Genomic DNA, 121,288 nt, shown 5'->3' on the forward strand with positions numbered 1-121,288 from the left:
TACCAGTGTCAGAGTGGGTTTTCTGTGGGTAGCACTCCAGCTTCCTCCAAAGACATGCAGGTTAATTGGTGACTCTAAATTGTCCGTAGGTGTGAATGTGTGTGTGAATGGTTGTCTGTCTCTATGTGTCAGCCCTGTGATAGTCTGGCGACCTGTCCAGAGTGTACCCTCCCTCTCACCCAATGTCAGCTGAGATAGGCTCCAGCCCCCCACCCCCCCTATTGAAAAATGTTACAGGGGGGGGGGGGGGGGGGCCCAAATCTTGCTTAGGGCCCCCAAAAGTCTAGGGCCAGCCCTGTTTATTCATAATATACACCCGTTTTTTTTTTTTACTTCCATTTGCTGCTTGACACTTAATTTTTTAACCATTGTGGGATAAATACATTTTGTCATAACACTGTACTAACATTATGTCTCATAAATGTTTGTTGTCCCAGGGAATAAACACTAAGCAAAACCATTATCTTTGTAACAGTAGCTTATTGTGATTTAAATGAGTAAATTAATAAATAAATTAATCCTTTTTTCTTTTTTCTTTTTTTTTTTTACAAGTGTTGATCGGTGGGCTGTTTGTCCTTTTGTGTGTCAACATATCTCGGAAAATGTCAAAATTATACAAAGAAAACATACAAAATTACGATCTCCAGTTCTATTTTCCGAAGGTTTTATCTATCGTGGGATTTTTTTTTTTTTTTTTTTTAGAATTTTCCTCAGATCCGATTGTCTCTGTGATTTGCCCCTGAGAGTCTCCTGGGGCACTTGGGACTGTCCCGTCAACACCGGCACCGCCCAGCAGGCTGCATCATCATCCGGCCGGCCTGCGACGCTTCCCCACTGAGCCCTCCCACCTCGCACACCGGCAGAACCGGAGCGCTCCGATAAAAACTGAGGACAAAGAGGGAACCAGCTCAGTCCAAGCGACACATCCAGAGGAAACTGTCACCACTGCTGCAGAGACACCGAGAAACTACCGATTCAGAAAACTTTTAATTTGGTAAGAGGCTGTTTTTCATATGCTTTTCTCATATGCTTTCGCGGTACAGATCTATACAGAGCTGCTGACTGTGTTTCATTATCGTGCTGTTATAACCTCATTATTATTTGAGGCTGTGGAGTTCATAGGATAGGCTTATAGATGATACTGTCTGAAACCTTTTGCATGGTTATTTTAATGTTTCAAGAGGAAATAGATGCTGCAGTTAATGAAAAGTTATAAAGATATTTGACGACAATATGTATGTTCAAATATTAGATGAATCTTTTATGATTAGGGAATATTATGTAGTTATGTTGACACACAGTTTCTATCTTATTTAAGCAATAACCTTTGAAAGTTTCATATGAAATGAAATCCGAAATATATCAGGGATTATATATCTATTTAAACATTAGTACAACTCAGTGTAATTAATAATTAAACATGACACAGACAGTTTAGTGATTGTTGTCATGATGGTGATGTTAATTTGGTCCATACCAGTCTTTTTGCGGTGGTGAAACTGTGACTTTGCATTAGCTTGTGCTCACTCATTCATTTGGCATCCCAACACTTTCTCACTCTGACTTCAGCAGCTCTTTATTTACCTTTCTTCATCCACATGCACCTGTTTGATCTGGTGAGAATACTGATGAATTACCTCACAGCGTCACACACTGACTCTTCATCATCACCATACGTCACTGAGAAACTTTTTGCAACACTAAATGTTGAAAGAACGTGATGATTTTGTGCCCCGCAGCTGGACTCAGTGTGTGTTCGAGGAACATCCCTGCTATGATACTGTGATTTATCTCAGTGTGTGTGTGTATCTGTGTACCACTCTGAGTCAAAACCTGCACAAGATCACTGCAGGCTCTTATCAGGCAAATGAGTTAGATTTGGAGCTGGTGCTTTGGGAATTCTGCTCCCCCGCCACCCGTCAGTGTTGATACTCTCCATCACTGTTGCATGTTGAGAGAATGCAGAGTTTGTATCCATTATCTGGATTCCCGGCAGTGTGGTCAGCTGTGTTTGTGCCTCACGCTGATGTTTGTGACTCATGGGATCGGCCTGTTGGTTCTTAAAGCTCTAAGTTAAGAGTGGGTCAGACAGAAGATTGTTCAGGATCAGACTGTGGTTACAATGGTCCAGAGAATGACGCTGAAACCGACACTAAGCTGCAACTAGAGTTTCACTTGATTCTGGACAAAAGCCCTCTTTCATATGTCTGCTCTTCCTATCTGAGTAATTTTGTTGAACTGTATCTTTATCTAATGGTCTTGATGGTGGTTATAAATCACATCAGTGCCTCCATCTGTGTCCCTGTGCAGTCCTGGGAGCTGGGATGACTCAGGACTACTCACTGTCTTTCTGCTGACCTCTGGGGTTTAATTTCTCCCTCTTTTTCCCCTTCTCTCCTTTCTCTTCCCTCTCTTCATCCTTTCATCTCCTTCCACGTAGCTGTCTCATGCTCCACAATCCTCAGTTTATACTCATTTCTAATGTCAACACCTGCTCTTTCTACCTGAGTCTTGTGGCTTTATGAGTCTGTACTTTGTTTCTGACAAGGCTCAAGGCTCCATACTGAGCACAGAGGGATGCTATGAGGCAACAATACAGCCCTCTGTTCTTGGGAAGTTTCAGAGACGGATCACAGCTTGTTTATTGAAGCTTGACTGAAACCCCCCGAGAAAAGAATGTATAATTCCTACTAAGTAGCTTAAAGACATGACACTGCATGCCAAAATACATCATCATGCTACACACACTGACACATGCAAAGGAGCAACGCCTACACTGAAGCTATTGTAAAGGTTAAATGCAGGTTTGGGGATCCCAGCAGGTCAAACCAGTTCAAAAAGGTATTGTGAGGTTCAGATTTGCTGCCGCTGCCAACTTGCTGTGACAAGAGAATGGGGATAGTTTTTACAATCCAATCCCACAAATGTTGCTCTCTAAGAAATATTATGAAAAAATAACTTCAGTGCCAAAGAAAATAAGACTGTAAAAGTGCTACAATGCTCACCGAACAGGTGTTTCCTCTGCCACTTCCTCCTGTGGGTGCCAGTGTGGGCAGTTCACCTACTCTAACTGATTTATTAAGTGCCAAATCTGACATTTGCATAGAAGACAGACAGGAAAAATAAAATCAGAGATGCCTTAAAGTGCACAGTGAACCATAACTTACACTTGACAGGCAGATGCGAGAACATTTCCTGCATGCCGTCTTACCTTTCTCACCATTTTGGACTTTTTTGGCCTTGTTACTGGAAGACAAGAATGTCTCACCTCCAACCTTTACCACCTCAGCGCACCATCATCATTACACTCCCTCGCTAATGGCCCGGTGAACTCACCGCTTACATGTCAGAGGTTGTGGTCAAGACCAGTTGCTTTAGATATACCGAAACTGCATGCTAGTAGGAAATGAATATCGCCGGCTGTTTACTTGCAGCTTTGGACATAAAGTCTGCGTGTGTCTGTCTTATCATCTTGTTGCATGCGTCTGCTCCACTGAAGTGGTGCATCTTTTAACGGCTGCTGCTGACTCACAGTCTGGCTGCTGCTACTCCAAAGATGTTTTCATTTATTCCATTCATATATGACCTACTAGGGGGAAGCACACTCTCCTCAGGCTGCATACTTGGTTGTACATGTTTCAACTATTAACTGATTGGGCGTAACAGACAAATGTCTTAACCCTGTCAGTGCCAGTGGGACGGTTACTTTTTAAGAGAGGCTTTCTTATGAGGTGATTGCTGCCTATCGCTACCAGTCAACTTACTGGTTGTAACCCCGTCTATGCACATTCAAGTCTAGCTGTGTCCTATTTTCCTTAAAAGCAGAATAGACTGTAATGTTTTTCCACTTGCAGTCAGGGAGCTTTGTGACATAGTTTGACTCAAGGTGATTAAAGCTATTTTTTGTTTGTTGTTTACAGTTTGTGTCTGTTTCATTTACCGGTGATGAGGTTGTTGAGAGCCCGTAATTGCTTCCAGTTGCACCCAAAAAAACTCACAGATGCCACTGAGTAATTGGATTACTGCTCTCTAATGAGCCTTCACATTTGACACCTGCAGAATTTTGTAACAGAAATTCTCCAGGAGAACTTAACATAAAATATTGCCTCATGTTTGAATAGCTCTGGTTATCCTAAAAATTATGTCAACAACTATCACAAAAAACACAGAGATTCAAAGAGTCAATCACCTTTAGGAAGTTAGTTACAGTAAAAAAGCAGCTACAGTTTTACTTTGTATCCTGTAAATGAAACAATACATGTTTATTGTGTGTTTGTGACTCTTCATATACATTAAATGTTGTAAGACAAACCACAAAAACAGCTAAAACACAGGCCAGTGGCATTGTGGGATTGTTAAGGAGGCGTGTTGAACAGGGCCTCTGCATGTCAGACACCACAGACTTAATAAAGGGTGGAGTACACATATGTTCATATCTGATGTGAGCATGCTGGCGTGTGTCTCTTTTTCTAGCGTGCATGTGTTGATATGTACGCACGTTTCCGAAATCCATGGGGCCTCACTGGCAATATTACAGCAGGAAACACATGTTTACAGCTGACAGGGCTGGAGAGAGGGGCGACTGAACGGAGCTGAACAGCTGCACAAAGGAAACAAAAAGGAAACTAGTGTGTTGTTGTTGCCCAGGCAGTGAGGCTCAGTTAGGGGGGGTAACAGTGTAGGACAACAGGGGTTTTATTTTGTTCGAGGCAAGGATAGCTTTCAAGGGACCTGTGCTCTTAATGGTGAGTGTGTGAATGCTTGTGTCTGTGTTTTAAAAGTCAAATCCTGAGAGGGAGTCTTTGTTCCAATGAACAATGAGCAATAAATCTTTGTGTGTAGGGCTGTTAGATTAGCTCCACGTTCCTGAGCACTTTGTGCATGTGTGAGAGAGTATGTATGTGTGTGTGGTTGCCAGCGTAGGTGTTTAACCCCAGTGATATATAAAAACACAGCCACAGCGCTGTTAAGTCAACCTCAGAAAGTGAGTCAGTGGAGAACCAGTCGATGAAGAGGAGAGTATAAAAACGAGCAGGCATGTATGCACATGGTTACGGCTGTGTGTCTGGGACTTTGCATGCCAATGTCTGCAGAAGACATTTCTTACAATTATTTTTAAAGTAACTTGGAAGTTTGAATTGAGGTCATCTCTACTTTTTAGCCCTCACTGTGTGCAACCTTTTTCTTCTTCTTTTTCCAACTTTCCTTTCTACTCCTTCCACTCACTCCCTCCTTCTTTTGTGACTCATGTTTACTCACACTTGACTTTGGAGCAACGGACACTCTTCTCCCTACTCTTTCCCGCATAATATAATATCTTTAAAACAGAGAACAAGCCTGTTATCTTTTTGAAGAAGTATAAAAGGGAAATACGAGTTTAGTTACTTTTTCTCACTCTGGGCTCTCCCTTCTGTTTCCTCCTTTTTCTTTTAAGTCCTGAGTCACCTCATCCTCCCACAGCTGCAGCTTTGCTCTGTTAGACAAGGAATGCTGTTAGTATGCTGCAGAAACTCTGCTCTGCGTGCTGCCTCTTATCGCTCCAGGGTTGTCCACACTGTGTTGTTTCATGTGATGGTCAGCGTCTCATCTTTAGCATAAAGCGAAGATAATCTGCTTCCTGTTTTTCTCCCAGCGAGGAAGTCACAGATGAATTATGATAAAAGGGAAATTAACATAAGCAGGACAACAATCATATGCAGCACGAATTGTTGAGTTTATTGTCCTATCAGACGGTCCCGCACAGGCTGTTTAAACTTCCTGTCTGAGTCAACAAGTCAACACATCTTCAATAAACTAGGATTGACCTCCAGTTTCCCACAGACACTGCACCTTTCCCACCCTTTCCTCTCCAGTGATCTCCCTCAGTAGCAGGCGTAGGGACGGAGGAAGGAAGCTGGACAGAGAAACAGTATAGTCGGGAGACGGTGACCAGTGTCAATCGTTTTCCTCCAATTGTTGGCTCAGTATGAGTGACAGATTCATGACAAAAGATTTACATGGTTGAACATAAACAATTATATCCACACACAGCTTCCCCAGGTGTCATGTGTCCATCTAAGCTGTATTAGCTTGTAAAACCTTCTGTCAGCTGTGTCTAATATGTATTTATATTTTACTTCCAGCAAACTGAGGACCACTTGAGAAGCCATGACCAGAACACCTGAACTATTAATGCTCCTGTCTGCTCTCTGCTGCTGCCTAGCGGACAATGTAAGTACTACACCCTTGTCATTAGAGGAAAATACAAGTGGTTTGCATGTTTCAGCCCATTAACTACAAATCCTGTGTATTTAACGAGGAATTATCTTGGTTCATTTGAATTCTTGTGGTTTATAATCCATCTGTTGTTGTCTAATACTTTTGCATTTGTGCTTTTGTGGCATGGCTTGGTTTCAAGACGCCTTATTGGCGGTGCCCTCAAGTGCTAGTGCCCTCAAACTTTCGAGACTTTAAGGGACAGATGATCACCCCAAAATCCAAAATACATATTTTACCTCTTACCTGTAGTGCTCTTTATTGGCCGTAGAGAGGTCTGCCTTCCCGCCGGTGTGATGGAACTAGATGGCACCAAAATAATCATTAAAAAAAACTCAACAGCAATGTCTCTTTCCAGAAATCACTGAAGAATTACTCAAGATAATCCACGGACCTTGTTGTTGGCAGTATCATGTAGTGTACCATATGTCAAGCAAATTCATTTTCACAGATACCCTGAAAAAATTATATGAAAACGCTGGCTTCCTGGGTTGGAAACCAGTGCCATGCATCCAGTTCCCATGAACTACTGCCCTATGTTTAACGTCGTCCCTTTTTTCCTGTTGCAGGTGGGGCTGCTCCGCGCTAAGAGAGGGACTCGTTTTTACAGAGGTGAGCCTGACAGGCAGCCAGCCAGACGGACGCTTTTGGTTATTCATGTCGAGAAGTCTTCACCTTCCTTTGACACCTCCTGTGAGCCCCATCACACTTCTTTCCTATTAACACCATCTCCACCACCATCACCATCACCATCATCTCATTCTTTTAATCCACTGTTGTCACTCATGTTCCTCTCTGTTCTTATACCTTTATGTTTGTAATTGCTTTTACATGTAACTATAGTTTCCTGTGTGTCTTCCTGTTGATTGGCTGTATACTTATTGTTTGTGTTTGTGTGTGTTTTCTCAGTACATTGTGTGGATAGTGAGTCGTCAGCAGTGCGTAGTTATGGGGACACTTGGCTGCGATGGAGGGGACAGCGTGTGGAGTATTGTCGTTGTGCATTGAGAGGACGAGAGCGTTGTCATATTGTACCCGTCATCAGTGAGTGTGACATGGAAGCAAACACACACAAACTCATGTGGATGGCTTGACTGTCTTGTCTCCTTCTAATCAGATTTTTTTTTTGTTTGCAATGAACAGAGTATAATCTTTTGTTTGTGCATTTGTCTGTTAGTGTTCTTGCCTGCCCTTACTGACCTCTGTCTTTCATTATAGCTTCACTTTACCTCTAACTCGCTGTTACGACCTCAGATGATTATTTTTTGTTGGTTTGCCTCGCTCTCGTCTCCAAATTTCTGTTATTTCAGTGGATCCAGATGAAGAGCTATTGGGTTTCTGTGTTTTTGAGTGGGTGTAGTTTAGTCTGAGATTGTTTGAAATACCCTTGCCAGACGAGCCCTTGTGCGCACTTTCACCCCCATTGACGAACCCTGTGAAGCATGCTTACCCCTCCTTCAGACAAATTGCAGCCACATTTTCAGCCTGCCAAACTGCAGCGTCTGTGAGCTCATACCACTGGGAAGCGAGTGGGGTGCTGTTATTCTGAACGCCAGCCTTTAGGAAATGTTGTAATAATAAATGAAAAACCAAATGGGTGATGGCATACAACCAGTTCTGCTCCAGAAAGAAACCCTTGGCATGAGACGATATTTTAAAAGTGAAGCTATGATGATGGTTAACAGTCAGGATGAACCATGCACACAGACCTTTGCAGATTTCTCAGTACTTCTACGTCAGATGTGACACACAATGCCAAACCCACAAATTTAATTCTCTGTACACGCAAGTGGTCATGGCCAATCAATCAGATTGTGATTATTCAAATTGTCTGGGTTCTGAAGAACTGGATGACGTATGTGTGACTTACCGGCTCTCTGTCTGTCCCTTCTAGACTGCTACATGTCTCAGTGCTACAACGGAGGAACCTGTAAGGAGGCTGTGTACACTTCAGACTACATTTGCCAGTGTCCCCCAGGCTTCAGTGGGGCTCAGTGCGAGATCAGTAAGTACTCAAAAAATTCGTCAGTCTAAAGCACAGTTATTTTCATTATCCATTTACCTGCTTTTTTCTTTTTATTTTTTTGATGAAGCCTTTTTTTCTGTTAGAAAATAGTGAAATATCGCAGTGTCCAACTTATTTCATCCAGTCCAATACCCCAAATATGTAAAACAGAGAAAGGCAGCATATCATCACAATGGAAAAGTACTTTAATGTATAATTTTGAAAATGATGTATCCATCTTTTATATAGAAAAAAATTGTCAAGCTGTATGGTAAGATTACTTGTGCTACCCTTAAATCTACAGTTGGTAACTTTTATGAAAATGACTTTGTGTCATATTTGCTGAAAGTGGCGACCAAAGTACCAAGCACAGCCCATTGGCGGGAGCAACTTTCTCATTTTACAGCTAAACAGTACACTAAAATTTGTTTCTAAAAACATTTGAGGTGAGAAATAGGCAATGCAGTCACAAAATTTTGATTCATATTTGATCAACGATGCCTAGTTTGACGGTTTGACTGCAGTGCATGAGCAGCGATTGACTGAATATCAGCTGAGATGGAGGCTTCATGGCTCTGATTGGTTGTTCTCGTTTGCATGTGGTGAGGCTATCAGAGACACTACAGGGCAATAGAAGGCAGAGGAGTATGTTTCTTTTTTTCATAGATTATCTGTCTCATTTAATGCTTTGTAAACATAGTGACAGTTTCAGGAAATACGAAAATGCTTGTTTTTAATAACAGTTATCAACTACAGCTTTAATAACCTTCAGCACCTGTATGAAGTGACAGCAATCTCAAAGGCACAGACTGTTGTTTTGGTCCCTCAGAATCTTTTCCATGCTGAGTTCCAGATGTATCCATCAGAGTGGAGGTTTAGTCTCCCCAAAAGTAGCACAAATGATACAGTTTGTCCTTTGTTCCATCTGCTAGTGGGATTTTTAAACAAACTATAACCCTGACTGTCATGTCATTGCGTCGTTTCTTTTTCCAGTGTTGATGGTGAGAGTGTAGGAGATATAGATCTTGTGCTGTGTTGTGTATTTGTGTTGGACTACACACTGTGCAAAGCAAACTGCCCCTTTGGGACATTTAATTTTTAAAAAGCTTTAATCTTCTGTGCTGCAACAGGCACACCCCAGCTATTTCACTATGTCCAGTGTTTAAATTGCATTTTTTTTTCACTTCAAAGCAACCATAAACCCAGTCATATCCATAACAGGATGAATGGTGACACAACACTGATTAAAACATTCTACGTACTTGTTAATGACTGTAGATAAGGTCACAGTCTGACCGTGTGACTCATCCAGGAGGTGTCATGGTCCTGTGGTTTGGAGTAAGAATCATAAACCATGGAAAGACATTCTGGGATATGAATGTTTTTGTTTCTGCGGGTGAATGTTGGAGGCTTTAGGGACACCCCACCCTCTTAGTGGGATAATTATGCAAACCCCAGTGGTCACAGCCAAGTAATTTCAGCCACAGAATAATGACTTACTATGGCCAGACTCAATAAATCTGATTGCATAGTTTACGTTTGGTCATTGTTGTAAACTATAAACCACTAACTGGAAAAAATACTATATAAATGCCATTAGGACTCACTTTGTGAGTTTAATGTCTTACATAGGAAATAACAATGTTTCATAACTTGTCCAAATATTTTAAGCATATAAATATAAATGAGTGACACTTTAACTTTGTCTCTTTATCCAACAGACACCAAGGAGAGGTGTGTTGTGGGGCAGGGTGAAGGGTACCGCGGCACGTGGAGCATCACCCATTCAGGAGCAGAGTGCATCAACTGGAACTCTACGTCTCTGAGAGGACGGAAGTTCACAGCGAGAAAAGTGGACGCCACCAGTCTTGGACTGGGCAATCACAACTTCTGCAGGTGTGTGACCAGTGTAGTCTGCATCTGGAGAAATAAACTACAGATTTTCATTCTGCCCATACAATTAAATAAAGGTGGGGGTCTGATCATCCACAACAGAAGGGTCCAGTTTAATTTACCCTGCAAGAATGATGCATTTGCCACTGTTTCCATTTGATTAAATTCTGATTGTGCTTCTATAGCTTACTTTGACAGGCAAAAACTAATATACCAACTTTGTAATGACACAGTTTACCAAAAACACGACTCAAAGATGGGTCAAAAAAGGCAGGCAGAGGAAAGCAACAGGTAGAAAACTGAAACAGGTTACCATGTCGAGTATAAACAAGCAGGTAAATGGCCAGAGTCACCGACAGGAAGCAGACAAAAAGGCTAAAACACAATGATGTCATAGTAGCTCAAGGGAAGGACAAGGAGGAAAGGATAACACATGGTTCTTAAAGATAGCAGTGTGAAACAATAGCAATATAAAGGATGTAAATCAGAAAGACAGCTGTGTATTGCATGTTAAACAAATTTACAGGCAAGTGTAATGAACAAACAAAATAACCCAGTCAACAAACAGTATGCTCAGGAAGCAGTGGCGCCTCCAGAAATTGTATCAGGGCGGCCATGGTTCACCTTGGACCCTCCAGAAAGAAAAAACTGACTGAACTGACCAGCTTATAGTTGAGGAGCAGCAGCACAGCTGGAAGTCAGTGATCCACTTCCTACTTCCCCTCAAAAGGGGTAAGACAGCCCAAACAGGAAGTCAAAAGAGCAGTTACAATATGGCAGAAGGTGAAAATAGGCTTGTATACAGTATATATACCAGGAGATAACGTGTGTATAGGATCTGGAATTGCAAGTGAATTAGTGATTTGGTAGGAAAAAGATGCAAAAATTAAGAATTGGATGATGCGAAGTTCTGTCTTCTTTTACAAAACCTTACTGGGATGATACAATTTAAAACAGTTTGTTTTGTGGACATGTTTTTTCATCATTTATGTGGACAATAAACATGTTATTCATCATCTTGTGCTTTATCCCCCCCCCAGGAACCCTGACGGTGACACCACTCCTTGGTGTTACATCTATAAAGGGACTCAGATCGTTTGGGAGTTTTGCTCAATGCCCAAATGTCCGGAAGGTACAGCTTAACAAAAATATAAAAAGCTAAATTGCTAATAATTACACATGAATTTGCATGATTAACACTTGTTTTCTCTGTGTGTTTTGGAGCAGATAAGTACCAAGAATGTGTGCAAGGCGACGGTCAGTCATACAGAGGCACAACATCTGTCACCAAGAGCGGCTCTCGCTGCCTCCCATGGGACTCTCCTGCCATCAAGCATAAGCTCAACAATGCTTGGAAATCTGAAGCACTGGAACAGGGGCTGGGCAGCCACAGCTTCTGCAGGTAGACATGCCAGCACCATTATTCATTGTCAGAGGTTCCTCGTGTGTGCAGAATAAACAGAATAACTCAGGCTTTTTATTTTGTTTTATCTAACAGGAATCCAGATGGTGATGAAGGTCCATGGTGTCACATCTACAAGAACTTGCAACTGACCTGGGAGCTGTGTGACATACCTAAATGCTGTAAGTTCCTGTATTTCCGATGTGTCATTTTGCAGCAACAATGAAACATGGCAGTGAGACCGATGCTAGATGTTCATTTAGTTTAGTAACTAAAACCTTCAGTGCAGCAAAATGGTTTCACACTTACTCACCCATACTTGTATTTTTTAGTGAGACGTCCATCCATCATCACCACTCTTGGCCCTCGTGCCCCCACAACCAACAACAACGGAGGTAAAGCATTTTCACATCAAATAAAAGTCAGTTAGAGTCCATTTCCTGTGTGGTCTTTAGTGTGTAGTAATTTTACAGTAATTTAACCATCGTCCTGCAACATTTTCTCTCTGTAGCAACGTGTGGCCAGCGGTTAGACAACACCCTGAATCACCCAGTGTTCCGCATGTTTGGGGGCAGAGTGAGCGACATCACGGAGCAGCCATGGCAGGCGGCCATTAATGTTTACCAGGCCCGCCTCAGAAAACATTTTCACCGATGTGGAGGAGTCCTTATCGACTCTTGTTGGGTCCTGTCTGCTGCGCACTGCTTCGAGGACAAGTAGGAATGACACACATGCACACACACAGACAAAATACATAATTTAATATGTTTGCCATGCAACAAACAAACATATTCTCTTTCATTTTTTTTCAGTGCCAAGGCAGAAAAATTGGAAGTGGTTTTGGGAAGAACATTTCGAAAACAGAATTCCAGCAGTGAGCAGATTTTCAAGGTTGAGAAGTACTGGATCCACGAGAAATTTGACAACGAATCTTTTGACAATGACATCGGTGAGGGAATATTTCAAGAGACACCAATCCTACAATTTATCATTGTTTTCTTTTTTTTGTATAAAATATTTGATTTCTCACTGAAAACCTATCATCAAAATGTCAGATTTTTATAAACCGAGGCAAACAGCATTTTGAAACTGAGTTTTGGCATGCCTTAAAGTCACACGTGTCACAAACTGTGTCACACATGTGTCACTCACCATGTTTCCCCCCAGCAGTGACGATATGGAACCTTACAGTGGGCAGCAAAGCCTTGTTAAACCTTTAAATCATCCCTCAGTCTCTGTCCCACATTTTCCCAGTGCATTACCTTGACTTTTCCTCTGGTCACTTTCCACTTGCAGCTCTCTTGAAGCTAGAGACGGACATTGGCATGTGTGCTGTAAACTCTCCAGAGGTTGGTCCTGCGTGTCTGCCTGAACGTGGGCTGGAGCTGCCGGACTGGACCGAGTGTGAGATATCCGGCTATGGAAAAGACTCAGAGTGTAAGCAAACATCCAGCCTAATTCCTGGCACTCTCTAATTTTGCACTGGCTACTGTTGTTCCGAATGTAACACTATCCTAAATGACCAGCAGAGGGCAGTGTGAGCTTTTCAACAAACCTTTAATTCACTGGTTGCCAACCTGGGGGTCTTGAGCCCCACTGGGATTTTAACTAATAAAAATCTCTCTTTTTTTGATTGATTGATTTTAGATTATTATCAAGATATAAAGGTAAAAAAATCTCACAGGATAAGGGCCCAGTGATGACCTGAACACAAGCTATATTCACAGAGCCTTCTGCAGTTATTTTACTCAATATTTGTGTTAATTGTACAGTTTGCCAGTTGTTTTGTACTGTTATTGTTATGCACTGAATCTAATAGGAAATATCCATAAAATATGTGTCTTAGTCAGGTGTCGTCAGTTTACTCAATGACAGAAAAAACACCAGGACTCTCTGCTTCAATTGATTTGTTTTTGGATCAGTGATTCTGAGGTACTAATTTAAACACTCTCTCCACAGTTTCTGCAGAGTACTCTGAGCGTGTTAAGAGAGGCTACGTCCGCCTGTGGCCCAGAGAGCGCTGCGTTCCAGATGTGCTGTCTGGACGCACAGTTACCTCCAACATGCTGTGTGCAGGTGACACCCGAGGCCTGGACGATGCCTGCAAGGTGAGAATTTTTACACTTAAGCTCTTCATTAATTCAGTGCTCATTTACTAGATCTAATATTTATTTGATCTTTACCCACAGGGTGACTCTGGTGGCCCGCTCGTCTGTCGAAACAATAACAGGATGACTCTGATGGGTGTGATCAGCTGGGGCGATGGGTGCGGGCAGAAGGATAAGCCTGGGGTCTACACCCGTGTCACCCATTACATCGACTGGATCAGCGACAAAATTAAGGCCAATCCGGTCTAAAGAAAGACTGACTGCAAAGATGTTGTATGACCATACACAGTGGGTGAAACAGCAGATTTGTTTATCATTTAGAAGATGGACAGAGAGTTCCACAGGACTCTGATTCTGTTGTTTATGTGTTGATCTAAATCCAAGCTGATGGAGGTTTGAAACCAGAAGCACCCCTCCGACAGAGGCGCACAAAACGGACATCGTTTTGAGTTTTCATGCTCAATGTGGCTCCGTGCTCTCAAGTTTTCTGTTCGTAACTGTGCTGAATGTGACAGTATATACGGACAGAAACACAGGAAAACCCCTTTTTCCTCCCTCTGGGCCATCTTGATCACAATAATATTTTTTATCTTTTCATGCAAGCAAAGTTTTTGGAATATTGCGTCCACCTAGCTGGAGGTTAGGCAGTGAACCTAACAGGAAAAATAGGAAATAACAGTGTTCCTCTGCTCTGTCTGGCTGGCTTTATGCTGGTTTATACAAAGACGTCACAGTGGTAGACTTTTGGTCAATAGCACTTTTAGTCCATTTGAACACTCCACTCAACACAAGCATTTACTTTGCACAGTACAGTTAGTCACACAGGAATGTAGGCAAAGATCGTGTCAAAGACTTGTCATGTAGATATGAGGTTATGTTGGCTAAATTAGTCTTAATGCAAGGTTCTCTGTGTCTGCTTACTACGAGGCTTTAGGCAGTTCCAGACCAAAACACAAGACGTACCTGCCGGTTCAGATTCTGCTTGTTTTTGCAGTTTGAACTCCTCTAGCTCCCTGCTGCCTTATAGATGGGATTAGATTTGGACAAGTGGAAGCTCTGAGATACTCACTACACACAATAAACAGGTGCCTCGTGTAAATGCAATTCCCAGAGGACTTCTCCACCAGACACCTGGGTTGAGCCCAGCATGTATATAACATGTATATTGTCTGAATATTGATTTTATATTGAAAATGACTTCTTTCCTGTTCTTCTTTAAACTGCTTATTGACTGCAAAGCTTTTCTCCTTAACAAATTCGCTTTGTTCTGTGACTTGTGTTTAGATATTGTTTTTTTTTTTTTTTTACTAAGTTAATATTTATGTGTATTTTATATTGTATGAAACAACTTTTGTACTGTGTGTGCTGTAGTTTGATAATTTATTGTCTCTGTCATTATAACCACATCTGGCAACATACTCCTTTGTCAATAAATAATATTTGGAATAAATCATTTTATGCCTTATGACCTTGTTGTGGAATTTTATAAACTTCAGTAAATTACTGATAGATTAGTTACATCATGACAGCTTAAGGGTCACTGAGGTGAAGATGAAAAGGTCTCATACAGAATAATGGTGGTTCCTGAGCCGTTCTTTTTTGGTGTGGGATGAGGTGCTCTGTAGAACTGCTGTGACACAAAGACCTCTTCAAGCCCCTGCATGGTTCTTTAGAGGTTCTCTGCTGGTTCTTCCCTCGGTAAATTAAGCTTAACTAAGCTGAGGAACCAGTAGAGAACCTTTAAAGCCTCTGTATGGTTCTTTAGGGGCTCCCTAATGATTCTTAAGCTTAGTTTACTGGGGAAGGAATAAACACACTACATTAAAATAGCCCAAAACAATGGTTCCGAAGTGGTGGGCCCTGGTTCAAAAGTGGGTCACAGGCCCATTCTGAATGAACTACAAGTGACTCGCAAACGTTTCAAGTTTGTAAAATAACACTTCACTTTGAAGTTAAGTGAATTTCTGGCACAGAGTTTTTATTTTGAAGTGCTATGTCTTGCTGTAGAGTGAACAATTAACAGACAGCTACTTGACAGAGACAGCAAACTAGCTCAATGACATGGCCAAATGCAAGTATGATGCTGAATATATTCAAACTGTGTGGATGACTAATGACTAAGGAGAGATCTGGACCCTGTGGCTGGACCAGTTGGGGACCATGGGCCTACAAAACAGTTAATTTCCAGAGGACAACACATTGAAACAGTGGCTTGCAACCTTTTTGCCCTCATGTGCATGCAAAATATTTCAGTTCCCCCCACAGAGGACACGATAACCTGTCCAGCACTTTGTAAGAAATGGTTAACAATCATAAAAGTGTCATTTTGAAGCATATTAACTGATCTATGGTATTATCTGGCAGCCCTCAAGGCCCAATATGGCACCTCTAATGGTTCTACAGAGCACTTCTCGACAAAGGCACTGAATAGCACCTTTAATAAATGGGTGCTATGTAGCTTCAGAGCACGTTGTCCCATGATTATGAGCCAAAGAGAAGCTTTTGTGGTAGTGTTTAGCAACTTTTTGTGTTTAGAGCACAGCCTTTTCATTAAATGAAGTTATGTTAAGCACATTTCTGGGTCATGACTGATGACTCTCTGTCAGCAAATTGGAATTTAAGTGATAACGTGTCTTAGTATCTGTTGAATTTTTTTTTTTTTTTTAATCATTATAACATTTTTGTAATTTCTCATATTCCTGTACTTTTCTAAACCATTACTGCATCATCCATAAATCAGAAAAGATATTTTTATACTGGTGTACACTGGAGTTTTTGCCTTTAATATTTATGTTTAATGTTTGAGATGAACCAAACAACTTAATTCAAAAGAATCAGACAGTCAAGTAACATGGGCCACCCCAGATTTCAGCCGATCACTGGCAGATGCATAAGATCTCAGGCAGACCCATTTACAGATAAGATTCAGTGTGTCTGAGGTTGTCTGTCTGTTCAGTTATGTTTACCTTTGCCTGTACCCATTGTTCATCCAAAAATTAAAAAAACCCCCAAACAGTTAGATATTTCACTTACTGGAAAGTATTTTGTTCAAGGTTTAGGTCAAGGTTCAATTAATCTATAAAACATGGAAGTTACAGTGTTCCCATTCTAACAAACTCATGCTAATTATCAAAATATAGAAAATAAATGGCCATAAAATCATGGATTAAAAAAAACAATTCAAACAAAAGCATAACTGGGAATAAAATTAAGATAAATTTACATTTTATGCCCTCCTTAGACAATTTCTGGTTGTACTGTACTGCACTTATATCCCATGTGGAATAAAATAGAGCCCACAGTGACACCTGGTGGACATGTGGGGAAGCTACAGGTACTTAAGTGCATAACAGTGACAAAAAGTAAGTTATGAGCTTGTTATTTTTATAAGTAAGATCTTAAAAGTACAACTAATTAAGTTAGAACCAACCCCTGTGCATACTTGCTTTAGTACCGGAGCCCAAGACACTGATAAACACCAGAGACTTTGGCTTTTTGGCCACAGTAACATAGTGCAGAGTGACTTTAAGAACAGGATATTAGTCAGTGTTATTAGCTTCAATGAATGGATGGAACAACTGTGTAAAATGGCATCAAATGAGAGGCTGACATGTTAAATATCAGGGAAAGAGAATGTCTTTAAAAAAGTTCAGGGACTATTATTGGCCTTGAATGAAAGGCTGATTTAATTAAGGGGATCCCCTTCCTTAATATCATTTCACAAAGGGTACAGTGATGGATGTCATATGAAACACTTGGCTTTTTTAATCCTTGTTTTTGGCCTTTTTTCGTTTGTTGTGTTCTGGTAACTTGAAGGTCCAGTGTGTAAGATTTAAGGGAATTTATTGGCACCTAGTCATAAGGATTGCAAATTGCAACCAGCTTTAACTTCACCCAATTAGAATTCCCTCAGTGTTCTTTGCTCGGGAGGTTTTTAACAGGGGCTGAATTATCTGCAGAGGTCTCTTCCTCTCCAAAACAAACAGACCAGGTGATATACAGATATTTTCACCTTTAATTCAGCATTAAAATTGTCCAGAGATAAATAACAAGCTGCCTTGCTGTCAAAAAGAGAACATCAGGTGCCAGTTTATTAGGTACACCCAGCCAAACCTAATGCAGTCAAAAACAACAGTCCTGCAATAAATCTTTCTTTCATGATGGTTTTGATGTCCAGTTGAAACTTTTAACGATGTGTTGACTCAACTCTGTGATCATATTTGAGGCTGCAGGTCTTGATGTTGTTATTTTGCATGTTATATGTAGTTAGGCGTGCCAAATAAAAGACAGTTGCATTTTGAACACACTCTGGACACACTGTAGTGTTATTAATGTTCACTTCTTGCAGTTTTTGTGTGTTTCCTTCTCAGTGACAGCTTAGTTTACTGAGCCTAATTAATGGCATGCATGTGTATCAAAGGTTAATCATTAATTTCCCCTTCTGATTGCAGATGGAGCACAAAGGGGATGTTATTTACCAGTAGCAGCAAATGATATAAAATTCAGTTTGTTATACGACCATAGGCAGTTTACAGTAGGGAAATTTGGAGTCATGTTTGAGCTGTGCAGCCTGTAGCTCTTTTAAAGGCAGACAGTCCAGCAGCAGGTGAGGCTGTCTGTGTGACACAGGTAGGAAATGCAAATGAGATCAGTTAGAGCTGATCTTCACATTCTCTCTGTATCGCTCACTTTCAGTCTTCACAACCATTTGCATCCAAGGACCGAAATAAAGACATTTCCTCATGACTTGAGCTGCGAGACTTGACCCCAAATCATGACAATGGTAAAGTACTGTTTTGTTTTTGTCATATTTTGGTTCACATTCTGACAGCTTTGGGTGGAGTGAGAAGGAAGTGAGCAGTTGTTGTCAATGGCAGAGTTGTAGTAACGTTAGCCCTCTAAACCTTCCATGTTTATTTCTTTTTCTCTCGGGCAGTTCTGAATAGGGGAAACATATGATGGCAGATACTTTGTTAAAAGTTGTGATCGTGTGAGAGTATGAAAGTAAACACTAAAAATAACTCAGATGACTTGTGTTTGCACAAAACCTAAAAGTGATACACCCACAGATATAAGCAACGTGCTCTACTCTAGAATAAAGGTCAAAGATATTTGCTAAACTATCTTTCATGTTTGTTAACAGTCTTCCATGAAATCAGTTTCTTAGTTGACTTTAAGTTAAATTAATTAGATTTAAATCAAACATGTTTCAGTGGAATTTACTACAATTTCCATGACAAAATTGAATCACAATTGATACAGGAGCTATTTTTGAAGTTTTTCTGAAGTATTATGTTCTTTTTTTTTAATTTTAAATATACCTAAAGTGTATCATATTCAAGTAAATTCAAAATCTAACAACAAAAACATACATATATTATTTGTTTCAGGTCAACCAAATACTTTCACTTCTAAATACTTGCATTTAGCATCTCAAGCTTCATAGTTAGCTTGAACTACATTGTTATTTGTGTAGTGTACGTGTTGCTGTCACTTTCCCATAGTGCATTTCAGACTCTTTCTCAGTAAACATGACCATGCAGGAGTTAAAAAAGGTGTTGTTGTTCACTCAGAGATGGTGTTAGAAATGTTGTCAGGCAGGGAAAGATGTACTTACTGATATGAAAAATTCTGAGTGGAGTTTGTTTATTTTAACTTTTAATGCTGCTGGTAATTTTTAATAGTTTTACAGGAACACTGTGTAAGCTTAAGGGGGATTTAGTGGCATCTAGTGGCAAAAAGCGCACATTGCACCCAGCTGAAACTTCTCCCGGATGGAATTCCTTCAGTGTTCATTATTAAGGAGGTTTTTACCAGGAGTAAAATTATCGACAGAGGTCTGTTCCTTCCCAAAACAAATGAACCCCGTGATTTAAACCGGCATAAACACTGAAGCAGCAATTTCACGGGGAAAAAAAGTGTTTTTCTGACACACGCGTTGTAAATGGGCTGCTAACTGCGGTGGCCAATGCAAAAGGGGAAAATGCGAATACATGAATGGCCCTATCTAGAGCCAGTGTTTGGGAGGTACGCTCTAGGCTACTGTAGAAACATGGCGGTGACACATGGTGGACTCCCTAGACAAGGACCTGATCTCTATGCAGATATAAATGACTCATTCTATGAGAAACAAAAACACTACAGTTTCTATTTTCAGGTGATCATACACTCACGAAAACATGCTTTTATTTTCCATTTTGACTAACATATCCTAAACCACACACTGGACGTTTGATTATTTAGTCTCATTCAGATGTTCCCAAATTTGTCAGGGGCCCTGAAAGAGATTCCACTGAGTCACAAAAAAAAACCCTTGAGAATACGTCTGAACATGTTTGCTCAGATAGTTTTCACTCTCTACCTTTTTTTGTAACATAACACAGAAATCATTTTGTATAAGTGATGTCTGTCTACAGAGTTGTATTCTCTGAGGGGTTCTGAAGACACAAATCTTAAAAAAACAGCCTACGGTTTCTTGTGAGCCTTTTGGCTGGTCTGATACGAGTTCAAATTCTCCTTGTCTAGTGTCAACAGTTCATGTAGATAAAATGTTTCGTGGCTGGAGGCGTTCCCTGCACTTTCACATGTTGAAAACAAATTCAAACAGTATCGGTAAGATCCATTCTAAGATGTGTGAATACATTAAAACTAGTGTGGACATTGCAAACACAGTCCTCTCCCTATGAATATTTATCTGTCAATGGAAATACATGTTTAAGGTACACAGTGTTTGGCCAATTTAACCAAAAACAGAAAAATACTGTAGACTATTAGTTATGAATACTTTCCTTACATCTGCTGTGGAGTTTAATAACTGATATTCAGCATGCATATTATTATATAATAGCTTCCTCTCGTCTCAAGTATAACAGTTCATAACTATAGTACTGCAGCTGGTTATTTTGTTAATATCTAATACAAGTGTTTGTGATCTCCCAGACACTACTTCTATTGTCTGAATAGTGAACATTTGAATGATGCTCTGTGAGTCTTGTCCTTGTTTGCATCAGATTTCACTTCATGGTAACGTGACTTCTTCCTTTTTCCTCCTGTTGGCCTCCTCACTCAGCTCGCTGCTAACACTTTTCTGTGAGACTTTACAGGTGGTTCATCAGAGAGAAGTCACAGCAGGTTGACACAAAGCAGAACATTAACATGCAGCTATTTTTGGAATGACTGTGAGAGTTCAAGGTTGTAAATACTGCAACAGCACAGTAACGTAGTTCTCTTCATTCTTTTTTTATTACCTCGCACCTGCTCCTCATTTATCAACACTAAACAACAGTTTTCTGACATTTGGTGTGGGAGATAGAAACTCTGCAGTCTGTCCGCCTACAGTAATTACCTTGACATCAACACTTCCTCTATGGCTGCCTGGCACTGTGGGAAAACAGATACTGCTTCCTGATTTTGTTTGATGTGTGTGTTTATCTCCGCCTCCTCTGCCAACCGCTACTGTACATTCCTGCTAATGAACTTTTCTGTTTCAGCTGATAATGTCCGTGAATCAATGCTTCAAAGCAGCATTGATTGTGAATTAACTTATACTTATACTTTGTTTTTTTTCATCACCTTGCTACTAAAAACTTACTAAAAAAAGCCCCTTTGTGCAATGCATGACCTTCCAGAAAAGCAGCCACTGACTCAGGCCTGATGATGAGGCTGATAAATAACTAAAAGTAAATGATTACTAGCCTGGTATGCAGTTTAGTTTGTTTTGTATTTGTTAAATCTCTGGATACTCACTTGAGGCTTCTGTGTTTTTCAGACCTTCTTTGGAAAACTGAAGAACCTGTAAGTGTTGTGCTCATTAGCTAAGTCTCATTAGTGTCGCTGTTAATGTATTATACATGAAATAAAACAGTACTGCAGCATCTTACCTCTCATTATTTCCGTCAGACACAGTGGACCTCCAGCTCCACCCAGGAGGACAGGTAAGATTTAGACCTACGGGAAAATGTTTTCATTTCTCTTTGTTTCACACTCTATTACAGACTTAATTACCTACAAATGTCTTTTTCCACAGATAACAATGCAGAATTTGCGTGGCCAAAGGATGAATTTGTAAGTAGAAAAACAACAAGCTCCTGAATTAAAGGTGCTACATGTAGCATTATTAAAGGGGACCTATGCTTTTCCGTATTATGTATTCTTATAACGTTACAGTGAAGGATGTTCACATTACATGTGGTCAAACATTCAAATAATTAGGTAAACAAATGAAGAGGTGATCCTTGTGAGTATAAAACCTCAGGTGTCCTACCTACTATTCGGAAAACTCCACACACACACACACACACACACACACACACACACACAGTCTACAGTATGACATTATGGTGCGCTGAATTTCTATCTCCTGCAAGTGATTACGCTCTGTAGCCTGCACTGCTAAATGAAGCTACATGCTAACATCAGGGAAACATGTAATCCTGGTTGTTGAGGTTGTTAATTTCTCCCAGGGTTTGCATCAAAATCCTGCTGGAACATGTCCAGTTACGATCAGAGGCCTTTTCGAAGTGTTAAAAAGGGCTGCTATTCTCTGTGACAGTCATTCCCAGGCTGTCAGTGACAGTGCAGAGATGCCAAGACACTGAAGACCTGGAAACTCTGACCAATCAGAGCAGATGGGTTGTTTTTTTCAAGAGGGTAGCTTAAAGAGACAGGCGCTAAAACGGAGCGTTTCAGACAGAGGGTGGATACAGGTGTTCCAGCACAGACAGTATAAGGAAAATAAAGTGTTTTTTGACTATTGAAGCATGTAAACGTGTTCTAGTAGAAACACAAAATCCAAGAATGAACCTGAAAATAAGCACAACAGGTCCTCTCCAAACATCTTTTACTCGTTCTTATGACTTCATCACCACATTTCCCATCAGCTCTGTTGCATCTTTTTTTGGTCTGTTCTATCTCATTACTGGCCATCCTCCTCTCTATGACAATACATGTTGTGTGACTACTTTTTTTAATCCAAATATAACACAATATAATTTTTCCATTGGCCTGTTACTCATCAACCAAAGCGATGTTACTGATATATGACTCCGGCAGATTTCCTGCATAGTTTCATGCTGTTGCACACAATGTATGGTAAAGTGCAGACATGAGGCTTCCGGTCTTGTTAGCTATGGTTTCATTAAATTGAAACTGAATGTTTCAGTATTTATGTGGTGATGGTTATTCTTGAAAATGCACATTTGAAATAGTTATACTTTATATCTTCTAATGGCAGGATGATGAGGAAGGTGACATGTATGAAGTGCCTCCCTGTGAGCGTCCGGCTGTGAAAGTCCCACAGAGACAAGTGGAGGAAAACGTTTATCTGGGTAACAGCTCTGTGCTGAGTTTTTACTGCAGATAGGGTAGAGTATAAAACATTTTACAGCCCTATCCAACATAGAGAACTCTGACAATTTGATGCTACTTTTTGCAGAGAGGACGTCCAATCCTTCTCCTCCACAGAGGCAGGCTGCTCCTCCACCACCCAGACCAGTCAATCTCTTGGTAACAACAGTTTAGTGTCCTGGAAGTCTGTCTACGTGTCTCTGAATCAGTCGAAGATGTTTACACTATGTTTAAAGATGCTGCATTTGTTTTAATTAAACGATTTTTTATCCAGAAACCTCAACCACGTTCTGAGGATTTCTTCCATGATCCCAAAACTAAGAAACGTGAGTCAGTCATCTGTGTTTGTTGCAGCTACACAAACAATGCATTTGCTAATTTTGTTCATTCATTGTTTAACCCACCTCTCTTAATCTCTTTAACCTGCTTTTGTTTAGCACCTGAGATAGACAGAAGTGAGAAGCCTGGGAGAAAGCTGATGCCTCCTCCACCGGTCCCCTCTGCTCCAGCTCCAGTCCCTGCATCCAACACTGAGGAAGGTGCAGTAATCATTTCCATCAACACTAATAAGCTTTTCATAGAAGTGGTTCATCAGCCTGTAAATAACTGTTGACTGAGGGGAAGTTAAATGTATTAAGGAGGTGACACGGCACACACATATACTTAAATAAATATTTGTTTTTATTAGTCATGTGCTACTGACAGAAATACAGTCATTTGATAAGCCCATCCCATGGAAGACTTTGCATTGTTGCTGCACACCTGTTGTCTCACTGAGCTCTCCCAAGGAAGAATCTTCATGGCGCACAATCAAGAATTTTGTTTAATGTTTACAGCACCAACAACAGTTTGTTTGGAATAAATAAACACAAGCAGAACTGAGCAGTTCAGCAGAGACTGAAGCTGTGACTGAAACAAGGATGAGAGTGCCACCTGGTGTAGTGCCACTGAGCTGCACCCTCAGCGTCTCAGACTCATTTGCAGTGTGATTCGCAAGAACACCAAGCATGCATCACACTGCAGCAAAATGTTTCCAATATTAAGACATTTAAAAGGGAAGGAACTTGTCATATTGTGTCACCTCACTAGAAGATTATTTCCGCCCTCTGTGGTGTTGCCTAATTGTCCACATCTTGATGGTCATGAGCAAACTGGGATCATCTGCTTGAATTTTTCTCAGTGTCCCACTGTTGCAACTGCTTGTAGAAATCCCTCTATTACACATTTATGAATACCTGAATCATTTCCTATTGCTGCAGTGAAGAAGACAACAGGATAAAAATTATTATTAGATCTGAAGAAACTCTCAGTTACCTGCTCCACCTAAGTCTTCTTCTACCTCTTTGCCTTCTGCCCCATCAATACATCACATCTCCACAATAACATAGAAGATTAGCACTTCTGCTGAGTTATCACAAAATGTTTAGTCTTCTCCAGTTCTGTCTAATTACGTGTTCTTAAAGTCTACTTTTTTCCTTTTACACTGCATTAAATGCCTCCACCTGTGATTATTCTCTGGTCACCTCTATTTGACTGTATGTCACTGTATGTGAATTGCCGAGTGTTGGAAATATCAGCCGTAGAGATGAATGACTTCTCTCAAATATTTTGGAACTAGATGGCACTCAGCTTGTGGTGCTGAAAGTGCCAAATAAATGAATAAATATATAAATAAAAATACATTTGAAAAACTCAAAGGTAATTTCCCTGGTCACTCAAGATAATCCACAGACCCTGTCGTGAGCATAGATTGTGTAACATAATGGACGTGGCTACCGTGACATAACCTATTGCTTTGTGGACTTTGAATGTTTTGATGTTTTGAAGCCTTCAGTTCGACATGTCAGCCATCTCCTTTGGATTTTTGGATGAGAGGCTGGCGCTGTGGAAGAACGAGGGGTCAGTCTGACTCATAGGCCGTAGTGACACCTTGCATACAGACTGTCACTCAAGCAGCCTCGACCTTGAATATGTGGAATTCTAAGCCTTCATAAAGTGTAAACTGATGAGTTATATAAAAATCCCAAAAAGCCCCCAGGGTGCCATTAGAGGAACTGCAGTTTTTGGCACTTCCGCATTAGATTTATTTTTACCTTGGAGGTTGTCCCTTGGTTGTGAGCAGTTTCATGTAGGACTTATTTTCTTTCTACCAAACTACACCCACCAAACGTATCACTGCGCAGAAGGAAATGTGCATCTACTGCTGGCTCACCTAGCACCACTGAGCTAGCCAACTTTACAGGTTAGACAAGGTGGACGCCATTAATGTTTACATCTCATGCTGTCCAGGGCACAAGCCCCTCATCCAAGGGCAGACGCACATTTCCTTTTGTGCAGTGATGCAGTTAGGGGTGTAGTTTAGTAGAAAGAAAATAGTTCCTACATGAAACTATTCACAACAAAGTCTGTGGATTATCTTTAGTAACTGGGTCATAATTTCTGGGAAGATCTGAGTTTGGGGCGAACTGTCCTTTTAACTCTTTCTCATACTGTGGTCACTTACAAAAGCCTTTGGGGGTCATGCGCCATCACCAGAGGCTTGCATTACACCACAACAACACAGCTCATTGCCAGTATTTTCTCTCTGCTTTTCAGATGTGTATCTGGATCCAAATGAAGAACAGGTATGATATGATAGATAAATCACATTACCCAAAACTTCACACATAAAGAGGAGGCAGCAAAGGGCCTTGTATGAGAGTGGGTATAATGGGTTATAATGGCCATGCTGTTCACATTAATATGATTGGATGCTACCAGCCACATAGCTACTGTATGAATGAGCCAGTCATTATGAAGCATGAATGAAACTAATGCAACTGTGATGCTACGCTTCATTAGTGGGCATCCACAGGAAAGCTCGACCAGCTGTTGGCACATTTCTCCATGTTTATAAATATGTATATTCCTGTGTATTATGTTTTTGTCATTTTGTGTTTCAGGAAGATAATGACGACCTGTATTTAGAGCCTACAGCTGGTGGGTTGCATCACACCTCACAAGAACTAGCTCTGGAGTTTATGTTTTTATGAACAGATTTTGATCTGAGTGATGGTCAGACAGCACATTTCTTTTCCACATGATGAAAAGTCCAATAAAAATGATAATTTCCTTTCCTCCCACTCCTCAGCTTGCCCTCCTCCCTCTCGTGGGCCAGTAAGGATGTCTCTATCTCCCAAGACAGCCCTTGTACCCTCTCCCATTTCCATGTAAGTGCATGTCAGCCCGGATCAAAGCAGCTTTCAAACTACTGCCTAACCATAGCATGCTGATATGCGCCAGTAATATAATCTATCTGCATAGCTTCATAGTCCATGTCACACCAGACAATGATGCTGCTGTGTTTTTGCAGCAAAATGCAAATGTGTCAGATATATTAGTGGCACTACACAGTAAATTCCTGGTACTAAACATGTAATGAAAATTAACATTCTCTCTAATCTGCAGGAAGAAGCCTCCGGTTCCCAGAGCTCAGTCTGTGAGTCTGTGTATTCAGCTCAGTGCTTAGTTTTATCACTTCCTTATGCTAAGCTCCGTCCTCATTTAAAGTAAGACTGTCAAGATAGAGGTTGAATTAGAAATGGAAGTTTTCATTCTTACTCTATTTCCATTTCCTTCGTAGGAAATTAAACTCACCAGTGTGACACAGCAGTAACTCTTATTTCCCTTTTTCAGAATTCATTCTTGCCCTCCTTAAATGAGCTAAAAATGGGTAAAGACCACGTTCTCTGCTCGTTAAAACTTATCAAATATCAGTACAAACCACATCCAAAAGTAATTATTTTGATCATGATCATATCTTGTCTCTATAGCTCCTTCAGCTGAAGTAAGACGTACCACATTTCCTACCAAACCCCCTCCACCAACCCCCAGTTTTAAGCCCCCTCTGCCAGCAAACCTGAAGGAAGCCAAACCCAGGTAATAGGGTGAGAGGTTTGTTGGATTAACCATCAGTTAAAAGCGCCAAAGGAATATGTCACCCATAAATCGCCATTTATACATTACATTATTCATGTCGATTTCTTAAGGATGCCCTGGTGAACGAAGAATCCAAAAACGGCAAACATTTATTAATGGAAGTAAACTGGCACCACGTTGAACAACAGCAAACTATATCAAAACATCTGTTTACAAACTCTTACACAACTCGTGCAGCATAATCCAAGTCTTTTTGCCAGACAAAAAGGCAAGCTGTTTTTGGATTCTTCGTTCATCAGAGGCATGCCAGAAAAACAGAGATGTTAAGAGATTTAAGGTAACACAGCAGGAATAACTGACAAATAAAAGGGTCATTTTATGGGTGACATATCCATTTATAAAGAAAAATTTCAGTTAATTTCCAGCTTTTTTTTGCAGTTAACCTCATCTGCAAATGCACACTTATATCAGAATTAAATTCACTGTATAACATTAGCCTTCTTGTCTTTACTCCAGCCCTCTGAATCCTCCTATGGCAGACACTAAGCTTGTGGGTAAGCTCACTTTTTGTTCCCCAAAAAGTTATTTTTTTTTATTAATCCTGAGGGATGACTGTGATCACTCGAGGTCTGCTTAAATTCTTCTTGTAAAGTAATCCAAACATTGCATGAATCATATGTCTTTTTAACCATCTGGCTGATGCCAAGTACGGATTTCCCAAACCTGGAAAAACACATGACATGTTTTCTGTCTGTTGTAAGCCTCCTCTGGTGGTGTGAGGGCAACCAAACAATGTGGAAACAAGGTATGGTATCAACCTGCACACAGAAAATCTAACACACGTTAGTGGTTTACTGTTGTCAATACATGTATGTCATATTAGTTTAGTTTAGTTGACAGAAACTAAGTATATATACATTATATAGGCATATTGTCTACCCAAAAATACCAAACACATTCCATGTACACTTTGGTGTTCATACTGCAGTTTTAGATTTGTTAATCATCTTCTGTTTAAATAGTTTTTTAAATCTCTGATGTGTATTACACACTTTCATTTCTGTTTCTAACCCATTACAGGACAAAGAATGGTTTGCTGGAGACTGCAACAGAAAGGCAGCTGAGGATCTCTTACTGAGGGTCAACAAGGTCAGCCAAACAGTTTTATGTTTCATTTAACGGTATAATAATCACTTAATGATGGGAGAGTCAACCGAGCAAATACAAGGGCTTACGGCGAGGGTGTTGCACAGACAATAGGAAAATCTGCTGAGTGCATGTTTTTGCTGACTCTCGAATAAAAGCCAGATCTGAGTCAGACACCTTCAGGGCTTCCATAACTGTGATTTTCTTTCCATTACCACCACTTACTCTGCATACTGTGTAGCGACCTCAATTTTTTAACCATTTTATTTTTACTTACTTGTTCTCTTTTAGCCCACAATCTCCTATCAAACCCTAAATGTGTTATTTTTTCCTGATTCTTTGTGTCAGTCTCAGATTTTCCTCTTTTTCCTCATTGTAGGACGGTGCCTTTCTCATCCGACACAGCTCAGCCCAAAGCACCCGACAGCCGTACACCCTCGCTGTGCTCTACCAGCAGAAGGTGTACAACATTCCTATCCGCTTCCTGGGGGACACACAAGGTTACGCCCTTGGAAAAGAGGGCAAGAAGAATGAAGAGGTGAGGGCAAATTAGATAGAGAGACATGAGGGAGACATGAGGGAGACGACAGGATTCTGGAAGACTTTTCATTTAATCACCTCTCTCCCTTTATCTTTTTCTCCCTCTCAGATTTTTGGCACCCTCAACGAGATGATTTCTCACCACAAGAATAACCAGCTGCTTTTGATAGACAGCAAGAGCCACGCCAAGCACACAGCGTATTTAACCCACCCTGCACGGCCTTAAACCACAGGACTAGGAGCTTCTCTCACACTGTATTCATGTGGGTTATTTGAGGATAACTGCACAGTTTGAAAGTTTACTGTGTGTCACCAAAGTGTAACTACAACTCAGAAATGAAATCAGTCACACAGCTAAAAGCACTGTTTCTTTATTTTGTTTATAGATTGATATAGACAATCCAAAATTTTAATGCACTGAAATATTAGCAGAGATTACGTAAATGTCACAAACAGTTGCTCCAACGGTTTAACTCAGCTGACAACAGCATAAACTTAAAGTTTGACGAAGTGATTTTCCTGCTCTGTCATCACTTCAGCAACGACTGCACAAGGTTAACTGCTCTCTACTGAAAAGGAAAATGTGTCACTGTATTACTGTAACAGTCATTTAGCCTGGATGTTTCTGCCTTTGGATGAAGAAGTGATGATGTTGCTATCAGTTGACTGTATCGCTGACTCTTAATCATAGAAACTGTGTATTTCTGCTGTTAGAAGATATGAAACCACACCACAATAGCCTTCCAGTGTGCATCAATCTTTGTGCCTTCTGCTCGTTTTCATTATCACTGTGAAGTCATGTGTGATGAACTGTTGAGATAAATGTTTCCATGAATTAGTCATTTTAGTCACAAGTACAGGTTTGGGGTGTATTTTTCTTTCGAAGTTTAGTTTAGTTTGATTACTTTGTTTTTAAATATACATTGTGTGTTACAGGCATCCTTGTCAGTGCGATATTGTAGATATTGTGCAATATAAAGTCAAAATGTTCCTGCTTTACATTATTTAATTGTATTTGTTTTACAACAGTTCCCTATATTTCCTGTTGTTGATCAGTTACCATCAGTTAACCGGAACCAAAACATTTATTTGACTTCCTGTGGTGTGTGTGTGGTTTAGATCAGGGACACTCAACTTGCCTGGGAACCACTTTTGCAAAATTACAGGAGGCCAGGGGTGATTTAATAAACAAACATGAAAAATTAGTATATAAATGAACAGCCTGGACCTCTGTCTGTGAGATCCTCCCCTGCCACCATTTTTACATTTTACATTATTATTACATTTAAAGTACAAAAAAAAAAAAGTGTAAATCAATTTATTTTCATTTTGAATTAGAAAATGGTTGGCAGGCCATCTGGCACCCTGTCGTGGGCCAAATTTGGCCCTGAGGCCAGATTTAGTACATTGTGAATGGTCGATGCTTGTTGAAGTCCTTTGAGTATATTCAAACCTCCTCTGTTGTCAAGCCTCAACTTGTGGTGGATCTTCATCAGTGAGCTGAGAGTTTGAGGCTATAATTGAGACACAGAGCTGTGTGTGTGTGTGTGTGTGTGTGTGTGTGTGTGTGTGTGTGTGTGTGTGTGTATGTGTGTGTGAACTGCCTCTCAGTGACCCCTGACCAGATGCTGCTGGTTACACTTGCTTCCTGTCAAAGTGAAACCACCTTCTAGTGCCCCATCTACCAATCCTGAGCCTGATAGTTTTTCCTTATCTGTCTTGAAGGTCCAAGGACAGAGGGATGTTGTATGCTGTAAAGCCCTCTGAGGCAAATAGTGATTTGTGATATTGGGCTTTATAAATAAAATTTAATTGAAAATTAAATCTGACAGCTCATTAAGTGGGCCAGCAAGTCTTCCACCTTGAAAAATAATCAGTAGAAGTCAAAGTGTGGCTATAACCTGCCTGAAACTAATCAAAACACTAACAGAGCGAGCATCATCATATAATGTATTTCATTTTTAAGGGCTGACTTGTGTTTTTAATAACACAGTTTAAAGTCGTCTAATCGTGCGGTAGATTTCAGCGAGGCTCAAAGTGCAGAATCTCGTTCAGCTGTAACTCTATTTGCATGGGCCGCTGGTGTAAATGAGTACTAAATAACTTCCTGGAGCCGGTGTAATTTGGCAGGTGGGTGTGCATCTTGTAGCACTGTTACAGGATTACTGCTGGGATCAAAACTAATATAATCTGAAGATCCTGAACCCCAGCAACATTGCATGATCTGCATCATACAGCACAGCAGCTCACCATCTATATCTTGCAGAGTCACTTTAAAGTAGCAATGAAGTCTTTTTAATTCACTCACTAGGACTCATCTCTATTTTAGGTTGTAGTTTTTATTTCATAGTTTTTGGGGGCATGTTGCCTTTATTAGGCAGTGCAAACAGAGACAGGAAATGAAGGGAGGGAGATGTGGGAGATGGCATGCAGCAGAAATCCCTGGCTGAACATTTCAATTACATGGTGAGCATCTTAAAGCCACAAGAACGCCCCGAGTTAGAGATTTTCATTCAGAAATATGATTAATAAATTAGAATGTCATGGTGATGTATTGCCACTGGTTTATCATTGGGTAAATAAGGGGACTTAATGTACAGTATCTTCTGCTTTATTAGTCTTATAAACAAACTTAATCTGACTGTAAATACAATGAGTTTTTTTAATAATATGTTACAACTTTCTGTGTATCGAGAGGATAAACTTGTGACTTTCCGGGGTGATCATAAATGTCTCTACAGCACCTAATTCTGCCCTTTAGTACAAAACTTAACCACAGTTATCATTTGAGGAAGTTCAAACTGTATTGCGTGAGTCAGATCCTTTGGAACAGTAGCTTTTTGATTTCAGATAATTTCTGCGCTGTCCACATCCTGTATGTAACACTGACTCATCATCAGTAGTCTAAAGGCCTTTGTTGGTTTTTAAAGGAAGTCATTTTCGGACCACCGCAAACTGACAGCTGACAGTCTTAAAGGTTATGACTCTTAAACACTGCATTTGGCACTGTTTTCCATATGTAAAAGTGTGACCATAGAGTCTCATCATGTCAGGGGTGGAGCCAGACATTGTAAACATTCAGGGCTCAACCCAAACTCAGAACAGTGGTTCCCAGCTGGTCCAGCCATGGCGTTAGTCATTAGGTCAAGGTCCACACAGTTTAATACATTCAGCGCCGTACCTGCATTTGGTCATGTCGTCGAGCTAGTTTGCTGTCTCTCAGTGCCTCTCAAAGTCAAGGATGCGTACTTGGTAGGATGGGTCCTTCCAAGTCAGGCCCTACAGAGGCCAGGCAAGACTCCTTCCTAGCATTCAGTGAGCACACATTGGAACACATGAGCAAGGTGCTTCCAGGCGTGGGTATTTTATGCCTGCTGAGGATACACACATGAATCCTTGAGAACTCTCAGAATGAAAGACTCTGTCCTTAGTAGATTTCGAAGAACCCTTGACATTGGAACTGTCCTTCGGCAGGACTCGATGACGTAGTGTCCTTGAAATTAAAGTTCAATTCAATTCAAATGCCTTCAATTATTCTTCCTTAATTTTGAGAAGAACCATCTATCAAGTCGCTGTCCGTTAGTTACTCACTTGACAGCAGGAAATGGCACTTCAAAATAAAAGCTCTGTGCTGGAAATTCACTGTACTTCAAAATAAGGTTTTTTTTTTTTTTTTTTTTTTTTTTTTACAAACTTAACACATTCACAAATCACAAATGGACCCACGACCCACTTTTGGACTCAACCCACCAGTTGGGAACCATTTACTTAGAGGGTCTGGGGGCACTTTTCCCCCCATTTACAGCAGCTATATGCACTATTTTTCCAACCATTTGAGATAACAGAACGCCAAAAAATATGTACATTGTTTGGGAAAAACATGATAGTTGCCAAGGAAAAAAATCTTCTTGTAAAGCCTACATCCTGTTTTATATCTAATTGTTCTCTTTGTTCTAAAAGCAAAACACAACAAATGTTAAAGATGACTAATTTTGATTGTTGCACCCTAAAAAGTGGCAAAAATTGTCTGATGTTACTATTTTTATGTTACATAACATAGGTAGGGCAGAAATTTGGCAGAAACTAATCTTGACACCTACATTTGTTACACTATGAATCAGAATCAGAAATGAATAAGAGAGAAATAAGAGTATGTAAATATCACGTAATTATTTAATAAAATTGAAATACAAATGCGTATTATGCTACAATGTTAACACTAGTACTTAAGATAGCAGGAATAAAATATACATCTTCACCGTGCTGGGTCTATAAGTGTGTAAAAATATATAAATATGTGCATTGTGCTACATTTCCCTGTCTAATCTAGTGCTATAATGGTTACTACAATATGTACATCAACAGAATAAAGACAAGAATAAGAATAAACAAAAAAGTATGTACAATTATGTGCATTGTCTGTTTAATAAGTATACACATTCAAGAGGTGTTAAGAGTAGAGTTCACATAATCAGTGTTTAAGACACAGACTGAGACCACGAGGAGCACTACAGAACGCCATAGGTGATCTTTTCTACCTGTGGCCATCAAACTGTATAACTCCTCCCACTCCCATAGGGAGGAGAGCTGAAACAAAGGACACTGACAAAAAATCACCAAGATTAGGTGCACTATTACTTAATATGAGGCACAATACTATTGTATCTTCAACATCAACATCATGTGCAATATTCTTCAATATCATGATCAGCTGTCAGTGTAGTGTAATTTAATTTTCTCAGTCATGCGCAGTACTACTTCTCATTGTTATATCTATTCAATATAACATTGATTATCAGACACACTTTGTTTATTTTCATCATTTTAGTTTTTTTCCACAATTTCAGATCATTTTTAGTAAGTTTACTTATCTCACTCCTATTGTTACTCTATTAGGCACTGGTTTTTGCTTCTGCTCCTTGAAAACACTTCTGTCTTGTATATTTGTATATTTTTGCCAAATATTTAATATTCAGTTGTTCTAAAATTGGGCCAAGTGAGTGATCCTGACCTGGAGAACCAACTGGTTGTCTGGTTGTTATGGTTGTGAATCGTTAAAATTGTGGTTACTGTACTTATTGTTAGTGTAATTTGAAGGATTCGCTGGCACAAGAATTTCCCTTTGGCCTGATTAAAGTTCTATTGATTTAAATTGAACTGAATGCTGTAATAATCTGGTCCCCAACATAAATGTGTTCAATACTATAATAAAATATGAGGCAAACAGAAAAATATTTACTTAATAACATGAAATTTCTTTAGGGATTAGCATAGTCAAATAAACAACATGGGCATATCAGATTATCAGAATGACCCAAAGTTAAAGGTATTTTAAAAACCCAAGAGATTTTGGGGCTTTTGAGGAAACATTTGGGGCTGGAGCCCCTGAAGCCACCCACAAGCTCCGCCTCTACATCATATGCATGTAACATTGTGTAAGGACAGAAAGCTTGGGTTAAGAGAAAATTAAGTGCAATGCATGACTGAAATTATGTTTTACTCTGAGAGAGCAATTTTTATTAACTTGTGCACAACCTGCTGCTCAGCAGGCATGATGGAAATGATGAGAGAAGATGAGAAAAGTCACAAGATGCAGTTTCAGCTCCTTGGGAAACACTTTGAAACGTCAGCAGTCCTCTCCGGTACAGAGCTATGCGTCATCCCCACAACAACACACTTTTTGGAAAGATGAATGTGTGTGTGAATTTGAAGAAACCATGCAAAGGTGGGGCGCTCGTCACGCGCCCTGATTTCGAAGTTGGTGGGAAGGAAGGGGGAAGGGGCTGCGGCGGAGGGGTACAAACTGCACATCCGACCGCTTGTATTGACAGCTCTGAGAAGAAAAAAGGATCTACAGCACAGGAGGCTCATCATAAGTCATCACTTACAGTAACTGAGCTTGGATTTTTAGGACAGCCCCGTATCTTCACAAAGCTCGTGGAGGAACTGGTTTACGCACCAGTAGTAGTTGAAGTGGACTAGTTTTCTTAGCGGAGGTGCGGAGTTTTTGATTCAGGACTGGTGTAGGGGGGCTACTGAATGGGAGCAGTCACTGGATTCGTGTGATACCAACGCAAGCCACCCAGACTACCTACTACTGCCCATCATATTTGACTTTTGGGGGCGTTTAGGGCACAATCAGGGCAAGATCACCTCTATTCCTCCTACTGTCCCCTTCCCCTTTCCTTCTTCTCGGATTCTTCAGAAAGAGAAATCCTCCAGAAATGGCTCAGATACTGCCGATACGATTTCAGGAACATCTGCAGGTAAGCAGACGCAGAAAAAGCCCTAAAATTAACATCAGCTCTTTTCTTTTTGCGCAGCTCCTCGCCCATGTAGGTCCGCGCACAAACGGCACATGTCGCATTTAAATGGAATCTGAAATAGGGCTGCAGGGTGGTGCTCGATATAGCTACAGGCCTAGTTTTCTCCTGCCGGGCAGATGATGACTTGTAAAAATTGACCAGTCAGATCGTATACAGATCCAATGCGGACCGGCGTGAGTATGTGTGTGTGAGTGTGTGTGGATACGCTGCAGTTTTTCTCTCAAGTGGAAAAACGCCGCTGTCATTTTCAATCCCTGTCTTTGCGGTGCCTTGACACTTCATGTTGCAGACACCGAGCTCAGCTGTTGGTGGTAACATTGTAACTGAGACCTGAATGGCACTTCTTGCACTCAGGCTTTGTGGCTACCATGTTGTTGTCATGTCCTGCAGCAACCTATTCCTACTTTGTAACCTTCAACAACAACAACAACACCGGCCAGTGCGTCTCTGCAAATGTTCTCTGACTAAAATCACTGTAATAGATTGATAATGAAATGATAATATGAGGTGTTATAAGACAGTGTCTTTTCAGCTGAAGTAAAGCATTTATTTTGCACTCACTTACTTACAGCAGTTCAATAAGTTCAGAGAACTGCAACACTAAGCTGTAACACAGCCAGTAAAACACACAATTTGAGCAATATCTTGATATTGCAATAACCCCAAACCCCATATGAAATCTAGTTTCATATTACAGCATCAATGTAATATTGATTTGATGTGCCTCACTGCTCTACTTGTTGGTAGTTTCATGCCAGAGGAGCATCTGTGCAGCTTCAAAAATGATCAGCATCAACATGACAGAGTAGCAAAGGCCCTGCTGGTTGGCAGGCTCTGGGTGGAAGCAAAAAAAAAAAACAACAACCAAAAAACAAAATGCCCCTTTTGCAAACTGTGACGAAAAACAGCCAGTTATTTGGTCTGAGGAACTATTTCTACTATGGTCCCCCCTATTTTTATCTCTGGTTCGGTCTTTGATAATCATTGTCCCATAGCAGCCCCAGTGCTTGGTGTCTTGCAGCCAAAAGAGAAAGTTTGTGACGCACCCCTCCACTTCCCCTCCTCTGTAGCCTGTTGTTATGGTAACAGCAGGCAGTGAAATGGCCTTTCACTAGAAAAAAAGCACCCCCACCCCCTCTCTCTCTCTCTGCTCCCTTCCTCTGGCCAGTAGCCCCACTTTCGTCAGCCAAAGATCCTTTATCCTCCAAAAAACTGTGCTGGCCAAGAGAGCTTGCAGGCGACCAGGCTCCTCTCCTCACTGACAGGCCTCATACACTGTTGCTCGCTGATGGAAGGCAGTGCAGTACCTGGCAATGTCTGGGTTATTAGTTCAAATTGCTTTTAGCAGCACATACCTTTCCCTTAATCTGTACATCTCCTAAGAAACATTCGCCTTGAGACAGTGATAAGCAGCAGACTGCTTTACGTTCCACCTCTACCGTGAAATCCCGGCTCTGCCCCAATCATATCCCTCTGTGAATCTAGGTGGCTCCAGCAGAGTGAAAAATGCTTGGAATTTGCAAACCCAGGACTTTGGGCCTCAAGTTGTTTAGCTTTTTTTCTTGGCCTGGTATTTACAGCTCCGTGTCTGCTGTCTGGGCTCGGGGTTCAGGGATGAGGTACCAGCCTGTTGAACTGCATGAGAAAAAGAGCAAAAGCTCAAAATATCTTGATTATTCCACTCGAAACAGTTCTTTAACACTTCTCTGGTATTCATGCAGACGTGGAGGATGAAGCCTGAATCTTAGAGCCATTGTTTTAGCAGTGAGAGATTCAGCAGTATTCATTTTCTCACTCCACAGCTATGTCATTAACGCTAAGCTGTGTGGAAAAGTCTCTCCATAATTACTCTTTGTCTTCCTTGCTTGTTGACTTCACAATGATTTATGATCCAAGGTCCAGGCTGTGTATGAGCGTGTCAAAGTGTGCCATTAATTGACCAAATGGACTGGTGCCCTAGTTGGATGTGTGGCGCCAAATGTAGGCTACATCACTGTGGCCTCCTGACTGTAGCTGTGTGGACTGTGTTGGTGGCAAGACGAAGGAAGACAGGGACAGAGACTGGTGTGTTGAATTATGAAAGTGCTAAAGTGAGAGTCATTTGCAGCTTATGCGGCCCTGCTGCTGGCTGTCAGTGCAGCGGCCTACGTATTGTAGCAGCTTGTGTAAGTGCAAAAATGTCCTGCAGCTCTAAAGCGCCTGAACATTGTCCTGTCGAGTCGAGTTAGGAGAGTCCAACCTGCTGCTCTGCGGCTGTTTACAGCATCCTGGTGTGCTGCCGTTATCTGTACTAATAAAATGATGCCACCACGTCAACGGATGTGATGGGCAGATGAGGTAAGCAGGCAGGCCCCTATTTAAGGCCGGCAAATCGCATCAGGATAGGAAGCAGGATGACAGAACAGTCTAACAGAACACATCTGTGACCGCAGCAGTGGCTGGTAGGGATGAGCGTCTGTGTTCAGTCACTAAAACTGAATCATGAATGCATTGAAAGAGCAGTCATTCACACATACAATAAGCACATTGTGTCTTTCTGTAATGCTAAATGAGTCACATACTGTGAAACCTGCAATAACGGATTTAAAGCTGCAACTAACGGCTAATTTTCATCAACAATTGATGTGCAGATTATTTTCTAGATATACTGATGAACTGGTTTGTCTGTAAAATGGCAAAAAAATACTGAAACATGTCCAGTTTAATTTCCTGCAACCCAGTGTAACATCTTTAAATTAAGATGTTAATTAAGTAAGGCATCAAATATTTATATCCAAGAATCTGAGACTGTTGGGCAATTTTTCTTGAATTCTCAAATTATTTTCTATTCTTGATGGGCAGAGTTATTCTCCACACAGTATTGGTTCTTTTCAGTTGATTCATGGAGATGTATCAAACCTTTTGAACCTCACAAGTTCTTATACTTCTTGCAAAATATGGTGTGAGTTTCCCTGTAACACTACGTTAGAGTACATGCACATTTGACAGCTAGCGCTGATTACAAAACCACAAAACAAAAACAAAGACAACACAGATTCTTTGTAGCCTCCATGTTGTTTCCACATTGAAACTTAAACTTATGAACACACCGAAGTCAGAAGAACGACCAACCGAGGAGCACATGAATGCACAATTGGTCTTGGCTGGTGGGGGTCTAGACTTGAGTCTGATTTTGCCCACTTGCTTTCTGAGTGGTCGAATGGAAATAGTCAGGGATTCATGAGCACTCGTACATTTGACAAGCTGACCTTGTACATATCGGACACTTAAAAAGAATCGTTCAGAAAGATTAGTTAGTTCATTATCACCTATCGCTATTTTATATTGCTCGTCTAATAGATTAATCGACCACTTGTTTCAGATCTAAACAATTTTTTTGGCCACTTGGGGAGAACGTGTAAACACAGCACTGACATGTTATCACCTTTAAGTTTAAAGAAACATGTTAGCTACATTAGCATTCATTTGGACTCAAGTTTCTCTCTCCACTGATGAACACAAGTCCAGTGTTCTCAGTCACTTTTTGCTCTGGTTTGGTCTCCACTAACTCCTTAGGAAAATATCTGGCTGTTTTAACAGGTAAATGTTCTATCACCAGCTAATTGATAACTGTGTCTGTCAGCTGTTTATTCTCCTATACAGGCTACGTTTACAGGGTTATATGAGCTTTTCCTGCTCGTTGTAGCTGAAAACAACTCTGATGAGAGCGGTGAGAGTGAATCAAAAAACAGTAAAGTTTTGGGCCAGAAAACCAAAACAGTGAACTGTAAGATGCAATAAAACTTTGTGGAGCTGAGGGGAACTGCAGAGTGATAATTACTTCATTACTATGAGCAACCCCTTTCACATTCACATATTAATTTGATCCACTGTCAGCAGAGAAAATTGATAATAGCAGCTTTAAGATTTTGATTATCACATATACCTCCTACTGTAAAGGCTACCTCTAACCACCGCCTGTGTAAGGAAGTGTGAAGGAGCAACACTTCCATGTCTTTCTGCTGCATGCCTCAGTTTTAATTGAGCTTGTGTAATCTCCTCATGAACCCAAAACCCTCAGCTGCTGATGCGACGTGTCAGTGCCTCAGCAATGCGTCCACCCAGTCTATGACTCACCAAATACCGTCAACGCTGTATCATCAGTGAAGTTCTGCTGCCTTTTGTTATTGTGATATTTTTGTGTTTGTTAATCTCAGCTGTTGAGGGAAGAGGCCTTACAGGCGTGTTTGTGAACCGAAGATGCATTACTCGAGGTAGTTTATGGGATCACTGGAGACAGTAGGTTGTAGTTGAAGTGCGATTTTTGTCTGGAATGTTCTACTAAGGAGTTCAGGGGGGGTTTCTTCCGGTGAGTCAGTTGCCCCACCCTGAGCTGAAGATTGCCAAAGGCCTGCGTTATTGGAAGTGCATTGCACAGACATAGCTCCCATCCCTCCATCTTCATAACTAATAAAAGCTACATTTATCACTCTGGCTTCTCTCCTTCACACTAGTTCTCGCCCAACACCCACCCTCCCTTCATTTTAGCACGATGCTAAGCTGTATCTTGAGCTCCTCCTTTCACTCCCATCCTTATCTTCTCCCCAACTATCTTTATTGTGGTTTCCCTCCCCTCCCCGTGTCCTTCCAGACATAGTTTTGGCAGTCTTGAGGAAATGCAGCATATGGCTCCAATCCTCCCTCAGGTCTTCTCTGTGGCCCTTTTAAGAAGCCTTTATCTTCCACCCAGAAACCAATTGTATATTGAGTTGTTAATAGGGTTGTTTTCTGTTATTCATATGCATCTCACTATGGCTCATGTATGCAAAAACCTATAAAAACAACCAAAACATGCAGGGCTGCAACTAACTATCATCCTCATTATTGATTAATCTGACAATTGTTTTCTTGATTCGTTCAGAGTATCTGTTTTCACCCAATTAAGAACAATAACACAGCAATTGTTCAGATATATACACCTATCCATACAAGGCTTTTTTTATGGATGCCACTGTGTGCAGTGATTGGCTAGGACTTGTCACATTGACGCGTCAAGATCGGTAGCGGTTAGTATTAGGGCAAAAAGGTCATGGTTAGAGTTAATACTAGCCAAACTTGGATATTCTCTGAGATTAACAGTCCACAGAAGGATCAAGACGTGGTGGATGAATGGGTCAAAAGCACAGGACTTCTTCACAGACAATTGGAGTTTGAGTCCTGTGTGAGTCAGTGTTGGGTTATTTTTGACTTGTTTGACTTATTATTTACAGTTTTTAGGATGCATTAAGCTGCTGAATGCACACTGTGTACATAAACTCTAACAGGATAACTTAATTGACCTGTTTGTGTTAACTTTATATTTCTACATTGTTAGGACACCCAGGAATATATACACCCGGGTGCAAAAAGCATTGTTGGCTATGACACCTGGGTGCTAATAGCATCTGCCTTCATCATTTAGTCTATGAAAAGTCATCACAGTTTCCCAGAGCACAAGGTAAAGCCTTCAAGTAGTTTGTTTTGTTCAAAATCCAAACATAGGCAATTAAAATTTCTGATAAAACTTAGAGAAAAGCAGTGATTTTAGAAGCTTTAAGCAGAAAGTGTTTGGTGTTTCTGCTTGGAATAAACACTCAAGCGATTCATCAATTATTAAAATAATCTCTTAATTGTTTTAGTTTTCTGCCACTCAACTAATCATCTTAGCTTTAAATTGATGTTTGAAGAGTTGTGTTCCACAAGAATTGTGTTAAGCCCGCTCTGACTCATGCATTTTGGACAGCAGACGTTCACAGAAAAAGAAAATGATAAGATCACGCAACGGGTGTAGCGATACATTGATCTTGATTGATGTATAATGCACCTAATTTAGGTGAGTATTGTTGTCAGGGTCTTTATTTTCAGCTCTCCTCCTTACAGAGGGGAAGGGGTTATACAGTTTGATCTCCTGTGGTGTTCTGTGGTGCTCTATGGCCGGTTAAAAAGCTCCGTAGAGCTATGAGAAACTGTAGAGCAGGGTGATAATTCTCTGTGGGTTTCTCACTAAAAACTCCTTTCACGCTACACATAGTGATTAATATAATATACTCCACAGATAAGTGCAGCTTTAAATTATCTACCTAGGGTAGTTGAAAATCTAAAAATGCTGCCTCTTGGATATAAATACTTTAAGATCTTCTTTTGCTGGAAAACAGCTCCTCTCTTGTGACCCCTCCATCCACCCCCGACTGATGATATCCTTCCTGTTTTGTAGATGACATGATTTAAATGGCTCAGCAGTCATGATTTGTTGTCCTGCTCCACCAGCCAACTGAGAGATAGTACAGTCCTTGTGATGAGCGTAAGGATTCCTTTCCGCTTGCCTCAGACTGCATAATGCAGTCAGTTCAGTCATCAGAGGGAGAGAGCGTGTTTTGGTCTGTCCTCCCAGTTCACAGTTAGTTTGACAATGTGCACAATAATTCCTCTGTGCAGCAGCCATTAACCTGGGTGGAGTATTACATGTTTGTTAGTTTTGCTAAGGTTTGACACAGCAGAAACTGACATCAGCTCGGTCTTTCTGTGTTGTTGCGTATCGGGACTTCATCTCATTAGGAAAGTAAATACGCTGAATAATAAATTGGATTTGCTGATGGTGCTTTATTAAAAAGATTCAAATTGATTCTCAGTTTCAGTGGATCACTATTCGAGATTTTCTTTAATGTCGGGTTTAGGCTGAATAATCTAATGGTAATTCAACTTCTGCGCAGCTGGCTGCACACATAGACGATTAAGTGCAATGTCAGGGTTTAATCACAGGCTTTGCTGAGGAAAAGTAACACTACTTTTTCAGTATGTAATTGAGATGTGATGATGGCTACTGGCAGTGCGTAGAGATGGCTGTGCAGATAAAAAAAACATCAGTCATCACACATGGTTCTCAAAATACTTTTGTAAATTCAGGAAATTATTAGCAGCTATAACAGGAGTGTAAAATAAAGCTCTGTTGAGTTAACATCCTGTTGTCCGCTGTGTGCCCACGCTTGTTCCCTGGCTCCACGTACCACCAGACCTCCTGTCTGGAAAACAACCTTTAAGAGTATCCCTGGAAAATTGGAGCAGACCTGCTGCTATTTTAATCAAAACACCGTTTAAGTCCACTGCTTGCTGCTTTTTTTCCCCCTGTAAGGCAAATGTCAGCTGATGTCATATATGTTTTCCCACTGCATTTTTCTGTTGGCGTGATGGAGATGTGACTCCTTCAGAGGCCTTAAAGGCGGTGAAGTTGGAATATTCTACTTCTAGCTGAGTTTTACTTTTAGTCCAAATGTAGAAAACTATTGGCACACTACAATGGAGAAGCCTTCAATGCTTTTAACAATTTAAAGGGACAGTTCACCACAAAATCCTTCCTCTTACCTCTAGTGATATTTATAAAGATTGTTTAGGTGTGAGTTGCTGAGTTGGAGATATCAGTTGGAGAGATGTTTGCCCTCTATTGAATATACACATGTATATGAAACTCAACAGCACATTTCTCTTTTCAGAAATCATGACCCAGTTAGTCAACATAATCCACAGTCCTTATTTTGAGCAGTTTGATGTAGGAAGTAATTTTTTTAAGCTTAAACAAACTACGCCCACCAACTGTGTCAGCGTGCAGAAGGAAGCGTGCATCTACCCATGGACGAGAAGCTTGTGTTCGTGACAGTGCAAGATGTAAACTTTAGCCCGTTTTACATTTCCTGCTCAAGGTGGGAATGTTGCACTGTTATGCTTCTTCGCTGCTCTGTATGTAAGGTATGAGTGTGGAATGTGGGGACGGAGTTGTCTCGCCTCTGAGCTGCGGTAGTAACAGCACCAAAATGATGTCAGCCAGCAGGATGAGGTCCTTGGCTGCACGGGTGTGACGTTTTGATGACATGTTATGTGTACGACCCACTGCAGGAGATTTAAAAAGTAGCTAGTAGCAGCTTGTGGCTAACTCAAAGAACAAGAACAGCAACTGATCATGTCCTCAAATTCGGAAAACAATGGGGTCCAGGAGCTCCTTACCCTCCAAGCAGAGGACGAGATCAGCTGCTATATAGCTGATAGTAAATGATTGTTATTGCAATGTTATGCCATTATTGTTGTTTAGAAAGCACTGCTTACTCGTGTGTTATATATCACACTAGAGGCCAATGCTGCTGTGTTACATGCCACGCCAGTCACGCGTCTTTTGATTCTGCAGTGCTGGGATGCAGTCTGTAATCACACAAGGGAGTGGCATGATGCTATGCTCGTTTGGTTCTGTGTAAAAATGCAAAGGCAACATAGAGAAGGGACTTTGTAGAGCCCCAGTTGGGGGTGTCCTCCTGAGCTGAGCTGTAATGTGAGCTAGCTAAGTGGTTCTATATGAGCTAACACTAGATGCATGCTTCCTTCTGTGCGGTGATGGGGTTAGTGGATGTAGAAAGTAAATGGTACCGACATAAAAACGCTCACAACAAGATCTGTGGATCTGTGGATCTTGAGTCTTGGAAAGAGACATTGCTTTTAAGTTTTTTCAAATATATATTTTTTTGGGCTTGGAGCATCACAAGTCGAGTGTCATCTAGTTCCATTATATTGGAGAGAAGGCAGACATCTCTACAGCCGAAATCGCCAACATTCGACAACTAACACCCAAACAATCTAGACTGATAAATAGCACCACTCGTGAGAGGACAAAGATGTATTTTTTCTTTTGGGGTGAACTGTCCCTTTAACATGTTTTGGTCTGACAACTATTAAGACTAGCAGTTCAATAGTAGGTTGTCTTTTCTAATGATTATTAGGTAACACTCTCCATATTTATAATTTAATGTAGTATAATGTAGTTGTAAAGAAGGATATTTAAATACTATTTATTAATGTTTTCTCATTTAAGAAGTTATGATTGTTAACAAACACATGAATAAACTCCCCAAAATGTGTGTTTATCTGCGTACAAGTACATCATAGTGTGTTATAAACAGTTTATTAAGCTTATATTGCTTTTAAAGCAAAACAGTGATTTGGTTAAATAACCAAATTATAGTAAAGATTCTCATTGTTACTGTTTTTATTTCCAGTTGCAGAACATGGGCGTGAACCCAGCCAACATTGGGTTCAGCTATCTGACCATGGAGTCAGACAAGTTCATCTGCATCAGAGAGAAGGTGGGTGAGCAGAATCAGGTGGTGATCGTGGATATGTCTGACCCCACCAACCCGATCAGGAGACCGATCTCTGCCGACAGTGCCATCATGAACCCCGCCAGCAAGGTCATCGCCCTGAAAGGTACGAGTATGTGTGGGGAGACATTCAGGCGGCCACTCCACTGGCTGTTAGATGAGAAATGCTGTGGAAAAACAGTTTGCTGGTATTATTAGTGGCTTTATACCAAGCGCCGAGGTTATTTTTGTTGTTGAAATTCCCAGGATGAAGTCTGCATGGCGTTCGCACTGTTTATTTGTCTCTAGTTCTAACAGATTTAGCTGTGTACTAGTATTGCTGTGGGAATGCCACGGTCATGCAATGACTAATGCTCCATCAATGCTGTAAATATGTAGAGTGCACTCAGTTCTATTGCCTGAATACACTAAATTGGTTGTGCAAATTGATTTCCTGCCACTGAATCTTGCCCTTAGGGCACAAACACAAACGCTGATCAGGATGATTTGCCTATAATGCTTCTCTCTCTCCCCCTCCTCTCCCCTCCCTCCTTCCCTCTGAGGATTATATGCCCCTGTGTGCCCTTTCCCTCTCGTCTATCTTTGTCTTCTCGTTCTTACCTGATTGACACTTTTGCTTTTTCTCCCTCGCTTTCTGCCCTTTCTCAGATGGTGAGTTGCTTTCTGTCTGTCTACCCGCTCTGCACTCTGTTGTGATGATACAGTAGCCATGTCTCTCTCATAAAAGCTTCCCACATCCCCCTCTCAAGTATGCAGAGCTATTTTGACCACTAATCAATCAAACAAACACACACAAGTGTTTAGAAATGACTCCTACTGATGGTATATTGCCTCAGTATCAGCTGTGCGCTGACCTAACCTGTCGGCAGATATCCTACTTTTATGAGATGCACACATGTGTTAGCATGACGTGCTGTATGCTGGTAGTGTATATGTGGTATGCATCATCAGATTTGACTCACTGAAAAGAGTCAAGGCACCGCGTGTGAGCGTTTGCCGGCAGCCATATCAAATCTTTCCTTGCTGCATATCAGGGATGCCATTAATGTATCGTCATGTGTGTGCTGACGACGGTTTGTACAACAGTCACCTGAATCATGCATTACCTCACCTGTTTGTTTCTATGTAACTTTATGGGTCAAACGAGTAAAACAGAGTGGTGCTTTCTTAGTCTATAAAACACCCATAACCACACAAACAGGAACAAGAATACTCTGTCCTCCTGTGGTATCTAGCTATGCAGATAGTTTTTTATTGACTCAGGTTTTGAGAGATTTGTGTCTGTCTATTTGTTCTCTCATTACACTGAAGGTGGATGGCATATTGTTTGTGGGGCTAACAGCATTGAATAGCAGTGACTTTTAATAAAATTCAACACCTACACCACTTTACAAAAACTACGCCCGTGTCACTCATAATAATTAATAGAACAAATCTCAGTTTTCTTATGTTGAAATAAAAATGGTCCTGTTTAGTTTCAGTGTAGTGCCAAAATAGTTACACTCAAACATGGAGGTCTGCAGATTATTCAGAATAGCAGTGACTTTGCCTCATCATTTTTTTTTAAATACTTTGTTTGTGCTGTAAGCTCCTCAAAGAAAATTCCTTTCAATGGTATTGTACTGACGTGTCAGCAGAAATTTCCGAGATGAATGTCACAAAACCTGCACAGATAAAGACAAACCTCTAAATATGGCTAGATACGACAAGATATAGATAAGTAAATATGTTATTAAATAGTTAGGGTGACCTGGACGTTGCTCTGCTCTTTGTATTTCCTTACTGTGTGCAGTTGTAAGCTGTCATCTAAAATCAAAATGTATCGGTGGCTAATGGTAATGTAGTTTGGGAAAAGGGGCAGGTACAGTAGCAGACACAACAAAATAGCCTCTTATCTAAACCATCCACAAAATAATTTACATATCAGTTGAAATGTTTATTAATAGTTTCGTGTTTCCAGTCGTTGTTATAAGTTGTTTTTGATAAATGAAGACAAAATAGGTTGAATGCAGCTTTCCTTTGTTAGAAAGAAAATAGCCTAGTATGAATTCTTAAAGGTCTAGTGTGTAAGAGTTAGGAGGATATATGGTAGAAATGGAAAATAGTATAATAAGCATGTTTTCTTTAGTGTATAATCACCTTAAAATAAGGATCACTATGGGTTTTTTTTACCCTAGAATGAGCCAGTTTATATCCATATACAGAGCGGGTCCTCTTCCATGGAGCTTGCGATGTTGTTTCTGTTTCTAACATTTGCTCTAGAGAGTGCAAGTAGTGTTGCAGCAATAAACCGTCTGTTTCAAGATACACTGTGATATAAAAGTTGACGATTATCATACCATGCACATCTGTTTATCTACGATATTGAAATTAAATGCAGCTTTTCAGTTTCAGTTATAGTAATTAAATGTTTGTTCAACTAACAATAACCCTTCCATTTTCGTTCCTGTAAGGATCGTTCTGACTGATAATATTATAAATTCTGTAATACGGTGATATTTTCTGAGACTGTTATTGTTCCAGAAAAATCTCATACCGTTGCAACCCTGAGGGCTAATTGCTTTTTACATCAGCCACCATAGTTGTGCTACACATTTAGCACAGATGAAGTTTCACTTGATTGGAATCAGCAACCTCAGCCGTACCTTGTTAGACATTTAAGCACATACAAGAAAATTATTTTAGCATAAAATATCATATAGAATTTAAGTAATTGATACAGAAAGGTTTATTGTGTAGCCAGTTGTAAATAACATAGAATTAATATGTTATCCTTGAAGTGAATGTGTGAAATGATCATGATTTTGATTAGAAGTTACATCACCCAGCTCCACTTTCAGTCTGCTGAGTCTCACCCTCTGGGCTCATCTTCTCACCTCCTCTCCCTGTTTCCTTACCTCCCTTCAGCTGCCAAGACGCTGCAGATCTTCAACATTGAGATGAAGAGTAAGGTGAAGGCTCACACTATGACAGAAGAGGTCATGTTCTGGAAATGGATATCGGTAAACACCGTCGCTTTGGTGACGGATACAGCTGTCTATCACTGGAGCATGGAGGGGGATTCCCAACCCACCAAAGTATTCGATCGGCACGCCAGTCTGGCGGGATGTCAGATCATTAACTATAGAACTGATGAACAACAGAAGTGGCTGCTGCTGATAGGGATTTCTGCACAGGTATGTAAGCACATACGGACATGTTTACTCATGCTTCATGGTGTACAACTGCACATGACAGAACAATATCTTTGACAAGAATTAGCATGATTTATTACTCTCTGATTCCTTATCCACAGCTGCATAGGACAAAAAGTCTAGCACTAAGTCTGCATTTAGAAACAGAGCTTTAAAATTAACTTTCCAGAGAGGATGAATGCATAACATGCCAGCTGTGCATTTTGATGTGGATGACCATCTAAGTTTGTCTGTGAAAACTCACTGTGGGTTGTTTGACAATGGTAACAAAAAATGTGTAAAACTAAACAACTTCAGTGACACACACAGTAGTAGAAGTGATGATGGAGAGCAGGAAGGGACAGAACAGATGTTTTGCATGTAATTAAAACAATATTTATGGCATGACAGAATCGAGAATGATTTTATTGGCCGCAGACTGAAGGAGGAGGAAGAAGAAGAGACTCAGCTGCTCTCCTATTGTTTTGGAGTTTCACTGTGGGTGCAGTTTTCTTGCAGAGAGTTAGATGAGTAGACTGATACCACTCTCGTGTGTATGGTAAATATGAAGCTGGATCCAGAAGGTGGGAGCTTAGCTTAGCATAAAGAACAGAAATGGAAAGAAACAGCTTGCTTAGCTCTGTTCAAGAGTATGAAAATAGACCCACCAGCACCTCTTAAGTTCAGTAATTAACAGTTTGTGTAATTTGTTTTCTCTGCACAAAAACATCAGTGCAAAAATGACAAGTGGGGGTTTTACAGAAGGTTACGTGAGGGACTTTCTTTAATTGTCACCATGAGTTTGTTGGCAACCAACAGAGATTCCAGATAATAGGACAGAGATAACTATCTCTGTCAGAGATAACTATCTCTGTCCTATTATCTTCTTACATAACAAATCACATACATATACACATATTGTATGTTACATATTATTGTGAAGTTAAAGGAGCTGTATGCGACATGCAGAGTATGTATATGATCCAGAGTCAGGGAGGGGTGGCATTGTCTGCACACGCATCTCAACACTGATGTGGCTGAGCTAGTGGCTAGCGGTTAATGGTGCTGAATCAATTCGGCGGGAACTGCCGAATAAGAGCAGTACCAAGCCGCGGCAGTTAGCTAGCCAGTGTGATACACATGCAGGAAGTCACATGCAAGCACAGCCAGACCGTCTACCACAACAAAGAACAGAGACATTTTGGTTACAACACACATAGAGGTAATGTGACTTTAAACTCTGCCCAGGACGCCATTACTCCACTATATCTTTACATAGCAGATGGTGTTTTTCTGCTGTATTAGTGCTCTGAATGGTGCATACAGCTCCATTAAGATCCTTTAAGACATTTCCAGTGGGAGTATTTCTAAACTTAAACCTTTAACATCCATCTTTGATCCCTAACCATTTGATTCATATATTACTGTTAATGACTTAAATACATCAACAGTTTGTTTTGCTCTTGTTTTGTCTCTTTCTCTTCAAGCAAAACCGCGTAGTTGGGGCGATGCAGCTGTATTCTGTTGACAGGAAAGTGTCCCAGCCCATCGAGGGCCATGCTGCTGCCTTCGGGGAGTTCAAAGTGGAGGGAAATGCCAAACCGTCCACCCTCTTCTGCTTTGCTGTGCGCTCACAGGCAGGGGGAAAGGTGAGGGGCCCTTCGACTGTACACAAGGATTTCATTTGTGATGCTATCACAGTGTATTTAGTCTTCAAACAAAGAGCTCTGATTTGCAAAGAAAGGTAGCAAGCTAAGATCATAGGGGAAAGAACCTTTATGCTTGATGCTTGTTCGTCACCAGAATAGCTCCTTTGTGTTCATGTTACTGCTTTACTGTGGTTGTGTGCCTACTGTGGTCATTTCTTTATGTGGGCTTTCTTCCTCCAGTTACACATCATTGAAGTTGGTCAGCCAGCTGCAGGAAACCAGCCTTTTGCTAAGAAAGCAGTGGATGTGTTCTTCCCTCCAGAGGCCCAGACAGACTTTCCTGTAGCTATGCAGGTACAAAAAAGAGTCCCCTGCTAATCATTAGTTTTGGCTTTAAAGTAAAGGTGACGGGATGCTTAAAATCTCTCTCTTTGATCACTCTCCTCAGATTGGTAGTAAGCACGGTGTAATATATTTGATCACAAAGTATGGTTACATTCACCTGTATGACCTGGAGTCTGGAGTGTGCATCTACATGAACCGAATCAGTGCAGAGACCATCTTTGTAACCGCCCCGCATGAAGCCACCTCAGGAATTATTGGGGTCAACAAGAAAGGACAGGTGAGAAACACATGCTAAACGGTCAATGAGTAATCAGTTATTTTATTTATTTATTTTATTTACAGGCTTTATATATCATAAATAATAACTAATAGAATAATTTGATGTTAAAGACGAATGTTTAAGTGATATTCTGCTAGCGTTTTTTTTTTCATTTCATTTTTCATGAGAACTGATGTTTATTTTGTTCTCTCCAGGTGTTGTCAGTGTGTGTCGAGGAGGAAAACATTGTCAACTACGCCACCAATGTCCTGCAGAACCCTGATCTTGCCCTGAGGATGGCCGTGCGGTCAAACCTTGCCGGGGCTGAGGAGATTTTTGCCAGGAAGTTCAACACTCTATTTGCCCAGGGAAGTTATTCAGAGGCTGCAAAGGTTGCTGCATCAGCACCCAAGGTACGCTTGTGTTTACTGCTACATTTTCATGTTTGCGCATCCTAATATGTACCAGAAGTATCGGCAAAAAGTCAGAAACAGCTGTCGGGGAAAAGTGCTTGCACACATTGTTACAGATTGATTAACATTTGTAGAGTACATTTCTGGACATGATTTGAAATGATATTGGTTACACCCATTGTTATTCAGCATTGTAAAAAATATAACAGAAAAAAAAATCCAAAGAATGTAGTAAATATTCTTCTCCATCCTTCCTCCCCTCAGGGCATCCTGCGGACAGCAGAGACCATCCGAAAGTTTCAGAGTGTCCCGGCCCAGCCAGGTCAGGCCTCTCCACTGTTGCAGTACTTTGGTATTCTGCTGGACCAGGGCCAGCTCAACAAGTTTGAGTCTCTGGAGCTGTGCAGGCCCGTCCTGCAGCAGGGCCGCAAGCAACTACTGGAGAAATGGCTGAAGGAGGACAAGGTAGGACTGGAGAATTAGACAACATCACCTACAAATGCTGTCTGTTTACCATGTAGTATCTACACGATCATTAATGGTGTACTATGAACACCATAAACCCAACCGGTAAACTCGACTCCTCATGGCCCGACACCACTTTTACGTCTACTGTAAGCTAAAGTACCATCGTAGGAGCGTTACATTTGTTGTAATGGAAAAGCTGATACTTGCTCAACTCCAGCCTAACTCTGCATCGCTCCTCATCTTCTTCTTTAGTGCTCACCAGCAAAAGTTCAAGCAAAGTCTTGTTTTGGAACAAGCTTTGCCTTAGAGATTTGATCAGGCCTGGAAAATCATGTCTGACCCTACATAACCTTGCACAGTTTATGTCCAAGCCTGACCCGTGGCCGAACCACTTGAGTCTGATTAAAAACACAAATTTATACTTAAAAAAATGTATATTTTTAACATTTATCACAAAATAAGGGCTGACATGTTTCCTCATGGCCTTCCTTTTTCCCTTCTTTCTGTTATTCCAGTAGCCTGTCGTCGAGTTTACATTGTGTGCACAACAGGATTGGTTGAGCAGGCTGCGCTCCTTGATACATCTCTGTCTTTGAGTGTTGCTGGCAGTCCAGTGCATCACGCAGATGATGATTACCGCTCTCTGTTGCATGTTACACACATCTTGCCCATCTCCCACTGCTGTAGAGGCAGAAGGAAACAATCCCTACCGAATCGTCTTGCAGCCCCATTTTCTCTCGTTTTAGTCCCTCTCTCGCGTGGCTCTTTGTCTCACCTGCAGTCCTCCACTATACCGCTCCCTTTTTCCGTCACTCTCCTCTCCCTATATTGCCCCCACTCCTGGCATTTATGCAAGAGAACTGCCAGTTTTATTAATAACAAGACAAACCTGATAAGAGAACCCGACCCAATTTAAGCCTGGGAAAATACTGAGAAATTACAGCCTGGTTTGGCCCGAACAAGGCCAGGTCGGGTCAGGCCTAGCTGGGCAATGCTAGAGAATCAAAGCTCTACTTGGGTCGCAGGGTCTCTGTAGATAAATACACCAACTTCTGCATGAGTCTATCCATTGTTTATGAGGAAAATCCTGCATAGTATACCTTTAACTGTTAGTAACTGTGATTGTCTATGTGTTACAGCTGGAGTGCTCAGAGGAGCTGGGGGACCTGGTGAAGGCCTCTGACCCCACCCTCGCTCTCAGTGTGTACCTCAGAGCTAACGTCCCCAACAAGGTCATCCAGTGCTTCGCTGAGACTGGCCAGTTCCAGAAGATAGTGCTGTATGCTAAAAAGGTAATCAGCGAGTATGGATGACTTCATTGCTCCATTTCCTTATTTACCTATGCATTATCAGAATGTCACTGAGTACAGATCATAATACTAGATGTGTCTTTATGAATTCATCATTACTGAACTGAGAATTGCATTTTTATCTGGTTTATCAATGGTACTTTTGTAGGTCGGCTACACCCCAGACTGGGTGTTTTTGCTGAGAAATGTGATGCGCGTCAATCCAGACCAGGGACTGCAGTTTGCCCAGATGCTGGTTCAGGATGAGGAGCCACTGGCCAACATCAACCAGGTAACGCACACATCAACATGACTGCCTCACTCACTGGAGACGTACAATTATACTCCCTCCCTTTAAAGTACATCTGCACGTTTACCCTCACACACGCACGCAAACATACAAAGTGCCCAGTGTGGGAGCCTCCGTCTCTGTTATTCCAGATGTGGCAGCAATGCCAGGAATTCTGAGTCAGTGACCCCCTCCTCCTTTTCAAGCCACATCATCGCTTTGCTCAGTCCAAATCTCAACCAGAGAAGCTGATGACTTCTCTAAGTTAACATGCTTGCCCTTTTTTTTAACTTGAGGCCTCCACAGATGTTGTTTAATATGAAAAGCTGGCACATCTGGCTACCGTGCCTGTGACTCTTAATAGTGTGTGACTCTAATGTTACTTTGTGTGCCAACTCAAAACAATGGTTCACAGATGGCAGGAATTTAAATATCTAACATTCTACCTTTCTTTGCTCTTTCTTTTCATTTCTCCTTTTCCCTCTGGCCCTTTGGCAGATTGTAGATGTGTTCATGGAAGGCAACCTGATCCAGCAGTGCACCTCTTTCCTGTTAGATGCTCTAAAGAACAACCGCCCCGCCGAAGGGCATTTACAGACTCGTCTGCTTGAGATGAACCTCATACATGCCCCTCAGGTAAACACTGAGTATGACTGCCCTGATTACAAAAGCAGTTTCACCTTTGGTAATATTATGCATAATTTCTGTGTTTTCATGTGTGTTTGAACTTTTCTAGGTAGCAGATGCAATCCTGGGGAATCAGATGTTCACACACTATGACCGTGCCCATGTTGCTCAGCTGTGCGAGAAGGCAGGTCTGCTGCAGCGGGCTCTTGAACACTACACCGACCTGTATGACATCAAACGAGCCGTGGTGCACACACATCTGCTCAACCCCGAGGTATGCCTGTGGATGTTCAGTCACGCCTGTGAAAACTGCTCTCTCGGGAGCAGCCGCATTTTACTCTTCTTTTAGATGATGTGTAAAATTCTGTTCAAATCCCCCTTCCTTTCTCCTTCCTCCCTTCTTACCCTGATGTCTCACTTCCTCCCTGTCGTCCTTTTTTTCCTTTCAGTGGCTGGTGAACTTCTTTGGCTCTTTATCAGTAGAGGACTCGTTGGAGTGTTTAAGGGCCATGTTGTCAGCTAATATCAGGCAGAACCTGCAGCTGTGTGTCCAGGTAGCGTCCAAGTATCATGAGCAGCTGGGGACTCAGGCGTTAGTGGAGCTCTTTGAATCCTTCAAGAGTTATGAGGGTAGGTGTCACACACATGAGTGTGAGTCATGTAGTTGCACAAAGTGTGGCCTGCAGGCCCCTCAGAAACATTTTGCGCGACCTCCAACCATGATATGAAATGCATATATATTATATTTTATTCATATGTTATGTCACATTTTAGTACTTTCACTCTTAATAGCATAAGAGGGGGGGCTTGTTTTGGTGGTACATTTGCATGTGGGGAGGTGAGAACTGTCATTAAAATGGCTCTTTGCAAAAGAAAATGCCATAGACAACAGCAAGCCGAACAAACACATACAGTATTGACAGTGTGATTCAGCTTTTAATGATAAAAATGACAAACATATTTTGAAAATCGGTGCCATACTGTTGAATTCTGATGCTGGAGGAGCTCACTGGACCTGTTAAACCCACAGCTGATATGGCTCTAGCAGAATGTTAATACAATAATATCACAGAAGCTCATATGAAGTGGAACAGATTGGTACATTGGTGAGGTAAGCGTCACTGGTACATGCTGCTGCTAGGGTAAAAAGATGTAGCAAATCAACTGCGACTGGCTGTGTCACAAAATGGATGAACATCAGGAGACGGAGTCTGGGCTTTACCAACGTGCGTTTACAACACAGAGAGGACAAAGCAGGCATGCCTTATTCTTATTGCACATCTCAAATCTTCATCAAAACATGCCATTTTCAGTGTGTAGGTTGTTAGCTTGGAGGTCGGAGGTTGGTGTTGTTGTTTTCCATAGCGAAGAGGATGTTGAAAGCAACAACACGCAGATAGCGGAAGTGGGGGATAATGCTGGTCTAAATATTTGGCCAGTGGTAGGCTCATAGCCCAAGTCTACATCTGGTGAGTCAGACTAGGTTAGGAATGACAACTTGTAGAAAGCTGCTGGCTGCATTGCAACTAGTGGCACCTTACAAGTGTTGCTGGAATTGCATTTTGTTATCAATGCTAGTGTTGTCAGCTAATTCGCAATTTCAATGGACAACTCACAGCTGCACTTTTCCTGTGCAGCCCTCAATCATATGCTGGCTCCCTAAACTGGCACTCAATCAAGACTTTGAGCACCCCTGGATTACTGCAGGAGATCATGTTAAATTTAGGCTTTAAGTCATCATAGATTGAGCTGACCTTTGTGCTGTTTTTCCCCTGCCATCTCTTTTCAAGGCTTGTTTTACTTCCTCGGGTCGATTGTGAATTTCAGCCAGGAGCCTGATGTTCACTTCAAGTACATCCAGGCTGCGTGCAAAACAGGCCAGATCAAAGAAGTGGAGAGAATCTGCAGAGAGAGCAACTGCTATGACCCGGAGAGGGTTAAAAACTTTCTAAAGGTAAAATGATTCTCTGTAAATTATTGATTTTTATCATTCAGCAGCGATTTTGTGAAATACTTTATTAACCATAATTCATACAGTTCAGTGATGGATGAACCTTGTTTTGTCTCTTCGTAGGAGGCCAAGCTAACAGACCAGCTTCCTCTTATCATTGTGTGTGATCGCTTTGACTTCGTCCATGACCTGGTCCTCTACCTCTACCGCAACAATCTACAGAAATACATTGAAATCTACGTACAGAAAGTAAGATCATATATCCGGTTACCATTTACTCCGTTTGAGCTGCATGTTGACATCTTTATTTACAATTTATTGCACTTGTTTTCAGGTGAATCCCAGTCGTTTACCGGTGGTGATAGGTGGACTGTTGGATGTCGACTGCTCCGAGGATGTCATTAAGAACCTGATCATGGTGGTCAGAGGGCAGTTTTCCACTGATGAGCTGGTGGAGGAGGTGGAGAAGAGGAACAGGTGAGACCAGTTGATAAATGGCTTCTGCTGTTTCTTGTCTTCCTGCTTAGGTGCTCCTGTTTGTCTCACTGGATGCAACATCTGATTAATACTTGTTGCTTGGTTACTGTTGTATAGGTATCATTTGTCCATGTACGTACCGAATAGGTGTTTAATCAAACCTTTTTAGATGTAGTGGTTATTAGGGCTGAACTGAGTGTCATTTTTTTTTTACATTCAAAGCTTCTACTGAAGTTTTCGAATGAAGCTTTGAATGTCTGTCATCGTATTTTATGGTGTCATCACCCTTAAAAAATGAACAAACAAGTGACTAATTGGATTAAATTAAGTAGTCTTTTTTGTTTTTTAGTTTATGGTGCTGTTAGATTTTTGCTAGACTGGCTAGGATAGCCTGCTGCAAGTGGATCTGCAACTTCTGCATTAAAATCCAGCTGGTTTTTAGCATGAAGGCTAACCAGCCATTTGGGACAGCAGATAATAGCACTGCTCTTTGCATCATTTCTACTAACACCATCAAGTGTGAGGAAACCATGGCTGCTCACTGCAGGCTGATCCACTGCAGCAGGCCCAGTCTTTAGACCTGTGGTGGTAAGTCTTGGTCCCACTAGCACCTCCTATGTGTAACGCCCTAAGTCTACTCTTTGCTGCGGGCTCTCATTGGGGAGCCCTGGCAGGTAAGTTTTGCCTTGTCTGCAGCTGTGCAGAAATACAAAGTTTAAACAGAATCAAATGTTGATTTAGAAATCAATATCAACGTTATGAACAAAGCTTCAAAGTTTTGAACTATTCACCACAGCCCGATTGGTTATGAAGGATATACTTACACTGCGTTTGTGGTCTGTTTGAAATATGTCATACCTGACATTTTTGACAGAATACACCAGCTAAAAGAAAGACCGCAGGTCTCAGGCACTCACACAAGTAAAAAATAAAATTATTTTTTTCTTAATAACGCCTAGGAGGATCGACACAAAAAATAAGTTAGACCACCTTGCCTGCCACCTTGAATTTAAATATTCATGATAGTGTCTGATGTCCGTAAATCACCAATTCCTCCGACACACAAAGTGGAAGACAAACAGAGGTGACTGAAATATGCAGATAAGTAAATATGAAGAAATATGCAGCCCTTTATGTTTGTCTTTTGCTCTGTGAACGCTCTGCAGTTCCTGCACTACTGAAGCTGAAATAAATATTTTCATCTTAGCACACCATGTGACTCAAATGTTGATTCTCTTGGGGCTCTTGGAGGCCTGTTTTATGCACATGCTTCAATAATGCTCAACCAATGAGCTCTTCCTCATCCAGTGAGGCTACTTTGACTGCAAACTCATTGTGGCAACACTGTATCTGAAGGTGAATGTGAGGGAATGTGAAAATGGTACTTTCACTTCTGAATGTGCAACACTGCCATCTAGTTTTGTGTCTGTGCATTTACAACAGTAACAGTAACTACAGTAAGAGATGTAATTCAGGCTTTCACTAGGAGCAATAGTTAGAGAGCGTTCTTTAACAAATTATGATGCATACGAGTTTAAAGATTCTTCTAAATGCTGCATATTATGTGATTTAGTGAAGCTGTTATGTTTCTCCATTTTCTTCTCAGGTTAAAACTTCTGTTGCCATGGCTGGAGTCCCGTATCCACGAAGGATGCGAGGAGCCGGCGACCCACAATGCCCTGGCCAAAATCTACATTGACAGCAACAACACACCTGAACGCTTCCTGAAGGAGAACCCGTTCTATGACAGCGCTGTGGTCGGAAAATACTGCGAGAAGAGAGACCCCCACCTGGCCTGTGTGGCGTATGAGAGAGGACAGTGTGACCTGGATCTCATCAAAGTGTGTAGATCACATTGTGTAGCATTCAGATGATCAGTTACATAAGATAAATCTTTAATCACTTTGTGTATATTCTTCTCAGGTGTGCAATGAGAACTCGTTATTTAAGAGTGAGGCTCGATATCTGGTGCGGCGGAAAGATCCAGAGCTTTGGGCGAATGTGTTAGAAGAGAACAACCCCTTCAGAAGACAACTCATCGACCAGGTTAGGTGTCATCCATTTCTGCTCCTGAAGTGATGCAGGCTGTGAAGGAGTGGGTATTTTTCAGTGTTTATTTCTGTCTCCTCTCAGGTGGTGCAGACAGCACTGTCAGAGACCCAGGACCCGGAAGAGGTGTCAGTCACAGTCAAGGCCTTCATGACTGCAGACCTGCCCAATGAGCTCATAGAGCTGCTGGAGAAGATCGTACTGGATAACTCTGTCTTCAGTGAGCACAGGTACAGCAGACTCACAGCTTGTCAGACATTGTAATAATTCAGTCACCATACTTGTCATATTTTTAATAAACTCTCTGTTTCCCAGAAATCTCCAGAACCTGCTGATTTTGACAGCCATCAAGGCGGACCGCACTCGTGTGATGGAGTACATCAACAGGCTAGACAACTACGATGCTCCAGACATCGCTAATATAGCCATCAGCAATGAGCTCTTTGAAGAAGCGTTTGCCATTTTCAAAAAGTTTGATGTCAACACCTCAGCCATACAGGTGACATGAAAGAATTACTTCTCCAACACTGATACTGTTACTTTAAGAACAAGTTCAAAGTACTTCAGTGAATTGAGAATTGAGTACTTTTTAATTTGACATTCAGTAGCACAACATGGATTTAAAAAGTTAGAATAATGTGTTTATCAGTTAAGTTTATGGTTTAAATGTTTTCCAGTCTCATTTTTCTTATTGTAAGGACCTTCCCCACTTACAGAAGTTTAGCAGAGGATTTTTTATAATTCAAAAGTTCAGGCCATAAAATGTATTGATCTTCAAAACAGCCAAATTAATGTATGAGCACTTTGAATTTATATTGAAAATGGTGCTGCAGATTGTATGTCTGTCTCTTAAGCCAAGTTCAGACCAAAGATTCTCAATGAGTGAAACCATTTTAAAACGTTGCAGAGAAAAGTTACAGCGGTGTGCACTGGCTGTCTGAGCTCGACTCAAGCTGGCTGATAGTGCTACCTGCAAGTCAGCTGGTCAAATTGCTGGTGGCTGGTTTTAGAATATAACGCACGTCACCTGTTTCAACAGCCAATCGACTTGTAGTGAGGTCAAGTCAAAATGACTGCAGATGACATGTTCACTTGCTGCGGCAGGTGCTCCGTCTCCACTGAGCCCTCTGTTTCTGTCCTCACGGTGTGCCGGTGTCGGATGGTGGGTCACTGTTGCTGCTCGCTGTATGTGCTTATGCCCCCTCACACACACACATTCTCATTGACTGATTAATTGCCGCTGGTTATTTATATTATTACGGCGTATTGATTATGAATACAGTACATCTGACGCTTGTTTTGCTTGTTTTTCAACATTTCATCACTACTACAAATGCAACTGTAGCCAGTATCTCACAATCACTATCCCCATTCATATTTTAAGAAGCTACAAATGGAAATCAGAGCAGAAGTACAGAGAGTTGTTGCATAGAGATGATACACCATCTTATCTAGTTGCATTGGTGCAAACCGACAGATTTTTAGGTGCATTACAGTTAGTTGCCTGTTTCAGCTCGCCTCAGTGTGAATCTTTGGTCTGAACTGGGCTTTGAAGGAATAATTTTATGGGATACTCCACACCCACAGAATGAGAATTTGTATATCAACCACTCACCCTGTGTTGTTGCGTTGAATCCATGAAGAATCCATGTTTTTGCTCGCATGCCTCCATGGTGAAAAAGGGAATCCAAAAATGGATAAAATTCTTGATGAACTGAAGTTAAAGAGGGCTGTTTACAAACTTCACACAAGACATGCAGTAAAATTCAAGTCTTATTTATCCATTTGTATGGTCAGTACTTCACAAATACATACATTTTTGCTAAAACAATACCATTTATAAGTATGATACGAATAGTATGCCTGGGCAAGGGCATGCGTTTGAACTCTGCCCCTGCCTTTCATTGAGCAGAGTTCAAATTCACGCGCTTGCCCAGGAACACCACTCCTCTGTGTATGAGGAAGTGTTTAAATAGAAAGGTTTTAGCAAAAATGCATACGACTGGTTAAATGAGTGTTTGATTATACTGCAAGAGTTGTGTCAGAGTTTTTTTCATGAAAAATTTTCTTTGTTTTTGGATTCTTTGTTCACTGATAACTTGCAAAAAACATTTAAGATTTCATTGTAATACAGAATGACTAATTGATACACAAATGACCATTTTTGTTGTTGTTGAAGTATTCCTTTGATTACTGTTGGTATTATGATTATTTCTGCTCATCTCTGGAAATAAATTGTAAAGTGCAACAGTTAAAATATACTGTTATTCCTAATGTTTTATGTCATTGTATGTCTGATCATATAAAGCAGCTCTTTCCTTTCCTCATGTCTCTAGGTATTGATAGAGCACATAGGGAACTTAGATCGTGCCTATGAGTTTGCTGAGCGCTGTAATGAGCCTGCGGTGTGGAGCCAGTTAGCCAGAGCTCAGCTACAAAGGGACCTGGTCAAGGAGGCCATTGACTCGTATATCAAAGCCGTCGACCCTTCAGCATACATGGAGGTAGTCAACGCAGCCAGCAAGAACAGTAAGCCTTTGCTTTGCAGCACAACTCTGCTGCACACCAGCAGCTCGTATTGATCGTCTTTCTGCTGTGATTGATCCGAGTTGATCTTCGAGTTGTTTGTGTTTTGCAGATAACTGGGAAGACTTGGTAAAATTCCTCCAGATGGCTCGAAAGAAAGCCAGAGAGTCATATGTGGAGACAGAGCTGATCTTTGCTTTAGCTAAAACGAACCGTCTGGCTGAGCTGGAAGAGTTCGTTAGTGGGCCCAACAATGCTCACATACAGCAGGTAAGACAAATGAATGTGCATGATAGTCTTGTCCTTACAACTGCTACTCACTGCATATTACCTGCTAATCTCTCTGTCTTCTTCTCCAGGTGGGCGATAGATGTTATGATGAGGGTATGTATGAAGCAGCCAAGCTCCTGTACAACAATGTGTCCAACTTTGCTCGTCTCGCATCAACGCTTGTCCACCTGGGAGAGTACCAGGCAGCTGTGGACAGCGCCAGGAAAGCCAACAGCACACGGACATGGAAGGAGGTAACTGGCACACAATCAAGTTTATAGCCTCTGTCTGACTGCAGGGGTGGAAGCAGATTGAAGTTCTTGGCGGTAGTGCTACCCCACCTTCATCGCTTCATGTCGTTCTCCACCTGCTCCCCGCTTCATGCATCCCTGAACACACATTCTCAGTTTTTTCACGACTGTGTGGTGTATAAAGAAAATAAAAACACTTGTAAGACATTTAGTGTCATACTTGTGTTCGGCCATGTTGTTGAGCTAGCTTACTGTCTTTGTCAAGTAGCTGTCTGTTAGTCACTCACTCCACAGCAGGAAACAGCACTTCAAAATAAAAGCTCTGTGCCAGCAATTGAAAGTGTTTTTTACAAACTTGACACGTTTCAGAGTAGAATGGACCCGCGACCCACTTTTGGACCGCGTCCCACCAGTTGGGAACCACTGCTTTAGACTGTAGTTGTAAATTCTCATTTATTAGAATATGGACAGAAGATTTCAGGAATATCCTTTCTTCCTTCCGATCATCAGGTGTGTTTTGCGTGTGTGGATGGCGAAGAGTTCCGTCTGGCACAAATCTGCGGCCTTCACATTGTGATCCACGCTGACGAGTTGGAGGACCTGATCAGCTACTATCAGGACCGCGGGTACTTTGAGGAACTCATCGCTCTGTTGGAGGCTGCGCTGGGTCTGGAGCGGGCACACATGGGCATGTTCACTGAGCTCGCCATCCTCTACTCAAAGTTCAAACCTCAGAAGATGAGGGAGCACCTGGAGCTCTTCTGGTCCAGAGTCAACATCCCCAAGGTAGAGCAGTGTGTGTCTGTGTGTGTGATCCAAAACAATTCTGTCTCTTGTAATAAATCAAAGAATTCATCACATGAGGCGGCTGCTTGTGTGCCGTGAACTCTTTTGATTTATTACTCCACAAGATTTCTGCTTCTCATTAGTGTCCTGGAAGGAATGTAACAATGAGCACAGAAGATTCCCTGAGTTGTTTTTGTTCTGTCTTTCGTAGCTGGTTTTCTACTGACATATTGCGAATTAGATTTTTTTTAGAAAAATATGAAATTAGAAAAAAGTTAAATAAGAAAAAAGGCTGTTGGCTGTTTCTGTAGTTATAAGAATTGCTAAAATCCTTGAATGTTTGCGGACAAGTATTTCAAATAATTGTTGCCTTGAAATTATTAGATTAAAAGAAAATGTACCTAATGTACCCACCTGCATTGTTTAATATTCCTCAGCTTGTTGGACTTTATCCTGTTGATTGATGTAGGAGTGTTAGAGAATGAATCATACCCTAAAGATTTTTTTCACTGACAATGTCTTGAGTTTAAAACTGGTTTTGTAGCTTACTATGTCTTTTCACCAGCTGTTCATTTCTTCTGTCATTGTGTGTTTATTAGTTAAATCTAAAGAGGTGCTATTCTGCCTCTCAAAACCCCTTGATTTTAAGAAAAGGGGTTATTTGATTTGATTTATTTATTTCAAACATGTAAAAACACAACACAACAAAACAGATGAATGACAAATAAAATGAAGTAAACTTATTATACAAATTATCATCAACAACATAACATGATATTAATATTTACATGTTTGATAAAGGAATAGGGAGAAGGGCCTATATAAATATAAAAGTTGTGTTTATGATGTCTTACCCCAAAATACCAAATTTGAGTTGATTAATTTAACCAAACAAAAATTTGACAGTCATGAAAGAGTGCTTCAGTTTGAAACCTGAATGACTTTGACATTGTTCTGTGTTCACCAGGTGCTGCGAGCAGCAGAGCAGTCTCATCTATGGGCAGAGCTGGTTTTCCTTTACGATAAATATGAGGAGTACGACAACGCTGCTATCACGATGATGTCTCATCCAACAGATGCGTGGAAAGAAGGGCCGTTCAAGGACATTATTGCGAAGGTACACAGAAGTGTTTGTGACTGAGCTGTTCATACATATTCACTTTTTGTGGTCTTCACATGTTTCATCATTTCTCCTCAGGTTGCCAATGTGGAGCTGTACTATAAATCTCTTTCCTTCTACCTGGATTACAAACCCCTCTTACTGAATGACCTGCTGACCATTCTGTCTCCGCGGCTGGACCACAGCCGGGCTGTCAACTTTTTCAGCAAGGTAACCAGACAGCCTCTGTGAATTAAATCTCATGTATTATTCTTTATGTTCAGTACACAGTGCCAAACTTGGTTGACGTGACTGTGGTTGTTTTTGCTCGATCAGGTGAATCAGCTGAAGTTGGTCAAGCCTTACCTGAGGTCTGTCCAGAATCACAACAACAAGTCCGTCAACGAAGCCCTCAACAACCTGCTGACAGAGGAGGAAGACTACCAGGTCTGTCAGACACTCTGATGTTAGAAGAAGAAGAGATACTTTATTAATCTGGAGGGGAAATTCAATTATTTTTCACTCTGTTGTCAAATGGAGAGATATCAGATATCAGGGGGACTGCACTGGACAGGTGCCCCGAGCAGTTGGGGGTTCAATACCTTGCTCAAGGGCACCTTGACAGTGCCCAGAAGGCAAACTGCCACCACTCCAGCTACCAGTCCACACTCCATACTTGGTCCATAAGGGAACTTGAATAGGCCACCCTCCGGTTCCCAAGCTAAGTCCCTATGAACTGAGCTAACGCCACTCCCTTTGATCTCCCATGTTGATCATATAATACTATAAACACTTCATGAAAAGGGTCATTACTTTGCCCATCTCCCTGCATGTTGTAGAGGGCATTTGAGGGTCGCATTTGAAATAATACATTTAAATAGTAAATATACCCAGCTTCTGTGGTCACTGGGTGGCACCAGTGTCCTGCATCGGGTCAGGTGGTGCGAAAAGTGTTGATTTGTGGGTTGTATTTTGTCTTTATTTTATTTCTTAGCTCAGTTCTGGGTGAAAAAACATGTTGGTTGGATCGCGGTTGTTGGATGATAAATAAATTAAAATAGAATGATAATAATAATAATTTGATTTAACGTTCCATTGTTAAATCCTCTGTCTGCTAGCTTTGTGTGTTGGCTCTCTCTTCTGTGTCAGCTGGAAACTGAGAGCTGCTTCAGTCAGGTGCATTACAAATGTGCACATCAACTGTGGAGATGTGCTGCACAGTATTATAATAACAAGCAAAAAAATATCCATTTATTATTATTGGTTCTGGTGTGGGAACAGGTTTTAAAATCAGACTTGTGCAGGACTCTAGGATGCACTGCTGAGGTCCAGTTACCAGAGACTAACTGGTTCAGGTATCCCTTTTCAGTTTCTTCTGTGTGTTATCCACAGGGCCTGAGAGCGTCCATCGATGCCTACGACAACTTTGATACCATTGGCCTGGCGCAGAGGTTAGAGAAACACGAACTGATTGAGTTCAGACGTATCGCTGCTTACCTGTACAAGGGCAACAACCGCTGGAGACAGAGTGTAGAGCTCTGCAAGAAGGACAAACTCTACAAGGTGAGAAAGAAAAACCTTTAATGAGCATATCTGAGAAAAGCTCTCACATGTACCTCCATGGTCCTATAGGTGGCACTGTTTGTTTGTGTATATCTGAAGATACTGTAGATACATAATCCAGCTAACATTAAGTAAAGACAGGAGAAGCAAATCTTGTCCGAATTTATCTCTCCAGAAGTGGAAACGATTGTTTGGATGACTTCTAAAAGTTTCATGAAGGCTTTACTTTAACAATAATTACATTTACTGTGTTTCTGTCTTTCCCAGGATGCCATGCTGTACGCTGCAGAGTCTAAGGACGCAGAACTGGCAGAGACTTTGCTCCAGTGGTTCCTGGAGGAGGGCAGGAAGGAGTGCTTCGCGGCCTGCCTGTTTGCCTCCTATGACCTGCTGCACCCTGACGTGGTGCTGGAGCTGGCCTGGAGACATAACATCATGGACTTCGCCATGCCGTACTTCATCCAGGTCATGAGGGAGTACCTGACAAAGGTGAGTACTCCAACAAAGAACAATACAAGGAGTTAATATTCTTGATTCTTTAAGTTTTTGCTTTCATGTTACAGTAAGTTTAACTGTTGTATATTTTTTAGAGGAAACAAGTTTGCTATGTTTTCTAAAATTTGTTTATTTTTCTAAGATTGTATAATTTCCTGTAGAACCCTGTCCTGACAGGAGAGTCTCTTAAATCTCCTGCCCTGGAGGTGGTGAAAACAGGTCATACAGGGAATATTAGTTTACACGATATGGCTTTCTTAAGTAATAATAGTTAAGTATTTGCCAGTGAACTCCCTCTGGTCATCATGATTTCCTAAAATGTTGACCTGCAGACATGTGAGGTCACTTGAGGTCATCTCTTTGGGTTCTTTTCCAGGTTGATGAGTTTGCAACGAAGGTGACGGTCTCTGGCCCTCTTTTTTATTCCTCTTATGTGTTCTGTCTGTTAATTTGTTGTAACTTATCTCTTAGGTTTCTGATGTAGGAACCTAGCATGGACTGTAGACTGAGTACGGCCTAACTAGCTCTGGTCTTGGAGAGCTGTAGAGGCGTGTGCAGGCTTTTGTTCCACCTTAACGCCTGTTTTTAAAATATCTTGAGTTCACCTACTGTGTTGATGGCTGGAGCCAAAGCCTGTGCACCATGTTGTTCTTCAGGATCAGCTTTTCCTGGCCTAACAGATACCTCTCACCCTCTAACTCCTCTCTCTTGGGGCTGCATCTAGTGTTAAGTGGCATTTTAAAAAAATTTAAATTTCAGTTGTGCTAATGTGAAATCAAGAGACTGATTTTATGGTACTGTAAACAGTGATCTATCCACCTGGCTAATGTTCTCTGAAGACCAGGAATGATTGTGGGTGAGGAGAGCAAGCCACTCTAGACTTGTTAGATGCATCCCCATGTTTCTAACTCCAGGTTAACAAGTTTTAGTGTCAAATATTTAACTGTTAGATCAGTGCAGGGCTATAGATGCTAACTGAAGGTTATGCAGTCCTCTTTCTTCTACCTCTTAAGAAAGTCTCTTTCAGCTATTCTGACACTTTATTTTAAGAGACCAAATGCTTTGTTACGTAACTGTCTGTGATGGAATTTAGCAGCTAGTTAGTACAGCCTTTCAGGAAGTTTAAGAACAGCCTCTTTTTATTTTAAAGAGACAGCAGTTAAAGGGTAAGTTTGGTATTTTTTAACCTGGACCTTATTTTCCCATGTTTTTGTGTCTAAATGACTAATTGGAACAAAGATTTTTGAAATGGGTCCAGTATTGAGCAAGTTGGCTGCAGCCACAGCATCGAAACAGGCCAGGTTTTCCACACAAATTCAACACTGCATGACAAACTGATATACAAATGGTCATTCTGTGGGTGAAGCATTCCTTTGGGACGTGAAATGATAACGCTTTGTTCAGCATTTAGCAAAAGCATCAGCACTAAAGACACATATGTGTTTGCGACATCAATTCATGTCCACTAAAAGTTCTTGTTTTTGCCACTGACACACTCAAATTGTGTTTATAAATGTCTGACAACTTATGGAAAGAAACCCTACAGAAAGAGACCATTTTGTTAAAGAGTGAGATCCTTTCCGTTGAACCAGAAACAGCCCCGAAATCGCTTTTGCCAAACCCACCAGACTCGATTTAAATAAACGTTAATTTTATCATTGTACAACAAACTTCATTAAAAAATCGACATGGTCAAAATGAAACAGAGAAAAACTGGCTTGGTTTGTCTCTCCACTGTTCCAACAATCACCAGCTTGAATAAATTTTGAATTTACTCAGATTGATGTGAAAATATGCTGGCTCTGTACACGCTAAAATTACTGTTTATTTAAATGGAGTCTGGTGGGTTTGGCGATGGTGATTTCAGGTTTATTTCTGGTCCAAAAAGAACAATCTTACTCTTAAACCAAAAGTTAAACGTGAAAGGTCAGTGACAAAACAAACACAAATGCCCCAGGGGATTATATTGCAGCCTGTCTCGCTCAATACTGGTACAATTTCATGTTGAAAAATACCAAACTTACCCTTTAAGGCGTACCAACATTTTTTTTTAACAATCAACAGGCAGCAGTGGCAAATGGTGTCTTGTTTTATATACTGAAATAACTTCCATTTCTATTACATGAATACTTATATACATAAAAGTGCTTTACAGATTCTGTTTTACCTTTTTTCCTGAATTTCTTGAATTATGACTCAACAGAAAGTCTTACATTTTTTTATTCCACATTAATTTAGTAGCATCATTGTTTAAATGAATCCCCACTTACATCAGAAACCTTTGTATTCAGCTTTCTCCACAGTTGAAGCACAATGCCTGATTATTTCTTTGCGCTTAGTCTGTAAGAAAATTGGCACCACAAGCAATTCATTGCGCAAACACTGTATGCCTGGCAAAGGATGAGCTTAACCTGTCAGCTTCTAATGCCTAGTTTGATTTTAAAGTGCAGCAGTAAAGTGAAATACACTCAATGAAAATCTGTCAGGAGGACGCCTGCTTACAGGATGCATGTGGAAGCTGTGATTCTCTCCCCTCTACGCTGTCATTTAGTCATGTACGACTGTTGATAGTGAATGGCTGGAAATGTAGCATCAGCACATAGGCATGTATAGCTTCTCCTTTACTTAATACACAGTGTTATATTCCTTTAACCTTGAACCCTGCTATAATTTCACTTTTAAAGGGCCCGTTCCTCCAAATCCAAAAACAAAACTTTCCCTCAGTGGTATCTAGCCATGATGAAGATGAGTTTTGGGGCACCTGCTGCTGCCCTGTTTCATTGGTGTGATCTACTTTTTTCTAGTACTCAAAACTTAAAAAAGACATTTTAGAAACTCAAAAGCATTACCTTTCCAAATATGATGTTCTTGTGATCTTGTATTCATGACAGACTTTGTTGTCAACAGTTTTCATCAGAAACTTCTCTGCTGAATATAAAAAGTAGCGACAGCTGTCACCAGTGAGGCATGTGAATTATCTGATGATAAACAAGGGCATTGTATCTGGAAAGTGATGATGCTTGTGAGTTTTTTCAAATGTAATTTTTCAGTGCTTCAAGCAACATAAATGAAATTTCATCGCACTTTATTGAATCAGGGTGATGGCAGGAAAAATCCCTCGGCAATCACTGTATGCATGGTCACATACTGCCAGGGGTGAACTGGTTATTTTGTTTTGTGTGATTTGGGTGAACAGACCCTTTAATTGTTGACTTAACATGTGTACTGGAAGCTGTATTAGAAATTCTCACCAAACCTGCATGGCATCTTCTCTCAGGTAACCTTAGCTGCACTGTGAAGCACTGTGTGTAGTTGTGTCTTTCAGAAGTGGGTATGATACATTTACTGTGTGTTTATCAGTATTTATTTGTTTGTTATGAAATAAAAACTTAAATGTACTCTTACAACTGAAGCACTTACAGTTAATGTTTTGTTGTAGTACATTATTAAAAGTGTAATTTAAATAAATCTGGCACATTACTGTGATCACTACATTGTAGGTGTCCAGCAAAAATATTTTATTTAGAATAACAGCTGAAATTGATTTATATCATATTACCAAAAGGACAGATTTTGCATTTAAAATCTGTGCTTGGATTGGAGGTTAAACAGCTAGCAAAGCTGAGTATGCTGGTTACCTACTATGTATGAAATCACACTCTCTTTTATTCTGCACAGTGTGTGAGTGAGCTGTGACTGATCTATCCTCTTTTCTTTGATGCCCTCAGGTGGACAAACTGGAGGAGGCAGACAGCAAAAGGAAAACTGAAGAGGAGGTGACAGAGCCTCAGCCGATAGTGTTTGGTAGGTTCATATGCGGCACGTCACCCCCACAGACAAACGGTTTTGGTTCCTAAATAGGAGAAAATTGCCTCACGCTGTGAAAACAGCAGGATTTAAATGGCGGCATTTATCTGTCTGCGCCAAACTGAAACTTGGATAAAAAAAAAGTCTGCCAGTATTGACATTTAACATCAATCAAATGTGTACGAATTGGATGTAATGAGCAGTTTACTGAAACTTGAAGCACACAGCCAAGTCTGTCTCCTCATTGTAGTCAAACTTAGGAAAATTGGGCACATTCAGTTAATGGAAAACTAATCATGCTGCTGTTGTCTTCTCCAGACCAAATCAGACGGACAAAGAAAATGTGTCATTTACAGTTACAGTCTTGTGTCAATCTTGAGGAACAGACAACATGATTTAAATTTTTGCTTTTCGTTTACATGAATATCCATTTTTACATTTTACAATATTACTAAGAATCAATGTTGCCTTCACATCAAGTTTTCCCATAATGAACAAAGACACCTGATTGTGATATAACCAACAGCAACAGTGTTATCTAGTAAGGGCTTTAATGCTATGGTAATTATCTTCATGAATACAGTACAATATTTACTGTATTCAATATTTAGGACATCTGCAAAAGTCAGGAAACACCTCTGGTGCCCACAAAGAGGTTTGTTTGACATCAGCATTGACAGCATTAAAAGAATAGGCCAACTTCGCCCTGAAAATTCTAAATTGTGCTGTATATCAATTACTCACCCCATGTTACGTTGAGTTTGTGAACAAAGATTTGTTTCTGCCTCATGCCTCTATGGTGAATGAAAAATCCAAAAATGGGGAACATTTTTGATGGGGGCTTGATTTAACAAACGAACAAACTGTATCAAAACAGTACTTCCCAAACACATGCATTTTTGCACAAACATTACAATGTAAATCACTAAATTAAGGCAGAGTTTAATTAACACGTGCTTGCCTGTGGGCACCACCTATATGCGGAAGTGTTTCATTGGTAATGCATGTTTGGGAAGTCCTATAGATCATACGACTGGATAAATGAGACTTGGATCATACTGCACAAGTTGTGTGGGAGTTTGTTAACGGATTTTGACATGGCTTTTTAAGCACCATATAAAGAAACTTTCATTTACGGAGAAGACGAAGATGAAAAAGACATAAGTTTGGTTAAAAAAAAAAGTTGTACAGATGGTTGTTGTGAAGGGTAGTGAACAAACAGAGTGTAGCAATGTGCGCTCACTTGTGAAAAATGTTTAAATTGTATCTATGAGCTTGTAACCCTGTGTGTGTTTGTGTGATCAGGCCAGCAGCTGATGTTACCCCCCTCTCCTGCTCCAGTGGCTCCTCAGCAAGCGTACCCAGGCTACGGCTACCCCACCGCTCCTGCGGGCTTCCCTGCTGCGCCTGCTTATGGCTTCAACATGTAGAGGCCTGATACCCCCCCCTTCCCCCACCCCCACCCCTGCACACACTCACACACCTTGGACCTGAACCACACTGAAGCGTGCTGCTCTGGGTCTCAACTGGCAGGCGGAGATCCCTGAAACTTTCCTGGGCATTCATTCCCAATGAGACTCCACTGAAACTGCAATAGAAACCTGTCATCTCTACTTTCTCAAAACACATTTCAGAAGGACTGGCTCATGCAAGGTTGTTGGACCCTCTCCCACCCCCAACCCCCTCTTTCTCTTTATCATTTGGAAACTGCATCACTGATCTACACAGCATGAAGTCACCTCTCAGCTCCTAGAGGAATTAACATACCGAAGATAACATTAGTGACACCAAACCACTCTGTCCTGTTGCTGTTCCATGTAGACTTTATTAACCATAGAGCAGCTTTTTTTTGTTTTTCCTAGAGATTCAGCACTGATGAGGAAGAAACTTTGTTACTGAGGAGTGGAGGGGGCACACGTGTGTCTCCCCTCTACCTCCTAAAGCACTGCTACGGCCTTATACTTTGAAAAGGTGGAAAAAAAACGGGCTCATTTGTTCATGTTTAATTTCACAACTGTCTCATGCTCTGATTAGACAGACGGTTACTGTGCAATAGTTTTGTTTGTCCTCTCACAACAGGTACAAAGTGTTTGCTGTATACGGACTAAGAACACTTGTTTATGAGGTTACGGTACTGTCTGTGTATGTGTGTCTGTATGTGTGTGTGAGTGAGTGTGTAGCCTCTAAAGCCTTGGAGGGATACGTCACCAAATCAAGAGACACTCAATGAAATTTCCACCTCCTTGCAGCCGCAAACCTGTCACTGGGTCGATCTCATCAGTTGACTTTTTGGACTCCGAACATGTTCAGGATGCTTGTGACAAAAAGACAAAAGAAAAGAAGGTGAAATGATAAAAAAAAAATGCTATATGCTGTAGTCTGTGCATGTGCTGCCAAACTATAATGCTGCAACCAGGAGCACAATTTTCATGTTACACTCAAATATATCAAGTATTACTAATGTGTGTCAAAAACTGAAGTGATGTTCGATGAAACTTTCTCACCCGACTAACAAAAAACAACAACGATGAAGCTCTGTAAGACACAAACAAAGGGGGGGAACATTAGCTCACATCCCGGTGCCAGCTGGTTCAAAAGAATAATCATTATTGTACTGAAAACAGTGTATAATTTAAGATATATTGAAATACCTAACTAATCAAAGAAGTCAAATATTATGGAATACCGTATGTATTGTCTATAGTGTGTTGTTGTAGTCTTAAAAAGCATAATAATTTTTGTAAGAAAAGGACAAAATGCAAAAACAACAGGTTGAATAAAAGGCAAAGTCTTGAGGCAAGGCTGCTCAAAGAGGTGGCAGTTAAGTTGTTTACTTCCAGTGCTGTCCGACAGTCCCCTGTATGATACACCGAGCTCTGGTGTCAACTTTGGATCTGTCAAAGCGGAAAGCCTGAGCTGCACACGAAGCACTCCCTTTATCTGCACAAGTCATGCATACAGAAAGAGGAATAAAGTTTACACACAGTTGTTGTTGCTGCATTTTTCTACTACATTCACACCCAGACAAATATTTACCACCTCTCTGGAGGGTTCAGCCTGTATTGTTTGTGTGTTTAAGGAGGTGGGTGTGGAGTTTTACAGCTGTGAATATGGTTTATTCTAGGTGTATTTTCAGCTACACCCTTATTTCCATTCTCTGCTGGACTGACATTTTGGTATCCAAGCTGCCAAGACCTGATTGATGGTTTCTGTGTCTGTGAGGGTTGCAGCCTTTGTTTGGAGAGGGTGTGGCAGGGCTGTTCGGACCTACTACTGCCTGCTGTTGGAAAACACGCGGAAGGTTTTGGTAGCAGAACATTTACTAACAAGGGAATGCGATTTGATTCCTCTTGGCTGAGCTGTATTCACAGAGGCTGAGCCCCGCCCTCCTGCTGATGTGGAATAAAAAGTGGTCACTCTCCTCTCACCCTGCGCTCACACAAGCACCTACTGTCACCCACTGACCCCTGTCTCACACAACAGGCTCGGTGGTTGCTTATAAACACCCGCGCCACGGAGATATCACCAAGTTCCACGCGGCAGCAGCAGGACACGGAGACAACTCTCTGTCCACCCCGCCTTGCTTCCGGTTTGCTTTTGCTCTCTTACGCACTACTGTCGTGATACCGCGTTACCATGGTGACAAATAACAGATATTGGTTATAGAAGATGCCAACTTCCTTGACAGTCCCCTGTACCCGCCCACTGTCAACAGAGAGATCCGCCGGAGCGTCCGTACGCGTCTGAGATCACCTGCCTCCAGGAAAAGCGCACCAGACAGCGGCCCGTCCATGTGTTGCGCGCTCCAGTCCACTTGAAATTGCAAGCTAACTACTTGAAGTTAAACCTCAGAAGAGCAGACGCTTTTACATTGTAGTGTTTTCACGGTAATTATGCAGGACAGAAGGACATTTATCAGCCCTTTCCCCAGACCGCGGTGTCTGGCCGCTGCGGCGCCGATGGGGAAAGCGAAATTAACTCACCCGGGAAAGGCGATCCTGGCAGGTAAGTTCATCATGATTTTATCACGCGGAAAAGTCAGAGCTGGGCAGAATTTCACTTCTTACAATGACGTCAGTAAAATGAAACAGTTTCCAGATACTTGTGTGATCTTGTTTCTGGTGCGCAGCGGAGTGAAGTAGTTGTAATACTGTAATAAAAACTGGACACTATAAAGGCAAAAACCAAACCAGTAATACAGCTTGGAGTCAAAGAAAAGTTAATGTAGCGGTATCCTGAGATTAAAGAAAGTAAAGTAAGGTCACAGCAACTTGCATATTATGGGGATAAGTGCAGACAATTTCTCTGGGCTATGTTTTTGTTTGCAGACAGTGAAAGCCATAATTTTAATCTGCATGCATTTGGCTTTGTCTCGTGTTTGTTTTCTTGCATGGTTCACAAACAAGGCGTTTCTCTCTTGCATGACACGTTTCACTTACGGCTGCATGTCAGGGCCAGTCTACCTGTTTCTGAAAACAAGCTAAAAACTGGCAAAACAAGGTTTTCAAAACAGAGTTACTGCATTTTCCACTAAGATTTGCCCCGAAACCATGCTGACCCTGCTGTAAAAGATAATTGGTCTTAAGTGCTCAGTGCCTAAAAAGAAAGGCCTAAAAAGAAAGCAGCAGTTTTCTTCTTCTGTCCTGTCAGGTGTGATTTTATCCATCTCATCTAGATCAGGATCACCTTTAGTGCACTTTACATAATGCCGTTAGAGTGGATTGATGCATGCAGCAGTGTAGGGGACACTCTCTCCTGAGACAACACTCACACAGTGTCAGGTATGGGGGTTAGGTCTGAGAAAATAGCATTAATGCTGAGCTTTTCTGGTTGATCACACCACGTAAATTTTGCTGATTGTCATGGAATTGCAGATGTTAATGTTATTACTTTGGCAAATTCCATCTGTGGACGACAATCACGTAATATGGCTGCAAAGCCCTGAACAGCCAAATGGACCTTAAAGTGAGATTGTTCTCAAACTTACATGTTGTTCTGTCAGTATATGGTCCTGCTCTCTGTAACAGTACAACATATTTATCCACTTGTCATCTTAATGCTTTATTCTGTTGCTGTGACTACAATTTTGTAAACTATTGATCAATCTGTTGATTAGACTTGGAATTATGGGTTAACCATGTAGTCAATAAAATGTCAAAAATATTTATATTTGCCCACCATTTGTAACCAGAGCCAAAAAACCCTACAAAATTATTTACTATATATTGATGTGAAACAGAGGAATAATCTCAGATGCGTTCAGATGCTCCATCTTTGCTCTGAAGTTCCAACCAGCAAAGATTTATTGCATTTAATTTAGCAGATTGATTAATTGATTTATTGATTCTTCATTCGTGCTTTTTTTGGCCCTCCCTGTGATTCATCAGTCTATCCCCGCTGAGGTTCTCCTCTCCTGCTGCTCTGCTCCCCCTCCTCAGCCTCCTCCTGTGTTGCTGATCAGAGTGCAGCAGTTCCAGTTGATGAAGAGCCTCTCAGAGATGCTCCTGTATTAAGGCCACATGCTGCTATTTGGCAGCACTCTGTTGATTTCAGACTTGTTCTCTGGCACCAGTTGAACCCTGAATGTTTTAACGTTTTGAATGAATTCCTTTTGATTGGAGATGAGAAACAAACTGTTTCAGGGCTACAACTTATAATTATTTTAGTTATTGTGCCAGTTATTTTTTCTGATCAATCAATCGACGAATCATTTTGGATGTAAAATATCAGAGAATGTTAAAAATGTGGATTGTAAGTTCTATGGGGCCACGGTAACATCTTCAAATTGTATGTTTTACAGGGCCAACAGTTCAAACCCCACAAAAATATAGTTTACGTCACATGTAAGACAGAGAGACGCATCAAATCCTCCCCTTTGAGAGACTGAAAGCATTTTATATTTCTTCTAAAATGATAACTAAGAGTGTCCTGTATACTATCTAAAAGGCTTGAAGCTTTAGTGAAAATTACCTGGGAATATTTAAAGCTTCAACAGGATGTAACAGGGGGTTATAGTAATCAGTCACATGCACCTGAGCCGACTTTATTAGGACATAGCACCACTGCTTGTGTAGGAGAGTGTGATAGAGAGATGGAGAAGAAGGTGGAAGGTGGACTATTGCAAACAATGTTTCTATAAGTTATAAATAACTCGGAGCACCGCAGGTCAAGCCTCACCAATAGATGCACAGCAAGCATTTTCTACAGTTGAAAGACATGGATGACTGTCCACAATTCGTCTCTCCTGTTCCTTTTCCTCCTCAGACTGCCAATTTATTACTTGAAGCAAGGGTCGATTACAGTGCTGAGAGCACTGGCCTCATTCATCTCTGACACTTGTCACCTCCTTTCAGTTTCCGACATGATTTTAGCGGTGAAAAAGCAAAACAAAAATCAAAGCATTCAAATACTGACATGGAAGTCGATTACCATATAACAACTGAGTCTTTGAAGCATTCGGATTAGCCCTTATAATAACTCCATTGTCAGGTAATTGTTTCAACTGTAAACTGTTTGCACACATGGTTAGTGAAGCCATCAGAGTGTTTCCAGTTACATGTACATGCTGTGGTGTCAGCTGCTGTGAATGACACATTTATACACATAAAAACATTTAAATGCCTCTCTTTAGTTTGGATTTATATTTATGTATACAGGGTGTGGAGTACAAGCAACATACACCATACAAAAATGACACAACAGTAGCACACAGTAGGAATAAAGTGCAACATAAATTTAAAAAATGTGATACATTTAACATGACAGACCCTCTGAAGTATTATCCAAGCCTTTATATGTACCTGTGTGCGTGGATGTTGATGTTTCTAACTCTGAAGTCACCTGCTGTGTGTTGTTTATGTTTTCATATGTTTGGAACTTGTCCTGTTTGAATTCAACATAAAGATCTGTAGGAACTACTCTATTCATATAATATTCTCACATTTAAATCCTCATTGTAGAGTTAATTATTTTGTGGTATGTGATGATGAAGAGGAAAAAAATCTCCACTCCTGACACGTCATGCTGTCAGCTACTGAGAAATAGAAATGTGGCTGTGGTGAGACCGCTCCCCTCCCCCATCAGTCCCGTGCAGCCTGATTGACTGGATATGGCCCAGTGTTGCTCCCTGTGTCGTTTAGTTCGTCTCAAGCCTGTCTGTCCAGTTTTGCAACAGCAGCATGATTGTATCCTCTCTCTGTCTCAACTCTGTGCACCCTCTGATTCCTCCCAGCCTTGCCGGCAAGGACCATTGATTCATCTCTGTCTTTGAAAGGATTTGGAAATGAAAGTGTGAGTGTAGTTTAATGAAAGTACACATGCAGAGCATCGCTGGGATGACTCAGCGACAGATAAACTGTCCGTTTGAGTCTGACCCGAGATGTCGTTCATCAACAACCACAGCTGATAGTTTACATCATCAGGATACATATTCTTCTCACTCAGCCGTGGAAGTTCGTAAATCCAATTGACACCTCTCGCAGTGTTCTGACATGCTACTTCAGATTTATCTGTTATGGTATGTGTCTGTGCGGAGGGAGCGAGCCACATGTGCACGCCCGAGGGCTCTGAGTAGACAAAGTAAGAAGTAAAAGGTCAAAGCTTAATGGATTAGAGAGCCTACATAGACAGTGGTTAAGGAGGAGGGGTGCTCATTTCCAAAGCTTTTAGAGATCTGTGAGCTCTTTCTTCTCCCATTGGCTAGTTCATGTCTTCCCTCAGCAGCCACTGGTGATGACTGAAGTTGAGACACGGAAGGAGGGAGAGTTTTATCAGTGTGCGGCCTGAGGGAAAGAGAGAGAGCGGTCTAAATGGGTCTCTGGTCCTGATTTGCTGGCCGCTGCATTCATACACTGTTGCGGCTTTCATTTATAACCCTTCTGAACGGAGCGTGGGAAGCAGAGGGATGGACAGAGAGAGGAAGCTTTTTATTTTTGTATTTTGATTTGATAATAGATTGTATTTTCCACTGAGACAGGCCTGTTTTTATGTCACTTTTCCTGCTCTCTTTTCCCTCTTTTCCTCTCCTCCATCTCTCTGTCTGGCCTCGGGGCAGCCAGTTAGGTTTTCTGAGTGGCTGTCTCCTCTCAGCCTCAGAGGGCTCGTCAAACTGTGCGCTTACTCTCTGTCTCCTCACGTCACAGGTGACGCACGCAGTCACCTCCCCTCCGCCGTGCTGCTGCTCGTAGACCCCTAGTACCAGGAGGCGAGATTATAAATTACAGTGCACCCCTCTGTTCACCTCCCAACCCCCTCCTGCTGTAACAGCCTGTCAGATGAATGCTGGTGTAATGCAGCCGTGGACACACAAACAAACGAACAGAAATTTAAAGAATATACGAGGCCCATATGACTTTAAGCTTAATGTTACATTTTCAGTCTTTCTTCTTTGCATTTTTGATTGCTTTGGAGATTGATTGCATCTCCACTCTGGTGGTTTTGCATGTTTTATCTCATTAAATACAAATCACCATTTTCTGAACAGAACAGAAGTTTATACATTGATTTTCTCTTTTTCAGTCAGCGGCTGGTTTTAATTGATTTCCACTGCTGTGTAGTAATGAACTTTCACAGCCTCAAAACTTGTTTGAGAAAATCGATCAAATTAAACATGTAGCTGCTATAAATTTTTGCCAAAGTTATATAATCATGGCAGGGTAATTAGTCTTAAAGTAATTACTTTGTTGGGTGAAACACTGATGTCTTAGACTTAGATGGTTGTTCAACAACAATCTGTTAAAGCCTTGAAAACCAGTTTTCTCAATCTGCTTTTTACTGAGCGATGGGAGTGATGATAGAAATATCTTTAACTGCTGAACGATCCATCAGATCGTCTCCATGTTGCATCTGTCTGCTGGTGCTGGGAAGGTAGTGTATAGAGGGTTTTAGAGCTTTTTCATTGGAAACAGCTGCCTGCATCTGGAAACCATGCTGAACTGAAAGGTGAGACTGAACCAAAACATTAAAGATCCGGGTCATAAAACCAAAACAGTGAAGTTAAAAGAAGTGAAAACTCTTTATAGAGCTAAAGGGAAGTAGAGAGCCAGGTGATAGTTCTCTGTGGGTTTACTATTATGAGCGACCCCTTTCACATACACATAGTTATGTAATGCATTGCTAATAGAAAGATATGGATGAAAACCACATCCGTGTTTGTTTATTAGTAGTTTAAAACTTTGACAGCATAATTTTTGATTGCAAATTGATGCTTAAAAACAGTTAGTGCTTTAATCTTAGAAGACAGAGCGTCCCTGAATGCACCAAACCAAAAAGACTTTCTAAATGAAAAATCACGAAACAAAAAGCTATGGAAGTGTAATGCATTTACTGGAGAAAAAACAATTGCCCTGTTTTTCCGAATAAGTGAGATCATGATCTCATAATTATGAGGAAAAAAAATCTGCTCTTATTTTTCTGAATATATACATGATAATAATCTTGTAAACTCTCATATTTCTGAATAAATTAACTTAACTTCATGGGCCCATTGGTCTGTGCCTGACAGAGCTGTTTATTAATCCATCCATGATTCTGAGATTATCTTGTTAAGTGAATGTTATAAGCTTCCGTACAAACCTCTATGATGTCAATTTAAAACATTAAAATCTGTTTTTATTCTTTAACTGTAAAGAGGCTGGCTGTCTTATCTACAACTATACACACTGTCAACACAACCTGTGCGCAGTTGTCCCGGTCATGTAAATCAGTGTACAATCTGCGTGCTGCAGTTAAAACGCTTCCCATGTAAAATTAATTAACATCCGTTCTGTAATTAAGCAGCATTGTAGCATTAGGGAGTGTTGTTCAGGACAGAGGGAGCCTAAAAGGCCAGACGTCAGATGAATAATTCTTTTCATGTTTTGCGCGAGGCAAACAGGAATATTATGACTCTGTTAATAGGACACCTCATGTTTGAAGTACATCAGTCCTCTGGCTATGTTCTCCATTTGGACGGGAGATTATGGACTTGATAACATCTTTCCCCCCGACTCCAGAGAATTTAAAGTGAGAGATAATACTCTAAATAAGGAACATCTGGATAAATAATAGATAGATGCTGCTGGAAAACTGCTTATTAATTTTGCTGGCACATGCACATATACACACAAACGCACTCACACACACGTCTTTTTATCTAGTTGAATATGAAATCTTCAAAAGAGATTATCAACTTAAGTTTTATTCACAGCGGTGCTTTTAATATATTAATTTAGAAGAAAACTGAGCTTCAGATATGTTTACAAGCTGCCACATTCACAGACTGTGCTTCATTGTCAGCTCCCCCACAGAAAAGGGACGTTTTTTAGAGGACCAGATGTGTTGGAGACTCATTAGAGTCACCGAAGCAGGCAAGACAGGAGACTGTTCCTCCCTGTCAGCTGGCTGCCTGCCTGCTCACCTGGCTTCCTCTGTGCCTCTCTGTGCTGTAGAAAAAGTGGCTGTGAATTTGTGTTTTGTGTGCATCATGCTTTCATGAAGATGTGTGTAGATATGCACATACACTAGGGATGCAAGGTAATAACAGTGCGTCATCGATATTGGCTTTAAAATGAACGGAATCAGCCAACATGCTTTTTTTTATTTTGCATAATGACTGAATATTACAGACAATGAAAATCATTGTATTTCATGTCTCCATCTGCTGGTGGGCCATCGCAATAAGAGTATGCATGCATAATATGATGTTTATTTCACTACAGAAGAGACTTGATGATCACTAAAATTAGGTGGGGAAAAAGCGGATATATTGATATCGGTATCGGTTATCGGTCGAATGAGTTGTTACATATTGGCATATCATTTGTGAGGATTTGCTGCTTTTCTTTGCCTCATGTGATAGTTAACTGGATATCTGTGAGTTTTGGACAGTTGGTTGTGCAAAAAGCAGTTTGAAAATGTCACCTTGGGCTTTAGGAAATTGTGATTTTAGGTGTATGTCGGTCTGTTGTGGTTTGGTTCAGACTGAAATGTCTGTTAGATTCTTTGCAGTAAAATTTCATACAGACATCCGTGGCCCTCAGAGGATGACCCTGATCACTTTGGTGATCCTCAGACTTCTCCTCTAGTGCCACCAGCAGGTTGACATTTTTGTTATTTGTCTTGACAACCTTCTGTTTCAACAGTTAGCATTGGATGTTTGAATTACCGGGTCTATTGGCTTATAACTTGTTGATGTGTCCTGTAAATTTTGTGTGCTTTTATTGTTTTCTATGTACTATAATTGGGGTGTCCTTGTAAAAGAGAGTGTGCTCTCAATGGTCTTCCCTGTTTAAATAAAAGTACAACAATAATAATAATTAAAAAGAAAGTTGGTAAAAATATCTATTGTGACCAGAGAAAAACCCTTAAAGGAAAAAACTGCCGCCTTTTATGTGGACACCCAGTCAGTACTGATGTTAAATGTAGTCATTTCAAGGAGTAAATTCCTCAGTGCGTGCTATAATGACAGAGAAAGCAGAGTTCTCCTGTTTGGAGATCCATGCCAGAAGTGCCCACATGTACCAGGTTGCACTGAGGGTGAGCTTCTGGCACTCAGATAAAACACATAGCAACAAAGCATAACTAAAACATAGGGTTAGATGACAAAAATGACCAGTTTGACCATCTGCCCTCTCTGCCCTGCTGGTCTTGTTTGTCAGTTTATCTTCGGGATCGCCTCTGGATAAAACTTCCATGCTTTAACTTTAACTTTCATTAGTAATGTACACACAGGGCTCTGTCTTAGTTTCTCTTGGCATTGGAGGGCAATTTGAGTGAAGGCACCACCAGCCGGCGTTTGCTCTTGGCAGCTGAGGTTGTGGATGGTCCCCACCGGCCGCAGCCTCTCTCCACTGCATTTCTTTGGCTGTATACTCTGTCTTGAATAAATACTGCTGAATTTCCAAGTCAAATAAAACACTGTAAAAAACACTCATACATGTGTCCTCATAATGTATCCTCAGTCTTAACATCTTCCTTACTGGGATGCAGTTTTCGCTGTTGGTAATGTAGGTAGTTTGAAATAAAAGCGAAGAGAATAAGTGACACCTAGAGCCACCGCATTGCTACCTATAGGTGGAAAATCAGCCTGTAGTTCTTCCTGGCAATGAACTATGGTACTGTTGCATTAAAGGACGGTGCTGAATGCAGGCAGAACAACAGATTTTGCAGCTGCAAACTCAACGTTCTCAGTCAATGAAGAATATATTGCTTCCATTGATTACATTTACCATTAACACTGCTTGAACACCCACATAAAATATGACAAATTTTCCCTGTAATGACCTTAGGATGCTGATTCCTTGACTTTCCATGTAATGCCAGAGGCAGAATCCATATAAAACAATGATTTTCCCAAGTTTGGTATGGAAGAACTTGATTAGAGCCCCGACCTTAACACCATCAAACAGCTTTAAGATGATTCTGAGCGCTGACTGTGAGCCAGGCTTTATCACCCAACATCAGTGGCTCACTAATGCTCTGTGGCTGAATGGGAACAAATCCCTGCAGCTAAGTTCAACATTCTTCTGGAAAGCCTTTTCCAGAAAATGGAGGTTGTTATATAATATGTTCAAGAATTACATATAGGTGTCACTTTTACATGCTCACATACTTTTGAATATAGGTTGTATGGCAGCAATACAATGTGGTGTCAAGGCATGAAAGTGTGTTGGGTTGTTGATTGAATTCTGAATTTATTTGCATAACCTTTAAACCATACATCAGCTTATACAGTCTGTGTCTGATTTATTAAACTGCTGCTTCGCTGTTGGAAGTTTCAAGTCTCTAAGAGTCTGTACAAGCAGATTTGTATCGGACACTACCTGTTTTTCACCCGCCTCCGGGTTCTTAATATCACTCCAGTGCCATTTCCATTTCTTTTCGTGTCATATTAAGTGTCAAAGATCTATGTGGATGCATTGATTTTATGACACAGTGTGGAAAAGTGTTGCTGGGAGATGAGATGAGAGGACGGAAGGTGTTGCTGAGAGAAAAATTAAGAGCAGGAGAGGAGAGCGAGCCTGTGAAGATAAAGATTAATAGCCGTTTTGCTCATGAAACCCACGTTTGGCAGCTGCACGGGAGTCATTTAAGGTGTCGTCTGCAAATGTGTGTGTGTGTGTGTGTGTGTGTGTGTGTGTTTTGGATGTAGACTGCAAAATGGACTAGAACACAAACAAACTGCTACTCCTCTACACGCACTGTGTGTCTGATGAGGATTGATCGTGTGTGTGTGTGTGTGTGTGTGTGTGTGTTGCTGACTCGCCGCCTCTGAGTAACTGCTAGTTGGTTTCCACGTGCAGCGCCGTCTTGGCTGAAACAGATGAATGAGGTTTATTGTTTCTTCTTCTCTGAGACACACTGACTCACTGATCCTGGATCAGCATGGCTGAAATGGAGCGTTGTAAAGCTCATGTGATTTTTACTTACTACTCTACCAGGAGTGGAAGAATTACAGCTCACTGGCCTGGTGATTAGAGTTTGCATGTGTGTGTTACTGAGTGTTAGCGTGATACTGAGAGTGTCTGTGTGTGTGTGTGTGTGTGTGTGTGTGTGTGTGTGTGTGTCTTTATAAATTGTGCTGATAGGGTGAATCCAGGTCCAACCATGACAGATGACAAGGTTAAATGTTATTGTGTCAGCTATCACAGAATTATGTAAATACCAATGTAAGGATTTTACATGAAATACCTGAAATCACATGTTACAAAATAATGTTCCTCATGTTGAGTAAGATCAATAATAATATAATGTTCAGATAGGCCTCCAAATAAAATACTGTAATTTTTAAAATCCTGTTTCTCACATCAAAGATATAAATCGCAACATTTCTGTAATTGAATTTTGCCATAATACAACCATAGGGAATGACCATAAATGGGACAATTGTACTGCTTTAAGTAAAAGCCACTTTCCCTTATTGATTTTCCTTATTAAATCAGCCCCACTCACAGAGGACAAGACGTAGATAAAGACAAGCAGATGAGTCAGAGGCTTTTTAGGCTTTAAAACAAATGAGATGTGGGCTGAGCCAAAACGGCTACAACCTACAGTAATATCAGGAGGATATTTTTAATTTTATGTACATTTAGTGTGCATGGAAACTTTTGGTATTTAGTTTGTGTTGCAGTGCCACTTACTTACAGTCCTAAAATGTGTGTCCTAGGTTAAATATATGTCTTTATCTTAAGTGGAGCCTCTGTGTCTAAGTGCCCCAGTGATAAATGTTGTGTTGGCAGCAGTGATATGTGAGGAGTGACAGACTGCAGAGCAAAATGACACATGTGGATGTTTATACTGTAAGTCAGGTATACTCAGCCTGGTGTAGAGGGAACTTCTGCAAAATGACAGGAGGTCATGGGCCAGTTAATAAACAAACATTTCCATGGGGGTTGCGGGGCGCTGGAGCCTATCCCAGCTGACATTGGGTGAGAGGCGGGGCACACCCTGGACAGGCCGCCAGACTATCACAGGGCTGACACATAGAGACAGACAACCATTCACACTCACATTCACACCTACGGGTAATTTAGAGTCACTAATTAAGCTGACGTGCATGTCTTTGTACTGTGGGAGGAAGCTGGAGAAAACCCACACTGACACGGGGAGAATATGCAGACTCTGCACAGAAGGGGGTCTGAGGGTGGTGTGTCTTCCCTGGCATTCCGTTTTTTCTTATAAATAAGCTCTTATTTGATGATTTTTAATTACCCAGGCACATCATTTACAAAGTACCAAAAAGCACCTGTGTGAATTAATTCATTTCACTCAGGAGAGACTCGCTCTGTGAGAAAATAATATATATTTACATTTGCAAATGAGTATGAGAAATGTGAAAAGTCTTTGGCGATTAGACCCCAATGTCATGTCATCTATTCCAGGAGGGTGGTAAAGACGTAGTAGATTAGGGAACCCCTCGCTATGGAGTCTAGACTCCAGTTGTGATAATGGTGGTGATGAGATGAGATGAAGAGGGAGCTGAGGATCTGGATGTGAAGAGGAGTGGGCTTTTGATGAGCTCGTCCTGGGCTCTGGATAAGGTGACTGGAGGTGAATGGGGTGGAGGAGGGTGCAATGATTCTGCCTAAAATGACAGCTGACAGGAGCAGAGAGGAGTACGGATTTAAAGTTTGGCAGCATCAACATGAATGGCTGAAGGAGATTGTGGCAAAGTTCGATTGGCTAACCAGGAGAGGGAACACCCATAGTCAGCTGAGTGGTGGAAGTAATGGGAGTGGGATACAGAGAGAGATTGTGAGTGGATATAGTATAAAGAAAGTCTTCCTGATTGAACTTATGCTGCGTTTCATTTTCACTGTGCATTAGAAAATGGTCAGTGGGCCACCCGGCACCCTATCACGGGCCAGGTTTGGCCCATGGGTCGCAAGTTGAGTATTATTGCTGTAAGTGAAACATTGATTCACTGTGGCTATATGTCGAAATTAGCAAGAATACACTGAGAAAAATAAAATACAAAAATGTAGACCAGTGCCAATAGATAGTCCCACATTCAACCTTCAAGAATTATTTAGATAGATAGATAGATAGATAGATAGATAGATAGATAGAAAAAATTTAAACTAGTTGATCTGAAATACAGACGTGGAATAATTTCACTCTCGATTTTAAGAGATGAGATTTTAAGACTTAATGACTAAATCACTGTTTTTCTACAAACATAGATACACAGTATATTAAATACATGGACATTTTTTACAGTGTCTGTGGTGCATGGGAAGTCTGTTTGGTGTTAAAGCTTCTGAGCATCTGACATCCGAATTTTAGTAGTAGTTCCCAGGAACAGAGAGAATCAAAACCACTTCCTGTTGAAACAACCAAATTTGGACTTTTCATGCGAAGGACAGGCACATCAAGTTTTGACTTTCCCATCCATGGGTTGCTGTGGTCTTATGTTAAATCAGTTCCTGACTTGGCACTAGTACACATCATGCACAGTAAAATGTTTCTCATAATTAACCAGAAGAATAATTTTTATATGTGGATTTTCTGTCTATCCTTTGGGGGGCATGGTTATATGTTTGTTGGTGTCTCCCTGGCACAGTGTGCTTCTGAGCTTGTGTGTCATTGAGTTAATGGAGGGTCTTGGCCTGGGTAATGGAGCCCCTCCCTGCAGGCTGAGCGGATAATTTAATTAATGTCAGACCCTCTCTCTATCCTCCCTCCTTCCCTCGTGACTCATCTGTGTTGTGCATTGGCCTCGCTTTGGACACTTGTCTTCATCTACTCAACTCATCAACCGTGGCGGGCTTCGGGCTGAACTCTCTGGCAGTCACTCACACATTTATTCATCCACTTCATTTTTTCTTTCTGTATATTTTTGTCTCTGCAATCACACACTAGACATACTGTATTATATATTTGAGAAGCAGTTAAATCTCACACAGCCTTCTCCTCTTCTCTTAAACAGCACAGACACTGTGTAGTTTAGCAGGACTGAGGAACAGTTGATTTATCCTCACCTAGCTCGTTACTCTTCCTTCCTCAGCTGCAGCGCTTTTAATGTTTATAGAGGGAAAGCCATTTGTGGAGTCACTGTAATGATCCATGACGTAATGGTACCTCTGTGTAATTTATAAGGGCGACAGGGGGCACTGAATCAGACTTAGCTCAGCTGCAGCCAGGCAGACATGGTATGCTAAGTTTAGGCAATATGTGAGCTAAGCTGCCTTTTCCTTCTTCAGCACTTACCTTTTTCCAGTTTCAGGTTATTTTACACTTATTCTCTGTGTTCCTTATGTTAATAAGCACCTGATTTTCTTTGTTTTTCAGGTGGAATTGCAGGTGGCATTGAGATCTGCATCACCTTCCCCACAGAGTATGTGAAAACCCAGTTACAGCTGGATGAGAAGGCCAATCCACCCAAATACAGAGGAATAGGTGAGTATATCTTTTAACAGTGGCATATCGAGCAGAAATGTAAGAATTAATTAGGTTGATTAATTAAAAAAAAAAATAACACCAAGGCTGTTTAGATAAACATGAATATGAGTTTGGGAGAAACCAAAAAGCTGTGTTTTTGCTGAAAAAACATCAGTTCAGTTCATATTTTCAGTATTTTTGCAGCAAGACAGCTTTAAAAACTTGAAAATACAAAACATAAACACAAAAAAATCTAATAAAACAACAAGACAATGAATGACTTTAGGGAACAGTTCAACATAGGGGGCATTATTTGAAAATTAGAGACTCTCATGTTAGTAATAAGGTAAATTTAAAGCTACCAAGACCTACCTACCTATATATCCACAGCCCCTTTCCCACTGCACAAAAAAATCAGTAACACCTGCCAACATCTGGCTTTTTAATGTTATAGGAAAGGTTAAAATTGGCATTTACATTTGGGTCAAATGACTCTGCAGTAGTCACGGGTATGTATCGGCTCCGACTCTGATCAGCAATGATGGAAGCACAAAACCAGGGTGAACACGCTAATTTAGTTTCTTTACCGGCAAGATGCAATGACGCTCCACCACCTATCCATCTATCAGTCCCTCTGTCTGTCTATAATATATTTTGTTCTTCATCCTGTCTTTCCGCCTCTCTCAGGAGCTCATTATCTAATTACCCATCATCCCTAGGTACATTAGGGATTCTGGCAGGCTGTCGCTGGGCTTGTTTATATGACTTAGAACAGACCAGTGCACACATGCACACTCACCATCCCTGTATACCAGAGTACACACATACACACATGCACACACACAGGATTTGTTAAAGTTGGCTGGAGCTCTGAGGATCGGAGACCACGCTAATGAGTGCTCAAGACAGCTGTTGCGTTTTCTGCTCCGTCGTGCATTTGGCTAGATGGCAGAACATGGGATACTGGACTGATGTCTCCGAGAAGAAGTTCAAAGAAAACACGCCAAATCTGTTGATGAACCGAAAGTGAGGGACAGATGTTTCTGGTGTACTCTCAGGTGTATTCTTTATAAAGGTCCGTCCATACTGAATAAAACAAGGCAAAAAAAAAAAAAAAAAAAAAAGAACACTGTTGCAGTTCATTGATTTCGCTATGAGGAAGACTCAACAGTTGCTACTATGGTGCTGGGGATATTACCAAACAATATTCGTTCATATCATTAAAAAACTGAAATTTATTGAATGTAAAATTGTGTGTTCAGTAGTTTTGGATAATATAATATGCCCGATGAAATAAGGTTGTCTGAGTCAGTGATTTTTTTAAGTGCTTTCTTATAACATACTTTTATCAGAGAGCCTTTCCTGGTTTTACAAGTTTTACCTTTCTTAGGACTGTATTATTGTTTATCATTATAATTATTATTGTATATGTGTGTGTTCTTTCAGGTGACTGTGTGAAACAGACGGTACAGGGTCACGGTGTTAAAGGACTGTACAGAGGACTCAGCTCACTGCTGTATGGATCTATACCAAAATCTGCAGTCAGGTGAGTTAAATAACTGAGAGGATTCTGAAATGTTTAAGTAGATGTACAAGACTGATATATATACTCAAGTTTCAAAAATCTACCTGTGTCAAGATAAAAAATGAGCTAGTCTCAAATGTACGTAGAGACAGTTTGATTGAATAATTGATCAAATAATCACAGTTTCACTGTTGCATGTGATTTCCATGCCATTCTTAAAGGGTGAGCTGAGTTAAAAGTTGATTCCTCTGATCAGTAAAATTAAAAATGAATGAATAAAGTGTACAAACAAAGTAAAAGCACAGAGCTCCTCTTTACATTGTTTTTTTTTTTTTTTTTTTTTTTTGGAAAAATTGTCATCATCATTAAATGAATTCACCCCTTAAAATAATCTACTGAAGTGAAAGAGAGACGTCTGGTTGCACTGTATATACAAGATCAAAATATTGTGTCGGGTGCTCGTGGAGAACAGGAAACAACGGGATTGAAAGGAAGTCAATCCAGGCACTTTGAAAGAATATAGAAAAACAAGGAAGGAATTATTACAAAGGCTTTATTGTAGTGGCTAAATCATTAAAAGAGCCAACATGCTTCGACCACTTCAGGTCTTCGTCCGGGCTTTCAAAACATACAACACAGGTATGACCGCACTTATATAGTGGCAGGAACCAATCAGAGGCCATCACATGACCCATATAATGGCATGACAGGTGAAGCAAATAGACAATAATTACCAAATAACAAGTTAATAAAAAAGATGTGTGACATGAGAGAAGATACCCAGAAAAAGTATATTTGAACATATACACACCTGTCCAAAGCCAAATTGCTGTGAGAAAAAAATCTACTTAAGCGCTTTAAATCTTTTTGTTAAATTACATTTTATCATTTTTTATATTGTATGCTTATATTCTAGTGAGTATAAAAGGTAGAGTGTATACATGCCCAGTAAAGACCGGAATAAAATGAACACTGTTAGCTGAGCTGATGTGATCTTCTACCTGGAACCACTCGCTCACACATTCCAATTATTCTAGTCCATTACCCACAATGCAAGGCATAAATGCCATACTAGCCTTCAGTATAATTACATTATTCTTTCACAGCATTGACATTTATCTCCAGACAAGTGTGCGCGCGCACGCACACACACACACACACACACACACACACACACACGTTGCACTAAACTAAGTCAGATGCTTTTGTTGCCATAGCTTTATGTTCTCTGTTTCACTCTGTCATTACCTTTCTTTCTTTCTTTCTTTCTTTCTTTCTTTCTTTCTGAGCATGTGTGTGTGTGCTTGTGTGTGTGTCATGCTGGAGGGTAGCCTGTCTGTTCGATGGAGAGACAGGCCCAGCCAGGCGGAGCAAAGATGCCACTCAAACTGCGGCAGGGTCTCAATAGGGGTACGGCAAGGGGGAGACTTGTGTTGGTACTCTGTCAATTGAGTGTGTGTATGTTTGTGTACAGTGTGTGTGTGTGTGTGTGTGTGTGTGTGTGTGTGTGTACCTATGAGTGTGTCAGTCAGCATTCAGCACCAGAACTCCAGAGGGAGTCTGCATGGTTTTATTTCTGCTCTCAGGAGAGTTTTCTCTGAGGAAATATTGCAATACTGGAGGAGTTAGGCCATTTCTTCTTTCTGCTCTTGTCATCAGACGACATTGTATATCAAAATGCATATAAGTGGCTACACTGTGTATAGAAATACAACCTACTGCGTGTATATATATATATATGTATATATATGTATGTATGTATATATATATGTGTGTGTGTGCCTTTGGATTCAATTACTTAGCCGAGTGGTTTCTTTTCAGCTCATGACCCTTTAAATGGAAGCTGTGTCTACTCATCACTACAGTCTTCAGATGTCTGTGCGTTATGAGCTGTTCAACAAAGCAGATTTTATTCCTTGTCTTACTTGGATGCTTTCTGGAGGCATAAAAAGGTGAAACTATTCAGTAATTCACAAGACAAAGCAAAGTTCAGAAGCAAGTTTAAAAGAGTGCACTTATTTTTTTGTTTTTCTGTCGTCTTATCTTGTTAATCATCCCATGAAACCCTCAGATTGATATTGCTATCATTTCAGGGTGTGCCATTCTTGGTACCACAGAAAAACATGAAAAGATGAATAAAAACATAAAACATGACAGATGGATTGAAAGCCGTTGAGATGGCAACAGTTAGATTTGATTTGTGAAGAATACCTTGGCACATTTCCACTGACTACCACTTCCCCTGAGTCGTTCGATCCACTCTCCTCTTACTTCGTCTGTCTTCCTTCCCCTCCCCCGTCGATATCGCTCCTTTGCCTCCACAGCCCTCTTTCTCCCCCATCCCATTAACTGATTGCTTGTGCACCATCATGCGCCGTGCAGCCTGCTGGAGCATTGTCAGCGAGGTATGAGAGGGACAGACGAGAGAGCCTTTGACCTTTTCCTCCCCTTGACCCTTCATCCATATCTACACCCCTCTCTCTAATGCCTCCTTTATTTCTTTCCTTTTTAGTCTCCAGCTGACTCTTCTCCTTCTCTCTCCTTCACCTCCTCTTCTCATCAACACAGCTGACCTTGTAGAAAGACCCACTAATGAAGATTGGGCAGCACTCTGCTGTCCAGAGTGACTCATCTCTGACTGTCGGCCAAAACTTGATGTGTCACATTCTAAGGGTGAAGTTTAGTCCTCTTGTTTAAGCAGGCAGGGGAGACTTGGAGAGTAAATTGGCACAGGAGCAGGCCTGACAGCGGCATAGTTCTCCCCACCAGCTTTTAACGAACAGCGTTTGTTTCACAAGGTTGGTTATTAAGTGCACCGCCATCTCAGTGCAGTCTAAGAAAGCTGCAGGGAAGTACCCTTTTTCATTTTTTATTCTACCCAAAGCTGAAAAGCTGTTTGTAGTCAGCAAGCGGTGTGCATAAAGAGAAAGACGAATGGATTTATTTTTACATGCTGTTTGTTCCTTCTTGACGGTGGGAGTCAGTTAATTGTGTGGAGCCTGTCTTTCAAAACTAAATCTGTTGTGAGGAACAGATGTAGAAGGTTAATGAGCAGAGGAAAATGTTGCAGTAGAAAGGAAGATGGGAAAGAAACCTACAATCACATGAGGCAGATATAAGAGATGAATCCTGTTGGAGACGGACCCATGACGACAGCAGGTAGATGGTCCAAGACAGGGTGGAAAACAAAGCATTCATCAAGAGCAAGTGTCTGTCCTCCCCCGCCCTTTTGCTAAATGTACCGGGCAGTGTCCTCCCTTCGCCACAATTCAATTCCATCTATAAATAACCTTCTTTATTAAGGACTCACTGGCACAACATTTTCTGATTGCAGAGATACATAAACCACCTCTCTCCCTGTCTGGGCTGGTGTCCATGGCAGCTGTTGCTGGTCACTCGATGGTTACTGAGACACTCCAGTTTATTAGTGTGTCTTTAATGAGGACGCAGGAAGGACAATAAAGTAAAAGCCTTAAGCACATTCTGCATTTTCAGCAGTTTGTCTGCACTAAAAATCTGAGGTGTGAGGAAGTTTGTTGCCTTGAGGTGCATCTGTGCTGCTTTTATTTGTACTCTGAGTCATTTAAACATCATCCTGCGCTACCTGATTTCTGCTGAGGAGAAGCAGTGTAATTATCTTTCTGCCTGTGGCCTTTTTTATATGCTATAGGAAGGGCTGTTTTCATTGTTGATTGATCTGTCAACTGTTTTCTCAGTTAACTGATTAGTTGTTTGGTCTATGAAATGTCAGAAATTCCTGAAAAATGTCCAAGATGCCCAAGATGATGTCCTCAAATGTCTTGGTTTGTGCACAACCCAAAGATTTTCAGTTTGCTGTCACAGAGGTGTAAAGGAAATAGAAAATATTCACATTTAACAGGCTGGAATCAGAGAATTTTTTCATTTTTTTTAATTACAAATGACACAAACCAGTAAATGGATTTTTGGGGGATTAATTTCATAGTTGGCATGAATCGATTAATGGATATATCACTGAAGCTCTAACTATAGATATAATGATAACATTTTAGTGCAAAGAATCTCATTATCTTTGACTGCAGTCATCCACAATTATCATCTATTAGTTTGTATTTTATTCAGTTGCTTCAGCCTTATACATGCGCATTTTTAATAAACATCAACATCAAAATGGAGGATGATCTTCAGTGAAATAGGCTGCATTAATCAGATTGCAGAATCGTTAAATATGTTAGTCTCAAAGGAGTGAAGTGGAGCAGCAACAAACAAGAGTGAAGGCACAACCCTGAACTCTGACCAAGTATTGTGTAAGGTTTGTTTGTATAGCTTCCAGGGTTTAAATAAAAGTGGGCAGTTGAAAACACTTACTGTAACATGTCACATTGTTGAATTTTAGTAATACAAGAATCTAAAAGAAAAAGGATAAGGAAATTCAAAAACTCATCATACAGCTTGAGTAGCCTTTTAATCATTATATACAGGTGTTCATGTTGTTCCCCATCTTCACTGTAAATGCCATCCAGACATAAAAATACAAAAACAAATCGAATCACCACAAATGACATTTCGGGCACCAGCCCTTCATCAGTCATGAATAAGGTAAGGGGACACACATCTGTATATACAGACAATGGTGGTCGCCAAACAGATCATGTGATAACACATGTAGCTATGCAGAAACTGAGTACCACACACTGCAAAACCAGTACAAAATTACATCACAGGGATACATACAAAATTACAATACATTTACAAAAAAAAACCATTTACAAAAAATACCTTTACAAAAAAGCCAGCAGTGCCGAGAGTATCACCTCGAATATCACATGACTGAAACATCAGATAAAACAAACATCATATTGACATGCAAATTCAAGGTGAAATTGTAGAAAAATATATTTTTGTAATTCTTTTTTTTTTTTTATGAAACACTGCTGCTACATTTAGTACAGGCTCTATGCCACCATAATTTATAATTCCTTACTTGGAAAACCCTGTGTTTGGATGGTTTCTGTCCTTTTTTTCAAGCTGCAGCCAGGAAACATGTTTCTGTAATACCAAAAATCCTATATGTCATCCTAAACTGAGATAAGTTAGGACTTCAGACTTAGGACGTTTCTGTAACAAGTCCGAATATCTCCCATAATTCCCCACTGGCTCTGTTCTGTTCCTCAGGTTTGGGGTGTTTGAGTTCCTCAGCAACCGTGCACGGGATGAGTCCGGTCGACTGGACAGCACCAAAGGCCTGCTCTGTGGGCTTGGAGCCGGGGTAATGGAGGCTGTTTTGGTGGTCTGTCCCATGGAAACCATCAAGGTATGTTACCAACTGATCTGTGGTCAGGTTTCTGATGTCATGCACACTTAAGGTCCATCCAGCAAGACTATACTTTACATGAAATATCTGTACCATGCACTTTGAATTTAAATGTAAATTTATAATCTTGTCTGAAAAATAGATGACATGTGGCATGTGAAGAAGTTTAATCTACAGAATAAACACAGTGTTTTTCTAAGACTCATTTAAATATAACATCGGCCACATTTGTTATTTTCTGTATCAAATCTCAGGACATTCATAACCACTGAAAGAAAGGAATAAGTGTTCACTGAACTTGATTTGAAAGCCAAAATAAGACCAGACCAAACATTAATGTAGATTTCACAACAATGTGCATCTCCCTTCTCTGTAATAGTAAAGCAACACTTCCTGTTTGGAATGACCCTGTTCCTTTTTTTATCTCCCAAGGTTAAATTCATTCATGACCAGACTTCAGCCCATCCCCAATATAAGGGTTTCTTCCAAGGAGTCAGAGAGATTGTCAGGTCACAAGGTAAAAACCAGCTTCAATGCATGTAATTCACCTGACATCTACTGGTCAGACCGGGTACTGCGTAGCATCCAGACATGATGTTGTTTGCTGAATGTATGAGGAGCACAATAAATATACCTCACTGATCATGCTTTTGCAGGATTAAGAGGGACATACCAGGGTCTCACTGCCACGGTTCTTAAACAAGGCTCCAACCAGGCCATTCGGTTCTATGTGATGACGTCTTTGAAGAACTGGTACAAAGGTCAGTGTGCACAAGGCTGTATGTGTGTGTCTCTTTATTCATGGAAGATATATTTGAACAAGAGACCAACACTGCTGAAGGGCTGGGAGATTAGTTGAGATGTCTGTCAGAAGTGGCTCATGTTTAATTGTACAGCCATTTAGACTTTACAAGCAGCAGCTTTGCAGCAAAAATGGAAGCGTAAAGACTAATATGAGTGAATGAACCAGCCAACATAAATTCAGACAGCATTAAATTTTGGAAGACCAAGTTTGTGGATCACTTAGGAAGGCTTTTATCATGTAAAACTGAAAGAGATCAAAATAATACTAGTTAAACATTCTTGCCTTGTCTTCCAGGCCTTAGCAACAAAATTGGCTAACTTAAGCTCATCAGAATTAACCAACTATTTTAGCTTTTGGTCATCTGAGCACCAGAAACTGACAGGATTTAGACGAGCCATTTCATAGAACATAAACTCTCTTAAGTCGTCATAGTTTGTGTGATATTGAAGAAAATGGGCTCACTTTCCGCTTCACCCAAATCACACAGCTTTTCTGAATATTGTTGAATTGCACCATCTCAATGGCCAGAGGAAGAATACCAGGTCTCAGCTGTGCAACTAAAGATTTTTGGCTTCAAGATAAACGGGATGTTACATATAGTTCAGGACCAAATTAATAGCTGTTTTGTCACAGCCCGCTCTTAGTCTGGACAAAAATGTGGAAGACACATGGGCAAACTAAGTGATTTTTTTTTAACTAAAAAGTAAAGAAAATAAGAGAAACAAGTAGGTGGTAGGAATCTGTAGAGTCAGTAATGTAGGGAGTGGAAGCATGAAAATGTGCAGTAGGGTCGTTGTGCTGTAAAAACAAGAAAAAGGAAACAAAAGATGCAAAGTTGAGGTGATCTGCCAGCAACAGAACTGACTGCTCCTCTGTCTTAAATTGTGCATGGGGCACACTGGGCCCAGGTGTGTCCCATTGTGCTGATTGCGCTCTGTAGCCCTGCAATGAGACGGCACCGGCACAGCAAAGGAGGCAAGACGAGTGGCTATCACAGTAACACACACCCTCTGTCTGAGGTCCAAAGGGTTGGCAGGGTTTCATCAGCTGCATGCTCATTTATAAAACAGAGCATAGGATCCATACTAAAAGTGTACATACGGACAAAAGCCAAAAAATATTTGACAGTTTCTACAATCAGGCTTCCATCTCACAACCTGTGTCACCAATTTCCAGTCTCCAAAATGTTCACAAGCATGGTCAAAAATTTCTCCCATTAAGTCTGTTTCTAAATGAGACCCAAGGACTGAATTTGCATCCAAGCATTCACTGTTACTGACTCTGTCATTTCCCTTCACCAGGTGATGACCCCAATAAAGCTATGAATCCCCTGGTGACTGGAGTGTTTGGAGCCATAGCTGGAGCAGCCAGTGTCTTTGGAAACACCCCACTAGATGTCATCAAGACCAGGATGCAGGTACAGTGGCTTCTGTAAAGTACAGATTTTTGTTTTAATTCAAACTTGTCCAGTTGTTGCCACTTGCTGACACTGATCAGAGATAACAATGCCTTTTTCTTTTCTTTCCAAAGGGTTTGGAAGCACATAAATATAAAAGCACACTGGACTGTGCTTTAAAGATCCTGAGATATGAAGGCGTGACAGCGTGAGTACGCCTCCACTTTGTTTTAGTTTAGCTTTGGTTTATAGTGTTAGATTCACAGCAGGCTTTTAGGCCCTTTTATCACAGCAAGCATCTGCTGCTTTTTCAGGAATACTTCACCCCTCAAATCATTCATTATTACTGACTCACTCTGTGTTACATCGAATTTGGGAAGAAATGTCTCCAAGTTGAAAAACATATACAACTCCTGCAGTATAATCCAAGGCTCCATTATCTAGTTGCACACATGTATTTTGCTAATGACTTACCATTGTCTATGATCATGTATAAGCACATTTGCAGTGCTGGTAGGTTGACAAACTGGGATTTTCCCTGACCTTCCATTATTTACACTTCAGGGTTTCTCAACTAGCATATGCGTGTCTGGTTAACCATGTAAGTGCTATTAATTAAAATAAAGTTACCTGGTTTCCTGGGCCTGTGTTGCCTCTAACAACAGAATTGGAGCAAGTTAAGTCGATGCAAAGCTTAAGTAGCTATGTTATGTGATGTATCATGTTTGTTTGTTTACTGCTTTCCCTAAACACTCGTGTTTTATATTGACTTTTCTCTCGTTGTGTCCATCTGTAGCTTCTATAAAGGGACAGTTCCTCGGCTGGGCCGTGTGTGTCTGGACGTGGCCATAGTTTTCATCATCTATGAGGAGGTGGTGAAGGTCCTGAATGTGGTCTGGAAGACGGACTAAGCTGCTGGACTCACAGAGAGGGCGGCAGCTTCCTGCTTCCCCCCAGCATCAGGCACAGATCTGAGTTTCACAGACCTCCTCTGCATTACAGACCAGCCGCAGAGGGATTGAGACAGAGAGCTGAACTTAGATCAGTGTCATATGCTAGCCTGGAAGTTACAAAGCTCAAAGACAGGAGCTGCAGAGAAAAAAGGAAGTCTGAAGAAGCTCAGTGTCGCCCACATCTGGAGAGCTGGAGTGTTTGCAGAGCTTTGCAGCTCGGCACCAAAAATCCTGACAAGACCAAGGGTCAGTTTAACAAAGTGGGATTATAAAAGTTAGCCAAATAACTAAAAAAAAGATTTGTTATCCTAGATTTACATTATTTCCAAATATGAAACAAAGCCTGTATTGTAGGGTCAACAACATGATTCCTTAAAAAATGTTTATGAATGCTCATAAACAACATTTTTGTGGAAATTTTAGCCCTTTTTCCAAGTTATCTGGTTCACTTTCTTGTAAACCTACTTCGTAAAATACCCTCCTTCAGTGAAGATTATTATTTCTAGTCATTCACAGCTGTTTTACTGATGTTTATTAGGAGTATGCACGTGTCGTACTGGATTATCTTGAGTTAGTGTTGCTGTCTGTCTCTCCTTGTGCCTAATATGGCTTTAAATCCAGAGGAGCCAGACTGCAGCTGGTTGCAGTTTACAGCCACATAAACTGCAGTAACTTCCATAACTAAGCCTTCAATAGAATGATTTGACATTTATAATATGCCAATTATTTTTATATGATGTAGATTCTAATTTTGTTTGTTACCAGCATTACAGTTTTATTGTAAAGTATAATATATTTTGTCCCTGTGCCAAATGACAAACCTGTTATACTATGAAAGTGTTCAGAGTAAGAACATGCAAAAGTAGCCTAATAATCTTATCAAAAGAAGAGCATATTGTACTTTATAAATGTATTTATCGAAAAGTTGAATGTTGAATATCCATTTGGTTGAGATGTTATTTGTTGTTAACTTGTGCCACTTGTTTTTTCTGTGGTCAGGTCTGGGCGTAAAGGTGTTTTTTAAGACGTTTGGCTATATTATATTGCTGTATTTCACTGTGAGACACAAAGTAACCTCAGACCTCGTTTTCCCCTACAATGGAAGCACTAATTTTTATCAGGTCATATCCTAACACAGGTTCCTCTCACTGGATGGTTAACTGTCTTATGCTTACAGGTTTCATATGTCCCCTACATCAGTGGTCCCCATCTCGGGGTTCAGGGCCCCATAATTAATTGAAATGGAAAGAAGAGAATTGTTCTTCTGATATACTCAGTTATGTTCATTTTTTAGGGTGGAACTTCTCACAATTTGTGGACACTTGTGATGAGCTGCTGCAAGTAGTCACTGCATCATTAACTATAAAGGTTTCACCCGCCAAAAAGATTTGGGAATCCCTGTCTGTTCAAATCCATTCCTAGTGCCGTTTACTTTCTGTGTTTCATTCAGGGTTTGTTTTTACTTCTCACTCACGTGCCTTCTGCTGTTGTGTTTGTTGGTGAATGCTACTTGAGAAATATCCTCTGTTATCGACCATTTAAAGTGTTTAATCGTCTTAAAAGCAATCTGAGGTTTCTGTGGTTCAGTAATATTATTTTTTAAATAGATGATTACAAGAGCTGCATGTCCTCATAATCTGTCTGTATTACTGTAAGAACTTACTGATAGATTGTGTCCCTGTTTCTGAGATAATCTTCATCTTATTTTTTCATTTTTGTGTTTACCAAACAACATGCTTGCATTCCTTACTGCCAAATAGCCAAGATACAGTGTTATTGTTATCACAAGTCAATGTATTTTAAGGTTGTGTGTGTAGGCTATATGGTTCTTTATAATGAAGCTTGTGCAATAAACACTGTCTCCTTCATTTGTCTGTGCTCAATGTCAAGTACCTTTTTGTTGGGGAGGTTTCAAAGCTCATTAAAGCAAGCATCTGAAAACTTAAAAGCACGCAGACTGGTTGTTTTTCTTATTCTCCCTCTCTCATTTGTCTGTTGTTCTGCCCTTTTGGTCACAACAGATCACGTTGGGACAAACCATAGGGGGCAGGTAGGGGAGGAATTGAACAGGGAACTCATTGTTCCAGTTTTGGCTGATGCTCACATAGGGTGGTTCAACTATCCATCACTCTCTCTCTCTCACAGACACACACACACACACACACACACACACACACAAAATCCCCGGTACCCCAGTGTTTGTTGTGAGAAGGAATGCACAGCTTTCTGCAGAAGATGGGGGTGAGGACAGCATGTAGTGGACAATTTGGTCTGAATGAGGAAGTGAGGAACGTGTGCTGAAAAGTGCTCAGATCTTTTACTCAAATAAAAATACCAGTGTAGAAAAGTAAAAGTCAAGCATTCAAAATTATCTTGAGAAAAAAAAGTATTAGCATCAAAATCTATATGAAGTATTAACAGTAAAAAGTACTCACTGTGCAGAATAGCATTTCAGAATCAGATAAATTACTGGTGTGTACATCACACCTTATTTGCACCTTGGTGTTAGCTAGTTTTTCATTCTTTGCACCAAACTGTTATCTATTTTTTTAAATATTTGCTTTATATTGAATTTTATATACCGTAAAACTTCAATTAATAGCCCGAGCTATTATCAACAGGCCTATATTTGGGACAGGTGTCTACATGGGACAGGCCTTTAATTCCTTTCACACAAAACTGTTGCTCAGCAAAGATGGGAGATATAATAAAATTGTTTATTTAAACCAGTATGAATATTACTTGTACACTTGTACTTCGACACAACACTACTTTATCCTGTTCAAACTATTTAGTACTCCCAACTTTGATTCAGTTTTATTCAATTCAATATTATTTATAAAGCCCAATATTACACTTACAGTTTGCCACAGCATAATGCATCCCTCTATCCTTTGGCCCCTCACAGTGGATAAGGGAAAAACTCCCCAAAAAAAACCTTTAATGGGGAAAAAAAACTTGTAGAAACCTCAAGTGGAGCAACTGAGGAGGGATCCCTTTTCCAGGACAGACAGACGTGCAATAGATCAACATAATACATTTACAGTAATCAGTTGTGAAAAGCCCTTTTGATTCTTTTGGTCTGAGGACCCTTATGGACTAAAGGAATACCTTACTGGGTAATCAAGGAATAGATACATAATTTGATACATCAGAGAAACTTCTATAAAAAATGAAATGATTGGCAACCGGACCAGGTGTCTAAATGAGACAAGTGTTTCTTTGTCAAAATGTGTCACCACACAGGGCTAGTAAAAAGGGACTGGGCGTTTTACGGTATTTCGTACATTTATTTTTTTCTCCTGTTATTTTGGTCCTCGTATGTTGCACTCTTTGTATCTATAGTCCTCTAACTTTGTATTGCAACTTATCTTATCCTTGATCATACTTTGTATTGATAATTTGAAATGGCACAGTAAATGGTAACTAGAGCTTCGAAGTAAATGTAGTGAAATGATAAGTGCAATGTTTGCCTCTGAACCGTAGCTGAATAGACACAAACACAGTGCAGGCCAAAAAGTTCATCTTAAACAGTAGGTGGAGCTGTAGCCAGATCCTCAAACACATCTGTGAATCTCTCCCTCCCTACTGCTCTGACACACACACACACACACACACACACACACACACACACACACACACACACACACACACACACAGGTGATGAGAGAGAACTCCTCTCGCTTCATATCTGTACAATAGGGCTTTATGAGAAGGGGCAAAGAATCTAACAACCTCCCTTCATCCTAACATCATCATGCCCTCCTCCTCCTCCTCCTCCTCCTCCTCCTCCTCCTCTGCATCCTCCTCTCCTCTCTGCTGCTGCTGGAGACAGGATTGGGCCAAAATTGCCTCAAAATCTTTCATCATTTTCACAGATATTAGCACATCACAGATCAGGCCTCGACATCAACTTTGAACTCCAGAGATGAAAAGTTGAGTTTCACTGTTTTCTGAGACAAGTTCAGAAGTGGCTTTATAGCTCCACTGCCTTTATTTTCTCCAACATATACACCACAAATATTATAAATACGTAGAGGTGGAAATTAACAAAGCACATTTAATGAAGTACAAACGTTTGCGCCACTGCATTTTACAGATGAAAACACTTTATCAGTGGTTCCCAACTGTTTTGGCTTCTGACCCCCTGTGACCTCACTTCACAGACTATATAAGCTTAGCTCTGATGTGCAGGACTTTTAGAGCCCTGTAGAGGCGAAATTCCCCACTATTTCAGAAGTAAAAAAGTAGAAAAACGAAACATGCATTTCATTTTGTAGCCTATACTTTAGATTTAGACATTTTAGATGTTATATCCCATTATCGCTTTATCATGGCTGGTGTGAGTTACTTTGCAGACTATGATTCAGCATGCCACAGTGAGCTCATATGTTACCGTAAAAGGACAGGTGGCACTTGGGGGGGAGGCTGGTGCTTGTGACAGCATGAGATGTAGGCATTAATGACATCCTTCTCAGCTGAGCTGTTAGCTAACTCAGTGTTGCTAGGTGAGCTAGCAGTAGATGCATGCTTCCTTCTGCGTGATGATATGGTTTAGGGGTTTAGTTTGGTAGAAAGAAAGTAGTTCCTACATCAAACTGCTCACAACAACATCTGTGGATAATCTTGAGTAACTGGGTCATGATTTCTGGAAAGAGACATTGCTATTAAGTTTTTAAAATGTATTTGAAAAACGGCACTTTGGGCATCACAAGAAGAGTGTCATCTAGTTACATTATATTTGAGTGAAGGCAGACATCTCTGCTGTCATTATCTCCAACACTTGGCAACTCACACACACACAAAAACAAACTAAACTGATAAAGAGCACGACAGGTAAGAGGACAAATATGTATTTCTAATTTGGGGGTGAACTGTAGCTTTAAAGTCTGAATAACCAGCAGGCCCCTGAACAGCAATGAGACCTACTTATCCTTATACTGAAGGACATTTGGGTCTTTTGAGGTCATTTGAGTCTCAGCTTGTTGCTAAAATTGGTCAAATTTGTTGCCCTATCAAACTACAAAGGTTTTTGACAATAAATAAACAAGTTTCAACCTTAAAATCTGATCAGGTTTTGGACCTTGTCCACTTTTGTGTCAGGATTGGCTGCAGATTGACTTGGCAGAGATGACTGCCATCTTGTTTTTACATGGATTGGTGTATTGTTGCTGCCATTAGATGGCACACAAAAGTGTCCACGGACCAGGACAACAGGTCTGAGTTAGGCAGAATGAAGTATAAGGTCAAGTAAACCCAAAATGTGATGTCCTGATATGAAGACACAGGGTCTCAGGAGGATGTACTAATTATAACTGTATGAACTAATATTTGCTTATAAAATACAGTCAGTACATGTACAGTATTTGTAATCTAGTATTTTCCTACTGACCTGTAACATTGCTACTTTAACTGAATCAGTGGATTTGAAGCATTTCCCTTCAGCTGATACTAAGGGCGATTCTCTTGTGTCTTCCTCGTCCTGATGCCCTTTTACAGTTTCCCCACTGCTCAGTTTCTCCTCGACAGCCTCCATTCACTCAGAACCAGTGAAGGGTGAGTAATGTTATTGTTCTCCAGTCTTTTGCTCCAAAGGGTGGATGCTCTTAGCTCCACGGAATGAGTGGAGGATCATTTTGTTTCTGCAGCCCTAAAAAGGACCTCGTCTCTCACCGCAGCAGCTGTTGGCTGAATCTTATCTTCATGTAAACTTCTCTCTTATTTACTGATTTTGATATAAAGTGGCTGCGCCGCTGTCCGTGGTGCTGAATTTGATTTTCTGATTGGAAGCTAAAATATATGTGAATGGTTTTAGGCACTTTTCACAGATATCTTTTCACTCGTGTGAAACTGTGTTTCTGATTCCTTGAAGTGTTTATGGATGCAGTTTTGGTGCAGCGGTGCAAAGCACTGTAAATATCAGAGCTTATTTTTCAGTGTTTTCCCTTCAACTGAACTTTTCCGATTTGCATCTCACGTGTATCCCAGCAGCAGAGGTGGTCCAACACACTCTGAGAGAAAAATAACACGTTCAGTAATACCAGTCATTTGTCGAGCAACAAATTGCGCAACCGAGTGCGCAAGAGAGAGGCACCGAGAGGGAGGGAGGCTGGTACTGTACGTCTTTCCTAATAACCAACAGTAGCTGTGAGGGGCGGTGTCCGGCACACTGATAGAGGAGAGCTGGTGCGCACACAGGCTCCACTTTTACACATCACTTGTTCGCGTCAAGGTGTCAATGCCGAACTTACCTCGGATTTGGATTTTAAATAGTAATTTCCACCAGTGTAACACAACTCAACTTTAAGCACCACCCAAAGTGAAGCACACACCACCAGAGTGTGTGCGCGTGTGAGTGTGGAGCAAGTGGATCCAGAAAACCTTCCGTCATGGGAGCGCACGGATGGAGCGCAGCGCGTCTCGGGTTTGTCGTTTGTGGATACTTAGCGTTTTTCTGCGGGCAAATTGTTCCACGGGCCGAAGCGGGCTGCAGGGAGAGAGAGAGCCCAAACTGCTGCACCGGCCGGAACAACGAGTGTTTTGAGTACAGCAAGAGAAAAACTGTGTGCTACTGTGATACCTACTGTCAGAAAACCGGAGACTGCTGCGAGGACTACCAGCGTGTGTGCCAAATATCTGGTGAGTTGCTTGTTTTATCCTCAAATTCTGCCTTTAGGCAAGGTTTGGGAAATATTAACACCTATACTGTACAGATAGTAGATTTCATCCGTGTCCTGTCTAGTGATGCCTGTTGTTCATTGTTGTCCAGTTTGAGCCAGAGATGACTGGCATTGAGGTGACATGGAGACAGTGAGACATACTACACATAGCTGTCTCCAGTGCGCCCACTATGGCTGTTTGTTTTAAGTGACCATTTGTAAGAGGAGTATATCCTGTCTTCATGGTGTTTTCAAAAGCAGGTTGCATGTGTGTGTGTTTTTAAGTTTGTAGGGTTGACCCCTGGCCCTTAAAACCTGGACATGAAGTGGTTGGAAAGTGGAGAGATCATAACAAAGTCACAAATCAGCAGGGTAGTTTTCTCCTCAACAAAGGAAGACCAAGCTGCACTTTGAATCATGAGAGAGAGGTTAATTATTTACAAAATCCTTAAAATGTGAATGAGGCTAACCTCTTCTCTCATCAACCTGGCTGCTGCTATATATGGACAAATGAGGGAATGGACATCATGGGAACAGACTACCAAAGATGGTCAGGAATACAGTAGAGCCGTGTCTGAGATGTGACAGAGAGAAAACACTCAGACCAGTAACTGAGGCAGGTCTTTCTGAACAGTGTGTTGAAACAGCTCAAGTGTATGAGGAGTGATTATCTGTGCACAGATACACTTAGTGTGTGACCCTCGTCTTAAGTGCACACTAACAAGCACCTGCAGGGTCGGTCCTGTGGAGTCAAAGAGCACTTCAAATGCTGCAGGGGTCCTTCTATTTAAGCAACATCAGTGTATACACAGGGAGCTTTGGTTTGAGTGTTGTATCTGTGCTGTGATGTGAACAGACTGCCTCAGACAGACTTGAGTCAGTCACTTAAAAGTGTGTACAAAGGTACTGTCATGGAGGCTGTAATACACTTTATTAGACCTCCTGTTTATGTCAAAGATAGCCGTACCACCTGTTAATCACTGCAGCGTGCAGTCAATTTCAAAGAGACATACATGTGTTTTGCACATTTCAGTCAACTTACTTAAATATTTACAAACTTTACATTACAACAGGCCTTTTGCAAAGCAAATAGGTGTAGGTAATTGATGTTTTAATGTTTTGTTTTGTTTTTTTTTTTTACAAAAAAGGATCCCTTAATCTGGTTAAAATTTGATAGAATTTCAGTAAAACGTGAGGGTTTTGTTTCAACATTTGGGGGATTTGGGGTCCTCTGCAAGGAAATTCTGAGCATCAGACTCATAATTTCCTCCATTCCGGTGAACATTTATGCACCAGTTTGTACCTTTTCTGCATCAATTTATTGAGTAAATGTCTTAAATTTTCTCAAAAACAAAAGTCCTGTGCTACTTTCATGTTTTAAATATTAAGGGAGATATGTCCCCTGCATCCTCCCAAAATCTACACCTATGTTTTGGGGCTGCCTAAATAAAGTTAACTTGAATTTTGAGTCTTTAAACTTGCTTGAGACGTGATCAATCTCAGTAAGCATCATGTCTGATATTGTAAGATGGTCACACTCTGCAGACTCTTGTAATCAACCTACAATTTCAACGGCAGTATGGTAACTGGTAGACATGTTTGACTGTTATGTAAAATTAAATGTAACTTCTAAACCGCAAAATCTGCTAAAACTTTCAAAAACACCAGTATAGCATGGCAAATGTTGAAAAAAGAGGTTTCTTGCAGTGCATAAGTCAGTATAAATGAATATACTCTGCAATGTTGCAAACAGCAGATACATTGGTATCAGCAAATACATCTTACCACACATAGGAAAAAGTATTGCCCGCTCAAATCACAGTTTATGTTTTTGATCCACCAATCAGTCAAAGAGTTATGTAGAGACAGTATTTATCACCCAACAGCCAGCTGAGTGGAGTCCAAGCATCACTTGATCCATCCCACATGTCTGCCAAATTGAAACTTAACAGAAAGAGCACAGGAAAGCACCTCAAGTCAGTGTTGAGTCATCACTGCACTGTTTAACAGCAGCTGGTTCCCTCAGAGGTCAGCTTATGGCCGCCGTGTGCACCGGTTCACTCACGTGTCAGATGAGGATTTGTTTTTCATCGCTGTGAACCTCTGGTGTCGCTCTGACAGGTCAATCCTTATGTGACATCATACAGAAAAAAAAGTCACACAGTGGTGTGATGCAGGTGTTACAGGTTGGACAATGTTTCCCAGATGAATGTGGTTACTCTGCAGGATATCTATAAACCAGGATGTGTGACAAGCATCACAGTCACCTGCAAATTGGACTGATTTATTTTTACAGCTGTAAATTTGGGAGTGTGTGTTTTAAAAGTTTTTACAGTCTTTAATTTGTTTAAATCTGAACATGTAAACAAATCAACTTGTCCATGACCTGTACATGCTGTATGGCTCACTGAGCACTGAGTGATGCAGTGAAAACCACCTTGGCTTCCTCCCTCTGCAACCTGAGCATCTTACAGTTAAAACACAACATGCATCATGTGGCTTGGCTCACTTCCATCAAAGCGCCCTCACCCACATTGCACTCGGACTTTATCTGATCCTGATCCTGCAGCTCTGTAACGCATCAAGGAGTCTGTCTGTGTACTGTCTGTCACAGTCTGTAATTTAGCCGTGTCAGCTGTGGCCGAGTGAAGAGCTTGGAGTGGGTGACATCAGGGGAGAGACAGAAAAAAACTGGCAGACTGTTTGCACCACTTGGACACAAACACTTAAAGCTCTTTAAAGTTTAGATGGTTCTCTCCAGAGATGTCGCTGAAATGTTTTTTTTGGCAGGAATATGTGTTGGTTGTAAACAGTGTGGGGGATGTTTCTCTGCACTTGAGAGCTTAGAATTATTAATGTAAAACAAGTCGATGTGGAATGTTTCAAGGAAAAACAGAGATCCTCCCTACAACTATGTAAAACAAGTTTAAGTGATGTGCAGTCAGTCCTGGATTCACCTCTTTTGGTCTGGCAACTCTTGTTGCAGCGGACTGGCAGAACAGGTCGATAGCTAGTGTGTTTTTGGGGAGGTTCAGGTTTTAAAATGTGATTGCATTTCTGGAAACATAAACATTTCAGCAGAACAACCCACCAAAACTGGTTCCTAAATAAAGTTATGGAGTTGTATAGTCGAGCTTAGTATTAGATCCACAAGTTAATTTAAGTAGTTCTTGAGGTTGAGGAGGTGATAGACAAAATGTAGGGCAGCACATTATTTAATTTTTTTTTTATCATCATTGTAAGCCCTCACTGTTAGGCATCATCTGATTGCTCAGAATCTGCGTGCATGCAAGTGAGGTTAGTGCTGTTTACTGCCCTGCATGGTTGAAGCATGAAATTGTGACAAGATGGGTGCAGACAAAAGTGTGAATGCCAGAGGGGAACTGGTGCCTAAAAAAACAGCATGCCAACTGTTTGGCAATATTTTGGATACAGGAGAGAAAATGTGTCACGAACAGGCACTGTGCAAGCCTTAGTCAAGAACTTAGTCCACTTTATATCTGTTTATATGTACACAAGTAATATCATACTGACGATATTCAATAATGTTATTGCATATTATATCTTTTTCTTTTTTTGGAGCATGCGCAGCGTGAGAGGGTGAGTCCCCTCGCAGTGTGGAGTGCAATGGTCAAATAAGTGAGAAATTTAGAAATGTAACTTATTTAAAAATAAAAAAAATAAAAGGGAATGTTTAATCTTTGAGCTGGACCTACGACAAGTCAAGAAAAACGGACACTGAAGGCTTCTGCGATGCCTAATGTTACAAGATCACAGGTGGCAACCCAGGCAGACACGCCAGCCGCAGCAAATGCTAGGTTTGATGACTTGGGAAGTAAGTTAGACAAACTTTTAAATCTCCAAGCAGCAACCAACACACTGTCATCTGTGTCATGTCATCCATTATCATCTGGATAAAACACTTAAATGCTAGTGAGCGATATGCACAAATTGGACAAGGGGCTCATCAACACCGCATAAGAGAGCATGAAATTAAATGACAGCTTGCAATGGACTGTGCTGATCAACTTGAGAATCGCCATCACCAAAATAATCTGAGAACTCCTAATGTTACCAAATCACAGGAAGATAGAGTGGAGATGTTCGCTTTTCTGGTAAATCTCCTGGATAAAGAGCTGAAAATATAACTGAGAGAAGAAGTCTTTGAAAGCGCACGCTGCCTCGGCCCATTCAAAGTATATTTTTCTCATATCGTGTAGCCCTAATACAGCAAGGTGACACAATTTCTCGTGTAACATCCCCTTCCCTTTGGTGTCAAACTTTATTTAAAAGGTACGAAAGAAATGTGGAAAGAAAAGAAAACATGGAAGATGAAAGAGAAGATGCCTATATCTGGACTGACAGAGGATTCAGTACATCGAAACTTAATGCAGCCTCAGTTGTGGCCTCCCCCACAATATAAGGCATATGAAGACATTTTTTGCTGGATATACTTTCAATTTCTTCACCGTATTATGTGATTACCACAGGGCACAAGGGGTTGTTAACAGAAATCAAGGATATTACTGTATATAACAGAAGAGGAGGAGGGAACTTAAATTAAATTATATTTCCCATGGGGGAGTTTTCTCCTCTTGTAGGAGTACCTTTTGGTTATTTCCACATCCTCCCCACAGTAAGTCTCTAACTGCTCATTCCTCCTCAGAGATGAAACCTGCCCACAGGAGGATGGAAGGGGCAGCTCCTCTCCTCTCCTGCTGTGGTGTCTGGTAGTTCTCACTTCAGCAGGAAGACATATTGTAGCCTCAGATGCACCAGAGCTTCCCTCATCATTCATCTGTTCCTCCTGCAGGCACTTCTGCTTCTCTTTCTTTTCCCCTAGGGAATGGTATGCTGTCATGCCATGATGTTTTCATATGTTCACTCCTAATTTTTCTTCTTTGCTTCCCCCACCTTCTTCTTCTAACTTCTGTAAGTAGTGAGTGTTCTTACCCAGCTTGGCTGAGATGAGCCAGCTGTTGTAGTTTTTGGGACAAACAGTGTCCCGCCCAGTTTCACATATTGCACGCACTGATAGATGCGAACTTGATGGTCTTCATCTGTCCTCTTCATGACCAGAAAACATCAGTATTCTGTCTTGAACTTGGAAGGTGTCAACACTTTTAATGGGAAAACTTTTCACCGCAGGTCTGTGAAATATCCATGAAGACATTTAAGTTCCTTTACATTGCTTTCCATCTGTGGAAGAAAAAACGGATATCCTAGACAATTTAAACCAAAAACTATCTGCATGGCAAGATAAGAGATTAATAAGATTGATTAATTAACAGATTATATAGATTCTGATCCCCAGAGGATGAATCTTACTGACTTTGGTGATCCCCTGACTTTTTCTCTAGCACCACCATGAATTTGACATTTGTTTGGTGTAAGTGAAATTTCTCATTAGGTGGATTTGTGTAAAACGTGTTACACCCATTCATGTCCTTGGTGAGCCCTGATTTTTTTTTCCACTGTAAAATGTTTTGTTTTACATTTGGGCGAACCAACACTTTAAGGGCAATTTCCATCGCTGTGGCAGCTGTAGCTCAGAGGGTAGAGTGGGTCATCCACCAATTGGAAGATCAGTGGCTCGATCCCAGCTCCTCTAGTCCGCATGTTGAAGAATCCTTGGGCAAGATATTGAACCCCAAATTACTTCCAATGGCTGTTCCATTGGTGTGTGAATGGATGAATGTGACATGCAGTGTAAAAGAGCTTTGAGAGGTCAGAGGACTAGAAAAGTGCTATGTAAGTATAGTCCATTTACCATTTAATAATCAGGTCAGCCTCAGCTGTGTTTTATGTTTAACTCAAAAATGCTAGCACGCTAACATGGTAAAATAAATAGGTCCACATAGTAAATATGCCTGATTATTATCAGTATGTAAGCATTGTTATAGTGAGCATCTTAGCATGCTCACCAAAAAGTGTTACTCACCTTAGCATTTCAATTGAGGAAAAGTCTTCCTCTAACGAGTCGTTCATTAGTTAAACTCAAATCCAGAATGGTTGTATATAGTTTTCTTTGTCTTTCAAGTAGTTTTTTTTTAATGGAAACCGAGGCGGTATAACTGTGCAGGTTTCCACATTCCACTTTTGTTGCTGCTTTCATTCCTCACCTGTTGCCACAACTGTGAAGAAAAGTTCACATTACATTTTTGGATGGTGTTTTTAAAGGTAAGCAGGTGAACTTTCACTGACAAGAATATCACATTTTCTGTTTTATGTCTATCTTTATTTCTTTCTTTGTTTTTGGTTGTGTTTTATTTTTGTGAGGAGCTAGAGTCAATATTCAAAAGTGATAACTGTTATTTGTGTATCATATCTTTAGTTAATATTATTATGCTATGATCAAATTCTGGGAGGCCATGAAGTGCAAACGTGTCTCAGTGTGTTAAATTTTAACAGAAAATCTGTCTCAGCTGTGTTTGTAATGAATCCTTTTAATTAGTCGCTTGGCTTGGCTCCTCTTTTCAAGATGTCTACAGGAAACATTTATGTGCAAACCTGTTATTAGGACTCAGTCCCGTGTCCTTCACCCCTTTTAACAGGCTTCTCCCTTGTGTTGCCAGACATTATAAGGCTTGTCTGATGGGACCAAAGCCCAGCTCTGTACACAGGAGGGATGTTGGCTGTGGGGATTTTGAGGTGCGGCGGTCCTCTAGAGCAGCTGGACATCTGGGTCCCATCAGAGAGGAGACGGAGGGAGAAGAGAGGGGGTGGGAGAGTGAAAAAAAGGAGACAGATGGGGAGAAAGAACAAGGGAGAGTGTGAGACAAAGTGATAAAGGGAGAAGAAGATAAAGCAAATTGGGCGGGCAGGTCTTTTGTTGTGAAACCCTAAAATGGAAGCAGAATTCAGGGAGAGTGAAAGAGAAAGCAAAGGAATGTCAATACGCCATTATCTCACTGTAACAAGTGTGACTGGAGATTGGCTGACAAGTCAGGAGATAAAAGTGCTGATGTTGGATACACATTCACGGGTTTGGTTCATTTAGCAAGCTCAGTGGAAAAAAAATACATAAATCTTCTATATTAAAGGTCCAGTGTGTCTGATTTAGGGGTATATATATTGGCAGAAATAGAATATAACATAATAAGTATGTTTTCTTTAGTGGATAATCACATAAAAATAAGAATTGTTGTGTTTTCATTACCTCAGAATGAGCTGTTTATAGCTACATAGGGAGCCAATTCTTGTCCACCATGTTGTTCTACAGTAGCCCAGAATGGACAAACCAAACAATGGGGCTATTTGCATTTTTGCATCAGCCACCACAGTTAGCAGCCTCTCTCAGCAACAGCATTGGAGACAGATTTTAAAACAGCTTTGTTCAGTGTTTTTAATGGTTTAAATCACCTCTGTGGATAATTTGGCCCCTGGTAAAAACCTCCTGAATGTCTGGTTAGTAAAAAGAGTAAAAAGGTGAGCACACATTAGCAGGTGCTGGGTTAGCAGGCATCTGTGACATGCCAAACAGCGTAGGAGAAACACTGAATTTTTAATGTGGAACTGTGAAATCTGTACTGCCACTAAATCCCCCTAATCCCGACTGTTCCTTTAAATAACAAAAACTAAGGGTGTTCTCACACCTGCCCTGTTTGGTTTGGTTCAGTCAAACTCAAGTTCGTTTGCCCCCTAACTGCGGTTCGTTTGGGCAGGTGTGAACACAGCAATCACACTCAGGTGTGCACCAAAACAACCAGACCAAGAATTTTATGAAGAAGTGGTCTCAGTCTGGTTACAAATGAACTCTGGTGCGGTTCGTCTGTGGTGAGAACGTGTTCCGACCTGGATCTGAAACAACTGCAGTCACATGACACACTGTTTGGGTTAAACATGAGCATGTTACAGTCCTTGAGGATTATTAATGTGCACCTCCTCCTGTACTGCCTTAATATGCACATTCAGCACATCCAATGCATCAAAACATTGTTTTCTAGTTGGAGCCACGCCTCGTTTTCAAACTGTATGGTTTGACTAAAATGAACAATGACAGCAACATAGTCCACGATGAGCAGCGCTAAAATCAACCTGCGTAGTTGTCCCTTCATTGTGACATTAGAAAGTGTCACATTCATCTTGCAAGTGTACTCTTCTTCAATGTTTTGTTTACTTCCTGGATTTTTCCTGCATGGAAATTCTGACCAATCAAGAGCAGCTTTCTCTCTCAAGGCATTTTATCTGGTCCGCTTGTAAATGCTGCCGTGAGAACACGAACCAACTCTAGGCAATTACGCACCTTTGAAACAAAATTAGTCCCTGATTCGTACCAAAGCAAGACAACTCTAGGTCTAATTAACCTTGTGCTCCAAAAGGTTAGAGAATACATGTCTAAAGTCAGTAACAGAAAAAAGACATGGTTTGTGTTTGAAAACACTTCGTAAAAAATACCAGCTGATCGAAAGGACAAAAGCTTAACATGCTGACAACAAGTACCATTTGTTTCCTGTATTGGGGTCAGAGGTCAGAGGTGGTGGCATACTTTCCAACTGGGGACTTTCTCGTCAACAATGGGGACAGGGGACAACAGCGGCTGTAAGCTCTGTGTGGGTCAGGCTGTGTCAAGCTGTCAGCAGGGTTATCATGTGGGTGGTGGGACTGTCGCACTGGTGGTACCACAAACAGAGCGGGGGGACCACCACAGTTAGGTAATTGCCTTCTGACCTCTGGTGGCTTGGGGCCAACAGGCTGAGACTTCCAGACTGGGCCTCAGTCCTGTTAGTGTGTGTGTGTGTGTGTGTGTGTGTGTGTGTGTGTGTGTGTGTGTGTATCATAGCCCTGTTTCCCCTCGGGTGCGAGAACTCACTGACCCTATAGGTTTCATTGCACTCCCTCTGCAGCAAAGACCTCATCTGCCCTGCTTTCTCGTGTTTTTCCCACTATGAGAAAGAAAAACAGCAACTTAAAAAGCGCCTCTGTGAACGTCAGAGGATGTAGAAGAGGGAAGGAAAGGCGAGGGGTAAGGATAAGACGAGGTGGAGGAGGCTAGAAAGCTGATATGGTTGTGGTGTCTGATTCGATCACGCCCTTCAGTAGCCTTTCAGGAAAGCTTATGTCACTTTACAAGTCTGCACAGGGGTAATGTGTATGTCTGTGTGTTTTAGGGGTGATGACTGAGGGTGGAACAGGCCCAAGTGGGTGGGTTGATCTGACAGAAATTGTTTTCGATGTGTGTGTATGTATATGTGTGAGTGGTGATCTGGGAAAGGCGAGTGTCAGGTGGGCAGCACTAATGTGCAGGAATGCAGAGATTCCACAGTGGCTTTGTGGATCGGCTGTGTCACTGAGACAGCCGCCCCCCCTCCAAAACCCCAACAGGACCATGGGAATGAACCAAACAGGCGGCACCTTGAAAGCTCTCCCTCTCTCTTTCTCCTGTTCACACACACATACTTATTCACTTGCAGCATTGTACTGTGGGGGCGAGCGAGTATTATAAAGACAGAGTGAGGTAGATTAGATGGCGAGGGAGGATTAGATTCAGTTATGGTATATTTATCCTCTGCCTCCCTGTAATTTCACCAAGAACATCTAAGAGCTTCAAGCTGTGTGCACCTGCTCTCATTGTGTTAAACTTTTATTGTCTGCACAGAAGCTCTACACCAACATCAGCCTTTTTCAATAAAGTATTCTGGTGTAAACATAAATGTTGGCATTTATCAATTTGAGTGCCTCTCTGTTTATGTGTTTGTATGTTTATGGAGTGGGCACTTCCTCCCTAAAACAAGGCTGTTAAATGTCTGCTGCAATTAAATCTCTGTGTTGGACAAAGCCTGATTACTGCTGGAGACTCTTGGCTTTGATCAGAGCAGCCATCTAACTAATACAGCTTCCTCTTAGCCTGATGTAATTGGCTAAATCAGCCTACTGAACGGGAAGCCTGATTGCTGCTGCTGCTGCTGTGTGTGTGTGTGTGTATTTGTGTGTGCGTGTGGTGTAGAGAGAAACCAGAGAGAACAGGATGCAAAATTAGCCCCTTATTTAAATGGCCCCACACATGTGACCTGGGTCACAGACTTCCTGAGTCTGGGGTTTGGCTGATCTGACATTAGCAGATGGTAATGACCCAGTCACTCGTTTGCCACCCACCTACCTGAGTAAGTGCCCAGTGAAATATTATGCAACTCTGTATCTGGGTGTGTGTTGCAGCTCACACTTTCAGCCGTGCAGTTAGGCATGACAGCAAAGATTAGGGGAAAGTTTACAACTACCCCTGGGGTAAAGATCAATTCATTTTTCAGAATTAGACCATTTGCTGACAGCTGGCGAGAGTTCCTCTGAGTCTCACAAAAAAAACCAAAACCTTTCTCTTCTGCTTTAGTACATTTAAATCTTCCCCCCAAAATTTTCAATAGTGGCGGCCAGAAAGGGCCACTGTGAACCGTAGAGAGGAGCACATATTCAATATTGGATTTGATTATACTGTTTAAGTGCATAGGCTAGTTGAAAACATGTTAATATGACAGTTACAGAATTGCATATTGATATACTTTGTTTTCTTATTTTACAGTTAATATCACTAATTATCTGATGTGCATAGGCCAATACCAATATAGTTAATAGCTTGAGTTCCACAGCACTCCTGTTTCAATGTGTTATATTAGTCGATTTTTTGCTCTTCAAATAGGCCGGTAGTTCTTATCCTTAAAAGGATAAATATACTGTTTTTACTTAAAGGAGTACATTGATTATAAGCAACAAAACATTTACAGGGAACAAGCCTTCTCAAGTTAAGGGGACAACCGTGGGTACTCATAGAACCCATTTTCATTCAGAAATTTTGAAGTGAGAATTCAAGGTACCTCTTGAAAATCACAATGCAGGCTTTGTCCTCACCAAAATGTAACCTAAAGGCCAAGATGCACCAAATCAACATCAAAGAACTAGTGGCAACAAATGTAGACTGTTGCGTCACCTCAAGTCGGCTGCTTCTTGGCCAAAACTTCAGAACACATCGCAAGATGACAGCCGACCAGCATGTCGGTCTGCACATGCGTGAGAAGAAATAGCTCTCCATACCAGCAGAGAGCAGTAGACCGTATTTGTCATTAAAATAGGAAAACCTAAAGGCCGACAAGACAGATTCAAGATAGTAATTAGCCAGTTAGCGCATTAACAACACAACAAAGTGTTGAAAGAACAAAGCATATTTACCGTGAGCCAGCGAACAAAAACACAAACCATCAGGAAATGTTTCTGCTGAAGAGTTCAATTACGAAAGAGAAATAATTCTTTCTTAGTGGACCCCCTGGACCCCCCTTTGGGGTGCCACTGGACAGGAAACTCATCTCACTTCCCCAAAATGTATTTTACCTTCTCTGTACGTAACTCTGGGAAAACCTGAAGAAACCTTAAACTCCAAGACACTCTTTCTTTATATATTTGTTGTTCATATTTTATGATCTTTTCCCCATCTTTAGATTTAAAGGTAATCTAAAACTCTCAGCTGATCTCTCTGTCTCCCTGCTTCCCCAGCAGCCATTGACTGTGTGGTGGGATCGTGGGGTCCCTGGTCATCATGCACATCTCCATGTGGAGTTGGCAGCACAGAGAGGAGTCGCCAAGTGTCCGTTCCCCCTAGAAACGGAGGCACGCCCTGTCCTGACCTCAGACAGCGTCGAGGATGCTTTGGAAACAATGCCATATGCAGCACCGCAAAAGGTGAGGCTATGACATTTTTATTCCGTGTCCGTGCATTTATGCATGTATGCTCTCCTGCTCTGAACTCTGTTACGTATTAATCTAGTGCTTCAGGATTCTCTGGGGTACCTCTTGCTAACACATCTGCTGTAAGAAACAGGCCTTATCTCCAGCTGCACTATTTCAAACGCCTCAGTTATGCTCTTTACTGTTGAATCATTTTCCTGGTAATAAAACGCCAGAACACAGATAAGTAGAAGATTTCCAAAGAAATAACGCCACTTTGAGTCATGTGATACATAGAGTCATTGGGATGACTTTCCTGTAGTTAAAAAAACGATGCCCTCCTCTGGAAACAAGAGCCTATCTGACGTGAGTGCTTCCTTTTTCATTTCCACCTTTTTATCCCCACGCCTGACCTGCAGAGGTGGCAAAGATCCTGCCTGATTCCTTTAAGAGGAACTTCAAGGACCCTTGGAGGCGACCACACATGCTGATGAAGGAGGAGAAGGCCAGGTAAGGCCTCTATTATCAGACTGCAAACAAACACACAGACTGCTCACTACTGACCCACCCAGCCCATTTTGTTTTTGTCTGTAGTGCCGGCTTTCATGTGCAGTCGATGTAGAGAGGGTGTAATTACAGCTGAAATGTGTGGAGCACTGAATGATCCTACGTCCTGGACAGAGAGTGAGACTTTATAGCAAGTGAAGAGTAGGCTATTGCATCAAAAATGCTATCTGTGTTTTGTGTGAAATTTACCAGGTCTTACCAGAGCAACTCTTACATGACTATGATAACCAACAGCTTTTTTTGCCAGCATTTTATATGGCACGAAACTCTTTTGTTCCAGCTCCAAGGCTGCATTTCAACATCTCAGATACAGCTAGATTTGACTTCAGGTTCATATCAGTTTTTTCACAGTTTTGACGTAGTTTCAAAGGTCACTGTAAGATCAACTTTGTGCTCCAAAAGATTAGAGAACATAGATCATGTCCAAGGTTGCCATAGCAGGCAGAGCCTTGAAATTGCTTTGACTGTGTAACATGAAGACTGTCGTTGAATATTTGCATCATGAGCTGACTTTTACTGATAAGGCAACCATAATCCATGTAAGAGGCAAAGCCTTCCTGCGTAGATCATCTTTGATCTGAGCTTATTGCAGATGTTCTCAGAAATCAGGGAATAAAATCGCTGTTGGTTTCCTGACAGCCCACAGCTTTTTACACTGATTGAAATGGACATCGGATACCTTTGTTTTGACTGAAGTAAGAAGCATCAGGGGATTGGAGGCACATTACTCATGAATGTGAGCCATGCAGTAGGATGATTTCATAGAGACATCTGGTGTGATTGTTGATGGGTCCCTGGTGTTGTCATGGCAATTTGCCCTGGAATCAAGGGGTTAAAATGACATGAAATCATGATCCGTAGTTGCCTTTGGATCTCCAGTTATATATATGAAATTATCTGAGTTAATATGTTTCATGATGATGTTTAGGTTAAAAATTGCCAGGTTACTGTTGTGTAGTTCTTTGAATTTATAAAGGCTTAACACAGACCTGTGCTGATAACTTTCAAGAGTTAAGACATAAAGGTATCGTGTGTTTTAACAGAGCACCTGTGTTGTTGGTTTGAGGGATTTGCATTATTTGAAGTTTTGCAGCATGAACAAGTTCAAGCCCAATCAAAGGAGAAAAAAAGTGAGGAAATCCCCCTTCAGCAGTTGCGCGTGTGCATGTGCATGTGCATGTGCTGAATGTGTTAAAACCTCATTATACTTGTCATTTCTGCAAAATGTGTAAATAATCCCAAAGGTAGATATGCTAATGAAAGTTGCTGATGGAATCCATCAAGCATATGTGATAATGTTAATTTCTTCTTCACTTCTCTGCACTCTCTCTGCCTTACTTATTCACTCCTTCTTTTCACTTTATTTGCCTTGTTGCAAAGCGTTCTTCAAATGCAAGCATTATCAGACTAAATTTGCATGAGTTTAAATTATAATGTTACTGTTGGACAAAATCTCCAAGAACCACTCTGGAAAAAAAATGCAGCTTCATGTTTTCTTTGACAAACCACCCCACTGGGAATGGTGTTTTGTCCCAGCTGACTGAATCAGAGACAAAATAAATAGTGTACAAGTTCAAAGTGCCTGCCAGAGAACACAGTGCTCAGAGAAACACGACTTTATTATTGTTTCCAGTGCACAGACTGAACTGTGTTGATATTAGGATACTGCAGGTGACCGTGACACTGCTGGATCACCTTCAAATGGAACAAATCTCTTATCGGGAAAGTTTGATTTGTCCTTTGTCTGGTTATAGTCGTGATCAAGCACAGCTTGCTGAGGTGGATGATCACTTGGCTCCCATAGATCAGGCCATGTTGGATCACTTTTCATTGTTGACTACTTCAGGAGAGGAGGAGAAAAACTCTTTTTAGAGAGTTTAAACCTGACTTGTGTCTCTGTATTAATATGGACCTTTTCTTTTGTTGTTGATTTTGTCGAGGCATACAGATGTTTCTCATTTCATTTGGCGCACTTTCTACCACATTAATACGAGGGAATGATAACAGTCTGAAGCTCAATCCAATGAACAAAAAGTTAGATAGTGAGCCCTTGGCTGTGTGAGCAGCACCTTGTTTAGTCAGGATTAGGATCGGGTTCTGAGTCCAGAAATGTGTGATTTGACCTTTTGACCCCTGTATTTTTTTTTTTTTTTTTTTTACAGATTTACGAATCAAATTTAAGTATACCTGAGTTAATCATTTGTGACACTTTTCTCTCTCTGTCTTTACCCTGTGCTTACAGTTACTGTGTGTACCTGCGGTTGAAACAGGCCAGTGCAGCGTGTAAGCTTAAACTGTGGAGTGCTCAGCTGGTGAGAGAGAGGCTGGTCTGTGCAGAGTGTCAGAGCGATGCCATGTCAAAGTCAGACCGCTGCGGAGGCGACGGCCTACAGAGCACCAGGTAAACCAAGCAGACAAAAGAAAACCGCGGACAAGTTCGTCCATTACACCTCAGGTAGTTTTCAATTTAGGGTAGTGGGCCTGTGTGGCTTTTAATGTAGCTTAGCCATCTGTAGAATGGCTGGACAAAAACTAAAAATTGTCCGAGCTTCCCCCCAAAAGCTCTGACAACATTCAAGCCACTTTGTGTAGACTTTGTGGCTCAAAGCAACATCTGCATTGCCTGGGTCCAGACCTTTGAAACCACAAACATCTGCATCTATTTTCACTTAGACTGTCTTATTGTTTCTACAAACCAAACCATATGCCACCCAATGAAAGAACTGAAATAAAAGACAAAGTGGACTTTAAAAACAAAACAAACAAATACAAAAAACATTTAAAACACACTATTCCATGCCTGACATGGTCCTTATCTTCCCCAGAACTTTCTGGGCAGCAGCTTCAGTCCCGGGCTGTCATGGTTCCTGGGTGCGAGAGTCGTCCTCTGAGGGCTGCCGGTGTCCTCCCTACTCCGTGCTCTTCGTGTGAGCCGACATGCAAACCCCAGACATCCCTATGCAGGGACAAGATTTCCCTCGACACCTCCTGCTAACTGTGGAGAGCCCTGCCAGCCAAGCCAGACCCCTCCGATCCAGAGTACTGGATGGGTAACTCAAGGACATCAGCAGCATCCTGCCACTTTTTCCTTTCACCTCATACTCTGTACTGTACACACTATTAATAAGCACACAGAAATTCTTGCATTTAACTTCAGATTTTTCAGCCACATTATGTACTTATTCTCCTCCAAAGCACAGCAACATCTATATGCCTTTTTACCTCTGAATCTTTGCTATCTACCTCCATCAATGCAAGTGCATTTGTTAATGCATAATGTATAAATATATAAATATATTATTTTGCTTTATACATTTTCTACTTTTGATTGTTTACGTGTTATGTATATGTGTCTATATAGCTACACTTATTTGTATCCAACAGTTTAAACACCAAACAGCAGTTGCTGCACCCAGTTTAAGCCCCAGTCCAAAGGGTCCCTAAATCACCTGCAGGTTGGAGATGCTGAAAACTGGTTCATCCAAATTGTATCCATTGCTGAGAAGTCTTGTATCAATATATCTGTGTTTTACAGTTTTGTCCCTGTTATTGTTTATTTTCAACAAAAACATTTATACCAGCAAGTCAAGTTGAATATCAGGTATTGATTCTCAGGTGCTGAGATTTGTGTCTTTGTCTCCCATCAAGCTTCCTCTTTTATATCTGCCTCCTCTGACGGTCGGTCACTGATGTTTTTAGTAGTTTAAAGTGACTCATAGCTGAAATCGGTCCCTTCTGAGTAGACCTAATAATGTTGGAGAGGAAAAAGAGCCATTTAAGAGAATTTCACTGTGGTTCTCTCTGTCCTCTGTGTCCAAGACTGAAAAGAACTGCTTCATAACTATGTTTTCTCTCACTCCCTGCCCTGCTCAGAAATCCTATTACCATCAGCAAACTGTCATCCAATATAACCATTACATACAGCCGTGTTACTCCCATTTTATTCATTAACAGAATCTCCTCCCAGCACTCCCCTCAGCTCCTCTATCTGCACTTCTTTTTCTTCTCCGCCCTCTACTGAGGTCAACTGGCTCAGTACGCCTTCCCGCATCTCTTGTACTTCTGGTTGAAATGAACAGTGTGTTAGATTTAGGGGGATTTAGTGGCATCTAGCAGATTGCAATCAGCTGAAAATTCTCCAGGTTGGAATTCCTTCAGTGTTCATTGTTCAGGAGGTTCAGGAGTAAAGCAGTTTCATGTTACAAATCAGTGTTTCTCCGACACTGTTTGGCATGTTGAATGCCGCTAGCTAGCCTAACACCTGCGAAAGTGCGCTCACCTTTTATGTCAGTGAAGATTCTCAGTCATCCAGGTCATGGTAATCTTAAGAGCTATATCGTAGCCAGCTGGACTTGCTTGAGTTTCTTGAGGATGTTTCGCCTCTCATCCAAGAGGCTTCTTGAAGGCAAACTCTTGGATGAGAGACTACAATATAGCACTCACCTTTTACTATTATAACTTAAGATCCAGATGTTCAAGTTATTTCCAGAGGTCTCTTCCTCTTTAAAACAAAAGGACCCAGTGATTTAAATCAGTAAAACACCCAATAAAGCAGTTTCACAGAAAAAAAAAATCAGTGTTTTTCCAACACTCTCACCGCAGAGGGGCTGCGAACTACGGTGGCTAACGGGATAACATGAATGGCCCTATCTTGTGCCAGTGTTGTCTTGTGTAGTTTGTCTGATCTGGGCTTCTGTAGAAACATGGCAAACCAACATGGTGATATCCAGAGATGAGTAACTGCTCTGTGTGTAGATATAAACAACTCATTCTAAGGTAACAAAAACACAACTTGATTTTACTCTAAAGAAAACATATTGCATCTCTGACAATATATATTCCCCTAAATCCCACACACTGGACCTTTAAGACGAGGACAAGTTCAGTCCCAGTAGAGGGCTTTTCTCTCTGGAAAGCTGTGACTTTCTCTCTTTCTGTCCCTCTCTTACATGTATGTGTCTGTGTTTGTGTGTTTATTTATTATAAAACAAGTGATGATTTTATTAGTGCAGCACAGCATATATCTGTACACTGTCCATTAGTGAAAATAAACAACTATACTATCATCTCTTCCCCTCTTGTCATATTTTCTAATGCGGGTATTGCACTGCATCACTGCATTAACATTTCTGACCTCTCCCCTCTGCAATTACTACGATGGGGCCAGCCCTGCTAAGTATATCCCTCAGTTTAACCGGTGTTTACACGCAGTACTTTTTCACAGTTAAAAGAAGAGCTCCGCTGAACATATACGTAACAAACATGTACCTATCATCAACATATTTTTGTTGCATTCTTTGCATTTTTGTCCCGCGGTGTTAACGGGATGACGACAAAAATGACAGCTAATGTGTATAATCATGCTTTCGTGCCACATTCTGCCACAGTTTGGAGTTTGTTTTTGTGATGTAACTGCCAGAGATGATGGGTGGACAGGCTAAACATTAAGTCTGAGTCACTGGACAACTTACATCATCACGAAATACATCTGTTACTGACATTTTTTGGTTTTCACACAAGTTCAGGAGATACAGAATTTAAAGGCCGCTTTGCCTCCTCCTTCATGTGATATATGTAGTTAACTGAACACAGAGGAGGGGATGTCTAAACCTTGATTCTGACCCTGACAGTTGTTTATAAAGACATTGCTCTTTGTGCTTGCTGACAGTTTAAACATTTGCCAACCACGTCAGAACCTTCTGTTTTTTGTGCAAAAACATAAATTGGTTGTTGACTGTACAGCACAGTCCTTCATCACAAACAGGTATGTAAGCAGAAAAGTAATAAGACTAAGCAAAGGAAAGATAAAGCACAATTTAGAATAGATTGGCAGATGTAAATATTACATACGCCTCCTAAGTTTAGACAGTACTTGACCCAAGATTTGACAAATCAACACTCCCCACATTAGTCCTTTGAGGAAGCTTCATTCTCCTGGCCACTCTCATGTGTTCCATCTCAGAGGCACTTGAACTTTACCTCCTCCATTAATCTCTCCGGCCACCCTCCCCCCTTTCTCTGCACTCCTCCCTCCTCCCTCTCCCCAGATCCCTACCAAACTCCCCTCGGTCAGCACAACTCTTTATTTTCTCTTACTACAACAGTGGCAATAGAGTGCTGTCAGCCTGACAGTCCATCCCCTCTGAAGCAGGCTTTACCCCCCTGGCTGCCCTGCCTCTGCTGCTAACCCGCTTTCCAAAGGGCAGGAAGGCCCATCTCTGGCCCAGTGCCTGATGGGCTCCGACAGCAGTGTGTTCTGGGATTACGCCTGCTGAAAAGGGGGGCATTCCAGCACCAGCGGCCTTTGTCACAGCACGGCCACTGTTTGCTTTTGACAAGACAGCTGTTCAAAGCCCTCCCGGCCCCCACGGATAGCGTTAAGGGAAAGAACCCAGGGGTGACTTCCGTTTATTGGTGGTGTCGCTGGATGCTTGTTATCACCTCTACCTGAGGTCGCTTCAGCAGTATATTTATCTGTAGCTCCAGTCTATATCTCATATTGTCATGTTCATTTTACATGATTAGAGTCACATAAGCAAGTAAAACTTTTCTAACATGCAGCTATACTAGCTAGGTGTGTCTCCAAACCTTGACCTGAACAAAAATGGTGACTGCTGAAGCAAGGTGAAATTAATTGATCTGTATGACTGCACTGCCTTGTCTACTGGAACATCCTTGCCTTTTCCTTGCTTTCCTAATGTATAAATGATATGATGATGAGTACTGATAACAGGGTTTCTATCGACTTTGCTTAGTTTTTTTTAGTGTGTATACCACACATGCAGGATAGACATGATCTGCACTACCATCTGTGTCCAACCATCCACAAACCTGACCCAAAACATGCATTTACTGACCAATAAATAGTTGTTATTGCATCATGTCCAAACCTAGCCTCCCATTCAAATCCCATCTTAGGACAAGTACTCCTGTTTAATTTGTTTTGCAATAACACATCACCTGCTGTCTATTCTTGAGAGGGTTTGGCTGATAGTTCTGCAGCATTCAAGCTTCAAATAAATAGAAATCAAATTAAATAATATTGAAAAAATCTCCACAAATACATGCTTGAGATGTTTGAGAACTCACAAAAAATCCTTCTAGTTGAGACATGCTGGGGCCTCCCTCAGCTTGGGGCCCTGGGTAGTTGGTATCCCCATTTTCCTCTCTGTGTCGCCCCAGTGTTGTGCATACGTGTTTTTGGGAAGTGTGTACTGTAATTAGCAAGTCATCCTAATGAGGGCCTGTTGCCACTGTAGGAGCAGCTGGTCCAACACAGAGGAATGATAATGAATAGACGGTTGGACATGAGGACCTGAGCTGCACACAGCAATACAGCTGGAACACAACAGAGACAGTAAACACACACACACACACACACACACACACACACACACACACACACATCCTGTGATGATCGTGTTGAGAAACATTCATCAGTGTCTTGTTTTTTTAAGGATTATGCACAATTACAAGACAGAGTATCTCAAGGCTTTTGGTATATTGTAGTTGGAGTAAAATATGAGCTCATTTGCTTTGGCTAAAACTAATTTTGGTGTTTGAAGTTTACTCTGAGAATAAAGTAGAGTTTTAAAATATATGTAAGTTATTTTCAACTGTAATAAGTGTACTTTGCTTGTAAAATGGTCCCTTTAATCTAAAATGATCAACATTAGTATTTCACAATGAGGAAAAAAATTAA

At 41.0% G+C, this 121,288-nt stretch overlaps 5 protein-coding genes across 12 annotated transcripts; all 5 read left to right on the forward strand.

Annotated features, from left to right (window-relative positions):
• Positions 1 to 842: 842 nt before the first annotated feature.
• On the forward strand, positions 843 to 15,104 carry plat (plasminogen activator, tissue). 4 transcript variants are annotated; one of them, XM_049578215.1, is made up of 15 exons: positions 843 to 994; positions 6,123 to 6,210; positions 6,825 to 6,948; positions 7,165 to 7,299; positions 8,150 to 8,260; positions 9,982 to 10,156; positions 11,194 to 11,285; positions 11,381 to 11,555; positions 11,652 to 11,737; positions 11,888 to 11,950; positions 12,067 to 12,271; positions 12,368 to 12,504; positions 12,852 to 12,992; positions 13,515 to 13,663; positions 13,745 to 15,104. In XM_049578215.1, the coding sequence occupies exons 2-15, from the start codon at positions 6,148 to 6,150 to the stop codon at positions 13,910 to 13,912; spliced, it is 1,824 nt and encodes a 607-aa protein (XP_049434172.1). In that variant the 5' UTR covers positions 843 to 994; positions 6,123 to 6,147; the 3' UTR covers positions 13,913 to 15,104. The 4 variants fall into 4 exon arrangements, with proteins under 4 accessions (XP_049434172.1, XP_049434174.1, XP_049434175.1 ...); XM_049578217.1 differs by having other exon boundaries at positions 6,825 to 6,867; positions 13,745 to 15,103; XM_049578216.1 differs by lacking the exon at positions 843 to 994 and adding an exon at positions 4,547 to 4,745.
• A 3,029-nt stretch (positions 15,105 to 18,133) lies between these two features.
• On the forward strand, positions 18,134 to 30,001 carry si:dkeyp-117b11.1 (B-cell linker protein). Of its 2 annotated transcripts, XM_049578231.1 has the most exons (20): positions 18,134 to 18,269; positions 18,359 to 18,446; positions 21,432 to 21,457; positions 21,563 to 21,597; positions 21,690 to 21,727; positions 22,896 to 22,989; positions 23,097 to 23,167; positions 23,283 to 23,334; positions 23,446 to 23,547; positions 25,604 to 25,632; positions 25,951 to 25,987; positions 26,139 to 26,217; positions 26,456 to 26,486; positions 26,684 to 26,720; positions 26,821 to 26,926; positions 27,443 to 27,480; positions 27,688 to 27,731; positions 28,007 to 28,075; positions 28,452 to 28,610; positions 28,722 to 30,001. In XM_049578231.1, exons 2-20 carry the CDS (start codon positions 18,438 to 18,440, stop codon positions 28,836 to 28,838), a joined length of 1,173 nt encoding a protein of 390 aa, XP_049434188.1. In that variant the 5' UTR covers positions 18,134 to 18,269; positions 18,359 to 18,437; the 3' UTR covers positions 28,839 to 30,001. The 2 variants fall into 2 exon arrangements, with proteins under 2 accessions (XP_049434188.1, XP_049434187.1); XM_049578230.1 differs by lacking the exon at positions 18,134 to 18,269 and having other exon boundaries at positions 18,291 to 18,446.
• A 4,442-nt stretch (positions 30,002 to 34,443) lies between these two features.
• On the forward strand, positions 34,444 to 70,867 carry cltcl1 (clathrin, heavy chain-like 1). 3 transcript variants are annotated; one of them, XM_049578211.1, is made up of 32 exons: positions 34,444 to 34,878; positions 43,992 to 44,199; positions 47,001 to 47,269; positions 48,754 to 48,915; positions 49,156 to 49,269; positions 49,364 to 49,537; positions 49,735 to 49,932; positions 50,197 to 50,397; positions 51,540 to 51,692; positions 51,859 to 51,981; positions 52,477 to 52,614; positions 52,715 to 52,879; positions 53,055 to 53,235; positions 54,396 to 54,559; positions 54,680 to 54,805; positions 54,891 to 55,033; positions 56,640 to 56,874; positions 56,957 to 57,079; positions 57,167 to 57,312; positions 57,398 to 57,581; positions 59,419 to 59,611; positions 59,721 to 59,878; positions 59,968 to 60,132; positions 60,640 to 60,915; positions 61,883 to 62,032; positions 62,114 to 62,245; positions 62,351 to 62,461; positions 63,407 to 63,577; positions 63,845 to 64,066; positions 64,449 to 64,475; positions 67,801 to 67,876; positions 69,185 to 70,867. In XM_049578211.1, the coding sequence occupies exons 1-32, from the start codon at positions 34,837 to 34,839 to the stop codon at positions 69,307 to 69,309; spliced, it is 5,055 nt and encodes a 1,684-aa protein (XP_049434168.1). In that variant the 5' UTR covers positions 34,444 to 34,836; the 3' UTR covers positions 69,310 to 70,867. The 3 variants fall into 3 exon arrangements, with proteins under 3 accessions (XP_049434168.1, XP_049434169.1, XP_049434170.1); XM_049578212.1 differs by having other exon boundaries at positions 64,449 to 64,469; XM_049578213.1 differs by lacking the exon at positions 64,449 to 64,475.
• Positions 70,868 to 71,288: 421 nt separating this feature from the next.
• On the forward strand, positions 71,289 to 96,656 carry si:dkey-178e17.1 (tricarboxylate transport protein B, mitochondrial). The gene is made up of 9 exons (XM_049578237.1): positions 71,289 to 71,884; positions 84,647 to 84,754; positions 86,183 to 86,282; positions 91,416 to 91,554; positions 91,987 to 92,071; positions 92,211 to 92,315; positions 93,661 to 93,776; positions 93,890 to 93,963; positions 94,552 to 96,656. The coding sequence occupies exons 1-9, from the start codon at positions 71,773 to 71,775 to the stop codon at positions 94,664 to 94,666; spliced, it is 954 nt and encodes a 317-aa protein (XP_049434194.1). The 5' UTR covers positions 71,289 to 71,772; the 3' UTR covers positions 94,667 to 96,656.
• Positions 96,657 to 100,850: 4,194 nt separating this feature from the next.
• On the forward strand, positions 100,851 to 118,650 carry si:dkey-178e17.3 (somatomedin-B and thrombospondin type-1 domain-containing protein). Of its 2 annotated transcripts, none has more exons than XM_049578238.1 (5): positions 100,851 to 101,347; positions 112,849 to 113,034; positions 113,439 to 113,529; positions 115,829 to 115,987; positions 116,412 to 118,650. In XM_049578238.1, the coding sequence occupies exons 1-5, from the start codon at positions 101,098 to 101,100 to the stop codon at positions 116,515 to 116,517; spliced, it is 792 nt and encodes a 263-aa protein (XP_049434195.1). In that variant the 5' UTR covers positions 100,851 to 101,097; the 3' UTR covers positions 116,518 to 118,650. The 2 variants fall into 2 exon arrangements, with proteins under 2 accessions (XP_049434195.1, XP_049434196.1); XM_049578239.1 differs by having other exon boundaries at positions 100,852 to 101,347; positions 112,852 to 113,034.
• Positions 118,651 to 121,288: the final 2,638 nt, after the last annotated feature.

The sequence above is a fragment of the Epinephelus fuscoguttatus genome, linkage group LG6 (genome assembly GCF_011397635.1).
Source record: "Epinephelus fuscoguttatus linkage group LG6, E.fuscoguttatus.final_Chr_v1".
In the NCBI taxonomy this organism is placed as follows: domain Eukaryota; kingdom Metazoa; phylum Chordata; class Actinopteri; order Perciformes; family Serranidae; genus Epinephelus; species Epinephelus fuscoguttatus.

Coding starts and splice junctions, on each gene's coding strand:
- cltcl1 (XM_049578211.1), top strand. CDS start 34,837: ATGGCTCAGATACTGCCGATACGATTTCAGGAACATCTGCAG. Junction 52,880..53,054: donor CACATCTGCTCAACCCCGAG/GTATGCCTGTGG, acceptor TTTTCCTTTCAG/TGGCTGGTGAACTTCTTTGG. Junction 59,879..59,967: donor ACAATGCTCACATACAGCAG/GTAAGACAAATG, acceptor CTTCTTCTCCAG/GTGGGCGATAGATGTTATGA.
- si:dkeyp-117b11.1 (XM_049578231.1), top strand. Junction 21,728..22,895: donor CGTGGCCAAAGGATGAATTT/GTAAGTAGAAAA, acceptor TTCTAATGGCAG/GATGATGAGGAAGGTGACAT. Junction 26,721..26,820: donor CTTAAATGAGCTAAAAATGG/GTAAAGACCACG, acceptor TTGTCTCTATAG/CTCCTTCAGCTGAAGTAAGA.
- si:dkey-178e17.1 (XM_049578237.1), top strand. CDS start 71,773: ATGCAGGACAGAAGGACATTTATCAGCCCTTTCCCCAGACCGCGGTGT. Junction 92,316..93,660: donor TTTGAAGAACTGGTACAAAG/GTCAGTGTGCAC, acceptor TCCCTTCACCAG/GTGATGACCCCAATAAAGCT. Junction 93,777..93,889: donor TCATCAAGACCAGGATGCAG/GTACAGTGGCTT, acceptor TTCTTTCCAAAG/GGTTTGGAAGCACATAAATA.
- si:dkey-178e17.3 (XM_049578238.1), top strand. CDS start 101,098: ATGGGAGCGCACGGATGGAGCGCAGCGCGTCTCGGGTTTGTCGTTTGT. Junction 113,035..113,438: donor CATATGCAGCACCGCAAAAG/GTGAGGCTATGA, acceptor CCTGACCTGCAG/AGGTGGCAAAGATCCTGCCT. Junction 113,530..115,828: donor ATGAAGGAGGAGAAGGCCAG/GTAAGGCCTCTA, acceptor CTGTGCTTACAG/TTACTGTGTGTACCTGCGGT.
- plat (XM_049578215.1), top strand. CDS start 6,148: ATGACCAGAACACCTGAACTATTAATGCTCCTGTCTGCTCTCTGCTGC. Junction 11,556..11,651: donor GGCAGCCACAGCTTCTGCAG/GTAGACATGCCA, acceptor TTTATCTAACAG/GAATCCAGATGGTGATGAAG. Junction 11,738..11,887: donor GTGTGACATACCTAAATGCT/GTAAGTTCCTGT, acceptor TGTATTTTTTAG/TGAGACGTCCATCCATCATC.